At 42.7% G+C, this 143,761-nt stretch overlaps 3 protein-coding genes and 7 non-coding genes across 11 annotated transcripts; 5 read left to right on the top strand and 5 right to left on the bottom strand.

Moving 5' to 3' along the window:
- The first annotated feature begins 41,230 nt into the window (after positions 1-41,230).
- SNX6 (sorting nexin 6) lies at positions 41,231-104,712 on the top strand. Of its 2 annotated transcripts, XM_030318923.1 has the most exons (14): positions 41,231-41,386; positions 41,543-41,590; positions 57,645-57,749; positions 58,619-58,729; positions 61,308-61,429; positions 63,419-63,542; positions 72,566-72,661; positions 74,364-74,469; positions 83,801-83,876; positions 87,073-87,112; positions 92,082-92,168; positions 94,794-94,953; positions 95,041-95,126; positions 102,883-104,712. In XM_030318923.1, the coding sequence occupies exons 1-14, from the start codon at positions 41,381-41,383 to the stop codon at positions 102,934-102,936; spliced, it is 1,221 nt and encodes a 406-aa protein (XP_030174783.1). In that variant the 5' UTR covers positions 41,231-41,380; the 3' UTR covers positions 102,937-104,712. The 2 variants fall into 2 exon arrangements, with proteins under 2 accessions (XP_030174783.1, XP_030174782.1); XM_030318922.1 differs by lacking the exons at positions 41,231-41,386; positions 41,543-41,590 and adding an exon at positions 57,137-57,310.
- A 1,550-nt stretch (positions 104,713-106,262) lies between these two features.
- LOC115517436 lies at positions 106,263-106,426 on the bottom strand. Its single transcript, XR_003969886.1, has one exon. It is a non-coding gene; the product is annotated as a U1 spliceosomal RNA (small nuclear RNA).
- Positions 106,427-112,847: 6,421 nt separating this feature from the next.
- LOC115517424 lies at positions 112,848-113,011 on the top strand. The gene has a single exon (XR_003969874.1). It is a non-coding gene; the product is annotated as a U1 spliceosomal RNA (small nuclear RNA).
- A 4,317-nt stretch (positions 113,012-117,328) lies between these two features.
- TRNAY-GUA lies at positions 117,329-117,418 on the bottom strand. The gene is given in 2 exon segments: positions 117,329-117,364; positions 117,382-117,418. It is a non-coding gene; the product is annotated as a tRNA-Tyr (tRNA).
- Positions 117,419-118,450: 1,032 nt separating this feature from the next.
- Positions 118,451-118,979, top strand: LOC115517216 (SNRPN upstream reading frame protein-like). Its single transcript, XM_032593491.1, is given in 3 exon segments — positions 118,451-118,581; positions 118,584-118,610; positions 118,613-118,979. Coding segments are annotated over 3 exon segments (186 nt in total). The 5' UTR covers positions 118,451-118,529; the 3' UTR covers positions 118,720-118,979.
- A 1,811-nt stretch (positions 118,980-120,790) lies between these two features.
- Positions 120,791-120,954, top strand: LOC115517413. Its single transcript, XR_003969863.1, has one exon. It is a non-coding gene; the product is annotated as a U1 spliceosomal RNA (small nuclear RNA).
- An 8,493-nt stretch (positions 120,955-129,447) lies between these two features.
- LOC115517402 lies at positions 129,448-129,611 on the bottom strand. The gene has a single exon (XR_003969852.1). It is a non-coding gene; the product is annotated as a U1 spliceosomal RNA (small nuclear RNA).
- A 1,810-nt stretch (positions 129,612-131,421) lies between these two features.
- LOC115517215 (SNRPN upstream reading frame protein-like) lies at positions 131,422-131,950 on the bottom strand. The gene is given in 3 exon segments (XM_032593490.1): positions 131,422-131,788; positions 131,791-131,817; positions 131,820-131,950. Coding segments are annotated over 3 exon segments (186 nt in total). The 5' UTR covers positions 131,872-131,950; the 3' UTR covers positions 131,422-131,681.
- Positions 131,951-132,984: 1,034 nt separating this feature from the next.
- On the top strand, positions 132,985-133,074 carry TRNAY-GUA. Its single transcript is given in 2 exon segments — positions 132,985-133,021; positions 133,039-133,074. It is a non-coding gene; the product is annotated as a tRNA-Tyr (tRNA).
- A 4,310-nt stretch (positions 133,075-137,384) lies between these two features.
- Positions 137,385-137,548, bottom strand: LOC115517390. Its single transcript, XR_003969841.1, has one exon. It is a non-coding gene; the product is annotated as a U1 spliceosomal RNA (small nuclear RNA).
- Positions 137,549-143,761: the final 6,213 nt, after the last annotated feature.

Below are 143,761 nucleotides of genomic sequence, written 5' to 3'. Positions count from 1 at the left end.
CAATAATCTGTGTGAATGTAACATGAGAAGAGAAATAGGCCAAGGAGTAGGCAAAAGAGAAGCCTGGAAAGACAGAAGGTGTTGTCAGCGAGGTGAGATAACACAACTTTGTAATGTTACAGAAGCAAAGGGTGGAAAGTGCTGGAGATGTCATTTATCATATCATGAAGACAAAAAAGAATCCACCACACTTGGCCATAAGGTCAGTGACATTTCCTGTGGCATTTTTAGCAGCATGGGGAAGGCTGATGGCAGTTTGAAATGGCTTGAAGACCGAATGAAGTGATGAAGTGGAAACAGTGTGATATAGACCAGTGCTTTTCAAATGTCTCTGGTGAAGCACAGTATCTGTAATTTCCACTCTATGGACTGACTGCAGTCTTGCTATGTGTGACTATGTCACTTGCACCAGGTACAAGGTACCCTGAGAGTTGGATGACACAAACTGATTTATACTCTTCAACAAGACAAGTTTACTGATGACAGGCTTGGATGTCATGGCCATGTCAAATTGCCACAAAAGTTCTAGAAGTTTGTTCTTAATTCTGTACATTAACAGAGGAGTAGATTTTTTTTTTCAAGAAACTTATCTGTCAAGGAAGAGAGAGACTAGTTAGTATTCTGTGTACAGGGTTGGTAGAAGGTTTCTGCCAATATTATTTCTTCCAACTTTCTCCTCTGAATATTTCCTGATATTCTCCTTGCTTCACATTCTTTTCAAGCCCTAATTTGGATCTCCAATACCTAAAATAGTTCCTGGTATATAGAAGCATTTAAATTAAAGGGTTGTTGGGCACCTCAGTGGCTCAGTAGGTTAAGAATCTGACTTCGGCTCAGGTCATGATCTCACAGTTTGTGAGTTTGAGACCCGCGTCGGGCTCTGTGCTGACAGCTCAGAGCCTGGAGCCTGCTTCGGATTCTGTGTGTCTCTCTCTCTCTGCCCCTCCCCTGCTTGCACTCTGTCTCTCTGTCTCTGTCTCTCTCATCTCTCAAAAATAAACATTTAATAAAAGTTTTTTAATAAATAAAAGGTTGTTGAACAAATGAATGATCTTTCATTTGAACTGTGGAGGATCTAAGCTGTCCTAGGCTTCCACATTTTATAGCAGTATATCCTGCCTCATTTAATCTCTGAATATTTATTTTGCCTGTAGTCAGGGAATTATCAGGGAGGCTCAGAATCTTCACAGTCTTTGCATTAAAGCCTTACCTTATTATGAAAAATGACATCACTGACGTTTACTTAGTAGGACCCATGTTTTGAGAGATTTTTTTTCCCCTTCAAAATTGGTTTTGGATTTCCTTTTTGCTTTGCCTTCCCTTCCCTCTTTAAGGGCATACATTAATAGAAGATGACAGGTTTGGGACCATACCATGGCCACAGAATAAAGAGAATTAAATTGACCTGCACAGAGGTCAAAACTTAAGATAATATTTTATGTAAAAGAACTGTAATCTTTTATGAATCTCTTCACTTTCCTCTTTCTCTAACTGGACTGATTTTCAAATATTCCTCCTATTTTTTCATCTAAAGTGTCACCTCTAGTCTCCACAGTGGAACTCAAATCTGTGCCTGGAAAAACGAGATCTCTAATACAAAACGTGGGCAATATGAATGGGAGCCAAAGAAAAGCAGACAATTTCAGTCACTCATGCAGCAGACATTTACTAAATGCTTAGTATGTGCTAAACACAGCACTGAGTGCCAGGTATGAAATTGCCATCCAGAAAGGTGTAAACTCAGGTCCAGTTAGGTGTAGCAGGCTAGTCTTCTTTTATTTATTTACTTATTTAGGTATTTATTTATTTATTTTGACTTCTTTTAAATATTCAGCCAGACTGGTTACCTACAGTAGCTGGAAGGCTTTTCACACTTGTATTGTACCACTTAAATGCAGCTCTGGTACATTCTACACTAGATTGTTAACCTTCATCGGGCATTGTTTTACAAATTTAAGGAAGAAGCAGGACAGTCCCAGCTGGGTACATGTGTATGGTTTGGAGAATGGGGTAAAGAGGGAAGTGATTAAATGGGAACTTTCAGTATTTTTTGGAAATACATGGTACCTGAATTTATAGCTTAATCAATAAGGGTTATTAGGACTTTTTGCCCAATTCCGGGATGAGGAGTACCTTAACTCTTTAGTTGTAAATCTTATTCTCCCCATCTGGACCTTAGCATGAAGTACACAATCTATAAGATAATATATTGCCAGTATTAGAGCCAGTGACTGTTGAAGTGTGTGGCTTACATGTATTTGTTCATCCTTCCCTTCATTTGCTCACTCATTCAAAAACAATTTAGCAAATCCATTCTATGTTTAGCATCCTTAAATGCCCTAAAGGAGCTGGGCTGACAAGAGAAGAAAAATACCCCTAACACAAGGTGGGAAGTGTTCAGTGCTGGACTTAGATAATACATGCTTAATTCCATTAACCTGGCTGTGAAAATAGCCTAGGGCCATTCAGATATACCACATGAATAGATGGAAAGTCAGTTTGTTTTGCTAACGGTGACAAATTGTCATCTTATTGATCCACTTCATGTCAGATGATTAAGCTAGAGCAGTTTGGGGAACATTAAATAAATAATATCATTTTGGCATAAAAGGCTGTGTCAAAATTAGACGTGGTTTTATTTAGCACATTAATTTCTCACATGCAGATACATAATTCTTTTTTTACATGATTGATTGATTGATTTAGAGAGAGTGTGAGCAGGGTGTGGGCAGAGAAAGGGAGAGAGAGAATCCCAAGCAGGCTCCATGCTCAGCTCAGAGCCCAACGCAGGTTTGATCTCAAGACTGTGAAATCAACCTGAGTCAAAATCGAGTCAGACGCATAGCCCACTGAGCCACCCAGGCACCCCTGCAATTACATAATTCTTAAAGCACCTTCTATAAATGCATATTGTACCACAAAAAATACATCTACTCTGGCAAGCAAAATGACATGGTGGAAGAGCCTGGCTTTTACAGTCATATATTATCAAAATGCCTTCTCCTATTTTCTGTTAGGTGCATGACCTTGGGCAAAGTATTAACTTTTATGGGCCTCAGAGTCCTCATCTGAAAAATGGGAATAATACCAAACTCTAGAGTTATTGGATAATCCATCATCATCATAATAGCTAACATTTATTGAGAATTTACTAGGGGCACTTCACATAGATTATCTCATAGATTATTCCTCCAAACAAAGCTAGTAGTGGTGTTATTACTCCTCTATTTGCAGCTTAGAAGTGGTAGCCTAGGGGCGCCTGGGTGGCTCAGTTTGTTAAGCATCTGACTTTGGCTCAGGTCATGATCTCACAGTCCGTGAGTTCGAGCCCCACATCAGGCTCTGTGCTGACAGCTCAGAACCTGGAGCCTGCTTCAGATTCTGTGTCTCCCTCTCCCTGACCTTCGCCTGTTCATGCTCTGTCTCTGTCTCAAAAATAAATAAACATTAAAAAAAAAAATTAAAAAAAAAAAAAAGAAGTGGTAGCCTAGAGGTTAAATAACTTGCCCAAATTTACATGACAAAGAAGGTGGTAAAGAAAGTGGTAGAGACAGGATCCAAACCCAGGTAGTCTGGATTTGTCATTCTTGTTTTTAAACAGCTTTAATTGAGATATAATCCATATGCTATACATTAAAGTGTACAGTTCAGTGGGTTTTTAAATTTTTTTTTAATGTTTATTTATCTTCGAGAGATAGAGTACAAGTGGGAGAGAGGTAGAGAGAGAGGGGGACACAGAATACGAAGCAGGCTCCAGGCTCTGAGCTGTCAGCACAGAGCCCGATGCAGGGTTCGAACTCACGAACCGTGAGATCATGACCTGAGCTGAATTCTACACTTAATGGACTGAGCCACCCAGGTGTCAGTGGTTTTTAGTATATTCACAGTTATGTAACTATCACCACAATCTAATTTTAGAACATTCTTATCCCCCAGCCCCTACCAAAGAAACCCCATACCCATTAATAATCACTTCACCTCAACTTCCTATTCACAGCCCTAGGCAGCCACTAATCTACTCTCTGTTTCTACTGATTTGCCTATTCTGACATTTGATATAAATAGAATCATAAAATATGTGTTTTTTCTGTGATTGGTTTCTTTTACTTAGCATGGTTCTTTCAAAGTTTATCTGTGTCATTGCATATATCAGAACTCCATTCCTTTTTACTGCCAAATAAAATAATACATTGTATGGATAGATGACTTTTGTTTATCTCTCCATCAGTTGATGGGCTTTGGGGTTTCCACTTTTTGGCTATCATGAATAATGAATAGGGCTATGAACATTTGTCTACAAGTTTTCTTGTGTACAGATGTAAATTTTCACTTTTTCTTGATTATATATCTAGTAGTTATATGCTAGGTCATATGATAACTACATTAACTATTTGAGGAATTTTTCTTTAATTGCAAAAAAATTACAAAGTTGATATTCATACAGACTACCTGTATACCCTCCATTTGGATTCCGTAATTGTTAACATTTTGCCAGTTTTATATCCCCGCTTCCCCCCCCACACACACATACATCTATCTCTCTCTTTCTCTCCCTCTCTCTCTCTCTCTCTCTCTCTCTCTTTCTGATTTCAGTTTTTAGAGCCAGACCTCTTAACTACTACTTTATATTATCCCCAATTAAATGATTGAACATAGGTGAAATAGTTTAATGCCTGGCCAATAATAGCTACTCAGTAAGTATAAATTCCCTCCTTTCCTCTTTTCCCCAATACTTAGAAATGTTATGTAGGATCTGGGCTGAAAGCTCTACATTGAGATAAGAGAAGTGAGATCTAGGGGCACCTGGGTGGCTCAGTCAATTAAGCCTTGGACTTCGGCTCAGGTCATGATCTCACAGCTCATGAGTTCAAGCCCCGCATAGGGCTCTGTGCTGACAGCTCAGAGCCTGGAGTCTGCTTTAGATTCTGTGTCTCCCTCTCTCTCTGACCCTCCCCCACTTGTGCTCTGTCTCTGTCTCTATGTCTGTCTCTCTCAAAAATAAATATTAAAAAATTTTTTTAAAGAAAAGATATTCTCTCTCTCTCCCTCTGCCCTTCTCCCCCACTCATGCTCTCTTGTTCTCTAAAAATAATAAATCTTTCAAAAAAAGAGAGAGAAGTGAGATCTAAAAGACTCATGGACCTTACTTTCTACAGTATTCCTGGACCAAGGTCAGTGGAAATAGGTAGGTAGTCACCCAAACTGTGGCGATCTAGCTGTCCAATTTCTGGTTGATTTTATTAGGATGATAATTAGAAAGAGCAAGATAATTCTACAAATAGTTACATTAATTTTCATATCTCCACATTTCTTGTGTGGACATGAGGAAGGAGCTGTGAAAGAAAGCTGACTGAAGCTGAAGTTTTACCAAGAATGCTAACAGGAAGGGTCTGTTTCTTCCTGGACATTGACATAGAACAGGTGAAAAGTAGGGCAGCACATGACCTATTTATTATTGATTTGTTTAGAAGAATCAATCATAACATTGGATCCTTGGGGGTTCCAGAACAATCCTCACTCCAGTGATATCCACCAGCTTTCTAAGAAATTATTGGGCTTACCGGAATTTTTATGAAGTCCAGGCCTGCCATTTATAACTTTTAGACATCAGACCCTTAGCAGCCACTTCTTATCCAGCTATATTCTTGGAGCAGAGGTTTTCTCCTCACTACTGAGATAAATCCAGAGATATTATGACTACTCTTGGTCTTACAGGCACCTAAGTCTGCTTCTTGAGTCCTACTGGGCCTGGACCTGACTATGTATCAAAAAGAGACCAATATTGGGGCACCTGGGAGGCTCAGTGAGTTAAGCATCTGACTTTGGCTTAGGTCATGATCTTGCAGTTCATGGGTTTGAACCCCACATCGGGCTCTTTCCTGACAGCTCAGAGCTTCAGATTCTGTGTCTCCCTCTCTCTCTGTCCCTCGCCTGCTCATGTTCTCTCTCTTTCTCTCTTAAATAAACATTTTAAAAAATGAAAAAAAGAGAGACTATTATCACACCTAACAAATTAATTGTTTAATATAATCTAATACCTGATATATCGTTGAATTTTCCCAACTATCACCAAAATGTCTTTTTATTTTATTTTTTTTACATTTTATTTATTTTTGAGAGAGAAGACAGAGCACAAGTGGGGGAGGGGCAGAGAGAGGGAGACACAGAATCCAAAGCAGGCTCCAGGCTCCGAGCTGTCAGTACAGAGACCAACGTGGGACTTGAACCCACAAACCGTGAGATCATGACCTGAGCTGAAGTCAGTTGCTTTACCAACTGAGCCACCCAGGCGCCCCTCCAAAATGTCTTTTTTTTTTTTATGTCTTTTTTTTTTTTTTTTAAGTTTTTTAATTTATTGTGTGAGAGAGAGAGAGAGTATGAGCAGGGGAGGGGCAGAGAGAGAAACAGTCCCAAACAGGTTCCAAGTTCATCACAGAGGCTGACATGGAGCTCGATCTCACAAACCATGGGATCATGACTTGAGCTGAAATAGTTGGGTGCTTAACTGACTAAGCCACCCAGGAGCCCCCAAAATGTCTTTTTATAGCTTATGTATTTGAACCACTATCCAACAAAGTCCATGTTACATTTGGCTTTTATTCTTCTTAAGCTTCTTATAATCGAGAACAGTCTCCAAGAAACCTTTTTTTTTTTTAATGCCACTGACTTCTTTTTTTTTTCCTTTGTCAGAGAGTTTATTTATTTATTTATTTTTCAATATATGAAGTTTATTGTCAAATTGGTTTCCATACAACACCCAGTGCTCATCCCAAAAGGTGCCCTCCTCAATACCCATCACCCACCCTCTCCTCCCTCCCACCCCCCATCAACCCTCAGTTTGTTCTCAGTTTTTAAGAGTCTCTTATGCTTTGGCTGTCTCCCACTCTAACCTCTTTTTTTTTTTCCTTCCCCTCCCCCATGGGTTTCTGTTAAGTTTCTCAGTATCCACATAAGAGTGAAAACATATGGTATCTGTCTTTCTCTGTATGGCTTATTTCACTTAGCATCACACTCTCCAGTTCCATCCACGTTGCTACAAAGGGCCATATTTCATTCTTTCTCATTGCCACGTAGTACTCCATTGTGTATATAAACCACAATTTCTTTATCCATTCATCAGTTGATGGACATTTTGGCTCTTGCCATAATTTGGCTATTGTTGAGAGTGCTGCTATGAACATTGGGGTACAAGTGCCCCTATGCATCAGTACTCCTGTATCCCTTGGGTAAATTCCTAGCAGTGCTATTGCTGGGTCATAGGGTAGGTCTATTTTTAATCTTTTGAGGAACCTCCACACTGTTTTCCAGATGCCACTGACTTCTTGATGAAACTCAGTATGTCCTGTAGAACGTCCCACCTTCTGGATTAGTCTGATGGTTTCCTTGTAATGTCATTTCCTTTGTTCCTCTATTCCATGCATTTCCTGTAAGCTGACAGATCTAAAAGGTGGTTAGGGACACCTGGGTGGCTCAGTTGGTTAAGCATCTGACTTTTAATTTTGGGTCACATCATGATCTCATGGTTTGTGGGTACCAGCCCCGTGTCTGGCTCTGCACTGACAGTATGGGGCCTGCTTGAGATTCTCTCTCTCTCTCTCTCTCTCTCTCTCTCTGCACCTCCCCCAATTGTGCATGTACAAATGTTCTGTCTCTCTCTCTCTCTTTCTCTCTCTCAAAATAAATAAATAAACTTAAACCAAAAGTTGGTTAGGTTCAGACTAAACATTTTTGGTAGGATACTTCCTAGGTGATTCTGTGTCCTTCATACTGTATCACATCAGGTGCACACAATATCTGGTTTTCCCACTGATAGCGAAGCCATGATTGATCAGTCTGATCCTTTACAAAGTTGTGTTTTCCCCTATGATCAGTAAACTAATCTGTAGGATGATACTTTGGTTCTTCTATTAACTGCCACCATGTGACATGCTGAGTCCTGGAAGATTAAAGGGTAAACAAAATAAAAATTGTCTTTGCCTTTCCGGTTTGAATCAGTGGGTTGAAACAGAATATGTTCCCTGATCACAATGGAGTGAAATTAGAAATTAATAATGGCAAGTAATTTAGGAAATGCCTAAATATATGGAAATTAAACTCCTAAATTTAAAATTTTCCATTAAACCAGGATTATAAAAATTATTTCTCTTAATGTTTATTTATTTTAGATACAGAGAGACAGAGCATAAGCTGGGGAGAGGCAAAGAGGGAGGGAGACACAGAATCTGAAGCAGTCTCCAGGCTCTGAGCTGCCAGCACAGAGCCTGATGTGGGACTTGAACTCATGAGCTATGAGATCATGACCTGAGCCGAGGTCAGGCATTTAACTGACTGAGCCACCCAGGCGCCCCAAAATTGGTTCTTTACAAAAGAAGAAAAAGATTTCCTAACCCAGCTTCATGATTGTATGACCTCCCACAAACTTGCTTTTTTGCCAGTATTCCTGATTGAGGGAGTGTGCCTCTGGTTCTGCAAGTCAGAAACCAGGGAGCAGTCCTACACCTCCTTCTCCCTCACACTTCCTTAACCAGTCCATCACCAGTTCTCTAAATCTTATCTTCTAAAAGATCTGGAGGATTTGTTTACCTCTTCCTGTGTCCCTGGCCGAGGCTGCTATCATTTCTCAGCAAGATGACAGTTAAGATTCCTCACGATCTTGCCCCATCTCCTGCATGTCCTCCATGCAAGCAGAGGGACCTTTCTCAACTCAGAGTTCATCCTGTTGACAACCCTTCATTCTCTTCACATTTTAGGATAAAGCTCAAGATCTTCAATGAGGCCTGCAGGGTCCAACCCTCACCCTTTTGCTATCTTCCCCACCTCTCTAACTCCTATACCCTCTTGCTTTCCGGGCTACATCTACTCCAACTATGCTGACTGTTCCTCAAGTGCCCTGTGCTGCTTCCTGTTACAGGACCTTTGCATTTACTGTTCCACTGCCTAGAATGCTATTGTCCAGCATCCTTGCTCAGCTAACTCCTACTTTTCATTCAGATCTCAAGCCCATTATTACTTCATTGGACAGATTTTCTGTAATCCCCTAGACTAGGGCAGATCTCTCTTTTGGTACATTCTCTCAGCAACATGTGCCTTTCCTTTTTATCACAGTATGTATTTATAATTTTTTGTGTGTTTGGTGGATTAATGTGGATAAGACTCTTTCACTAGATTGCTAACTCCCTGAAGGATGAGATCATGGCTCTTTTCCTCACCATTGTCTCTCTTATACCTAGCATGGTAGGTAGCACATACTAGGAGTTCAATACATATTTGATCATTCATAAGAATAGAACAAAAATGTGGGGCACCTGGGTGGCTCAGTCGGTTGAGCGTCTGACTTCAGATCAGGTCATGATCTCGCGGTTTGTGAGTTCGAGCCCTGTGTCGGGCTCTGTGCTGACACGTCAGATCCTGGAGCCTTCTTCGGATTCTGTGTCTCCTCCTCTCTTCTGTCTCTCCCTCCCATGTTCATGCACTCTCTCTGTCTCTCAATAATAAATAAACGTTAAAAAAAATAAAAAAAGAATAAAGAAAAGAATAGAACAAAAATATATGTAGATGTTCACCACACTTTTATTTATGATAGAAGGAAAGGTATCAACATAAAGACTAAATGATAGGAAATTTACATAATGAAATATGGCCATTAAAAATTGTTTCTGAGTAATATTTAATGATATTAGAAAATACTCATTACATCATGTTAGATTAAAAAACATGATGAATGTGGAGTAAGAGTCCTATATATTGATTTTTTTTAGAAGGAATTATTCAGCGTAGTTTTGTTTCCTGCTTTTTTTTTTTTTTTTACTGTTTATTTCTTTTTGATAGAGTGAGCGGGGGGGAGGGGTGCAGACAGAGGGGGAGAGAGAGTATCTCAAGCAGACTCTGAGCTGTCAGAACAGAGCTTGATAAGGAGCTGGAACCCACAAACCACAAAATCATGACTTGAGCTGAAATCAAGAGTCAGATGCTGAACCAACTGAGCCACCCAGGCGCCCCTTCCTGCTTTGCTTTGGTTTTTTGTTTTTTTTGTTTTTTTTCATTTTTTTCCTGCTTTTCATTTAGCATTGTATGAAAATATATACATTGTGTGTATGCTAAAGATATATATGCAGAGAGAAAGGTTGAAGACAATGTTACTGGTGATTTGTTTCGGTAGATGGGATCTCAAAGGAATTTATTTCTTCTTCAGACTTTCTGTATTATCCAAATAGTTTTACAATAAACACATATGTTTTTATAGTTTAGAGGCAGCTGTAATTAGGAATGTGGACTCTGGGACACCTGGGTGGCTCAGTGGGTTGAGCATCCAACTCTTGATTTCAGCTCAGATCATGATCTCAGGGTGATGGGATCAAGCCCCATGTCGGGATCTGCACTGAGTGTGGAGCCTGATTAAGATTCTCTCTCTCTCTCTCTCTCTCTCTCTCTCTCTCTCTCTCTCTCCCTCTCTCCCTCTCCCCCTCTCTCCCTCTCTCCCTCTCTCCCTCCAATCCCCTCCCTCTCCCTCTTTCTCTCTCTCTCTCTCTCTCTTTCTTTCTTTCTTTCTTTCTTTCTTTCTTTCTTTCTTTCTCTCTCCCCTCTGCTCATCTCCCCTGCTTGCGCTCTCTCTCATAAAAAAGAGAAGAAGAAGAAGAAGAAGAAGAAAGAAGAAGAAGAAGAAGAAGAATATGGACTCTGCTGTTAGCTAGATCTGAATTCCAGCGCCAGCCCCACCTTTGCCACCTAGTAGTTGAGAGGCCTGGGCAAGTTACTTCGTTTACCCTCAGAAGAATACCTACCCATGAGGTTGTTGCAGGAAGCAAATGGTATAATACTTATAAATCACTTAGTACAATTTCTGCCATATCAATAAATAGCAGCTCTTGTTATAAATTTTGATCTGATAAAAATGTTACTTAAAAAAATAAAACCTTCCATTGGGAAAGAAAAAATGATAACAAAACCCACATCTAGTTTCAAATAGTTAAAAAAAAATTTTTTTTAATGTTTATTTCTTTTTGAGACAGAGAAAGACAGAGCATGAACAGGGGAGGGTCAGAGAGAGGGAGACACAGAATCTGAAACAGGCTCCAGGCTCTGAGCTGTCAGCACAGAGCCCGACGCAGGGCTCGAACTCACGTGAGATCATGACCTGAGCCGAAGTCCGCCGCTTAACCGACTGAGCCACCCAGGCACCCCTAGTTTCAAATAGTTTTAAAAAGAAAGGAATGAACATTGCAAAAGTGAAAGTCTACTGGACCTGGAGGAACAGCAGTAGGAAGCAAGATCATTGAAATTCAGGAAATTATTTCCTGAGTCACTTTCTGAAAAGCAAAACCAAAAACCCTGATGTTGCCAGCTTAAAGAGAGGTGAGACAGCAATCTTGGAATGGATTCCTCTACTGAACTGCGGCTGCTACAGCCGAGCCCCTCAGAGCTGTTAATACTGTGCTCTCAAGCCGGAAAGAATTTAGCCAAACTGTTTGACTTCACTTGTGTCAACAACATCGTGGCCAGCTCTGGAAGCTGGATAACCCTCTACTCAATGGGTACAGAATTACACAACCTCCAGCTTCTCTGTAGCAAATGACAATTTGGCTCTACAACCAGGTTGATAATATGTAAACTATCCAGGATTGTGCATCCTGCTCCAGTCAGGGCAGCGTGGAGTCAGGGAAACAAGTTTTGTAACAATTCTTAGGTTTCCTGTGTGGAAAGACCTGCTTTGAATCTCAGCTGCCACACTTAACCCAGTTTTATGACTTGGGGCTAAAACTTAGTCACTCATGAGCTTTGTTTTCTCATTTGTGGCTGGGAATGATCATTCCTACCTCCCAGGAGGCTGAGCAGAGGAAGGGAGGTGATGTATGTGAAAGCTTAGAACAGAGTTTGACAACTGGCAGGAGCAATGTGTTACTTCCCACCTCTGGTGGAGACCCAGTCTCTCGGAGAACCCAGTGCGCCATGCCTATATCTGAACATAGCTACTGGCAGTAATACCAGTAATACGTGCAGCCCAATTTCTTCACGGAGCATGTGTCCAGCCCACAGGGTTTTCTGCCAAGTGGTGGAGGCCTTTGGAGAGAAGATTAACGCAACCCCTGCCTTCAGGAAGCAACATTCCTGAACGGCCTTCCACCCATTAGAACAGTTCAAACTGTTATTAGTTTTAAATAGACAGTGATCACATCTGCTTTCTTGAATGATCATACCTTCCAAATTTCTAAATATAAATTTAAACCATGATCACGCTACACACATACACAGAGTCCTTGAATCAGAAGAGTGATTTTCTCTACCAGTCACAGCTTTTCCCCAATTTTTTATTTTGAAAATTTTCAAACATAGAGAAGAGTTAGAAGTAGTGCCACGAACACCATATGCTGTTTACTTAGATTTATGAGTAGAATTTCACTGCGTTTGTTATCTTTCGTTCTGCTTTTTAATTCTTAACTTTTTGCTGAACCATTTAAGAGTTAATTATAGACACTGTGACACTTCATCCCCAAATACTCCCGTGTGTATTTATTTCCTAAGAAGAAGGACATGCCTCCCACATAACCATAGAATTAAGTATCTCACTCAGGAAATTTAACATAAATGCACTAGTATTATCTGATATACAGTCCATATTCAAATTATCCCAATAGTATCCTCCTTAGGGTTAAAAATCTAGACTTCAAAAAGGAAAAAAAATCATACGTTGCATTTAATTGTCATGTCTCATCCAGTCATTCTGAAATTTAGCCCTTCCCCCTTTGGGGCTAAAGCTGTTGTTTTCCTCTTAATTTTTATTTCCATAATGAGCCTCAAAAGTAAATGCAAGCCCCAGTAATTTTTCATCTTCATTTTTGGTCCCTGTACTTTTTTGAAAAGATGGCCTGAGGGCATCTCATTGGCTCAGTCGGTTAAGCATCTGATTCAGGTCATGATCTCACAGTTCATGAGTTTGGGTTTGAGCCCCACATGGGGCTCTGCACTCATAGCACAGGGCCTGCTTGGGATTTTCTCTCCATCTCTCTCTGCCCCTCCCCTGCTCACTCTCTCTCTCTCAAAATAAATAAATAAACATTTAAAAAATGCATAAATAAATAAAAGGTGGCTTGTACTGAAAATAATCCCACTATTTTTCAGTTCTTAGCTTTTTCAGTTCTTAGCATATTTAAACAGAATAATAAATGTTAGCATCTACAGAATGACAGGTGTGAAGAGGGAAGGGATGGGGCATTCAGGTTGGGGCATGTTCAAGTTAAAGTAATGACAGAACATTCAGGTGACAAGCCCAATAGGTTATGATTGGAGATGGGAACCTGATTCTCTTCCCTTTTTTTTTTTTTTATGTTTGTTTATTTTTGAGAGAGAAAGAGAGAGAGAGACAGAACACAAGTTGGGGAGGGGCAGAGAGAGGGGGAGACCCAGAATCTGAAGCAGGCTTCAGGTTCTGAGCTGTCAGCACAGAGCCTGACACAGGGCTCGAGCTCACGAACCATGAGATCATGACCTGAGCTGAAGTTGGATGCTTAACCCACTGAGCCACCCAGGCACCCCTGATTCTCTTCTTACATAAGGTAAAGAAAGTCACTTGCAGAGAAGTGAAGGGGAAGCCACAGAATGGGTGACTTTCACAGGTGGGGGGGGGACTATTCTGGGGGAGGCTGCTCTGAAACTTGGGGAGATTTCTAGGCCAGAGGAGAAGGAGCAGGGTCTGCTGGACACCAGAGAACCAGGGGAATGGTGTGCAGAGGGAATGAGGAAGAAGCAATGAATCCCACCCCTGAGCTGCTTATGGTTTTTATTTTATTTTATTTTATTTTTTATTTATTTAGTTTATTTTTTTTAGGGAGAGAGGGAAAGCACAAGAGGGGGAGAGGGCAGAGGAAGAGTGAGAAAGAGAGAGAGAGAGAATCCCAGGCAGGATCCACACTCAGTGCAGAGCCTGATTTGGGGCTTGATTCCACAAACCGTGAGATCATGACCTAAGGCAAAGTCAATTCTTTCCATTTCCTCAACAGACTTTCCATTTCCTCAGGCGCCCCTACTTATGGTTTTTAATTCAAGGTGCAAATTAATTCTCAACACTAGGCTAGGAGAGGGGCCCTGGGACACAGAGCCATGCCAGCTGGAGTCAGATCAGGTACCCTTCTGGAGAAATGGGAGAGGTTAGCCTAGACCTGCAAAGCCTCAGATCTCCTGAGGCAAAACTCCTGTAGGTAAGGAAACCAGAAAAAGAAACAAGAATAATCAGGAAGAGAAGTTAAAGAGGAGACTGGGAAGGGACAGGCTGGGGGACAAAAGCCAATTCAGTTGGGATGGCCAGAGAACAAATGGAAAGAATCTGTGTCCTTGACAACATTGAGCCACCAAATTAACCAACTCCAGAACTGCCCCACCTCTGGACTTCTCGTTATGTAAAATAATACATTTCTGTACTGTTAAAAAACAAGAGGTAACCAAAATTGATGGATTAAGAAACTCCGCAAAGAGCATTTTTACCGTGAAGTCTTAAGAACCAGGAGAATGAAGTAAAAATATCAAATAGGGGAACATAAAATGGTCACAACGACTGCAGCAAATCCACTCAGCTTATGAACCAGATCTTATACATATGATTACATTTAAAAGTTTATGAAGAACAAGCCTACGAGGCAGTAATTCAGTGATTTTTATTTTTTATTTCTTATTTTTTAAAGATTTTTATTTTTAAATAATGTTTACACCCAACATGGGGCTCAAACACACAACCCCAAGGTCAAGAGTCACATGCCCCAGCAACTGAGCCAGCCAGGTGCCCCTCAGTGATTTTTAAAGGATCACGAGGGGCGCCTGGGCTGGCCCAGTCGGTTAAACATCTGACTCTTGGTTTTGGCTCAGGTCATGATCTCGTGGTTCATGGGTTCGAACCCTTCATCGGGCTCTTTGCTGACAGTGCAGAGCCTGCTGGGGATTCTCTCTCTCTCTCCCTCTCTCTGCCCTTCCCCCTCTTGCTCGGGTGCGCATGCACTCGTGCTCTCTCTCTCTCAAAGTAAATAAACTTTAAAAAATAAAATATCAGAAAAGGCAGGTAAAAGGAAAATCTGCTGTATAGGCCCTCAGTTTCTTAAGACAAAATACATGAATATATGTATACACATATGTATATGTACATATACATGTGTGTATTGTATATAAACCTACATATGTGTGTGCACACATACACGTGTGTGTAATATAATATATATGTATGTATGCACAAAATTTGCCCTGCACAGGAGGCACTGAAGAAAACATAAGCAGTTCTGATTTTTGAGGTGAAAGCGAAATCAGGGTACTGATTGCTGAAGGTTGAAAAAAAGCTGAAGGTGCCCTTGCCACCTACCAAGGGGATTTTTGCCAGAATAACTGGAATAAATAGAGCTTTCACAATGCACCAATTTTAATAAGGTTTCAAAGCAGTGTGAGTAATGGAGGGGGAAGTGTCATGACACTGTTCCCATTGTCGTGCTTCTCTGCGGTAAACTCTTCTCAGCTGATACTGAATCATCAGGGGAGGTTATTAAACCCTTTTCATGTCTAACAGTTAACCCCAGAGTACTTCAATTTACTGGTACAAGTTTGACTTTAGAGTTGTTTACAGGACCGCGAATGAATTTAACAGGCTCTAGTTTACACATGTAACCCTAAAATTTTTAAACTTATTTCCTTCAACTTATGAAGATAGTCTGTGCTGGAGTTATGGAGAAGAAAGGGGGAGGCATATTTTCACCCCTTTCACCCTCAAATTAGTGGTACAGCTGTTTAAATGAAGCATCCACAGTTCCTTTAGAGACTAGTAGCAGTGACTAGTTCTTTCTTGTCCCTCAGACCCTCTAACCTCCAGGCGTGGTGCTCCTCGGGATTCGAACAGCTGCACATTTCCAACATAGTATTCCCTACATGGTGTCAAATGACTGGGAATGAAGTTTTGGTGACTGGATGATTTATTCACTTAGTCATCGTTGTTCCATCAGGGGAAACAATAAGAGGCTTTTGTTTGTGTTTCTGTGTGTAGGGTGTGAGGGATGAAGAGAAGAAAATAGCCATATAATGAAATCTTGGTCCTCTTTTTTCCTCTCTCAAAAGAGGTCTTTATCTTCAAATTACTATAAATGTATCATAAATATATCATAAAAAAGTACTGCACTGTGTCTCTTCCTATAGTATGTTTTCATATTTTCCTGGAAAGATTCTTTTTTCCTTTTCTGTTAAAAAAGTAATGCATGAAGATGTTCTAATCATAAAACATTCAAACATAACAAAAGTATACAGAATGAAAAACAAAGGTCTCCCTTCATTGCCTCTGCCCAACCCCCCTCTCCTACCATTCTGCCCCTACAAAAAAGTTCTTTTTTTTTTTTTTAATTCTATTACCCCAGTTTGGGGCACTTTCAGAACAAATGACATATTGCAAGCAACAGGCAAATTCCAAAATACAAGCAATCAGAAATCACTGAAAATGAACCTCACTGTGGAACACATTCCCAAAAAGTGCCAGGAAAAGTCATGGCAGAGTGACGGAGTACAGATCAGGGAGCTCTCCGGAAAAACAGGCACACAGAGCCAGAAACATCTGGGTTTGCTTCTATCCTGCCACTAGTTAGCTGGATGTCCTTGAGCAACTTCTGTTTCCCCAGGTAGGCATGTCAGCAGGAGCGTGAAATGAGATTGCGTATAAAACACCTAGCCAGTGCCTGACGAGTGCTAAGTCTTTGGCAAATATTAGTTTTCCTCCCACTTCCGGAGGATCTTTGCTGTATCTAAAACGCACATTGGTTTATTTCTGCTGAGGTTGTAGTTATGTCTGCACGTTTACAGGGAAAGTTATAATCCTATTTTGTATGCTGCTTATAAAAAGATGAAAAAGAGCACGCTTTGCTCTCCTGCCAAGTTGCTCAAAGCACATTACAAGTTCTTTAAAGGCTGATGTAGAAATAGATCTGCATTGCATTTGGGTTCAGGCAATGTATGTGGATTCAGGCAAGAGCATTCAGGATTAAGAAATCCTGACAATCATGCGTGTGTTATTTCCTGAAATCCTGTATCATTAAGTGACTGATTCAAAGAAGTTGACTAGTGGGGCAACACTGATACAAGAACTTTGGGTTATTTTTTAATTATTCATGTAATATTAACATGACTGTTTGGGAGTTCAGAAGTTTTGGGTTTGTCACCAAGAAAACTACTCTGCAATCATCCAAGAGGCAAGCTCATAATAAGGTGAAAATATCTTTCAGGAAGAAAAAGATTAAGGCTTCTGGATTGATCCACAAGCATTTTTTGCAGTCTATGAAGCCTGGAGTGCCCTCTACTGGTTACCTTCCAGAGAGCCAGGCAGCTAATGGTTCATGAGAGGACTCAAATTTTTGAAACACTTTAAATATAACCCTTTCTCTCTGTAAATTTTCTAGTGAGTGACATTTTTCTGAAGGCTTATCCTCTGAAAGAGAGAGCAATAACTTTTTTTTTTTTTGGAACCAACTTGATTCCTTAATCAGAAGTGTGTCTGAGATATCATTTACATGTGATCAATTGTCTGTTAACATCCTAATTTCTAAAGTAATCAACATGTCAGAAGAATAACTAAATGGAATAAAGTGACCCCAAAATATTTAACTGGATTTTATATTTTAAAAAAATATATTTTTGTAAGGTACACAGTTTCTTTCTTTTTTTTTTTTTTTTTAAATTTTTTTTTCAACGTTTATTTATTTTTGGGACAGAGAGAGACAGAGCATGAACGGGGGAGGGGCAGAGAGAGAGGGAGACACAGAATCTGAAACAGGCTCCAGGCTCCGAGCCATCAGCCCAGAGCCTGACGCGGGGCTCGAACTCACGGACCGCGAGATCGTGACCTGGCTGAAGTCGGACGCTTAACCGACTGCGCCACCCAGGCGCCCCTAAGGTACACAGTTTCTAATGTACACTAGTCTCTCCATACTGGTTTTTCAACTTCTTGCAAGTCTATAATTATTTCAAGATAAGAAGTTGAAAAAAATCTAGTGACTACTTTGCAGCTTTAAATCATTTAAAATTTTTTCTGAACTTATTGAACCATAAAAGAAAGAAAATGTCAATGACAGAGATAGAAAAATATGCATCATTTGAAATTTGTATTCTCTACTATTTTTCTTTCCCTGCTTCACTCCCTTTGCCAGTAGCCAATAACCCTTCCTGATGTCTTGAAGGGCTTGCAAGGGTCCAGTAAGAACAGGTATGCCCACACTCACTGGCCATCAGAGCTAACTGGACTTCTAATGTGAACTGGCTCACTGCTTTCCATTCATGTGTTGAAAAGCAGAATCTTTGGAGTGCCTGGGTGGCTCAGTCGGTTAAGCGTCTGACTTCAGCTCAGGTCATGATCTCACACTCTGAGTTCGAGCCCCGTGTCGGGCCCTTGCTGACAGCTCAGAGCCTGGAGCCTGCTTTCAGATTCTGTGTCTCCGTCTCTTTCTGCCCCTTCCCTGCTCATGCTCTGTCTTTCTCTGTCTCAAAAAAACCCCAAAAAACAAAAAACAAAAAACACACACATTAGAAAAGCAGAATCCTTATCTTCTGGTGCAGTGTAACCTAGAATTCATCTACTTTTCATTTATCCATGCATTCATTTATTCCCCAGTTATTAAGCACCTATTCTGTGCCATACACTGTCTATATGTCATGAGTATATGTCACTTCTACAAGATGAGGGTCCCAAATGTAATCACATTCCTTTTAATGTTAAAACTAAATAAGTCGGGGCGCCTGGGTGGCGCAGTCGGTTAAGCGTCCGACTTCAGCCAGGTCACGATCTCGCGGTCCGTGAGTTCGAGCCCCGCGTCGGGCTCTGTGCTGACGGCTCAGAGCCTGGAGCCTGTTTCCGATTCTGTGTCTCCCTCTCTCTCTGCCCCTCCCCCGTTCATGCTCTGTCTCTCTCTGTCCCAAAAATAAATAAACGTTGGAAAAAAAAAAAAAAAAAAAAAAAAACTAAATAAGTCTACTGCATGCACACACATATGCATACCAATCCCAGGAATGTGTCTTTTTTTTTTTCCTTCGCCAGAATTCCTCTCTGTAATAAATCCACGAACTCCAGAAGGCAGACTCAGCCCTGGGACCCAGTCCTTCTCTTACTTGGCTACTGCTCTCTGTTGGGAGTGTGGGGACTCAGATTTGGACTAGTTTATATTGCCCCCCAGCATTGCCCTGGATTGTTCCCCACTCCAGATATTTTCAATGAGTCCTAGAAGAGGGAAGGACAATGTCCCTCCCACCCAGTTTAATGCACACAAAGGGCAGATATTCCAAACTGCTCTTTACACACACACACACACACACACACACACACATGCGCGCGCGCGCACACACACACACACACACACCGCAAAGCCACCTTTCCTTAGAGAACTGTCAGCTGGAACACCCCATCTTGCATCCATGACTTCAGAAGTCTCTAAAACAAAGTAGCCTATCTTTGAGTCCTTGATCTGGAATCCTCAGTCACATTCTTGGTTATTTTGTTCAATATAAAGCAGACAACAGAGCTGTCCCGGTTGAAGTAGGGATGGGGCTCTGTCTCTTTCCTTCTGTCCTTTCTCTGTATCTTTCCCCTCCCAGGTCGGTGGACATTGAGGTGCCGCTGTGGAACTGTGGCATTTTGTGAAATACAGATTGAAAGCCACTCATCTATTTTAAAATTCTTATTTTACAGATGAAAAAAATGAGGCCCAAAGTGCAGTAAACTGCTGGTCTGGAATTCAAGCTGAGATCTCCTGGTTTCACACCCTTTGCTTTTTTGGTGGTGTTATGTTGTTTCTCTTTTATCTATGTGAAGATTTATTTGTTTTGTGTCTCATTCCCTCCAAGCCCAAACTTAGGTAATTATACCTTGAAAAGCAATCTCATAAGCTAATTTATAATTGGATGTTTATGGCCAATAATAGCTTGGCAAATTGCTTCTCTCAAGTGTATCTGTCTAAGTCCCAGGAGGAAACAGATGGCACACTCAAATTAAGATAATCAAATGGGTTTAATAAAGGTCCCATTTACACAAGTGTGTGCAGTGTGTAGGGAGACCACCAAGGATAACAGTATCAGAGCTAATCCTGTCCGTTGGCCTGGAAGGACGAAGGGAGGGAGCACACTCTTCAGAGAGACGTGGAGCCTGCCAGAGAGAGGAATGTGACGTTTGGTCAAGGGACTAGGGAGCCCAAGGTGACCTTTCGGGGATGAGGTTGGGCAATTATAACATCACCTTCTCTGTCTTCTCTTTCTCTAATCTCTGCTAGAGATCTTCTTGGTTGAACCCAACTGGAAGTCAAAAACATTGAACATATGGGTTAGTCACTCTAACAGCAGGGTGAAGAAGAGTGAAGAGTAGATCTGGAGGCCAAATGGAAAATATCCTTTTTACAAAGGTATACAATTTCACAAGTTATCAGAGCTGGGGACCAAGATTCTAGAAGGAAAAAACAAACAAACAAAAACACAGAAATCATTTTAGTCTCTACCTTTCCGGCCACAGCCAATCAGTCACTTAATGGAGGCAGTCCTGGGGCACCTGGCTGGCTCAGTCAGTAGAACATGTTACTCTAGATCTCAGGCCTATGAGTTAGAGCCCCATGTTGGGCTTGGAGTCTACTTAAATTAAAAAAAAAAATTTTTAATGAAAATATAATGGAGGAAGTTCTCTCTTTTTTTTTATTTTTATTAAAAAAATTTTTTTAACATTTATTTACTTTTGAGACAGAGAGAGACAGAGCATGAACAGGGGAGGGGCAGAGAGAGAGAGGGAGACACAGAATCTGAAACAGGCTCCAGGCTCTGAGCTGTCAGCACAGAGCCTGATGCGGGGCTCGAACCCACAGACTGAGATCATGACCTGAGCCGAAGTCAGACGCTTAACCAACCAAGCCACCCAGGCGCCCCTGAAGTTCTCTCTTTTATAAACACTTCGTGATCCATTTCTCTAACATCCAGCTTGATTACTACTCATTTAGTTTTGGTCCCTACCACATCATAGCTGGATAGGGCGATAGCTTCCTAACTAGTATCCTGCCTTTAATTCCCCAACTTCCACACCACAGGTGGGATTATTATTATTTTCTAATGTTTATTTGTTTTTGAGAGAGAGAGAGAGAGAGGGACAGAGAGACAGAGTGCAAGCAGGGGAGGACAGAGAGAGAGAGAGGGAGACAGAATCCGAAGCAGGCTCCAGGTTCTGAGCTACCTGTACAGAGCCCGACATGGGGCTCAAACTCACTAATGGTGAAGTCATGACCTGAGTTGAAGTCAGACGCTTAACCGACAGAGCCACCCAGGTGCCACAGGTTTTTTAAATATTTTTAAGATGCAAGTCTGACCATGTAGTTTTCTGCTTAATACCCTTCAATGACTTAACATCACCTCAGTACATTTGATATCAGTAATAATTTATCCTAAAATGTAGGGGCTTAAAACAACAATAATCATGTATTCTCTCTCATTGTTTGTATGCGTCAGGAATTTGGAAAGGGCTTGGCCAGGAAGTTCTTTCTTGGAGCCTTTCATGAGGACACAATCAGATTTTGTCTGGGGCTGTGGTTATCAGAGGCAAGGATCCCTGGGGGCCATCTTGGAGACTGGCTATTTACACATACCTAGGATAATGTCTAATTCTAAAGTGTCCTATAGGGCCATTTTACCCTTGTCATCAGGAATAAGGACCTGCTGTGGACATGTTCTACTACGTCTCAAGTTTGCTATTTTAGAAGTAAGAGGTATTTCTTTTATTTTTTTTATTTTTATTTTTTGAAGTTTATTCATTTTTGAGAGAGAGAGAGAGACAGACTCCGAAACCAGCTCCAGGTACTGAGCTATCAGCACAGAGCCTGACTCAGGGCTGGTACCTACTTACTGCGAGATCATGACTTGAGCCCGAGTCAGATGCTTAACTGACTGAGCCACCTAGGGGCCCTGGAAGTATGAGGTATTTCTTAACTGATTCACCTACTTCTAAGGCCCAGGATTAGAGGTAAGGGCTCTGTTTAACTCATTTATTTTAATTTTCTTGGGGAAACTGGGTTAGTGCTGCTTAAAAATAAAGCATTCTCGGAGTACCTGGCTGGCTCTGTCAATGGAGCATGCGACTCTTGATCTCAGGGCTGTGAGTTCAAGCCTCACACTGGGAGTGGCAATTACTTTACAAAAATTAAATTAATTTTAAAAATAAAGCATTCTTTGGTAAGCATTATTGACAAATACAAAATTATCTCTAAGTCATGTATATAAAACAGAATACATTAAACTAAACAGGTATATTCAGAGCGACATAATATACTTAACATATTTAATTAGTTTAATTTATTTAATATATTGGATAATTTAAATATACTCAATACTTAAACCCAAAATTCTGTTAATAAAATTAAACTTACCAAATATTTCTCATCTGCTGTCTTTTCCTAAGACAAGAAAATCATAACACTTTTCTTTATCTCCTTCTATAGCAGTTCCCAGCCCAATTCTTGGTATAAAGTAGATGGTCATTAAATATTTGTTGAATTAAATTGAGTAATACCAAGAATAAATAATGATAATCCCCAGCCTTTTCTTTAAAGTTCCTTCTGAATTTCTGCAGAGTAGTAGACAGTACTGTGTTCTAGGCACTCTGCTAAGCACTTTATATGCATTATCTCATTAATCTTCACACCAATCTTATGAGGGTGGTACTTTATTTTACCCATTTTACAGAGGAGAAAACTGAGGTTTAAAAAAGTTGGCCTCGGGGAGCCTGGGTGGCTCAGTCGGTTGAGCTTCCGACTTCAGCTCAGGGCATGGTCTCACAGTTCGTGAGTTCGAGCCCTGCGTCAGGCTCTGTGCTGACAGCTCAGAGCCTGGAGCCTGCTTCAGATTCTGTATCTCTCTCTTTCTCCCCCTCCCCTGCTCATGCTCTGCCTCTCTCTGTCTCTCAAAAATAAATAAATATTTAAAAATATTTTTTAAAAAAACTTGGCCTCTACTGTTCATATACTCTCTAATTCTTCATATTCCATAGTTTGAGTCCAGAAAAAGATATTCAGTTAACTTTGTGCCCTGTTATGAATATACTGATTTTATGGTTTCTATTTGAAAGACTACTGGGCATGTATTTAGCAACAATATTATTGAAATAGCTTTCTCTTCTGGATGTAGAGTATGCTGTATAAGACCAAAACAGAAAGTACAATATTCCTTGCTTCTAATATACAGTTTTATTTTTCTATTTAAAGTTTTGAAATCAATTAATGTAATCCCTATCAAAATACCAACAGCATTTTTCACAGAACTAGGACAAATAATTTTAAAATTTGTATGGAACCACAAAAGATCCCAAATAGCCAAAGCAATCTTGAGAAAGAACAAAACTAGAAGTATCACAATCCCAGATATCAAGATATACTTACAAAGCTATAATAATCAAAACAGTATGGTAATGGCATAAAAATAGACACAGAGGGGTGCCTAGGTGGCTCAGTCTGTTGAGCGTCCAACTTTTGATTTCACCTCAGGTCATGATCTCAGAGTTAGTGAGTTCAAGCCCCATTCTCTCTCTCTCCCTCTCTCTCTGCCCCTCCCCTGCTCACTTTCTCTCTCTCTCTCTCAAAATCAATAAATAAACTTAAAAAAATAGACACATAAATCAATGGAACAGAACAGAGAGCCTAGAAATAAAGCCACATTTACATGGCCAATTAATCTTCCACAAAGGAGGAAAGAATATTCAATGGGAAAAAGATGCTGTCTTCAACAAATGATGCTGGAAAAACTGGACAGCTACATGCAAAACAATGAAGCTGGACCACTTTCTTACACCATACACAGAAATAAACTCAAAATAAATTAAAGACCTAAATGTGAGACCTGAAACCTGAGACATAAAAATCCTGAAAGAGAAGACAGGCAGTAACTTCTCTTACATAGGCCATAGAACATTTTTCTAGATATATATCCTGAGGCAAGGGAAATAAGAGCAAAAATAAGCTGTTGGGATCACATCAAAATAAAAAGCTTCTGCACTGTGCAGGAAACAATCAACAAAACTAGAAGACATCTTACTGAAAGGGGGAAGATATTTGCAAAGACATATCCAGTAGAGGGTTATTGTCCAAAATATATAAAGAACTTACAAGGGCCACCTGGGTGGCTCAGTTGGTTAAGCATCCAACTCTTGGTTTGGCTCAGGTCATGATCTCGAGGTTGTGAGATCAAGCCCCATATCATGCTCTGTGCTGAGCGAGGAGCCTTCTTTGGATTCTCTCTCCCCCCCCACTCTCTGCACCCTACTCAATAAATAAAAATAAACTTCAAGTAAAAAAGAACTTACACAGCTCAACACCAGAAAACCAAATAATCTAATTAAGAAAGACATGAACAGACATTTTTCCAAAGAGGACATCCAGATGGCCAATAGACATATGCAAAAATACTCAACAACACTCATCATTAGGGAAATACAAATCAAAATTAAACATCACCTCACACCTGCCAGAATGGCCAAAATCAAAAACACAAGAAACAACAAATGGTGGTGAGGATGTGGAGAAAAAGGAACCCTTGTGCACTATTGGAGGGAATGCAAACTGGGATGGCCACTGTGGAAAACAGTATGGAGTTTCCTCAAAAAACTGAAAATAGAACTACCATATGATCCAGTAATCCCACTACTAGTTATTTACCCAAAGAATAAGAAAACACTAATTTGAAAAGATATATGCACACCTAATGTTTATTGCAGCATTATTTACAATAGCCAAACCACAGAAGCAACCCAAGTGCCCATTAATAGATGAATGGATAAAAAGGAATGAAATCTTGTCATTTGCAACAACACGGATAGAGCCAGAATGTGTTATACTAAGTGAAATAAGTCAGTCAGAGAAAGGCAAATACTGTATGATTTCACTCACATGTAGATTTAAGAAACAAAAGAAAAGAACAAAGAAAAAAAGAGACAGACCAAAAAGCAAACTTTTTTAAAAAAAGTTTATTTTTCAGAGAGAGAGAGAGAGAGAGAGAGAGAGAGAGAGAGAATGCCCAGGGGAGGGGCAAAGAGAGCACGCAAGCAGGGGAGAGGCAGAGAGAGAATCCCAAGCAAGCTCCATGATGTCAGTGCAGAGCCCCACATGGGGCTCAATCCCACAGAATTGTGAGATCGTGACCTGAGCCCAAACCAAGACTTGGACACTTAACTGACTCAGCCACCCAGGCACCCCCAAAAAACAAACTCTTAACTATAGAGAACAAACTGATGGTTGCCAGAAGGGAGGTCAGTGGGGAGATGGGTGGAATAGGTGAAGGAGATTAAGAGTACACTTCTTATAATGAGCATTGAGTAATGTATAGAATTGTTGAATCACTATATTGTACACTTGAACCTAAGATAACATGGTGTGTTAACTATACTGGAATTGAAAAAATTTTTAAACAAGTTTATTTATTTATTTTGAGAGATAGAGCAAGCAGGAGAGGGGCAGAGAGAGAGGGAAAGAGAATCTCAAACAGGCTCCACGCTGTCAGCACAAAGCCCAATGTGGGGCTCTAACTCACGAACCATGAGATCATGACCTGAGTCAAAACCAAGAGTGAGACATAACCAACTGAGCCACCCAGGTACCCCTAAAAAAAAATTTTTTTAAATTAAAACCAAGCCATCAAAGCGGTGTAGTATGTGAAAATAAATAAATAAACTTTTTTAAAAAATAAAGTTTTTAGCGGTGTCTGGGTGGTTCAGTAAGTTAAGCATCTGACTCTTAATTTTGGCTCAGGTCATGATTTCACGATTTGTGGGATCAAGCCCTGCTCTGGACTCTGCACTGACAGCATGGAGCCTGCTTGAGATTCTCCCTTTCCCTCTCCTTCTGCCTCTCTCTCTCTCTCTCTTTCTCTCTCTCTGAAAACAATAAATAAACTTAAAAAAAAGAATATAAAAAATAAAGTTTTGAGATCAGGATATAGTTTATTGTTGGTGTCAAAATTTAATACACTGCCTTGTCTCCCCAAAATGCTATCGGTATATCTTGGAATTGCAGAAATACATTATGTCAAAGATGTCTCTTGCTTCTGTGTGGTCTGTTAAAGAATGTGATGACTGTGACAATACATACGTTTCATAAACAGGCTGACATCCTGTTGTCTTCCAGGAACTTCCTGGCTTTCTGCCATGCATATACATTTGCAAAATGCATCTGCAGAGTTAAGCATTTTTCAAGTTGAAAGCTTAAAGCACTTTAGAGACTCTGGTTTCTATTCTGTGGTAAACAGGGGTATAATATGCGATCTCTTACATGTTAAAGAAAGGACCATTGATTTCCCTGGAAAAGCATTTTTTCACTTCATATAATGATTTAAGTATATTCACTTCAGGGTTATTGTCATTATGCTCATCATCATCATCACCAACACCATCGTTACCACATACGTATAGTGAGGGGAAAAAATTTCAATACACAAATGTTCTTTCTAGAGTTAAAACAGCTATAGTTTAGGAGCACATTTTTGCTTTTTTTCTTCTTTTTTCTCCCCCCAAGTTTTTACTTCAATTCCAGTTAGTTAACATACAGTGCAGTATTAGTTTTAGGTTTAGAAATTAGTGATTCGTCACTTACATACAACACCCAATGCTCATCACAAGTGCCCTCCTTACTATCCATCACTCATTTAGTCCATCCCCTGCCCACCTCCCCTCTAGCAACCCTCAGTTTGTTCTCTATAGTTAAGGGCGTGTTGTATGGTTCTTCCCTCTTTCTTTTCCCCATATATTCATCTGTTTTGTTTCTTAAATTCCACTTTTGAGTGAAATCATATGGTATTTGTTTTTCTCTGACTGACTTATTTTGCTTGGCATAATACTCTCTAACTCCACCCACATCATTGCAAATGGAAAGATTACATTCTTTTTGATCTCTGAGTAATATTCCATTGTGTATATGTACTACATCTTCTTTATCCATTCATCACTCAAGGGACATTTGGGCTCTTTCCATAATTTCGCTATTGTTGATAATGTGGCTATAAACATCAGGGGGCATGTATCCCTTCAAATCAGTATTTTTGTATCCTAGGTAAACACCTAGTAGTGCAGTTGCTAGATGGTAGGGTAGTTCTGTTTGCAACTTTTTGAGGAACCTAGGAACACATTTTTAAATTAATTATGAAGATAAGACTGGGGAATAACTTGGATGGCCTAGAGTTAGTAAGAGAAAGAGAGCTAAACTGCTCTATAAGAAATGAACAAGGATTTGGGGGATTAAGGACAAATAAGTTAGGGAAGAATGAAGGCTAAAAGCAAGATGAGGGGGCATTGGCATTGAAATCTGGCCCTCTTTCTGTGTCAAGCTGTGAATTGCTAGGCCTGCTGCAGAAAGGCTGCTTTTTTTCTCAATGTGCATATAGATGCCATATGGGCCAGCAGTGACCCCAAGAGGGACCCAGCGTAATGCCAAGAGACTACAACCTGTAAGGAAGAGATACAGAGTGATTTCTCCATAAGAAAGAATGGAACAGGGATTTTTAAGTTCAGAAAGGTTAAAATCCGATTTAGGTCATTCTGCCCTAGAATATCATCTCCTCCATGACTCTCTTCCTTTGATAATATCTGTTCACGTACATTGTAGATGAGTGGTGCTTCAGAGAGAAGAGATTGGGGCAGTTTCTAGTGAGGGGGCAAGGTGAGGAAAAGACAGAAGAAACACTGAGGGGCTATAGTGTTGCTGGAAGCAAGACTTCAACCAGAGGACACCAAGGGGAGACTAGGCTCCAGAGAATCTTCAGAGACATTGGGGATGAGTATTTGAACTAAATGCAATTTGAATTTCAAAGAGCTTCAGGACATCCATGCAGCTGGCACTTATATATACATAAATATCACTTAAGATCATTTGAGTTTTCAACAAACGGTGCTGGAACAACTAGACATCTTCATGCAAAAAGATTAATCTTTACACACTTCACAAAAATAACTCAAAATGGATCATAGACCTACATGTAATATATAAAACTATAACATAGGAGAAAACCCAAATGACCTTGAATCTGCTAATGACTTTTTAGATACAACACCAACGGCACGATCCGTGAAAGAAAAAATTGGTAAGTTGGACTTCATTGAAGTTAAATTTTTCTGCTCTATGAAAGGTACTGTCAAGACAGTGAAAAGACAAGCCCCAGACTAAGGGAAACTATTTGTAGAAGACATATCTCTAAAAAAAGCCCGTTATCCAAAATATGCAAAGAACACTTAAAACTCAACAATAAGGGGCGCCTGGGTGGCGCAGTCGGTTAAGCGTCCGACTTCAGCCAGGTCACGATCTCGCGGTCCGGGAGTTCGAGCCCCGCGTCAGGCTCTGGGCTGATGGCTCGGAGCCTGGAGCCTGTTTCCGATTCTGTGTCTCCCTCTCTCTCTGCCCCTCCCCCGTTCATGCTCTGTCTCTCTCTGTCCCAAAAATAAATAAACATTGAAAAAAAAAAAAATTAAAAAAAAAAAAAAAAAAAAAAAAACAACTCAACAATAAGAGAACAAACAACCTGATCAAAACTGAGCCAAAGACCCTAACAGATACCTCACTGAAGAAGATCTATAGATGGCACATGATCTGCATGCTCCACATCATATGTCATCGGGGGAATGCAAAATTAAAAACAACAATGAGGGGCACCTGGGTGGCTCAGTCGGCTAAGTGTCCAACTCTTGATCTCAGCTTACGTACTGATCTAAGGGTCATGAGTTGAAGCCCTGTGTTGGGCTCCAGGCTGGGCATGAAGACTACTTAAAAAACAGAAACAGGGGCGCCTGGGTGGCACAGTCGGTTAAGCGTCCGACTTCAGCCAGGTCACGATCTCGCGGTCCGTGAGTTCGAGCCCCGCGTCAGGCTCTGGGCTGACGGCTCGGAGCCTGGAGCCTGTTTCCGATTCTGTGTCTCCCTCTCTCTCTGCCCCTCCCCCGTTCATGCTCTGTCTCTCTCTGTCCCAAAAATAAATAAACGTTAAAAAAAAATTTTTTAAAAATTAAAAAAAAAAAAACAGAAACAAAAACAACAATGAGATATCATTACAGATCTATTAGAATGGCCCAAATCCAGAACATTTACAACACCAAACAGTGGCAAGGATATGGAGCAAAAGGAACTCCCATTCATTGCTGGTTGGAATGCCACTTTAGAAGACAGTCTGGCAGTTTCTCACAACACTAAACATACTCTTGCCATACGATTCAGCAACCGTGCTCCTTGGTATTTAGCCAAAGGAATTGAAAACTATGCACACACAAAAAACCTACACACAGATATTTATAGTAGCTTGTTCATAATTGCCAAAACCTGGAAGTGACCAAGACACCCTGCAGTGGGTAAATGGATAAACCGTGAAACATCTAGGCACTGGAGTAGCAAGCTGTGAAAAGACATGGAGGAACTCTTAAGTGTGTATTACTAGATGAAAGGAGCCAATCTGAAATGGCACATACTGTATGATTCCATCTACATGACATTCTTGGAAAGGCAATACTATAGAGACAGGAAAAAGATCAGTGGTTGCCAGGGGTTGGGGGCAGTGAGGAGGTAGATAGGTGGAGCACAGACAAAGGGCAGTGAAACTACTCTGTATGATACCATAATGGGGATACTTGTCATTATATATTTGTTCAAACCCATAGCATGTACAACACAAAAAATGAACCCTACCGTACACTACGGACCCTGTGTGGCAATAATGTGGCAATGCAGGTTCATCAGCTGTACCAAATGTACCACTCTGGTTTGGGATGTTGCTAATGTGGGAGACTATGTGGGGGCAGGGAGTATATGGAGAATCTCTGTACCTTCACTCAACTTTGTTATAAACCTAAGACTGCTCTAAAAAGTAGTCTCTTTAAAAAAAAAAAAATCACTTGAGGAAGTGAGGTCTGAGAGGTTAATGAATTTGTTCAGGGAAAAATAGCCCATCTGTGACTGAAATATGGTTGCTAGGACTTCTGCTTTCTGCCATGATGAAGTAAGAGGAACCAAATTTGCTGACTGCCTTAAACATTTTTTAAACTGGGCAAAATATTTGAAACAACAGTTTCAGACATTCGACAATAGGCAGCAGAGAAAAGCCATCTCTGAAGGGAAACGAAAAAGATGAGGTCTATGGTCATCCTAGCTCACTGCCTGGAAACTTTCCAGGCAGTGGCACAGAAAGGGGGAAACTAGGTGGAGTCCTGCAGTCTTCCTGAGTTAGGGAGACAGAGTTGAGAATTTGAGAACACTGGGGTGGCTAGAATTTTCAAGGCAGAGGCCCCAGAGAGATTGGCTGCAGAGAAAGAGAAAGAGAGCTCCAAAGATCTGAAGATAGTTACCATCAAATCTTCAGCTGAGTACTGATAAGTGCATGTGAGGAAATTATTATTATCTTACAATTTGGGAGGTCAGAGGTGAAAAGAATTCTCATGGCACTAAAATCAAGGTGTCAGCAGGGCGGTAGTCCTTCTGGAGGCTCTAGGGAAGAATCTGTTTCCTTGCCTTTTCCAGCTGCTAAAGGCTGGCTACATTCCTTGGCTCATGGCCCACTTATATCTTCAGAGCCAGCAATATTGGGCCGAGTCTTTCTCACACTGCCACCTCTCTGGTTCTCCTCTTCTGCTTCTTTCACCTACAAGAACTCTTGTGATTATCCTGGGCCCACCTAATATAATTCAGGGTAATCTCCAGCGTCTCGAGGCCAACTGATTAACAAACTTAATTCCATCTGCAAATGAAATTCCCCTTTGCCTTGTAAGGTGATGCATTCGCAAGTTCTAGGGATTAGGACACAGATCTCTTTGGAGGCTGTCACTCCGCCTATGACACCATGTAGACTACTTGGAATTGTGCCACTGCAGTGCCATCTGTAAGGAGGACAGGAAGTTGTAGTCTGTTGTAGAGGGCAGCTTTTGTAACTTTGCTGGAAAACGAACTTAATATCCTCAGGATGTCTTTAGAGCTGCAGGAAGAAGTAAGTTATGAACACTTCCAGATCCTCTTTCTTAAACGTTTTTAAAAGTTTTTTTCTTTAATGCTTATTTATTTTGAGAGAGAGAGAGACACACACGATGTGAGTGGGGGAGGGGCAGAGAGAGAGAGAGGGAGAGAGAGAGAGAATCCCAAGCAGGCTCCACGCTATCAGCACAAAGCCTGACTCGGGGCTTGATCTCACAAGCCATGAGATCATGGCCTGAGCGGAAATCAAGAGTCAGACACTTAACCAACTGAGGCACCCAGGCACCCCACTTCCCGATCCTTTTTAGGAGCACTCAAACATCAAGCCTGTTACTGTATTGTTAGCAAACTTAATTTCTACAAAGGACATGTAAAACACTCTCGTGCTATTTCTTGCCCTTTTATTTGTTAATATTTGTTTTTGAATTATAGTTGACATACATTATGTCTTGTCCTAAAATCTATGAAAAAATGAACCAATTGATAAAAAAGCAGTTATCAAATAAATGTGCCAGTGGGAGATACTTCTGCATTTGCCCTTAATTCAGGCCTTGTGGACGTACCCAGCCAGTGCCATAGTTCTTTGGTTCACTCAGCAGAAGCTTCAGTATAATCTCACAACATTTGTGTTTAATGAAGCCTTCCCATCCCCACTGCCATTCTTCTTCTGGGGAGACTAAGTCAGACAACTGAGATCAAACACAGCTTATCTTTCCAAGCAAAGATCTCACCTCTCAACTACTCCATCCTTCCGTTGTTTCCATATAACGGGAGTTTGGAGGAGGTCTCCCACTCCTAGTACAATTCATAGGGTCCTTCTAGAATTTCTGAATTTTCTTCTTGCCAAAGTTACCTGATTTTAGCTTTCCAGTCTCAAGACCAGCCCCCCTTATTCAGTGATGGCTCGGGCACTTGGCTTGTAGTCAGTCTTCCATTCCAACTCAAGTTCTGTCATTATCTTTGATCTGCTCATCTCCAGTGACAACGCCTCCATTTAGTTTTAGCCATTCCCTGCCATGGTTATACCCTGATCTTGCTGTCACTGGGAACTGCTACTTCACTGGAATAATAAACTCCACCCCCCCCCCCAACTCTCTGGCCACAGCATTCTATTCTTCCATCTCGGTCTTCCCCTGCTCAGTCTTCCCCTGCTTTAGTCTAACTGCCTGTAATAAGCAAATTAAAAGCTCAGTAGTTATATTTGTTAACCTTTGCTATCTAGTAGGCCATCCTAAAATTTATTGGTATAAAACAACAACCATTCCATTAGGAAGCACTAGACTGGGCTCATGGCAATGGCAGAGACGAATGTAAGTGGACATACAAGTGACCTTTAAAACCTGGGCACACTGTCAGTCACATGCCATTGGCCAAAGTAAGTCATATTGTCAAGCCTAGAGTCAAAGGGCTAGGGAGTACACTCCGCCCATAATGAGGCCATTGCAAAGGTGTGGGCACAAGGAGGGTTAAAGCGTTGCGGCCAATAATTCAATCAATCACAATGGCTCACCACAATAAAAGATTTTTCTCTCTCATTTCACAGTCCAGTGTGGTCAGCACAGGAACTGTGTTCTACCCAGTCATTCAGCAACCTGGCCTTCTACTGTAGGACTTTCCCACCTCTTTCAGCTTTATCGTTGTCCACAGGGCTGGAAAGAAAGAGTGTTCAGGATCACTGCAGTAGACTAAATAAGGATCCCCAAAGATGTTCACAACCCAATCTCCAGAACCTGTGAAAGTTTTCTTATATTGTAGATATGGTTAAATTAAAGATCTTGAGATGAGGAAATTATCCTGGTTTATCTGGGTGGGCCCTACATGTAATCACTAGAGTCTTCATAAGAGCGAGGCAAGAAGGTCAAAGGAGGAAGGGAGAGATGTGAGGATCAAAGACGTTGCAAAGGGGCTGTGAACCAGGGCATGCAGGCAGCCTCTAGAAGCTAAAAAGAAAAAAGAAAAAAAAAAAAAAAGGCAAGGAAATGGACTCCCCACTAGATCCTCTAGGAGGAACCAGCTCAGCTAACATATAGTCATAACACCCTGACTTTAGCCCAGGGAAATTGATTTCAGACTAATGGCCACTAGCAGTAAGAGAATAAAACTGTTGTTTTAAGTAACTAAGTTTGTGGTAACTTGTTAGAGAAGCAGTAGGAAAACTAATAGGTTCATATAAGAGAGTTTTCACAGGCAGCCGTGTGCACGTCTTTTTCACTCACATCCCATTTAACTTAGTCACACAGGTACTCCTATCTCTGTGGGGGTCTGACTAATGTAGTCTCTTTGAGGGGCCGGGGTGGGGGGGAGAAAAGAGGGTTTGGTGAATATCTCCTCCACATGGAAGCTGCTAGATCATAAAGCCACCAGCCAGACTGAACATCTTTCACCTCCTCGAGAGCACCACACTCTTGCCCCAGACCAGACCTTTACAATTACTTCAGTCTCTGTCTTTTGGTGAACCCTGTAGCAGGTGAATTTCTGAGACCCTTCCATAGCGAGTTTATACAAGATACGAGTTTAATTAAATACAAGAGGGGAGAGAATTACTTCTAATAAGTTAGAATTTAATGTATTCTGCCAATATGCCTTTAAAATGAGGATATACATGTTCTGACTTCCCTTTTTAGAAACTGCAAGGCAAAGGAAATTGTTTAAATAGCAAGGTCAGAGAAGTGACTAAAAAAATGTGGTTGTAGACTATAAAAGAGTGAATAATTCAGTACATTTGCTGAGTCGAAAAGCAGAGAGAAACCTCAAGAGGTCGTTGGCCCAACTTTCTGCTTCTGGGAAGGCTGAGACCAAAATCATCCCAGTTGGGGCAAGTGTGGGATTTGGGGCAGGGAGGGATGGAGACAGGAAGGAGGCCGGGGGTAGGATCTCTTCCGTTCTAAGATCTCTAGGCATGGAGAAGGCATTGTATAGACATTTCAAAGTTTTGTCTGAGTCCTCAGAACATCTTTACAGTCGCTAACATACTCGGTATCTGCTAGGTGCCTTACACATGAAGACTGCGGGCACCTGACTTAGCTGTATTCTGACTTTGAGGAAGGGCTGAGCATTGGGGAAACTTGTGGGTCTCAACCATAGCCCAGGGAAAACTAAACCTCAAGACTTCTTTCTGCTTGATAGGGCTGAACTGCCAGGTTAGCATCGGGGCAGCCGTCCAGACAATTCATCTCAAGAGGGTCTTAAAGTGATCAAGAACAAGAGTAGCTCCCTATTATCAGCATGTGCCTCAGTGTGTCTGATGTCCCCATTCCCTCCAGACCTAAAGTCTGAAGAGAGGAAATCAAGACCTGTGCATCTGCCCATGCCCATGTTTTCTTGTCCCCCCATCAGGGCTAAAAAGTGCTAGAGCTACCATGTCCCTCTCCACTCCAGCCTCCTGCCAAGGTCTCAGGAGCAGGCAGAAATCTCTTGTTTACACGGTCAGGGGAGCTCTATGTCCTAACTACACCACCAGCCAAGTGTCCTGCAATAAAGGACAAGTGACTGCTCTCTCTTCCTCTTGGGCAATAAGCCTCAAGGCTCAGGCCAGACATGGACAGGTAGGGAATAAGATTTAGGGATGTATTTATATTCAATATTTTAATATTTCACAGGAGCAGGTCCTCTTTTATTAAGAAGTGGCAAAGCTAGGGTGGCTCAGTTGGTTGCGCATCCAACTCTTGATTTCGGCTCAGGTGATAATCTTATGCTTTGTGGGATTGAGCCCCACATAGGGTTCTGTGCTGAGCCTGCCTGCGATACTCTCTCTCTCCCTCTCTCTCTTTCTCTCTCTCTCTCTCTCTGCCCCTCCCCTGCTCACATGCACTCTCTCTCTCTTTCTCAAAATAAATTTTAAAAAACATTCAAAAAATTTAAAAAATTAAAAAGAGAAGTGGCAAAGCTAGAACTCTAAGGCAGGTCTGTCTGATCCAAATCTTTGTACTTAAAGTTATTCTTTAACTTTTCTGCTCAAGGTCAGCCTTGCTTTATAATATATTTCCCAGATTTTTCATACCATTTGATTGCAATTTAATTTAAACTATTTGTTGAGGATCCATTAAGGACTCCTTACTATGTTACTGCAATGGTGGACTTCTTCCTGCCCTCAAGATTTCAATCCTTTGGGGCTTCTACTAGCCTGGGTTTTGCTGGCCCTGGTCCTGTGTAATTGCCACCCTCAAGTTTGAACTTTTTCCCTCTGTAAGTGAACCTTTCTCGAATCTCTTAATTTGAGTGTGACATCTGTTTCCTATTAGAATCCTGACTGATGGACAGAAGTACATAACTCCACTGCCAGAACTCACGTGGTGGGTAGATGGCTAGCTGAGTTGTGTGCCCTTTGCATAGTGCAGAGTTGCTGACCAGTTCAGGAGTGACTGTCATTTCCCAGACCTTCTTGTATCAGGACAGACCATGTGACTGCAGGCAGGCAGAAGAGATGGTCCTACCGGCAGGCCTGGCTCACAAAAGCTTCCCACTTGATCCTGCTGCTCTCTCTTCCCTTGTTCAATAGCATCTGAGGCTCTAGGGCAGGCATGAGTCATTTTGTGCCATGGATGCCTGATTCCCTTCTCAGAATCATGCTTCTTTTTAAAGAAACTTTTTTATTTTGGAATAATTTTAGATTTACAGAGAAGTTGCAAAGATAACGTCTCAGTCCATTTGGGCCACTATAACAAAATATCATAAACTGAATGGCTTATAAACAAACAGAACTTTATTTTGCACTATTCTGGAGGCTGAGAAGTCCAAGACGAAGGCACTGGCAGATTCGGTGACTAATAGGGACTTGCTTCCTCATAGATAGCTGTCTTCTGTCTTCTTACTGTATCTTCACTTGGCAGAAGGGATGAGGGGTCTCCCTGGGACCTCTTCTATAACGGCACTAATCCCATTCATGGGAGGCAGTAATCACCTTTCAAAGGACCCACCTCCTAATACCATCACATCAAACATTAAGATCTCAACATATGGATTGGGTAGTGGGGGCAAGAGGACATAAATACATAAACTTCCAGTCCATTGCAATAGATAGTAGAGAGAATTTTCTTGTACTTCTCATTCAGTTTCAATTTCCTCTAATGTTATCTTCTTACATTACTGAGGTACATTTGCCAAAACTAAGAAACCAATATTAGCATATTATCATTAACTAAACTCCAGACTTTATTCAGATTGACCTCATTTTCCCATTAATGTCCTTTTTCTGTTCCAGGATTTAATCCAAGATACCATGTTGTACTTAGTCGTTAAGTTTTCTCAGTGCTGTTGGTCTGTGACAGTGTCTGTATTTCCTTTGTTTAGTTTTTTTTTTTTTTCCTCAGTAATCTCTACACCCAACCTGGGGATCGAACCCACAACACTGAGATCAAGAGTTGCACACTCTTCTGAGCCAGGCAGGAGCCTCTGTCTTTCCTTTTTTTCATGACCTTTAACAGGTACTTTCAGGGAGTATCAGTCAAGTATTTTCTAGAATTCCAGAATAATGTTTTAAATACAGCAGCTAGATGTATCAGTGCACTTAACCAAACCCCATTGCTATTTACTTTCAGAGATATATGTGTGCAAAGGGACAATTTCAATTTATTCTAACATTTCTCCTTAAAAAACACATCAGTTAAGATCTGGCAGAGCACTGGGGGAGCCTAGGTGGCGCAGTCAGTTCAGCTCTGGTCATCATCTCCCAGTTCATGAGTTCAAGCCCCACATCAGGCTCACTGCTGTCAGTGCAGAGCCGGCTTCTGATCATCTGCCCCCTCTCTCTGTCCCTGCCCCACTTGCTCTCTATCAATAATAAGTAAACATCTAAATGATAATAACAATCATCAGAGGTATTTCCAAAGATTTAACTACTAGGATATGTTTTATACTTTTTTTCCTTTTTTAAGTTTACTTATTTACTTTTGAGAGAGAGACAGACAGACAGACAGACAGAATCCGAAGCAGGCTCCAGGATCCAAATTGTCAGTACAGAGCCCTATGCGGGGCTGGAACTCACCAACTGTGAACTCATGACCTCAGCCGAAGTCAGATGCTTAACCGACAGAGCCATCCAGGCGGCCTATATTTTGTTTTCAAGTAACAAACCAAAATATAAACAATATAAATTTCAAACAATGGGGATTAGTTAAGTACACTGATACATCTAGCTGATAGAATGTGTTTCTTAAATTTTTTAAAATGTCTTTTTACCTATTTTTGAGAGAGGGAGAAAGAGACAGAGTGTGAGCGGAGAGGGGCAGAGAGAGACAGAGATACAGAATCTGAAGCAGGCTCCAGGCTCTGAGCTGTCAGCACAAAGCCCGACGGGGGTGGGGGGTGTAGGGGGGTGACTAGAACCCTCCAATGGTAAGATCATGACCGGAGCCAAAGTTGGCCACTTAACCGACTGAGCCACCTAGGCATCCCTAACTGATAAAATATCATATAGTTATTAAAATTCATGTCAAAGAATAGAAATTTACCTAATAATAATATGACATATTATGAAACATGATATTGATTATGTCAATAAAAATACTGGATGAGGCATATGCATGGGGAAAACATTTAAAAGTATATTTACTAAAATATGGAGAGTGATTATCTCCAAGTACTGGATTACAAGTGATTCATTTTGTCAGAGCTACCATTGCTGGACATAGCTCACAGTCTGCCATCCAATCACAAGGGTAAACAACTGATACACTTATAACCATTCTGTACCCATGCAACCATTCTGTTCTTCATTTTTAGTACAGAATTCAATGAATTACATGAGATATTCAACATTTATTGTACAATAGGCTTTGTGTTAGATGATTTTGCCCAACTGTAGGCTAATGTAAGTGTTCTGAGCATGTTTAAGGTGGGCTAGGCTAAGCTATGATGTTCAGTAGATTAGGTGTATTAAATGCATTTTCAACTTAAATGATATGTTCAACTTACAATGGGTTTATCAGGATGTAACCCCATTGTAAATTGAAGAAGATTTATACTATGCCCAGAAGCTCCTTATTTCTTGATTTTTTTGTTTGGAGATAATAAATTTCTATTCTGCTCAGTTTATTTGAATTAGTATTTTCTGCTACTTCCAAGTAAATGCGTCCTAATTGGTGTAATTGGAAAAGACAGAGTTCAGCAAACTTCCTGTAGATAATTTTGTTGTAGCACAACTACCAGGGAGGAGGGAAGAATCAGGACCTAAAGGCTACCCAAAACAAAAAATCTAAAAGTTGAGGAAGTGAGGAGTTGGCAAAAATACATTTTGGTGAAACCTTCTTTGATCAGAACGTGATAAAAGGAATTAAGCAGTTTTCTTTTACATCTAATTAAATAATCGCCATTTCATATTTTTCAAGTTTTTCTTCTAGAAAAAAACTTGAGTTTTTGCTTGACAAAAATGTTCAAAACAATACAATTTTTGGTTTTCAAAATTTTAAAGTGACTCATGTATTAGTCTCTAAATTTTACTCTTCTCTAAAGTCTTCCAGTACATTTGTTTTTTTTGTTTTTTTTTATATTTTTATTTATTTTTGAGACAGAGCATGAGCGGGGAAGGGGCAGAGAGAGGGAGACACAGAATCTGAAGCAGGCTCCAGGCCCCGAGCTGTCAGCACATAGCCCAACACAGGGCTCGAACTCATAGACTGTGAGATCGTGACCTGAGCTGAAGTCGGACGCTTAACCAACTGAGCCACCCAGGTGCCCCTGTTTTTGAAGCACACTATTGGGAAACTACTCCCGATTGTAAGATTTTATTTTCATGTACCTAAATCTATGAAAGGATCAGATTGTGGTTCAACATAATTTGCTCATGGAACTTATATAAAAGTAGGCAATGTCATAAAAACCTATTAAAACAAGATGAAAAATTGATTATTTGGTTAAGAGTACTAGAAAAGTAATTCAGCTTTAATATCTTCTTGATTTATCTTATAAGGAGCAGAAAAATCTATTGTATGAGCTTCTCTTAATTTCTTTTCCTTTGATGTTTCTTAAGTTCTGTAACTGCCTTTTTGATAGTTGTTAGCGTCCGTTACTAATAATTCCTTCTTATCATTTATAAAATATAGTTTGCGACCTTTACCCAGAAAGGTCGGCTCAGGTATTAATAAATAACTTTATTATTTCAAGGTTGGGTTCTCTATTCATGTGAGTTTTCAGTTATTGATTTTGACTCTAGTAATTACTATATTTTTTTTGTTGATGATTTTATTTGGTTACTCATATTTTTTTTAAATGTTTATTTCGAGAGAGAGAGTGAGAGAGAGTGTGTGTGCATGCACACACACACGAGTTGGGGAGGGGCAGAGAGAGAGAGGGAGAGAGAGAGAATTCCAAGTAGGCTCCACACTCAGCATAGAGCCCGATCGAGTGGGGCTCAATCCCATGACCCTGGGATCATGACCTGAGCTGAAATCAAGAGTTGGACACTCAACTGAGCCACCCAGTCACCCCTATTTGGCTATTCATATTTTAAATCTTGTTTTTAACTAGTGATTTCTAAGTTTTGACACTTGATAATCTGAGTGTTTCTGTACAATGTGTCTGGACTTGGCTTAAGTACTGAAACCTTTGGTTAATGATCAGAGACATTTAGGTGGTCCTAGGTGGTACTTCTCAACCTTTGTCCACAGGACACACTTGACCCTCCTATCAGTTGTATGCAAATACCATTCATTAATTGTAGCTCCATTCGTCTTTTCATCTGGGAAGCAGAGCTTTACAGGCATTACCTTCAAACCAAAACAAATCATTAGAAAATATTGGCACTTTCCATCAGCAACAAATTACCAGAACATCCCTCCTGACACTTCATCACACTACACTGATGCCGCATGATGCCTCATGACTCCCAGTGAAAAACACTACTCCAGTAGTTATTACAATACACTGGGAAACAAGAAACAAAAGACAAAAAATAAAGCCCCCCCCTGCCCCCCACATTGGAGAATAACCCTTGTTCAGGCAGTAACTTACTTCTCTGTGCCTCAGTTCTCCTTGCATACAAAATGAAAGCTACAAGAAATTCTCATGAAAATATTAATTAACATTATTGTTTTGTTTTGTTTTTTAATTTTTTTTTTCAACGTTTATTTATTTTTGGGACAGAGAGAGACAGAGCATGAACGGGGGAGGGGCAGAGAGAGAGGGAGACACAGAATCGGAAACAGGCTCCAGGCTCTGAGCCATCAGCCCAGAGCCTGACGCGGGGCTCCAACTCACGGACCGCGAGATCATGACCTGGCTGAAGTCGGACGCTTAACCGACTGCGCCACCCAGGCGCCCCTAACATTATTGTTTTGAGAGTTTCAATTCAACAAAATAGGGAGGGAATCGAGTGTAGAAGGCCTTAAATGCTTGGCTGAGGAGTTGGACTTTAATGTAACAAAGATGTGTAAAGATTATTAAACAGGGTAGCAGCATTATCATCAATGTCTGTGTGTTAGGAGGAAAACTAGCAGCAGTATGTACAATGGAGGAAAGAGATGGAAATAAGAAAAGTTAGGAGAGTATTGAAAAGGTCAAACAGATACTGAGCGTAATTGCTGTGGAAGGGAGGAGAGGGGCGAGTGGGAGATTTAAGAGATAACACAGAAAATCAATTATAAATGTAACAATTTGTTACTAAATGGTGTGATGAGTGAGGGAGAAGAAGGAAGGATTTGTATAGGACTTTGAGGCTTCCGGTCTGAAAATTTAAAAATGCTGATGCCGTTAAGTGGCTGGAAGCACAAGGATAGCTTGGGTGTTTGAGTGTGTGCTTGTGTGTAAAGGTGACATGACGCAAAGGTTTAGGAATAATTTGTCTCATCTTTTGGATTGGACACCCACGTGGTGCCATCCGGCTGGACAGTTAGAGTGGATTTGGAGGCACTTGTTCATACAAATGAAAGGAATACTCTTGTAACGCTAACAACTCATTTTTATAGTGCTCAACCATTAGTGCCCCAAACCCTGAGGTTATTACCTCATCAACAGTAAAAGCTTGATTACAGCTGACTGTGTGAAGGCCCTTAGTTCTCACAGTTTCTATGGGCAAAATATTAATTGCGATTAATTATCGTGTGGCATAATACAAAGACAAGATGACTTATTGTGGCTTCTGGAGAGCGCTTGCTCGGTTTTTTCACTGCAGCCCTCGGGGAAAGGGAACTGGACAGCTCCCCGGGTGGCATTGGGCTCCTTCCGGGTCAGAGCCGGCCAGCTGAGACCTGCCAGCAGCCATGTGGGTCTGGGCCTTTGGGGCCTTTCCGACTAGGGTGCCTCGACCTTGGGCGGAGGGCCCTGCCTTCCTTTTTCCTACCGCTCATGGCCCCCGGCCCTCGGCTCCAGGGCGGGGCGGAGCGGGCTGCTCCGAGGCCCCGCCCCCGCCTGCCGCCACCAGCCCCGCCCCTCCCGCTGCTGCCGGCTCTCTCCGGCCCCGCGGTGCGTTGCGCGCCTGCGCTGGCCCTCGACTCGGAGCAGCCATGATGGTGGGTGTTCTCAGCGGCGCCGAGCCCCGGGCGCGCGGTGGGGGCGGCGGGCGCGGGGCGGGCGCGGGGGCCGCGCCGGCCTGGCACTAATGTCTCCCTTTGTGTCTCCCCAACTCCATCTTCTCCCCCGGTGCGCCGGGCCCGGCAACCCCGCAGGAAGGCCTGGACGACGGCCCCGACTTCCTCTCGGAGGAGGACCGCGGAGTAAGTTCTGCCTCCTTCTCGCTGACGGGACCCTCCCGCCCCCGCCTTGGCCCCCGGGTGTGGTACCCGGAAGGGTCCCGGGTCCCACGGCCCCTTTCCCCCGCCGTCCTCCTTTCGGTTTCCTCGCTGCACCGCGCCCCGCCCTCCTGCAGCCCTTCCTCCCTCGGGGCCGCTCCGTTCTGATTTCCCGAGGACCCAGGACCGCTTGCTTGCCCCTGACTCAGACCCTCCGTTGGACCTCCTCCACCGCTTGGGTCGGGGCAGGTGGGGAAGTGGAGGTGGAGGCCGGAGCTGGATCCCTCCGTCCCCTCACCCTCGACACTTTCGGGGCTGTGAAAACCCATTCTCAGATCTTCTGGCGGCACCTTCTTGTGGACCTCCAACCCGCTGCCGCCCACCCTTCTCTCCTAAAACAGACATAGTACAAGCTTTTTCTAAATTACCCATTTGCAAGGAATTTCACTGTCGCGGAACCTTAACTCTTCTCCAGTATCCTGCCAGATTTTGCAAAGTGCTGGAAGCTCACGGTATCTTTGCGTTTCTTACTGTCCAAAAAATACATCTTTTGCAGAGTTCCCTTGGTGGTAGTTTTGAGGCCAATTGCATGCCACTTAAGAAAGGGCCTCCAGGCCTCCGATTCCTCCCTCCCACTCTCTCCACCCCCCCCCCCACCATTTGCCTTGGCTCAAGGGTGTAATCTGTATAGTGCCTTGTACAAGTGAGCACTTGAAAAATATTGATGTATGATGATTGCAGCTCAGCAAGGTTCCTTGGTTCCATTACATTTAACAGACTGCACTTCAGTTTTCCATTTGCCTTTACTTATTCATGTTAGATGATGTGGGGGACCCATCAGTTAGTTGATTTTTGGCAGGTGATAAAATATTCTTGAAGGATATTATTATTGTTTTTTAAATACAAGCTGAGGTAGTATTAACTGATGAGCTTTATAAAGCTTTCAAGTGATAAAAAGGATGCAGAGGGGGCTGCATACTTTTATAATTGATGTTTTAATAAATTTCTCAGTTTACACAAAAGCATCATTTAGAATTTCTAGTTAGTGTGAAAGCATCATACGTATGGATTTCTGGTTGTTTTAAATGTTTATTTATTGATTGATTTTGAGAGTGAGGGGCAGAGAGAGAGAGAGAGAGAGAGAGAGAATTGTAAGCAGGCTTCACACTCAGCATGGAGCCCAAAGCCTGGCTTGATCCCACCACCCTGGGATTATGACCTAAGCCAAAATCAAGAGTCGGATGCCCACCCAACTGAGCCACCCAGGCACCTGTAGATTTCTGGTTATTTCTTAAAAAAAAAAAATTAGTTTCTAATGAATTTTTAAACTGTGTGTGTATATGCATCTTCTGGGATAAGACAGTGGAGTTAGATAGATGGTCACTTATAGATTACATTTAGGATTTTAAAATAGGGGAAACCACTAGAGTTGTGTAATGAAAGGAGATGAATTGATTATAGTCCAATTAAACTGATTTTTCTAAATATAAAGCAGTTGGCCTTCTTTATTTAGATAACTTTGTGTCTAATTTTTGTGGTCTACCAGAAAAAGCAAACAGGATTTGCTTTCCTATAAAATCTGACTAATGTTGAGTAAAAATACTAATTTTTTTGAGTACTTATGTTGATATGAAAAGTATTTTCTGGTTAATATTCATGTTCACTGCCTTATGCCTTTGGTACGATTTGTTTATGAAATTGGAAGCACTTACGTAATGTGGCCAAAAACTTTTTTCATGTATTCCAAAATTAAAGGAAAAGGGAGACAAAGAGCATGCCGGACCAGGAGATTTTTGTAGAATTTTAGAGATGAAAATTTTAATATGAAAATGGAAAAAACATTACCATGAATTACAAAGCATTTAGAACGTCATGGTGAATATGTATATATGTCTGGTTCTTCCTAATTTTTGTCCTGTGGAACTGGATAAATCATAGTAATAATTATAGGTGTGCACCGTGTTAAGTACTGTATAAGCATTGTTTCATTATATCCTCTCATCATCTTTGTGAAACTTAGTATTCGCCTTTTACACATGAAAAATCTGAACCTTGGAGAAACTAAGTGGTCTGAGGTCACACAACCAATGAGTGGGAGAGGTGGACTTTAAACCATGTTTCTGATGCCAGAACCAGTACAAGTATTTCTCAGAGTGGCCTTGAAACACTTGCTTCAGAATCACCTGAGGTGTTTGGAAAACAAAACAAAAGTTTCTGGGTTCTGCCCTCCTGAAGCAGGGAGAAGGACAGATAACTACTTTTTTTTATATCTCGTTTCTTTTTCTTCTTTTTTTAATCCGAGTGTAATTGACATACACTACTTTTTCTTTCTTTTTTTTTTTTTTTTTAATTTAAATCCAAGTTAGTTAACATATGGTGTAATAATGATTTCAGGAATAGAATTTAGTGATTCATCACTTACATATAACACCCCGTGCTCATCCCACCAAGTGCCCTCCTTAATACCCCTCGCCCATTTAGCCCATCCCCCCACCCACAACCCCTCCAGCAACCCTCAGTTTGTTCTCTGTATTTGAGTCTCTTGTGGTTTGTCTCCCTTTCTTTTTATATTATTCTTGCTTCCCTTCCCTTATGTTCATCTGTTTTGTATTTTAAATTTCACATGAGTGAAATCATATGATATTTGTCTTTCTCTGACTGACTCATTTCACTTAGCATAATACCCTCCACTTCCATCCACGTTGTTGCAAATGGCAAGATTTCATTCTTTTTGATCGCTGAGTAATATTCCATTGCGTGTGTATGTGTGTGTGTGTATATATACACACACCACATCTTTATCCATTTAACTGTCAGTGGACATTTGGGCTCTTTCCATACTTTGGCTGTTGTCGATAGTGCTGCTATAAACATTGGATGCATGTGCCCTTTTGAATCAACATTTTTGTATCCATTGGATAAGTACCTAGTAGTGCAATTGCTGGGTTGTAGGGTAGTTCTCTATTTTTAATTTTTTGAGGAACCTTCCTACTGTTTTCCAGAGTGGCTGCACCAGTTTGTATTCCTGCCAGCAGTGCAAAAGGTTCCTCTTTCTCTGCATCCTCACCAACATCTGCTGTTGCCTGAGTTGTTAATCTTAGCCATTCTTACAGGTGTGAGATGGTTTCTCATTATGGTTTTGATTTGTAGTTCCTTGCTGATTGAGGTTGAGTATTTTTTTCACATGTCTGTTGGCCATCTGGGTGTCTTCTTTGGAGAAGTGTCTATTCATGTCATTTGCCCATTTCTTCACTGGATTATTTGTTTTTTGGGGTGTTGATTTTGATAAGTTTGTTACAGATTTTGGGTACTAACCCTTTATTTGATATGTCATTTGCAAATATCATCTTCCATTCGTCGGTTGCCTTTTAGTTTTGTTGATTGTTTCCTTTACTGTGCAGAGGCTTTTTATCTTGATAAGGTCCCAATAGTTCATTTTTGCTTTTGTTTCCCTTGCATCTGGAAACCTGTCTAGTAAGAAGTTGCTGTGGGTGAGGTCAAAGAAGTTGTTGGCTGTTTTCTCCTCTAGGATTCTGATGGCTTCCTGTCTTACGTTTAGGTCTTTCATCCATTTTGAGTTTATTTTTGTGTATGGTGTAAGAAAGTGGTCTAGGTTCATTCTTCTGCATGTCCCTGTCCAGTTTTCCCAATGCTGCTTGCTGAAGACTGTCTTTTCCATTGGGTATTCTTTCCCACTTTGTCAAAGATTAGTTGGCCATATGTTTGTGGGTCCATTTCTGGGTTTTCTGCTCTGTTCCATTGATCTGTGTGTGTGTGTTTGTGCCAGTACCGTGCTGTCTTGATGATTACAGCTTTGTAATAGAGCTTGAAGTCCAGAATTGTGACGCCTAAGCAGCTTTGGTTTTCTTTTTCAGGATTGCTTTGGCTATTCAGGGTCTTTGCTGGTTCCATACAGATTTTAGGATTGTTTGTTCTAGCTCTGGACATATACTACTTTTTCAGCAAGCATCCAAGAAGTTTCTGTTGGGCACTGAACTTTGATTATAGCTTCAGTTATCCTGCTATTTCCTCATTTCAAGAACAGAAATATCTGGCCTGTTTAAATTTCCTTATATTGTGTTTGTCCTGATAGAAATAGGTTGTCATTAGAATTTTAAGCATTGTAATTTTAGTTTAGGTTATCTTGTTCAGCCTTTTAAGAATGAGAGTCTTGGGGCGCCTGGGTGGCTCAGTTGGTTGAGTGTCCGACTTCGGCTCAGGTCATGATCTCACGATCTGTGAGTTCGAGCCCCGCGTCGGGCTCTGTGCTGACAGCTCAGAGCCTGGAGCCCGTTTCAGATTCTGTGTCTCCCTCTCTCTCTGCCCTTCCCCTGTTCATGCTCTGTCTCTCTCTGTCTCAAAAATAAATAAACGTTAAAAAAAAAGAATGAGAGTCTTGATAGAGAAAAAGCATGAAGTGCATATATTGATAGGAATTTTGATATGAATCACAGATTCAAAAATAATGCAAGCATTTCATACAGAGCAGCAAGTAAGCAAAGTTAAAGTCAGTATTTTAAAATACATTTTTAGGGGTGCATAGGTTGCTCAGTCAGTTAAGTGTCCAACTCTTGATTTCAGCTTGGGTCATGATCTCACGGTTCGTGGGTTCAAGCCCTGCTATTGGGTTCTGTGCAGAAAATGCAGAGGCTGCTTGGGATTCTTTCTCCCACTCTCTCTTCCCCTTCCCCACTCATGTGCTCACTCTCTCTCTCTTTCAAAATAAGTAAACTTAAGAAAAATAAGTAATAAAACACATTTTTAAGCAGCCTTAAATTTTCATGATGATATTTGGAACAGAAGAGAATCTTACAGCCTTAAGAAAATACTGTTTTATGAGTAACTTAAAAAGCAGGCTTTAAAAAATACACAGTATTGAAAAATACTGGCCATCCTGTAGCCATACCTCTACATAATAGGCTATTTTTTCCCCAAAATGAAAGACAGTAACATATTATTTAGTAAACAAATGAGCCCTTTGAACTGGACACATTTTGCTCTGATGTGCTTGTGCTTGTTAAATAAGAGCAGTGGGTGCCAGTGTGATGGCGTAATTCTTAGCATTTGATTTTAGTTCTAAATAAAATGTTTATTGTTTTCAGCATTACTCCAGGTGGAGTAACTACAGCTCTCCTAGACTCCTAGTCTTACTCCTCCCCCTCTATTCCTTATCTTCGTTAATGTTATCATTTTCCATCGTGCAGGCAAGGAACCTGAGTCATCCTTCATTTCCATATTAGTATAATCACTGAGGCCAGTTAATTTCATCTCAAAAATATTGTTTATCCCATCTTTCATTTGTATGGCCCCTCTTAATGTCCTTGCTGTTTCTTGCCTGGATTGTAGCAATTCCTGTCATTGGTCTGTGTCTCTTGTCTGTCTGCCTTCCAATCCAGCCTTGTTAGGTATTTAAAGTTACCTAACTAAAATGACTAAATCATATAATGCCACTAGTTAAAAGTACTTACTTGGACCCAGTTCTTTTGCAGTAAGGTTCAAACTCCTTACACAAGCATTAAACACCATTCATGACACTTTTAGTCTGGCTTATTTCTCAGTATGTCCTTCCCACACATACACACTCTAGACATACTCTAGTCCATTTGTCATTGCCCAGGCACCTCTGCACTTTAATGTCTGCTTTACGCATGCTTTTTAATGTTGTAGAGTGGCTTTTTTTTTCTTCACATTTTTTTTTTCCACTTGAAATTTGACTTGTTTTTGAAGACTTGGCCAGATGTTTGCATTTTCTTTTGTACCTACATAACAGTTTGAATACATTCCACATTTATTGATAGTTGTTTTAGATAAAAATGTGACATCGATTTTTTGGGCAGAGGATAAGAAGATGAATGTTGGCAGAAGAAAAAGAAAGTTCCCGCCCTAAGACCATCACACTGTAGTGACAGACTTATGATAAAGTGCCATGGGAGTACAAAGGAGAGAGTGTTTACTTTTGAGAGAAGGGGAAGTAGTGAGGACATAATGATAGCTGCATGCCAATGTAGCATTTACTCTGTGCCGGCTACTTTCCATATATTAACTCAATTCTCAAACCCCTGTTAAGTAGTTGCTACTATTCTTTGGAAAGGAGAACTGAAGTTCAGAGACATTAAATAGCTTGTCCAAGGTTTTAACAGAGCTGGATTCAGACTCAGCCAGTCAAGCTGCAGGTCTGGCACTCTTAGCCACTATGCTAAGTGGCTTACCTAAATGAACTAAGCCTTAAATGTTGAGCAGGAATTTTGTAGGCTCTCAGGAAGAGGAATGCTTGCCAGCAGACTGAATAGCATGAGTAAATAATTTGGTTCTACCTGGAGTACTTGTTCTTACAGGAAGCAGGGGCAGATATGGGACAAGGGCAGATATGTACAGATTAAGTGTAAGGTGCATAATAATTAAAATTCCAGTCAGTGTGAAGTCCTGAGGGATTTTAAGCTAGGAAAGGCCTATGCCTAGATGAAAATAGCATTGTAGATAACTGATCCTTCCTTTCATAAAGCAGAGAAATCAGTTAACAGGCCGTTGCAACAGTCCAGATGAAAAATGATGAAGGTGTAACTAAGGCAGTGAAATAGGGGATGAAGGAAGGGACATAGCAAAGAGATGTTTAGGAGATAGATTTAACAGGGCATAGTGACTGAATAAGTACATGGGCTGGGCAAAGGAAAAAGAGAAAATGAGGAATGCAGGAGAGAGAAACAGAAGGTTAGATAATATGTTTGGTTTCGTATATGTTGGATTTGAAGTGCCTATAAGGCATTTAATCCCTTTCCTGCCAAACTAGAATGTAAGATCTGTAAGGATGAGGATTGTGTCTTCACTGCTCTATCCCTAGCACCTAGGACAGTGGTTTGTACATTGAAGTCATTTATTTGTTAATAAGTGAATACATCCAGGTGGGTATGTCTAGTTGGTAGGGTGAAAGTATAATTGGGAACTTAGAGGTCTGAGTTGATGATACAAATTTAGGAGTTATAGTCAAGGACGACTGAGATTGCCCAGCTAGATAGCACTGTAGAAACCAACATTTAAGGGTTATAGAGAAGAAATGGATCAATTGACAGGGCTGAGAGAGGTAGGAAGAGTATGAGAGAAGTCCCCAGAAGGTGAGAGAGTTTAAAGGAAGTGGACAGAATGATCACCAAGGCAAAATACTCCAGAGAAGTCAAGAACACTAAAAAGTATTGGATTTGGAAATTAGGTGCTCAGTGTGTGAAGGGTTTGTGGGACCGAGGCTAACTTGACTAGAAGAGCAGTATATGAACAGGTTGTGGAGCAGACAGGATGATTAAATGCTCAGGTGGGCAGACAATTCTGCCCTCCACAGGATACCACTTATGAGAAAGTGGAGAAGATGATGAGGCTAGAAGAGTTTATTGATGGGTCTAAGGAAAAAACAGCTGCTAGTGTTTATTTCTTTGGGATGTGGGAAACAAAGTCACTTGTTGAGAGTGGGCGTGGAAATATAGATGGTTGAGGTAGTAAAAGTTTGGTGTAGTTGCTGAAAGGAATCAGAAGGGGAGCTGAACAGATCTTTCCAGGAGTGTTGAGTGGTTTTAAGAGCCTAATGCAATTTGAAGACCATTAATTTGTATTAGACCAGTTGTGACTTCTCTAGCCACACTCAGCAGCTCAGAAAGCAAAGATGATTGTTGAATTGATCCTGAGTGTGGGAATTTGCAAGCCAAGTATGGCAGAAAGAGCAATGAGAATTGTTAGGACCAATAAGAAAAGTATTGGAGTGATACACCATGCAGTGGGGTGGAAGAGGAGGGAAGCAGAGAGAGGGGTAACAGGCTGGAGATACATGGAAAGGTCACGGGACAGGAGGTATTGATAAGGTTAAATTGTACACATAGTAAAAACTGGTAAGGAAAAGAGAATAGGAAACACTTAATTTTTGTGTTTTATTACATAAAGTTGATTTGTGTTCCTCACTACAGATTTCTTTAAGGCAAGGCTTTTTGTTCACCTTATATATTCCATAATACCTAGGACTGTTGTTTGAATATACTTTTAAGTTCGTTAAAAAGTTTATTAAATAAATGTGTATTAGTATATTGTGTAAAGAGTAAAGTGTTGTATTTGTACACTTGTACATTTGTATTAACTTTGACTTAGAGGGAATGCAGAGGTGAACACCAGTAGTACTTCCCTCCCTAGTAATACCCTAGTTATATTTTATTGTGTCTGATATGGTATGTGAGAGGAAGTCTGCTTGCAAATGCCAGCTGTAACTTTATCTAGCCACATACAGCAAGCAGTTCAAAGTGTAAACGCAGAGAGTTGATGGTTGAATTGATACTAATTATGGGAATTTGCAAACCAGGTATAGTATATGACAGAAAATCTGGCTGCAAATGCCAGTTTCCAGAAAATGTATATATAATCAAGCATTGATTTGACTGCTCAGTATAAGATGTACAGTAATAATAAAAATTATGTATTAACAGGACTTCCAAAATCATATTTGTGCTAGGAGTTAAATAAATTTAAAATTTGGCCTGAATTCGTGAGCCTAATGAAATTTACTTCTGTCTGTCTCAGGGGTTTTCTGTTGATTATACTCTTAATTACAGTTTCTTAGCCCAGTTATGGTTACCACCTTTCTTTCTACTCTTCTCTACATTCAATAAATATTTATTGAGGTCCACCACTGGGCATATAGCAATGAACAAAATAAAAATCTGTGTCCTTACAGAGCTGACATTATAGTTATGGAGGACTGTTAAAAAAATAGGGGCGCCTGGGTGGCGCAGTCGGTTAAGCGTCCGACTTCAGCCAGGTCACGATCTCGCGGTCCGTGAGTTCGAGCCCCGCGTCGGGCTCTGGGCTGACGGCTCGGAGCCTGGAGCCTGTTTCCGATTCTGTGTCTCCCTCTCTCTCTGCCCCTCCCCCGTTCATGCTCTGTCTCTCTCTGTCCCAAAAATAAAATAAATGTTGAAAAAAAAAAAAATAAAATAAAATAAAATATAGTAGATGGTAAACAAGTACTAGGAAAAAAATGAGGTGTGGGGTGCATTAGTAGCTCAGTCAGGTAAGCATCAAACTCTGGATTTTGGCTCAGGTCATGATCTTAAGGTGTTGTGGGATTGAGCCCTGAGTCGGGCTCTGCACTGACAGCACCTAGCCTGCTTGGGATTCTCTCTCTCCCTCTTCTCCTTTCCCCTGCTTGTGCACATGCTCGCTCTCTCTCTCTCTCAAAATAAATAAATATTGGGGTGCCTGGGTGGCTCATTCGATTAAGTATCTGACTTCAGCTCAGGCCATGATCTTGAGGTTTGTGAGTTCGAGCCTCATGTCGTGCTCTCTGCTGGCTTTCTGCTGGCTCTCCACTGTCAGTACAGAGCCTACTTCAGATCCTCTGTCTCCCTCTCTCTCTCTGTCCCTCCCCTGCTCTCTCTCAAATAAATAAACAATAAGTTAAATAAACAAATATTTTTAAAGGGGGGATAGGGATTTGTTTGGGGGTGGAGGGGAGTTGAGTTGTAGTCTTAGGGTTGCCAGGAAAGGCTTTCTTGAAAAGGTGACATTTTGGTAAATAACTTGAAGGAAATGAAGGAGTGAGTCATGCAGATAGATATCTGGGGGCAGAATGTTCCAGGTAGAGGGATCAGTGAATGCAATGACTCCTGAGGTGGCAGCATGCTTCTGTATTTAAGGGGCAACAAAGAGGCCATATGGCAGGGCTGCAGTCAGCCAGAGGAATAATAGATTAGCCTGAGAGATGATGTCCGATGCAGACTTTGTAGGGCCTGGTGGACTTTGGCTTTTCTTCAAGTAGGGACCCCTAGGTTTTGAGCTGAGGAATGATTTTTAGTTTAATAGGATTATAAGGGATAGATTAAAGATGGAAAAGGACAGAAGCAAGACACCATTTGGGAGGCTATACAGTAGTCAGTTATTTTCCTTTTCTTCCTTCCTCCATCCATCCATCTCTATACATTTGCTTTTCTGGCAAAAGATGAACAACTAATTTTTTAGAAATGTTCTAAAGTAGATACTTTATAGTAAATGAGTCAGTATAGTAAACTAGTAGTGAATGTTTTCTTTACTAAAAATTACATGTGGAAAATTAATCAGCAATAGGACAGTGTCTTCCAAATTATCTTTTTAATGGTACTGTATTTATGTTGCTTAATCCATTTGCTCTGTCTTGTCTTTTTCTTGACCATGACACTAATGTTTAACCTAGCCAGTCTTTGACAAAAGACTGCAACGTTTGTCAGCCCAGATGAGGATGAAACTGGTGAATGTAGTCTAATGAGAATTTCTTCACTTACCTGACTAATTTCAAAAAGTTAATTAAATGTTGATGAATCATAAGTTGTTTGCTTTCACTCTTTCCCTTAATAAAAACTAACATTAACTTTTCTCTAAAAAAAAGAATACATGCCTGAAAAATCTTGTGTATATTTTATGAAATTAATATTAAATTTACAATAAAAATATATCAAATCTAAGGCACAATTGACTGGAAGGTATACTTTATATGCTACTAAGAAAGAAAAAAGATTGCCAATTAAACTGGAATTTGTCATCAGGTATAAGGCATTCCTATTTCAGATGTTAAAATGTGCAAAGTATGCATCTAGAATTGATGAAATAATAGCAGATTAGCTTTCATTGGAAATTTTGTATTTGTGTAGGGGATGATTTCATTTATTGGCTGGCTTTTCCATTACACATCTTAGTTATTAGAAACAGGGCTTAAAACAAAACAAAACAAAACACCCTGATGTGTGTGAAGCAAATCTATTGTCAAACAAAATATTCCTTTTTGTTTCCTTTTCTCTGTAAGCTCGGAAATGGAAAAAAAAATTGAGATGTGAAACTGATATTTTGAACCTATTATGAAATATAAATTAAAGGAGTCACAATCTCAGCATCAGCAGTTTGCTGTAACCCTATTTATGTGTGATTCATGCGCTTTTCCTGAGATCAGTTCTAGAACATACTTGCTAAAAGAATGAAAAAGACAAATGATAGATTGGATTAATAGCTGTAAGACCATATGTGAAGGGCTACAAGCTTTCATAAGGCATACAAAAGAATTTATAGAAGAGTTAGAAAAAAAAGTAGAAACGTGAAAGTAATGGGAATTTCTGGGGATGATTGTGGTCATGATTACAGGCGTGTAACCTGTGTGTTTGTCAAGACTCTTCAAATTACATACTTAAAACCTGTGTTTCGTTGTATGTAAGGTATACCTGAAAAGAGAGAATCCAAGAACAAAAACAGTAAATACATAACATAAGAATATTTGTTATCAAAAAAAGTTACAATTTAAAAAAGCCAAGCATTGTGCTATCAGAAAAAAGGAGGCAAGTATATTTGATATACAGAGATAAGGAAATGGAAGAAAGAAATAATTGGGAATAACTTTGAATTGGAAGAATAAATAACAGCTATTCAGATGTAGAAATCCTGAAAATTGATAATACAACAGTTAAAATCTGAAAATTAAAATGTACATACAGATATAACACCTGGGAACAATGTTTTATATAATCATTAAAAACAAAATATTAGCAGTTGAGTTGAAGTTTTCAAAGATTGTAAAGGCAAAGACAACCCTGTAAGTCTAGGCTAGGGTTTCCAAACACAGTTTTTAAGGCTTTTCCTTGATGATTGTTTTGATAAACCTGTGATCAGGCCTGGGGTTCTGTATTTTTAACAAGTACCCAGGTTGATGCCTATCAGTTGTATTTGGGAAATGCTTGACAAGGCAGAGAAAACATAAGAAAAGCCAAGATTATTATTCCAAAAATCGTAATGATAAATTTATTAATTTCCTGTGGCTGCTCTAACAAATTACTACAAATCTGATCACTGAATACAGCAGAAATGTATTCTCTTCACAGTTCTGTAGGCCGGAAGTCCGAAAACAGGATCACTGAACTGAAATCAAGGTGTCAGCAGGGCCATGCTCCCTGGGATTCTAGGGAAGAATTTGTTGCTTGTCCCTTCTGGTTTCTGGTGGCTGCCAGCAAACCTTAGCTTGTGGCTGGATCACTCTAATCTCTGCATCCATAGTCCTGTTGCCCTCCCCTTTGTCTGTGTCTAATCTCTTTGCACCTCTTATAAGGATATCTGTAACTGCATTTAAGGCCCATTTGGGAAATCCAGGATAATCTCCCCATCTCAAGATCCTTAATTTAATCACACCTGCAGAGCCTTTTTTTTTTTTTTTTTTGACCATATAAGGTAATGTCCACAGGTTCCAGATATTTGGATGTGCATGTTTTGGGGGGAGCCATTATTCACTCTACCACAATAAGCATCTTAAAAGTATCCTGATTGTGAGTAAAGAGAAAAAAGGAAACACTTTTTTTTTTCCTTTTAATGTTTGTTTATTTATTTGTTTGTTTATTTGAGAGAGAAACCCCAAGCAGGCTCCACACTGTCAGCCCAGAGCCAAATGTGGGGCTCAATACCACTCAATAAACCATGAAATCATGACTTGAGCTGAAATCAAGAGTCAGATGCTTAACTGACTAAGCCACCCAGGTGCCCCTCAAGGCAACTCTTAATTTCATTTCTTTTATCAGACAATGGGTTACATATAGCATTGAGTACAATAACAAATTTTTAAATAATTTATGTAAGTTTATAGTATAAACTTTAAAAAAGATGATTACTGATGAAATTTAACTTAATATAAACTTAAGTTACCTATAAAGTTTTTACTAAAGGCCATCAGAGATAGTACTACATAATTTAAGTGGTTTTTTTTTTAAGTTTATTTATTTATTTTGAGAGAGAGAGGATCTCAAGCAGGTTCTGAGCTTTCAGCACAATCTCCCAAACCATGAGATCATGACCTGAGCTGAAATCAAGAGTAGGGCACTTAACCAACAGAGCCATTCAGGCACCCCAGTACCATGTAATTTATTTTTTTCTTAAAAATGTTTTTGATGTTTATTTTTGAAAGAGCACGAGCAGGGGAGGGGCAGAGTGAGAGAGAGACAGAGAGAGAGAGAATCCAAAGCAGGTTCAACATGGGGTTTGAACTCATGAACCACGAGATCATGACCTAAACTAAAGTTGGACGCTCAACCGACTGAGTCACCAAGGCACCCCTGTAATGGTCTTTATCTTTTAAAAACAGGTCTACTCAATCTAGAACCAATAGTACAGAAGTGAAATGTTACTTTTGTTCATTACTAATGGAAGTTAAACAACTATTTAATGAAAAAATTCCTAAAATTAATATTTTTTTTTATTTTTTATTTTTTTAAATTTTTTTTCAACGTTTTTTATTTATTTTGGGGACAGAGAGAGACAGAGCATGAACGGGGGAGAGGCAGAGAGAGAGGGAGACACAGAATCGGAAACAGGCTCCAGGCTCCGAGCCATCAGCCCAGAGCCTGACGCGGGGCTCGAACTCACGGACCGCAAGATCGTGACCTGGCTGATGTCGGACGCTTAACCGACTGCGCCACCCAGGCGCCCCCTTAAAATTAATATTTTAATAGATCATGGGATTTCCATTTTAAGGGGGCTCCCCACCATTTGTAAAAGTAATGTATGCATATTGTGGACAATTGGGACAATGAAGGAATACATAAAGAAAATCCACTGATGGTCACATTTTGTTATATTTCCTATAAGCCTTTTATGTATGCATTTTTTTTAAGTTTATTTATTTTGAGAGAGAAAGAGAAAAATGCGAGCGAGGGAGGGGCAGAGAGAGAGGGACAGAAAGAATCCCAAGCAGGCTCCATGCTGTCAGCATAGAGCCCGATGCAGGGCTCGATCTCACAAACCGTGAAACCATGACCTGAGCTGAAATCAAGAGACGGACACCGACTGAGCTACCTAGGTGCCCCTGCACTTTTAAATATATGACTGAGGTCATAAACAATTCTGTTTCCAGCATTTTTTTCCTTTTACATTGTAATTAAAATTTGAAATGCTGATGATTAGGTGCGATTCCCAAAGTAAGACCTGGGTTTTACAATTGGAGTATTTGAAGTAGGCTGTTAATTAGACTTTAAATATTTCATATCTTTGCAGCTGGCTAAGACTTTATTTTCATCTTTTAGTGTGTTTGATTTTTTTTTATAGGTTTCCAAATTAGTCAAACATTTTAGAATGCATATTTGTTTAAAGGGGAAGTATATAGATGAAATTTAAGAATTATAAATATGGTAAGAATTAGAGGGGTGCCTGGCTGGCTCAGTCAGAGCATGTGACTCTTGATCTTGGGATTGTGAGTTGGAGCCCCACGTTGGTGATAGAGTTTACTTTATTTTTTTTTAAATTTTTTTTTTCAACGTTTATTTATTTTTGGGACAGAGAGAGACAGAGCATGAACGGGGGAGGGGCAGAGAGAGAGGGAGACACAGAATCGGAAACAGGCTCCAGGCTCTGAGCCATCAGCCCAGAGCCCGACGCGGGGCTCGAACTCACGGACCGCGAGATCGTGACCTGGCTGAAGTCGGACGCTCAACCGACTGCGCCACCCAGGCGCCCCAATAGATAGAGTTTACTTTAAAGAAAAAAGGTGGGGGGTGGTGCCTGGATGGCTCAGTTGGTTAAGATTTTAGTTCAGGTCATGATCTCACAGTTCATGAGTTTGAGCCACGTGTCAGGCTCCTCCCCCGCTCAAGTGTACACGAGGTCTCTCTCTCAAAATAAATAAACTTAAAAAAAAGAATTATAGAGAAGTCTTCTCATAGACAAGTAAATGGAAGCACTACATAGAGAACGTATTCAATCATTTAAATATATTAAAGCTTGTAGAGTAAAATGTGAGCTTTAATTCCTACACAGGAGGTAGTTATTGAGTATTATGTTGCCATTTTTAGCACTATAAATATGTTATATGTAGTATATATAATAGTTTCATTGTAAATTACTGAACTAAAATAAGCAGTAGAGTTAAAATTATTAGCCTTTTCATTATTTTTCTTGTTCTAAAAGGTAGATACTTTCCTTAATTTTAGGATACTTGAATGTTAATGAACCATCTTCTTGGAAAATAGTTTATTTTATGTATTTATTTCTTTCAAACAAAAGGTCCTGCATATTTATTACTGAATCACCTTACTGGTGCAGAAGCATAGTAACAGAGAAGAATCATTTTTCTAGTAAAACATGTTTATTGTTGAGGTGGTAGTGATGTTTACAGAGTGATAGAATACAAGTATGTAACCTTCATGCAGCATAAATATATATGCCATCTCATGTGCTATCCATTCTAGACCAGCTTGGTTCTTCTCCAGTGCCTCCTCTTGGAGTTGTACCTGATTTTATTACCAGTTTTCATCCGAATTCACTGGGGAATGGGATGATTCTGCTTTTGTTTCTTGGCCACGTTTTTTTTGTTTGTTTGTTTGTTTTAATCTTTATTTATTTTTGAGAGAAAGAGAGACAGAATGTGAATGGGGGAGGGGCAGAGAGAGAGGGAGACAACAGAATCCGAAGCAGGCTCCAGGCTCCAAGCTGTCAGCACAGAGCCCGACGTGGGGCTCGAACTCACGAAACGTGAGATCATGACCTGAGACGAAGTCAGACACTTAACCGACTGAGCCACCCAGGCGCCCCTGTTTCTTGGCCACATTTTAAGTGTGATTCTGCAAGTCTTGTGAGAAGACCCAAATCAGAGTATATTAATGTGCAGAGATGGGATTCAAACCCAGGTCATCCAAGCTCCTAGGCTAGGGTACCTTCCAGACTTCCCTGCTGCTACCCATGGTAAGAAGCAGTTAACTTCACACACCACAATGGCAGAGAAGAGGAGAGAGAAAAAATAGTTTACTTTTTGAGTGAAATTATAATGAATAATGGTTATCCCATTGACTCATACAAAGCGTAGTTGAATACTATAGAATGAAAAATTAAGATAATAACATACCCAAATAAACTGCCCTTCAAAATATGTATGTAGTTCTAATGAACTTGAGTACTTTTTTAGATTTAAGATTATTTTGTTTTGTTTTGTTTTGTTTTTGCATTGTGTTAATGTCTGAGAAAAGAATGAGATTATAAATGCCCATAGGATTTTTATTAAGGTGTTATCTTTTTCTAGCTTAAAGCAATAAATGTAGATCTTCAAAGTGATGCTGCTCTGCAAGTGGACATTTCTGATGCTCTGAGTGAGAGAGATAAAGTAAAATTCACTGTTCACACAAAGGTAAATGTGATTTTGTACTTGTACTATTTTAGCTATTTATTGTGCAGATGTTATATATGTGATAATATATTGACTGGAACTTTGGTTTTGAACATAATTAGAAGTAAACTATATTTTAGTTTATAAGCTACTGCTTTTATTGTAACAGTTTTAAGGAAATGTACTTGTTAAATTTTTTTTAAATTTTTTAAGTTTATTTATTCATTTAGAGAGTATCCTTGAGGGAGGGAGGGAGGGGCAGAGAAAGAGGGAGAGAGAGAGAATCCCAAGCAGGCTTCCGGCACGCAGGGCTCCATCTCACAAATTGTGAGATCATGACCTGAGCCAAAGTCAGGAGTTAGACCCTTAACCAACTGAGCCATCCAGGTGCCCCAGGGAAATGTACTTTTTTAAAAAAATGCACTTTTTAAAGACTAACATTTACGAGTTACTCACAAAACCTAGGTGTAATGCAGATTTAATTTTCTCTAGACTTCTATTAATATCTTTCATCATTCTTGTTTTCAATTTTGTTTTGTTCTTTCAGTTAATTAAATTACTGTCTTACAAATTATTTTCTTTTTGGATTTCAGTTTTTAGGCATATTTTCAGACTGTAGATCTATTTTTCTTTGAATAGTTGAGTTTGATATATATTAGTAAGACAACTTTTAAATGGTGGTAGCAGTATAGTATAATAAGTCTGTCAAATTATTTTCTTAAACATCTCAGGATAATTTTGTCTGATGTCTCCAAGTTTTCATAATAGAGTTTAAAAGTGCTGATAATCTTTCGCATGAGACTAATTTACAAAAATAAGATAAAAAATATTTACTAAAAGCCTTTTAGTGCAATTTTGATTTTTATTCAAGAGAATCTCTGTCTTTGCAGAGTTCGTTGCCAAATTTTAAACAAAATGAGTTTTCTGTTGTTCGACAACATGAGGAATTTATCTGGCTTCATGATTCCTTTGTTGAAAATGAAGACTATGCAGGTTATATTGTGAGTATTGGGGTTCCATTTTAATCCCATTTTCTAGGAGCTTTTTAGGTACTTTATTATGTGTTAAATTTTTAGTGAACTGGTGTAATTTTTTTTAAATTGCCAATTAGAAAACACAATGTACGATCACCTTTTATCCTAAATTGCCTAGTTTGAAAGTGTGGAGATATGGCTATGTTATGCTCCTTCATTTAAATTTAAATTCTTATTGTTTACTGGAAGTGAAATGGGTTTTTCCTAGGGATTAATTAAGGGGATGTTACAAACCATACTGGTTTTGAACACTTAGGTAGACAAATACTTAGAGTTGGAGGTACCTTAAGAAGTCATCTAATCTAAGTATGTACCAGATGTTGTGCCTTAGCCATTGTCCACACTCAGATTCCTGAAATTTAGTTTCATTTGATATCCTTGAAATTATCCTGACTTGATTCTTTCTACATCCTTGTGGCTACTCCTTCTCAGTCATTTGCTTTTTCTTTGTGTAACTCAAAATTTGGTTGACCACTGGCCGTACATTTTTTTCTTTTTTTCTTTAAAAAAAATTACCAGTTTATATAAAGGATACAACCAGACAGCCCAAAGGAAGAGATGCATAGGACAAGGTACAGGGATCGGGGTTGGGGCATAACTTTCATGCCCTCTCCAGGTATACCACCTTCCACCTCCATAACATGTCAGTGTATTCACCAAACTGGAACCTCCTTCTTCTCTTCCCATCTTATTTCCACCTTTTCTTCCTCATCTTGTCTAATGGCATTTTCTTACTACAATTTCCTTCTATAGACTAAACACTCCTCAAAGATCAAGACCATCTTTGCTTGTTTTTTTTAAGATTTTTTTTATTATTACACTATATGTTAACTAACTTGGATGTAAATCTTAAAAAATAATAAAGATAAGTAAAAAAATACTTAATCACATATAAAAAAAGTTTTGTTGTTTTTTTTTTTTTTTTTTTCAAATTATTTTAGCTAGCAGGAACAGGGAAGAGGGGCAGAGAGAGAGAGAGAATCTTAAGCAGAGTCTGTGCTCAGCACAGAGCCTGACACAGCGCTTGACCCCATCACACTGAGATCATGACCTGAGCCAAAATCAAGAGCCAGATGCTCAACCAATTCAGCCACCCAGGACCCAGGCACCCTAAGGTAGATAGATAGATAGATAGATAGATAGATAGATAGATAGATAGATAATTAATTACTTATTTTGGAGAGAATGCAGGTGGGGGAGGAGCAGGGAGAAGGGGACAGAGGATCTGAAGGGAGCTCTGTGCTGACAGGCTGACAGCAGCAAGTCCGACGTGGGGCTCAAACTCACGAACCTTGAGATCATGACCTGAGCCAAAGTCGGATGCTCAACCGACTGAGCCACCCAGGTGCCCCTATTTATTTATTTTTAGTGTTTATTTATTTTGAGAGAGAGAACATACATATGAGAAAGGGAGGGGCAGAGAGAGAGGTAGAGAGAATCTTAAGCTGGCTCCATGCTCAGGAGCCCAGCGAGGGGCTCAGTCTCACAGCTGCAAGATCACAATCTGAGCCAATATCAAGAGTCAGACGTTTGACTGAGCCACCCAGGCCCCTGCTCCAAGATTTTATTTTTAAGTGATCTCTACACCCAGCATGGGGCTTGAACTCACAACCTTAAGATTAGGAGTCACATACTCTACCAACTGTGTCAGCCAGGCACCCAAGACCATGTCTTGTTTATCTTTATATGCACATTGTTCAGTATCATGCCTGGTGCATAGTAGATGTGAATATGTGCTTAGCTGTACTTGATGCTTCCTTCCCTATTGCTTTCCTCAAGCATAACTCTTTTCTTGTATTCATTCTTTAACTTTTCCTCTACTTATCTTTTCTTCTTGCTTTCTTTGCTTCCCATCATTTTCCCTTAACAATTCTTATTTGTAAGCCCTTCCTTTTAAGGTAAACTTTTTTCTTCTATCCTTCCCTTGAAAGATATGTCTCTTCTAGATACTATATTTTTACTTAAGATAAGTATTTACTCACCCCCTTACTGTGAGTGAGTGGAATGAGGTTAGTCATTAATCTCTGTTTTGTTGTCTTGGTTTTAAGTCCATGCTCTATGCTTCTGGTGCACTCCTCCAGTTAAGGAACCCTTTTTAACATCCCTTGCTGGATTGTACTGTTGGCATCCATGAATTTAAGAAACATAGAATAGCATAAAGCTACTATGAATTCATTAATTTAAAAATATATGTTTGTATTTGATCAAACTATTTACATACTTCTGAAAATTGGTATGCATATTAATTTAGTGTATAGTCAGAGCTTAATGTGTTTATACATTTGAAGACTCTAGGTTGCCACATAAGAATCTGCAGATTAAAGTTTGGGAACTACTGTTCTAATACGAGAAAATAGTGCTCTGCCATATTTCTTCCTTGTGCAAAGGACCTAATCAAATTTTCTAACCTGAATTGAGATATTCCTGGTGCCATGTTCATTCAAGATGTCTTTAGCTCTCCCAGACACAGTCTTTTATGGTAGCAGTAGTACAGTTGCTGTGAAAACTAAAAGTCTTTAAAATTAGTGATTTGGTTTTCTTACAGATCCCACCAGCACCACCAAGACCTGACTTCGATGCTTCAAGGGAAAAACTACAGAAGCTTGGAGAAGGAGAAGGTTCCATGACAAAGGAAGAATTCACAAAGATGAAACAGGAACTGGAAGCGTATGTGATTTTTGTTGTTGGTTTTGTTAATTGTGCTTATTTTAATGCCTTTTTTCTGTGCTCTCTGATATCCCATCCTTTTAATCATTTCACCACAGTGACCCTTTCTGAAAGATGCAGGTTTAAGCCAAACAACCAGTTTTAATGATCATGATCAGAGCCTACAGGAAAATTATAGAATAATTGCCTACATTGTAAAATTCTTTAAATTAATGTTTTAAATAGACTCTGAAAATTGAAAATGGGGGGTCCAAAACTTTATTTAAAAATAGTAGAAAGGGAAATAGGACTTTTTGAAGCAGAATATAAGTTGTTTTGGTTTTTATCTACAAGGCCTTAGTCATTGCCAACCTGGTTTTCTTTTTTCGATGTGTGCATACTACCCAAACTTCTGTTTTCTGTTTCTCATAGAAATATGCACCGAGCAACTCTGCACATACTCTGTTTTCTTTTTTAAAAAGTGTGTGTGTGTGTGTGTGTGTGTGTGTGTGTGTACGCATGTGTGTGCACGAGTGCACCTGTCTAAATGGCTGTGTCTGTGTTTAATTTTTGCCCTCTTTCTTTCTGCCTATGGCTTCTGGCTAAGGGGAAAAGAGGAGCAAAGTAAAAGGAGAATAGTTTTAAAATGTTTTTCATTAAATGATTATTAGTTTCACATATACTAGAAATGCATTAAATCTTTGAAAAAACTGGAGATAACTTCTGTTTTGCGTTTAGCATATTTGCTGAAAATGCAGAATCTTTCCCTTCTTATTAGACATTTGAAGTAATTTTAGATTTACAGGATATTGTTTTCTGTATTTTGAGAGCAGTACAAGTAAACACTTTCCCTTGTATCATCATCACCTCCATCACTCTTTTTCTGATCATTTCTCCTCTTCATTCATTTCCTTTTCTCCTCTTCCACTTAGTTTCAGTTTTTAAGCATATATGCACCTGGCTACTAGACTCCTCTTCAGAATGCTAAACTCGTTTGACAAGATAAATTAGCAAAGTAGATCTTTTTTGTCAAAGTGTAAGGTGACATATTTTAAGATTTTTGTCCATGCTGGGTGCAAGCAATAGTCTGAGAGACAGAGATACATACTTTTATAGTTATAAGACTGAAAACTGGAAATTAGCAGAGCACATTAATATTAAAGAATCTGTGGTTTTCCAGTGGCCCTGATCATGATTCTTTTGTGGTCTGGTTAGGGGTTGGATAACAGAGAACCTTGGGTTTATTCTACTGCTACCTCCATCCTCTGCATCCTTCTTTTTTGTCTTCACTGAATGACTACCCTCACAGAGATCAAACTTCTCCCAACATTGGTCCTGCTGGTTTGCTGGTATGTAAAATTTATCCTCCTTGCACGTAGTTGAAGCAAGAATATTGGGCCTTTTCCTTGAGTGTTTCTTTTTTCAAACTGACATATATTACTATATGATCACTGTGATTCACTGATGAAATTAAAATATTTTAAACATAATTTTCCAATGTAATGACAAAAATTAGTCTCTCTGTGGTGTGCTTTTTTTCTTGTGTGTTTGGGTCATTAGATGAAAATAATTATTAATGTTGAAAATATGCTTACTGAGGTTTGAGTTTAGATTTTTTTTTTTTGTACACAGGTATTTAAAAGCAGTAATTATCGAGAAATTGATCCATAAAGATTGTATCAAATAATTTGTAGTGTACTTTCTCGGGAGCTGAAAACAAACACCCCTATAGTTATCTTTAACATCAACTTGCATAGGAAGAAAAGTTCATAAAACTTAAAAATATTAACATTTAAATATAATAAATACTATTAACTAGCATGAAGTCTTTTCAGAGCTGGATTTTATACATTTTATTAACAGTTCAACTAAAACCTTTGTTTACATGGATTATATATTTGTATCTTTAATTTTGCATTTAGAATAATTTGGAGTATTTGTTGAAAACTGTTACGGACTATTTTCTAGTTGATGCAGTGTTTTACCTTTAATTATGTGTATTGTTTCTAGTGAATATTTGGCAATATTCAAGAAGACTGTTGCAATGCATGAAGTGTTCCTATGTCGTGTGGCAGCACATCCTATTTTGAGAAAAGACTTAAATTTCCATGTCTTCTTGGAATATAATCAAGATGTGAGTATTTATTAAAGCAGTAATCAAGGTTTATTTTTAGAGTCACTGTAAAAGGCAGGGAGTAGTTAGAAAAAAACCCTTTTTTTGTAGTGTTCTTATTTTTCAAGGTAGTGTAAAATGACATTTTTTTTAGTGGTAATAGAGTATTTCAATACAACTAGAGAAGAAATGAAGAAATTGAAGAAATGAGGCTAAATCATGTTACTGCATGGGACATTGATTTTCATCCTGAATTGTGAACCTCTTAAGAAATAGGATTATCAACTTGATTGTTTCCTAAATTTGAGTTTGAAGTTTTCTGAAATTCCAGGGAGGTGCTTGAGCTAAAGAATTCTAGATTACTTTAGGGTTAATCATTGCCTTTTGATCTGTTTAACTGACCTTTTTCAGTGCCAATTGCTCCTAATCTTCCTCCTTCCCTGCCTGAAAACTCTGTTACAGTGCAAATAGAAAAATTGATGTGGTTGAGCTTTAAAGATTTCTTCATTCATAGTACTGGCAAAAATTTTTATTAATGGATAGGTGATACAGATCTTGGGATTTATATTTGAATGACAAGATTAACTCATAATTTTAGCAGAAAACAAATGTAGCATAGTGCTTATTTGCTTATAAGTTGACATCAAGATCAAAGAATTTTATGTATATAAATTTGCCCTTCTGGTTTGGTTTTAGTAGACATGACAATAAAATATCCTAAGTCTAGCAATAGGGAGAACACATTTTTTTGAAAGGGTATGCAGTAACTCAGGATCACAGAAACAGCATTTTAAGCCTGGATACTTTCACAAGTGTAAATATGGTATGTGATACTGGCATGTGGTCATTTACAACTAGGAACTGTAAAAAATTCTGGCTATGTCATGAATTATAAGAAGCTGAAAATAACTTGTGACTGGGTTGCCAAAGAACACATGATAGAATGCTGTCATCACTTTTTTTACTTTTATGTGTTTGTTTTTGCTTAACCTTATTCATGGCCTTGGCCAAAACCTTAATAATAATTGGTAGAGCAGCTTAGGCATACAGTGAGTATTATCAGTGCAAGGCCACTTGAGCTAGAGGAGCCTCATGCTCTGTGTACTCTGTCCCATTGCCAAATCCCTTAGTACTATCTGAAATTATATGTCTGTATTTTAAATTTTTTTTTTTAATTTTTTTTTTTCAACGTTTATTTATTTTTGGGACAGAGAGAGACAGAGCATGAACGGGGGAGGGGCAGAGAGAGAGGGAGACACAGAATCGGAAACAGGCTCCAGGCTCCGAGCCATCAGCCCAGAGCCCGACGCGGGGCTCGAACTCACGGACCGCGAGATCATGACCTGGCTGAAGTCGGACGCTTAACCGACTGCGCCACCCAGGCGCCCCTATATGTCTGTATTTTAAATTTTTATGTATTTATTATCTGTCCTCTCTACTAAAATGTAAGCTCTCTGAAAGCAAGGCTTGAATTTTACACCATTGTATCCTCACTGCTTTAGAATAATGGCTGACAATTAAGATGTAAAATAAGTATTTGTTAAAATAAGTGAAAGATTATTGATTATTTTCCAGTTGTGGTGGTGGTTTTTTAACTTTTTTTTTTTAATTTAAATTTTATAGTTAACATACAGTGCAATATTGGTTTCAGGAGTAGAATTCAGTGATTTATCACTTACGTACAACACCCAGTGCTCATCCCAACAAGTGCCCTCCTTAGTACCTATCACTCATCTAGCCCATCTCCCACCCACCTCCCTCTGTCAACCCAGTTTGTTCTCTGTCATTAAGAGTCTCTTGTGGTTTGTTTCCCTCACTTTTCTTTCCCCCCCCTTCCCATATGTTCATCTGTTTTGTTTCTTATATTTCACATAGAAGCGAAATCATATGGGATTTGTCATTCTCTGGTTGACTTATTTCACTTAACATAATATATGCTAGCTCCGTCCACATCATTGCAAATGGCCAGATTTCATTCTTTTTGATGGCCGAGTAATATTCCATTGTATATATGTACCACATCTTCTTTATCCATTCATAAATTGATGGACATTTGGGCTCTCTCCATAGTTTGGCTATTGTTGATAATGCTATAAACATTGGGGTGCATGTACCCCTTCAAATCTGTATTTTTGTATCCTTTGGGTAAATACCTAATAGTGCAATTGCTGGATCATAGGGTAGTTCTATTTTTAGTTTCTTGAGGGACCTCCATACTATTCTCCAGAGTGACTGCACCAGTTTGCATTCCCACCAACAGTGCAAGAGAGTTTCCCCCTTTCTCTGCATGCTTGCCAACACTTGCTGTTTCTTATGTTGTTAATTTTAGCCATTCTGACAGGTGTAAAGTGGTATTTCATCATGGTTTTGATTTGTATTTCCCTGATGATAAGTGATGGTGATCATCTTTTATATGTCTGTTAGCCATCTGGATGTCTTCTTTGGAAAAGTGTCTGTTCATGTCTTCTGCCCATTTCCTCACTAGATTATTTGTTTTTGGGTGTTGAATTTGATAAGTTCTTTATGGATTTTGGATACTAAGCCTTTATCTGATAATGTCATTTGCAGATATCGTCTCCCATTCTGTATGCTATCTTTTAGTTTTGTTGGTTGTTTCCTTTGCTGTGCAGGAGCCTTTTAAGTTTATTTTTGAAAGAGAGAGAAAACATCAGCAGGGGAGGGGCAGAAAGAGAAGGGGAGATTGAATCCCAAGCAGGCTCCACACTCAGCATAGAGCCCCATGCAGGGCTCGATCCAACCATCAGATCAGGACCTGAGCTGAAATCAAGGGTCTGACACTTAACCGACTGAGCCACCTAGGTGCCCCAGAAGCTTTTTATTTAAGGAAGTCCCAATAATTCATGTTTGCTTTTGTTTTCCTTAACTTTGGCAATGTGTCTAGTAAGAAGTTGCTCTGGCCAAGGTCAGAGAAGTTGCTGCCTGTGTTTTATTCTAGGAATTTGATGGTTTCCTATCGCACATTTAGGTCTTTCATCCATTTTGAATTTATTTTTGTGTATGGTGTAATAAAGTGGTCCAGGTTCATTCTTCTGCATGTTGCTGTCCACTTTTCCCAACACCATTTGTTGAAGAAACTGTCTTTTTTTCATTGGATTTCTTTCCTGCTTTGTCGAAGATTAGTTGACCATATAGTTGTGAGTCCGTTTCTGGGTTTTCTATTCTGTTCCACTGATCTATGTATCTGTTTCTGTGCCAGTACCATACTGTCTCGATGACTACAGTTTTGTAATATAGTTTGAAATCTGGAATCGTGATGCCTCCAGTTTTGTTTTTCTTTTTTGGATTGCTTTGGCTATTCAGGGTCTTTTGTGGTCCCATACAGATTTTAGGATTGTTTATTCTAGCTCTGAGAAAAATGCTGGTGGTATTTTGATAGGGATTGCATTAAATGTGTGGATTGCTTTGGGTAGTATTGACATTTTAACGTTTGTTCTTCCAATCCATGAGCATGGAATGCTCTTCCATTTGTTAGTGTCCTCTTCAATTTCTGTCATAAGTGTTTTATAGTTTTCAGAGTACAGATCTTTTACCTCTTTAGTTAGGTTTATTTTCCTAGGTATGTTTTGGTGCAGTTCCAAATGGAATCAATTCCTTGATTTCTTTTTCTGCTGCTTCGTTATCAATGTATAAAAATGCAACAGATTTCTGCATGTTGATTTTATGTCTTGTGACTTTGCTGAATTCATGTATTAGTTCTAGCAATTTTTTGGTGGAGTCTTTCGGATTTTCTACATAGAGTATCATGTGAAAGTTTGACTTCCTCCTTGCTGATTTGGGTGCCTTTTCTTTTTGTTGTCTGACTGCGGAGATTAAGACTTCCAATAATGTGTTAAATAGTAATGATGAGAATGGGTATCCTTGTCTTGTTCCTGACTATAAAGGAAAGGCTTTCAGCTTTTCCCCATTGAGGAGGATATTAACTATGGGTCTTTCATATATGGTTATGATGTTGAGATATATTCCATCTATCCCTACATTGTTGAGGGTTTTTATTAAGAATGGATGCTGGGGGCGCCTGGGTGGCGCAATCGGTTAAGCATCCGACTTCAGCCAGGTCACGATCTCGCGGTCCGTGAGTTCGAGCCCCGCGTCGGGCTCTGGGCTGATGGCTCAGAGCCTGGAGCCTGTTTCCGATTCTGTGTCTCCCTCTCTCTCTGCCCCTCCCCCGTTCATGCTCTGTCTCTCTCTGTCCCAAAAATAAATAAACGTTGAAAAAAAAAAAAATAAAGAATGGATGCTGTATTTTGTCAAATGGATTATTGATTGTTTAGATCAGATTTATAAATAGCTTTGGAAAAAAATTAAGGTTTCATAAATTTTCTCCCTTCAATATAGATTTCTTTTTCTTCCTCCCACTAATATATGCTTAATAGAGATAATGATCTCATGCATTATAATAACCCTTTTTTTTTTTTTTAATTTTTTTTTTCAACGTTTTTATTTATTTTTGGGACAGAGAGAGACAGAGCATGAACAGGGGAGGGGCAGAGAGAGAGGGAGACACAGAATCAGAAACAGGCTCCAGGCTCTGAGCCATCAGCCCAGAGCCCGACGCGGGGCTCGAACTCACGGACCGCGAGATCGTGACCTGGCTGAAGTCGGACGCTTAACCGACTGCGCCACCCAGGCACCCCTATAATAACCCTTTTAATACCAGCACATGGTATTTTGGAGAAACTCTAAAAAGACAGGAAAGTGGTTTGCAAATATTTTTTAATCATTAATTAATAGCAAGTATATTAACAGGTTATAGAAGATTATAGGCCCCAGGGCACCTGGGTGGCTCAGTCAGTTAAGTAAGATCAGGTCATGATCTCACAGTTTATGAGTTTGAGCCCAGGATTGGGTTCTCTGTCAGTGCAGAGCCTGCTTCAGATCCTCTGTCCCCATCTCTGCCCCTCCTCCGCTTGTGCTCCCTCCCTCTCTCAAAAATAAACAAACATTAAAAAAAAAGAAGGGACACCTGAGTGACTCAGTCGGTTGGGTGTGTGACTTCAGCTCAGGTCATGATCTCACGGTCCGTGAGTTTGAGCCCCGTGTCGGGCTCTGTGCTGACAGCTCAGAGCCTGAAGCCTGCTTCAGATTCTGTGTCTCCTTCTCTCTCTGCTCCTTCCCCACTCACACACTATCTTTCTCTGTCTCTTAAAAATAAATAAATGTTAAAAATTAAAAAAAAGAAGAAGAAGAAGAAAAAGTATGCCTGGGTGGCTCAGTTGGTTAAGCATTTGACTCAGTTTCAGCTCAGGTCATGATCTCATGGTTGGTGGGTTCTAGCCACGCATGAGGCTCTGTGCTGACAGCGTGGAGCCTGTTTGTGATTCTCTCTCCCTCTCTCTGTGCCCCTCCCTGCTCTCTCATTCCGTCTCTCTCGAAATAAACTAATACAAAAAAAGTTTTTTAAAAAGAAGGAGATTATAGGCCCAAAACTAAGAGGTTTTTCTCAATGTTGTTCTAATGCTGTTTCATGGATCTTTACATACTTCAGTGGGGCAGGAAAAGCAATCTGCATGTGCTGTTTTGTTTTCTAAGTTTCAGAGAGCCATGGGACTGATAAGTTGCTGAAGTAGAGCTAGGGTGTCTTAAAGTCTAAAGAGGCCATCAGGCAGCTGAGAGGCCTAGAAAAGCTTATTCTAGCATTGAGTTGTTTGAGAAATAGTTGCTGTTGTAAGCAATGATTGCCTTTAATGTTCAGTGCCTTACTTAAGTAGTTGTATACCTTCTCTGTTTCTACTAGGTATAGTCTGAGTCTACTTAAGAGTAGAGTAAATATATAACCTCTTCAACACCCTAATGTCCATTCAGTTCTTGCTGCCTTATCAGTGGACATAACCCAGGACCCTGCCTCATATCTGAGTTCTTAAGCCCTAGTATTAATAGACTCCAAACATAGACAGCTCTGTTTTTCCCTATTCATATTTTGATTATTCTTTGATTCTGGCACATCTAGACACTTGATCTCTTCTGCATTTTGACCCTGTTAGCAGCCCTTTTGTCTTTACTTTGTTCTCATGTAGCCTAGATTGCCTGCTCCATCATTTATAACAAGGTTATATATGACTTCAAATAGCTCTCTCCTATTTTCCATAAAAGCTAATTTCAACTTGCAGCAGTTCCTCCTTGATGTAAAATGACCTTGTTCACTAGGAAATACAAGCCAATCAGAGATCAAATCCCACAACTCCACGTGTCTCCCACAACCCTCATCTGCCTTGGCAGCCACATGCATATATTAGCTTTTTTTTTTTTTCTTTTTTTTCTTCCTTTCCAATCTGGACAACTTTTAATTTCTTTTGCTTGCCTAACTTCCCTGGCTAGAATCTCCAGTACAATGTAAAATAGAAATGACAAGAGCAGACATCCTTGTTTTGTCTATGATCTTGGGAGGAAAGCATTCACTATTTCACTATTAAGTATGATGTTAACTGTGGGGTTTTCATTGATGCTCTTGATCAAGTTGAAGAAGTTCCCTTCTATTCCTAGTTTGTTGAGTGTTTTTATTATGAAAAAGTATAGCTATTGAGATGATAATGTGGTTTTGTCCTTTATTCTACTACTATAGTATATTACATTGTGCCTTTCCACTTTGACAAAGGTATCTTTCTAGCTATTCTGGATCCCATGTACTTCTGGATCTTTGGGATCTGTTCTGAGTTTCCTTCTTAACTCTGTGGCTCCTTCTTAGTGTCCTTTGTGAGCTTTTTCCTCCATATATCCATTCATTTAAATAGGATCCTTCCAAGGTTCCTCACTGATTTCTCCAGAAATTTAGAAGTTCCTTTAGACTTCTAACTCTAAATTCTCCTGAAGTGATCTCATTGACTCCTATGGCTGCAGGTACTTTTATATCTATTAACTTATAAATCTGTATCACTTGTTTGAGCTCTTCTTTAAATGCAGGTCTTCTTTTATGTTCTCTGTCTCAAAGAAGATACCAGCACCTTCCAATTTCTTACGACCTAAAAATTACTCATGACTTTACTCCCTATTCCTTTTTTTTTTTTTTAAGTAGGCTCCATGCTGAGGCCTGAACTCAGACCCCGAGATCAAGACCTGAGCTGAGATCAAGAGTTGGAGGGGCGCCTGGGTGGCGTAGTCGCTTAAGCGTCCGACTTCAGCCAGGTCACGATCTCGCGGTCCGTGAGTTCGAGCCCCGCGTCGGGCTCTGGGCTGATGGCTCAGAGCCTGGAGGCTGTTTCCGATTCTGTGTCTCCCTCTCTCTCTGCCCCTCCCCCGTTCATGCTCTGTCTCTCGCTGTCCCAAAAATAAATAAACGTTGAAAAAAAAAAATTAAAAAAGAAAAAAAAAAATTAAAAAAAAAAAAAAAAAAAAAGAGTTGGACAGTTAACTCACTGAGCCACTCAGGCATCCCCCTGCTCCCTATTCCTATTAGGAAACACCAAATCCTGTCTGTTCTACTCTCTTACTATATTAGGAATGTGTCTACTTCCTTCTATCACCAGACCTAAAGATTAGTTCTGACCTTTATAACCCTTGATTGGGTTATTGGAACAGCCTCTGACTGGTCTTTCAACCTCCAGTCTTACCTTTCTCATTTTCTAAGTCTGTATTAAGTTCCCTTGGTGTTCTCGAAGTGCCGTATGGATTCCTCTAACATTGTACTGCTCACCCTATGTTTAATCATATGTTTCTCTGGATTCTCCTCTGCACCATAAATTACTCTTATAGAGTATGGACCACCTCTTAATCATCCTTATTTTCTGAACACCTAGCACAGTGCGTGATTGTTTTTTTTTTTTAAATTTTTTTTTTCAACGTTTATTTATTTTTGGGACAGAGAGAGACAGAGCATGAACGGGGGAGGGGCAGAGAGAGAGAGGGAGACACAGAATCGGAAACAGGCTCCAGGCTCTGAGCCATCAGCCCAGAGCCTGACGCGGGGCTCGAACTCCCGGACCGCGAGATCGTGACCTGGCTGAAGTCGGACGCTTAACCGACTGCGCCACCCAGGCGCCCCGCACAGTGCGTGATTGTAATATACATTTGTCAATAGTTTTTTAAATAAGTGAATTAGTTAATATAAGAACACGGTTTTGAAAAACACCCAGAGTGCATTCAGAAGCCTAAAGATACAGCAGTTTAGAAAGGTTTCATGAAGAGAATGTGTTTTAATTTCGATGTTTAATGAAGTCTGAATAGAATTTTTGGTGGGAAGAGAGATACTATTTCAGATACAGGGGAACCTAAGCATTTAGAGCTTCTTTTGAGAACTATTTGGAACATAAGGTTCTGTGGGGGTTTGGTGGTGAGTACAAAGGTAAATTGAACCAGATTGTTGGAAGTCTTGAATACCATGCCTAGGGGATTGACTTTTATTCTCTGAACATTGTGAAACTCTATAAAGTTATTGAGTAGAGAGGAGATGCTCAAAATTTAATTTTGGAAGTCCTCATCAGAATGGATTGGATTGAAGAAATGAGAGATGTTAACTAGTAATCCAATGTGGTAGTTAAGCAAGAAATAATGAGGATTTTTACTAGGACAGTGAGAAAGGAAAGGGACAAATTTCAGACATTTGATGGTAGAATTTGAGCTTTGAGAGACAAAAAGAAGTTGTAGATTATTTCAAGATTTTTAATGAGTGGTATGGGGTTTTAGGGAACATGTGGGAATCTGAGAGATTGGTTGGATGGAGGGACCATGAAGGAGGGACCATGAATAGGGAGAACCAAGAAAAGGAAAGTTTTGGAGATTAGATTATAATGAATACTGCTTTAGTCTAATGTGAGGTTAGCAGAATTTCCATTTATAAGGATATGATCTAGGCAAATGGAAATAGAATCTAAGATTCAGGAAAGAGCTTAGTGGTAGTGATCATGATTTGTGAATCATTTATATAATGGTGAGCATTGAAACCATGGTAGTAGATAAGGAAATTAGATGGGCTATTCCTTTATGAGACACCCTGGTGCACCAAGTGGTAAATAATAATGAAAGAGGCATTACTTTCCATATGTAATCTAAAAAAGAAAAAAATTGCCAACTTAAGTTTACCTTTCTTTCAGCTGAGTGTGAGAGGAAAAAATAAAAAAGAGAAACTTGAAGATTTCTTTAAAAACATGGTTAAATCAGCAGATGGAGTAATTGTTTCGGGAGTAAAGGTAAGATTTTATTTGATTAACAGAGGTATTGGTTTAAGAATCCACTTATTTTAAGAAGATAGAGATTTCAGATGTGCAGGTGACCATTGGAGTAAAAGAGAAGTTTGAATAGTAGAATGCTTAGGCCTGGGCCCCCTGCCCTGGAATCCACTCTTTAGAGCCCTTCCTTCTCCCAACGGGCGAGAGTTCTGCAGTCCAAGGGGATTTGCCCACCTGGAGCACATACCCCTTCCTTCCAAACTAGACCATGCTTGAAGTATCTGGAACCCGGTATTTCTTTGCCCAAATCTAATGCCAAGTCTTCCTCTTCTGTGGGTAATCAAGGGTGACCATGGGTCAGCTGGGGAAAGGGAAGGCACAGGGGAGGTCAGTGTGCAGAATGGAGTGTCCTGTTACATACATCTGAGGTTTCTTTAGGTGCCTTACAGAGCTGCAGGGTGGGGCACGAAGCGGGGCTCCATTTGTACATTTGCCCTTGGTCTTACAAATGTTAGGGGCAGACTTGGGTTCAGATCTGGAGTTAGAAGAGCTTCTTTGAGGTTTTAGTCTTGTCTTGGGGTGCCTGGCTCAGGTAGAGCATGAGGCTCTTGATCTCGGGGTCATGAATTCAAGCTCCACATTGGGCATAGAGCTTACTTAAATAAATAAATAAAAATAAAATTTAGGGGCACCTGGGTGGCTCAGTTGATTAAACATCCGATTTCGGCTCAGGTCACGATCTCACGGTTTGTGAGTTCAAGCCTGACATCGGGCTCTGTGCTGACAGCTTGGAGCCTGGAGCCTGCTTCAGATTCTGTATCTCCCTCTGTCTCTGCCCTTTCCCCGTTAGTGCTCTCTTTCTCTCAAAAATAAAATAAAATACATTTAAAAAAATAAATAAAGATTAAAAAAATTTTTAATATATAAATAAATAACACCTAAGTATTACATTATGAAACAAACACTAAGAAAGAGATAAATGATGCAGCTTTGTCATCATTACCTGTTTTTATAGATACATCTACAGTAAAACTTAGGTGGAAAGTACTATTCATTTGATTTATACTTTGGTTTTCAGAGATGGGTCACTTGGTATGTTGACATTGCATATGCCGTGGCTACTTTCTAATAAGAACCCTGCTTCCTTCCATTTAATGCTGTGTATTGAGTATGATTAGTAGTAACTAATATTTTTTGAACATTTACAGTGTGGTATTTGGTAGCACATACTTTATTTAATCTTCAGTCCTACAAGTTGGATGGTTTATCCCATTTTAACAGTCAAGGAAAGTGGTACATATGTATTACAAATTTTAAAGGACATTTTGTCAGCACTGATTCTTCCTTGTGTTCTGTTGATGTGGGTCTTATATCATTTCAACTGCTGCGTTTTCAAAAACTGATTGCTATTTTAGAAAGGAGGAAAGTATTTTTATTTTTTATTTTTTAATTTTTTTAAGTTTATTTATTTATTTTGAGAGAGAGAGAATGAGCAAAGGAGGGACAGAGGGAGGCGGGGACCGAGGATCCAAAGCAGGCTCTGAGCTGACAGAAGAGAGCCTGATGTGGGGCTCTGAAGTTACTGATGAAATCAGTAGAACATCTGATTATTAGAGGGTAGCTGTGCTGTTTTACTGGTTTTTTGTATTATAATGGTGAAGTGATTTATGTATTACACTAAAGCAAATAAGTGAAAAAATTACATTTTCTTTTGATCCCATAGGACGTAGATGATTTCTTTGAGCATGAACGAACATTTCTTTTAGAATATCATAACCGAGTTAAGGATGCATCTGCTAAATCTGATAGGATGACAAGATCCCACAAAAGTAAGGTTTTTTTCTCTGTGGCTAAAGCTTACCTTTTTTTAATGGAATAATTATAAAGTTGTTATTTTATTTACAGTTTGTAAAAGTCTTGATATAGAACAGTGGTTCTCAAACTTTGGTCTGTGAAGCCTTGACCCTAGGGCTCTTTTTATTTTTAGCAAGTCTGTGAGGTAAAAACTATTTTCATAATAATCCATGATGCTTTTTGTATTTTTCACCATGTTGATATTTACACTGATAATGCAAAAGCCATGGTGGATAAAATTACTGATGCCTTAGCACAGACCAGGGCAGTAGCACCAAATTATGCTAATAGTCACTGTATTCTTTCTACAGTGCATTTGCAGTTAGAACAGATTTTTCAATTAAGGATGTCCTTGATGAAGCAGTAAAAATTATTAATTAATAAATCGCTTCCCTTGGGTTCACATTTTTTAATATCTGAATGATGGGAGGTATGTGTAAAGCACTTTGATTACATATGGTGGTTCTCTCTAGAAAAGCATTTTAGTGATTGAGTTGCAACTAAACTAGTTGCTTTTTTCATAAAACCCCATTTTTACTTGAGAGAACAGTGGACAAATGATGATTATTCATAGTTGAGTATTTGGTAGACATTTTCTTAAAAATAAGTGACCCTGTCACTTTAAGGAAAACAACTGACAGTATTTGTTGACAATGATAAAAGTCAAGCTTTCCAGCAATAAGTAGAATTTTGGAAAACTTGTATCCATCCCCATGAGCTTGGTTCCCAATAATTAAAGACTGGTCTGAGGGAGGAGATTGATGGGAATATGTGAATTTTTGATACTGTTTATGTATACTGAAGTGCATCAACATTTGGAAGGTCTGCATCATTCATTGAACCGATATTTTCTAAATGATCAAATACATGATGTTACAAAATCACATATGTAAAAGATTCATTCAAAGTTCAAGATAGGCTAATGGGGTTTTTTAACATCTTTATTGAGGTAAAAATTGATATCAGTAAGCTGTAGTATTCAGAGTATACAATTTGATAAGTTTTGACATATGTGTAAAATCATCACTACAGCCAAGATAATTAATATATCTATCACCTCCACAAGTTTCCTTATAGCCCTCTGTAATCCCTCCTTCTCACCCTGTCCCCAGGAAACCACCGATCTGCTTTTTGTCTCTGTAGATTAGTTTGCATTTTCTAGAATTTTATATAAATGGAATCATACTATATGTACTCTTTATTATTTGGCTTTGAAATTCAACAAAATTATTTTGAGATTCATTCATGTTGTGTGTATCGAGAGGTTATTCCTTTTTATTGCTGAGTATTATTCTATTGTATGGATATATCACAGTTGTTCATCCATTCAGCTATTGGTGGACATTTGGGTTGTTGTTAGCTTTTGGCTGTTATAAATAAAGCTGATGTGAACCATCTATATGTAAGTCTTTGTATGGACATGTGCTTCCGTTGCTCTTGGGTAATACCTGAAAGAGTGACCAGGTCATGCGGTAAGTGTATAATTAACTTTTTAAAAACTTTGGAAAAAACTGCCACTTTTTTCCCAAAATGATTGTACCATTTTATATTCCTACCAGCTGTACATGAGCATTCCAGTTGCTCCACATCTTTTCCAACAAGGATACTCATTCTTTTTCATTTCGGGCATTCTCATAAGTCAGTAATGTCTCTGTGTAGTTTTAATTTTTAATTTGCATTTCCCTAATGACTAATGATGTTGAACATCCCTTCTTACATAAATCTTCTAGCTTTTTTCTTCTTTACCAAAGTTGTTTTTGGCCCCTCTAGGTTCTTTACATTTTCATATGGATTTTATTTTTTTATTTAAATTTTACTTAGTTAATATACAGTGCAACATTGGTTTCAGGAGTAGAATTTAGTGATTCATTACTTACAATACTCCGTGTTTGTCACAAGTGCCCTCCTTAATTTCCATCACCCATCTAGCCCATGTCTTACCCACCTCCCTCTGTCTACTCTCTATCGTTTGTTCTCTATTGTTAAAAGTCTCTTGTGGTTTGTTTCCCTCTCTTTTCTTCCCCTTCCTTTCCCATATGTTCATCTGTTTTGTTTCTTAAATTCCACATATGAGTGAAATCGTGTGGGATTTGTCTTCTTCTGATTGACTTATTTCAATTCATATCGATTTTAGAATTAGCTTGTCACTTTCTACACAAATGCTGTCTGGGATTTTGGGGTTGTGTAGAATCTGTAGGTCAGTTTGGGGAAGATTGACATCTTAACCATATTGACTCTTCTGATACGTAAATATAGTATATCTCTCCATTTAGTTTGGTCTTCCTTATAATTCTCTCAGCAATGTTTTTTAACTTATATTGTACAGGTCTTATACACCGTTTTTTTTTTTAATTTAATTTTTTATTTTTTTAAATTTACATCCTAGTTAGTTAGCATATAGTGCAACAACAATTTCAGGAGTAGATTCCTTAATGCCCCTTACGCATTTAGCCCATCCCCCCTCCCTTCAGTTACCTTCTATTTGTTCTCCATATTTAAGAGTCTCTCATGTTTTGTCCCCCTCCCTGTTTTTATTTTATTTTTGCTTCCCTTCCCTTGTGTTCATCGGTTCTGTCTTAAAGTCCTCATATGAGTAAAGTCATATGATATTTGTCTTTCTCTGACTAATTTCGCTTTAATACCATCTAGTTCCATCCACATAGTTGCAAATGGCAAGATTTCATTCTTTTTGATTGCCAAGTAATACTCCATTGTGTATATATACCACATCTTCTTCATTCATCCATTGATGGACATTTGGGCTCTTTCCATACTTTGGCTATTGTTGATAGTGCTGCTATAAACATTGGGGTGCATGTGCCTCTCTGAAGCAGCATACCTGTATCCCTTGGATAAATACTTAGTAGTGCAATTGCTGGGTCATAGGATAGTTCTATTTTTAATTTTTTGAGGAACCTCCATGCTGTTTTCCAGAGTGGCTGCACCAGTTTGCATTCCCACCAGCAGTGCAAAAGAGATCCTCTTTCTCCGCGTCCTGGCCAACATCTGTTGTTGCCTGAGTTGTTCATCTTAGCCATTCTTGACTGGTGTGAGGTGGTATCTCATTGTGGTTTTAATTTGTATCTCCCTGATGATGAGTGATGTTGAACATTTTTTCATGTGTCGGTTGGCTATCTGGATGTCTTCTTTGGAGAAGTGTCTATTCATGTCTTTTACCCATTTCTTCACTGGATTATTTGTTTTCTGGGTGTTGAGTTTGATAAGTTCTTTGTAGATTTTGGATACTAACCCTTTATCTGATATGTCGTTTACAAATATCTTCTCCCATTCTGTCGGTTGCCTTTTAGTTTTGCTGATTGTTTCCTTTGCTGTGCAGAAGCTTTTTATTTTGTTGAGGTCCCAATAGTTCATTTTTGCTTTTGTTTCCCTTGCCCCTGGAGATGCGTTGAGTAAGAGGTTGCTGCAGCCAAGATCAAAGAGGTTATTGCCTGCTTTCTCCTCGAGGATGTTGATGGCTTGTCTTACATTTAGGTCTTTCATCCATTTTGAGTTTATTTTTGTGTATGGTATAAGAAAGTGGTCCAGGTTCATTTTTCTGCATGTTACTGTCCAGTTTTCCCAGCATCACTTGCTGAAGAGACTGTCTTTATTCCATCAGATATACTTTCCTGCTTTGTCAAAGATTAGTTGGCCATATGTTTGTGGGTCCATTCTGGGTTCTCTGTTCTGTTCCATTGATCTGAGTGTCTGTTTTTGTGCCAATACCATACTATCTTGATGATTACAGCTTTGTAATACAGCTTGAAGTCCGAGGATCTTATACACCTTTAGTTGAATTGATCCCTAATTATTTTTTGATGCTATCATAAATGATGTGTTTTTTACATTTCAGTTTCTAGTTCTTTGCTAATATATAGAAATACAGTGTTTTCTGTATTGATCTTGTATCTTGCAATATTACTAAATAAACTCACTTATTAGTTCCAGTAACTATTTTGTAGATTCCTTATGATTTTCTACATAGATGATCATCTGCCAATAAAAACAATTACACTTGTTTCCAATTTAGATTCCATTTATTTCTTGTCTTGGCCCCGTTGTACTGAAGCTATACCTATAGCTCCAGTGCAGTGTGGATGGAAGTGGTGAGAATAGGCATCTTTGCCTTGTTCCTTAGCTTATGGGGAAGGCATTCATTCTTAAACCATTAATTATGGTGTTTGGTGTAGGTTTTTCCTAGATGCTTTTTATCAGGGTGAAAAAATTGTCTTATAAATTTATCTGAGAGGTTGTGTTTTTTTAAATCAGGAATGAGCGTTGGATTCTTTTCATATGCTCTTTTTGCAGCTGCAGTGTTCAGATAATCCCATTTTTTCCTTTTAGTCTATTATGTATTGATTGATTTTCAAATGTTAAACCAACTTTATGATCTTGGGATTAATATCACTTATTTATACCAATGGAGTTTAATGTAATAGAGCTTAGAAAGTTTATTGATATGATTTTAGATTCCCCACTGCAACTATTTTTTTTAATATGAAATTTATTGTCAAATTGGTTTCCATACAACACCCCGTGCTCATCCCAACAGGTGCCCTCCTCAATGCCCATCACCCTCTTTCCCCTCCCTCCCACCCCCCCATCAACCCTCAGTTTATTCTCAGTTTTTAAGAGTCTCTCATGGTTTGCCTCCTTCCCTCTCTGTAACTTTTTTTTTCCTCTTCCCCTCCCCCATGGTCTTCTGTTAGGTTTCTCAGGATCCACATAAGAGTGAAAATGTATGGTATCGTCTTTCTCTGTATGACTTATTTCACTTAGCATATCACTCTCCAGTTCCATCCATGTCATTACAACTAACTCTTAAAGAAACTACTACTTGTTGAGTTTTGGGGTGGTATCAAAGAAGAATATCCACGGGGCGCCTGGATGGCTCAGTCGGTTGAGTGTCCGACTTCGGCTCAGGTCATGATCTCGCAGTTGACGAGTTCGAGCCCCGCGTCGGGCTCTGTGCTGACAGCTCAGAGCCTGGAGCCTGCTTTGGATTCTGTGTCTCCCTCTCTCTCTGTACCTCCGCTGCTATACTCTGTCTGTCTGTCTCTCTCTCAAAAATAAATATAACCATTAAAAAATATTTTTTTTAAAAAGAATATCCACAATTATCTGAAAATAAAGCTACATATCTGTTTGAGACTGCATTTTCTCCACATATTTGAACAAAAGCAGTGTATTATAATACTACGATTGAATGCAGAAGCAGGTAAGAGAATGCAGCTGTCTTCTATTAAGATAAAGACACAAAAAATTTGCAAAAATGTAATAGTGTCACTCTGCTCACTAATTTAAAAATACATATATTTATTTTTCATTTGAAATATTACTTAACTATGATTTTAATACTTTTAATCATTTTGCTTTACTTAAAAAACATACAGTACATATTGATAGACATAACCCCCATAAACATAATTATTTAGGATCCTCAATAATTTCTAAGAATGTAAAGGAGTCCTTAGACCAAAAAGTTTGAGAACCTCTGTTATAGAGACAGTTCAGCTGGTACCTAGAAATAAGAACCTCTGTTTTGGAGTACTGTTACATGCTGTAACAGAAAGGAAATAAAGTCTCTGGCTTGATACCTTCTATTCTTGTGTCATTCTTTGGAGAAGGCTAAGAGTTATTTTTATATTTTATTCTATTTTTGTAACTTATAGATTTCTTCTAAGGAAGTAGTTATTTATATTTGCTTGTTCAGTACTTAAGAACTATAAAGTGTGGGAAGCTTGAATTCCTTCCTAGATTTATTACCAATTTGCTCTAGAGCATTGGGCAAGTCACATAATTGATTGGTATTATACTGGTTCCCTTGTTTATAAAATGACATTAAGATGAGTTATCTCACACGTTTTACTCCTCTGTTAAGAGAAACTTTGTCCTAGTCTGTCCTCTCCCTGTCCCTCCATCAAGACCTGCACTTACTGCCTCTACACACCCAGAGTCACATAGTGCACCCTGTGGGGCTCCAGCAGTACCCTATTTGCTTTCCTGGGGACCCCCATACTCCACCAACTGGACCAGGCTGGAGCCCACAGGCCTCGCCTGTACCCCCTCAAGAAAGAAAAACTTTGTAAATATGAAATGGTATATATACTAGTGTTAGTTGTAATAATTAGGAGTATCCTTAAGTTTATTTTTGATTATTTAAAATGGAATCCTATTAGGGGTGCCTGGCTGGCTCAGTCAGTAGAATATGCGACTCTTGATCTCAGGGTTGTAGGTTTGAGCCCCACATTGAATGAAGAGATTACTTAAAAATAAAATCCTTTAAAAAATTAAAATAAAATAGAATCCTACTATACTTTAAAAATTGTTGGGGCGCCTGGGTGGCGCAGTCGGTTGGGCGTCCGACTTCAGCCAGGTCACGATCTCGCGGTCCGTGAGTTCGAGCCCCGCGTCGGGCTCTGGGCTGATGGCTCAGAGCCTGGAGCCTGTTTCCGATTCTGTGTCTCCCTCTCTCTCTGCCCCTCCCTCGTTCATGCTCTGTCTCTCTCTGTCCCAAAAATAAATAAACGTTGAAAAAAAAAATTTTAAAAATTGTTTTAAAGTTATTTAGCTCAGGGGCACCTTGCTGGCTGTCAGTAGAGCATACGACTCTTTTTTTGTTGTTTTTTTAAGAGAGAGAGAGAACACCAGAGGGGGAGAGTGGCAGAGAGAGAGAGAGAGAGAGAGAGAGAATGAATATGAATGAATTCTAAGCAGACTTCATGCTTGACCTGAGAGAGAGAGAGAGAGAGAGAGAGAGAGAGAGAATATGAATGAATTCTAAGCAGACTTCATGCTTGACCTGAGCCGAAATCAAGAGTGTAATACTCAGTTGACTGAGCCACCCAGGCACCCCTGAGTCTATGACTCTTAATCTCAGGGTAATGAGTTCAAGCCCCATGTTGGGCGTGGATCTGCATAGGATAGGATAGGATAGGATAGGATAGGATAGGTTAGGATAGGGTAAATAAAATTAAGTAAAAAATAAAATAGTTTATAAACATTGGCCTGTTTGCCAACCATAATGTTAGGCATTGGTAATTTCAAGATGAAGAAAATATAGTCTTTGCCCTTCAGGAATTAATAATTTTGCAGAAATTTTGCAGAAATCTGAAAAGCAGAAAATTACAGTGTATTGTAGTCAGTCCTTTAATAGAGGTATATATTTGTGCTATGGAAACATAAAGAACTATAAAGGTAGAGAGTCATCTGTTAAGATAACATAATTCTTATTTATTCTATTTGGCCAAATGAAACAGTATTTGTAGAAGAGATGATGTCGAATCTATTTTACAAAATTATAATTATTACATAATTATAAAATTATAAAGTAAAAACTTTTTTCACAACGCATGAACTTAACTAGCCTGGACTATGAAAAACTAAGCTTTTCAGCCTCACTGTGATGTATATACAATCAAGGCAGTTTGCTTATTTTCTGTGATCGTATAATGATGTAATAGCCGAAAAGGGTAGTGTTCTCAGAGCCAGATACTAGGAGACAGGAATTTCTTGCTCTAAAAAATAATCTCAGGGGGCGCCTGGGTGGCTCAGTTGGTTAAGTGTCCGACTTAGGCTCAGGACAAGATCTCATGGTTTGTGAGTTCGAGCCCCGCGTGTGGGCTCTGTGCTGTCAGTTCAGAGCCTGGAGCCTGCTTTGGATTCTGTGTCTCCCTCTCACTCTCTGCCCCTCCCCTGCTCGTTCTCTCTCTCTCAAAATTAAATATTAAAAATAATAATAAATAATTTCAGGGTCATTTTAAGTATAAAATATTACTGTATGTGATATTGGACACAAATCATTTTTGATACCTGCCTTGATAAACCAACCTTTATGTGATTTTTTAACTTAAAATTTTAGGTTAATAGTGAAAAGTCTCACATATAGAAGTTCCTATTCAGAGTCCAAAATTTGTATTCTAAGTATCTTTATGAAAGATACCAGAATAGATCTGTTTCTGAATAACAGTAAGTAAATAGTCACCAAATTTCAGCCTTATCTGTTGAATATAACTTTGTACAACATATAAAGTATAATGTAAGGATTACTGTTTTGTTAAAGAATAAACACACTAAAACCTTATAAACATACTACTGAGGATAAGTGGAAATTTCCATACAAAGTACACATCTTGGATTTCATTAATAATAGCAAACATTTATATAGTACTATATTCACTGTGTGCCAGATATATAGTAACATTGATTAACTCACTTAATCCAAGTAATTTTATAAGACTGGTACCATTATTATCCCCATTTCCAGATGAAGAAAGCAAGGCATTCACAAGTTAAGTGATAAACTCAAGGTCATATAGCTGGTAAATTGGGTCCCAGGACCATGAGCTCAACCATTGCACTGTACTATCCTTTTTCTGAAACAAGTAATGTTTTTTCAACAAGTTGTCCTGGGGGTGAGTGCTAGGAATAGGAAGAGTATTGTGCTAAAGTTGAATACTTTGCTCCCTAGCACCTAAGGGTAATGGTGCTACCACCATTCATGTAGCTTCCCAAGCTCCATAATTTTTCTTCCTACCTCAGGTCTCCTGTTTGTAATCCTACCTATTAGGATTTCCTAATTGTAAATCCTACCTATTAGGTTTCCTAAATATCTTCCAGCCTTGTTGTTCCTCTCTGCTGTCAGTATTTTCGCTACTTTGATCCTAACAATCAGTATTGGACCCAAAAATTTCCTAGTTGGTTGCTCTGCCTTCTGTGTCTCTCCACTTCTAGTCTTTATTCCAGGCAGTGGTTGATTTTACCACTACTGTTATTTTTAAATGTTTAATAACACCCATTCTTATAAGATCAAATCCAAACTTTATCATGGCATCCAAAAACCCATTTTCCCTCCAAGATACCTCTAATTTATTTTTCCATCTTCAACTCCTTCCACTCCCCTCTGTATCCTTGTAGTGCCTTCTTTCTAGAAGGCTGTCTGAATATACTGTGTTCTTTTATGTCTTACTAGCCTATATCCATGCTCTGCCCTTCATTCAGAATGCTCTCCCCTCTTTTGTCTGGTAAAGATTTTTCTTATCCTGCAAGTTCTGACTCACTCGGTAGTGTCTATAAATCCTTCCCTAACTTACTCAGGTTTCCCCTGCTCCCAAAGTAGTTTTTACCTACTTCTGATAGAATATTCTGATATAATATTCCATCAAATTATATTATAGTTATTGTCATTTCCTTCACCAGACTTGGAATATCTCATACTGTATACACATTTGTTTAGCAGGTGAATGCTCAATAAGTATTTTTGAATCAATGAACAAATATATGAAATTCTAACAATCTTTTCCATAGGTGCTGCAGATGATTACAATAGGATTGGTTCTTCGCTATATGCTTTAGGAACTCAGGATTCTACAGATATATGCAAGTAAGGATTCTGATTTAAAACATTAAATAAAACACAGGGCGCCTGGGTGGCTCAGTTGGTTAGGCGTCTGACTTTGGCTCAGGTCATGATCTCATGGTTTGTGAGTTCGAGCCCTGCATTGGGCTCTGTGCTGACAGCTCAGAGTCTGGAGCCTGCTTTGGATTCTATGTCTCCCTCTCTCTCTGCTCCTCCCCTGCTCACACTCTGTCTCTCTCTCAAAAATAAACATTAAAAAGGGGCGCCTGGGTGGCGCAGTCGGTTAAGCGTCCGACTTCAGCCAGGTCACGCTCTCGCGGTCCGTGAGTTCGAGCCCCGCGTCGGGCTCTGGGCTGATGGCTCAGAGCCTGGAGCCTGCTTCCGATTCTGTGTCTCCCTCTCTCTCTGCCCCTCCCCCGTTCATGCTCTGTCTCTCTCTGTCCCAAAAATAAATAAACGTTGAAAAAAAAATTTAAAAAAAAAAAAATAAAAAAAATAAACATTAAAAAGGGGGCGCCTGGGTGGCGCAGTCGGTTAAGCGTCCGACTTCAGCCAGGTCACGATCTCGCGGTCCGGGAGTTCGAGCCCCGCGTCAGGCTCTGGGCTGATGGCTCAGAGCCTGGAGCCTGTTTCCGATTCTGTGTCTCCCTCTCTCTCTGCCCCTCCCCCGTTCATGCTCTGTCTCTCTCTGTCCCAAAAATAAATAAACGTTGAAAAAAAAAAATTAAAAAAAAAATAAACATTAAAAAAAAAAGTTTTAAAACATTAAATAAAACAGAAAAATTTTGGGGCGCCTGGGTGGCGCAGTCGGTTAAGCGTCCGACTTCAGCCAGGTCACGATCTCGCGGTCTGTGAGTTCGAGCCCCGCGTCAGGCTCTGGGCTGATGGCTCAGAGCCTGGAGCCTGTTTCCGATTCTGTGTCTCCTTCTCTCTCTGCCCCTCCCCCGTTCATGCTCTGTCTCTCTCTGACCCAAAAATAAATAAACGTTGAAAAAAAAATTTAAAAAAAAAAAAAAAAAAAAAGAAAAATTTTGCTAGCAGCCTGGGCATGTAGAATGCCTGACCCAGCAGGCATTTAGAATATCTTCATCAAAACACATCAGTAATAAGGAACTTTTTTATAAACTTGGATCAATGTTATTTTTTCCTCTACTCTTTTTCTCTTATTTCTTAAATCTGAAAAATAGAGGCGCCTAGGGAACTCAGTTTAAATGTCCGACTTCTGCTCAGGTCATGATCTCACGGTTCGTGGGTTCAAGCTCCACATCGGACTCTCTACTATCAGCACATAGCCTGCTTCGGATTTTCTGTCTCCCTCTCTCGCTGTCCCTCCCCAGTTCACATGCTCTCTCTCTCTCAAAAATAAACATTTAAAAAGAAAATCTGAAAAATAAAAATTGACTTAATGTATATTTTAACATTTACAAAGTGTTATTTGATGAAAATTGGCTGATGTGTGTATGTGTAAGGAAGAGACACAGAACTTATGTCAAAATGTTCTTAGGTTTTGATGAAGTTTATTATAAATAAACGTTCTGAAATTAGAATATACAGTATATATGTATGTATGTATTTCTTTGGAGGCCAAATTGACTTTTAAAGTAAAATATGATGGTATTAGTTTATACTTTTTAGAGAGGCTAGTTTTTGTTTTTAAGTTTAGTGAATCTCAGGGTAGTCCTAGGGTGACCAGAGGGTAGCTGTTGTATGTGTTAGTATGGAAGTACTCTCTGAATGTTTGCTTACACAGCTGTCCCTTACTTAATTTATGTTAGCTTTCCACATTAATGTAATCATGGTTAATTTTAGTTTTTCCTATAATATTGTTTAAACACAACTGTTTATTGAAAAATAATCCAAACTTTTTTTTTCAAACTTAAGTGGCAAAACTATTTTCCTAGTTTATGCCTTTTTCTAAACCACATCCTTGAATCATTTTTCTAGTGTATCTTGTCTTAGTAGACCTGTAAGATCCAAAGATCCAAGTTTTTCAGCAAAGCAAGGTACTATACATATATATATATATGGCTTACATTAATTAACATGCTACCTTTCCTAAGAATTCATAAGTCTTGGAGTGCCTGGGTGGCTCAGTCGGTTAAGCATCTGACTTCAGTTCATGATCTCATAATTCGTGGGTTCTAGCCCCACATCAGGCTCTGTGCTGACAGCCCAGAGCCTGGAGCCTGCTTTGGATTCTGTGTCTCCCTCTCTGTCTGCCCCTCCCCTGCTCACACTCTGTCTGCCCCTCCCCTGCTCACACCCTGTCTCTCTCTGTCTCTCAAAAATGAATAAACATAATTTTTAAAAAAAGGATTTGTAAGTCTTTGATAAGAAGAAAAAGTCAACCTTGCCATGTGTAACTGGGCATAAACCTGTCAAGCAAGTTCTTTTTAGTAAAACAAAGTTCATAAAATAGTGTTTTAGCTTTCAATAGCACTTGCCTTCATCCAGTTATAACGTCACCAGTAATTACATATTTCACAGAGTACTCTTTTAAAAAGCTGTGCGTTGGGATATTTTTTAGTTGGTATCACCATTGAGAGATAGGCAATTTAGTTAAAAGTGAACATGAATTTTGAGATACAAATTGCTTACTCATTTCTGTTATTTTCTAAAACAAAGCAGCTCTATTTGAAGGTGTTTAAAACATAACTATCAAATAACTTCAAGAGCTGTTCCAGCCTTAGTGTTTTCCTTTTAAATCAGCCTTTTGTCTCTTTGGATCTGATTGTTCTGTACTTCTATAAGAATTTTGAAATCATGGGCTTTATTTAGTATTATGTGGCATATTAATGAATGTAAGGAAAAATTTTTTTTTGTTTAAATGTATGTATGGCTTAGGGGTGCCTGCTGGCTCAGTTGGTGGAGCATGTGCCTTTTGATCCAGGGGTTGTGAGTTCAAGCCCCACATTGGGTATAGAGATTAGGGAAAAAAAATTGAATTTTAAAAAGTTAGAAATTAATAAATATATGGCTTAGATTGTTACTTTGAAAGGGTAAGATTTTCTGTAACAACAGTTTCCAAGTTATCTGTTATATGGGTGGAAGTACAGAGATGTTGAACTAAATGAAGTCTGCATTGAACGAGACCATCAAATATTACTGTAGTGAGATAACAGTGTTCATTATTAATACAGTTTGGGGGCGTATTCTCTCAACATTTGACTTGGAAAATCATTTCAGAGCTGGCTTCTGATGAAATATTTTTCCCTTCCAGGTTTTTTCTCAAAGTTTCAGAACTATTTGATAAAACCAGAGTAAGTACTATCAGTTAACCTTTGGGAGTCTAAATCATTGCATACAGTACTGTTTAACCTGTTATGATTGTGTTTAACTTTGTTGAGAAAGATGAGTTCTACTTCAGAAGGATGAAGAAACAGACTTAGATTTGAAAATTGTAAGTTGTTTTTCAGGAAACTCATTTTTTTTGTTGCTGTTGTTATGGCCTTTTGGTATTTGTAAAAGTTCATATTCTTGATCAGAGAACATGTTCATTATAGAGACTAGGTTTACTTTTATGAAGAATGGTCTTTTTCTGGGGCTTTGTATGCTAGAAGAAAGTTTTAGATTTATTACGGTTTTACCAAGATTACATTGCTTTTGATCCCCCTTGACACACTGGTTTAAAAGCGAGTTATATCTGTGTCCTTGGGTGACTCAACTGAGTGTCCAACTTCAGCTTAGGTCATGATCTTAGGGTTCATGAGTTTGAGCCCCACAATGCGCTGGCTTCTTTCAGCACAGAGCCCGCTTAGGATCCTCTGTCCCCATCTCCCTCTGCCCCTCCCCTGCTCACGCTCTCTCTCTCTTAAAAATAAACATTTAAAAAAAAAAAGTGAGTTTAACAATATGAGGCAAATACACAACTGCAAAAAAGGTTAAATAGCAATAATGCTTTAATATTGATGTAGTCTTGATTTTCAGGGATTAGTCTTAGATACAATAATATTAAAACACTTTGATGAAGTTCAGAGAAGAGTGAAATGTTTATTATGTGTTTAATGGCACTTACCTGAGATTGGAAGTGGCTAGTCCATTGTAGAAATCTGATTTCAACGTGACTTTGTCAATAGAGTAATAGATAGTGAAGCTAAGTAAAAGAAAAGGAGTTATTTTCTTACAAAGGAAACCGTCATTAAATACATAAATGTTGTTGTAGTGAAGGGTCCCGAAAGCCCATTATTTCACTTTTGGTATTTGTACAAATGAGCATTTTCCAGGAAGATACAGTTGTTTCCTGTGTGTCTACATCAAAAGAATAGGGAACTATCACAGAATAGCTTTATGAGTTAGTATTTTTGCAGAAGTAAATGTCAAGATGAGATTAGACATGCAAGAGATTCATTGGGAAGAACAAAGAGGGAGGAGCAGGATAGACATGAAGAGACTTCAGACCATAGTGCAGGTCTACACCTGGGAAAGGAGAGGGACTTGGTAGGAGGAGTTTCAGACTATAGCGCAGTCTTAAGAAAGTTTTGTCCAGATCAAAAGGGAGTCCTCAGCCAAAGTTGCTCATTAGAGGCAGTACGGCATCAGCAAGACTGGGCTAGTGCTACGGCCCCTGTGCTCTGTCATTGGGTGCAGCTGAGGCAAGGAGGGAAGGATGTATCATAACCTTGGGATGAATATTGTTCTGATCTAGAGAGATTGCAGCTGGGACTCTGAACAAACTATGCTCCTTGCAGCAAGCAATTTCTCATGAAGGAGATCTAGATGGCACGTTGCCATAGGCACCACAGTCTTCATTTCTTTTGGCGTCTTGGTGTTGTTCTGGTTATTATTGCTGTGGCACAAACCATCCTAAAATCAATAGCTTAAAACGACAGCCATTTTATTATGCTAATGAATTCTTTGGGTCAAGAATTCACAAAAGGCAGAACAGAGGTGGCTTGCCTTTACTCCATGATGTCTGGGGCCTCAACAGGGAACATATGAAGGCTGTGGGCTAGAATCCCCTGAAGGCTCTTTCACTCAGGTGTCTGGGGGTGATACTGGCTACCAACTGAGACTTTAGCCGGGGCTATTGGCTGTAACATTTGCGTGTTGCTTTTCCATGGAGCTGCTTAGGCTTCCTCACAGTATGGTGGCTTGAAAGCAAGCATCCTGAAAAATGGGAAGTGAAAATTGCTAGTTTCATTAAGGCCTTGAAACTGGCACAGCATCACTTTTGTATTGATCAAGCAATGTTAGGGCCCAGAATCAAGGGAAGGGAATACATACATACATACCCCTACTCCTTCTTAATGGAAGGAGAGAGGAGCCATATTTAAAAGCACCCAACTTCCATCTAACATGTTAGATTTATCTAAATCAGTTTATCTAAATTTATCTAAATCAATTTTGAATATATTTTATGTCTGTGCATTTATTGTTAGGTTCATAAGTTTATTTCTCTGTAAGGGAATGTGTCTTAAGCTTCAAGGTTTTTGCTAACTTTTTACTGAAATATATTTTACATATAGGAAAGAGCATATATGAGAAGTATACAGCTCAGTGAAATTTAACAAATTTAACACACCCATATAATGAACACCCACATCAAGAAATAGAACATTTAGGGGCACCTAGGTGGCTCAGTCGGTTAAGCATCCAACTCTTGATTTTGGTTCAGGTCATGATCTCACGGTTCATGAGTTTGAGCCCCACATCGGGCTCCATGATGACATTGCTAAGCCTGCTTGGGATTCTCTCTACCCCCTCTATTTTGCCCCTCCCCCCTTCTGTACATGGCGCACTCGCTCACTCTCTCTCAAAATAAGTAAACTTAAAAAACAAAAAAAGCATGCCCTGCCCCCCTTCAGCTGCTTTCTGAGTCACCACCTCCTGCAAGGAAAACCACTATCTTAGCTTCTAACAGCAGAGATTAATCTTATTTTCATATTTTATGTAAATGCTTCATGCAGTATGTATTCTTTTATGTCTGGTTCCATTTACTCAGCATTACATACATAAGATTCATCTGTGTTGGTTTTGGGTTTTTTTTCCTTTTTCAGAAGAGAGAGAAGTACTTTTCCTTTTTTTTCTTTTCTTTTCAGTTTATTTACTTTGAAAGAGAGAGAGAGAGCTAGGGAGGAACAGAGAGAGGGAGAGAGAGAATCCCAAGTAGGCTCCACACTACAGCTTGGAGCCCCATGCAGAGCTCAAACTCATGAACCATGAGAAACCTGAGCCAAAATCCAGAGTCGGATGCTTAACTGACTGAGCCACGAAGGCGCCCCTGCGTTTTTTGTTTTTGTTTTTGTTTTTTGGTTTGGTTTTAAGTTTATTTACTGAGAGAGAGAGAGACAGAGTACGTGCGAACGAGTGCACAAGTGGGGGGAGGGGCAGAGAGCGAGGAAGAGAGAAAGGATCCCAAGCAGGCTCCATGCTACCAGCACAGTGCCCGGCTGGGGGCTCAGTCTCACAAACCATGAGATCATGATCTGAGCCAAAATGAAGAATCAAACACTTAGCCGACTGAACCACCCAGGAGCCCCGATTCATCCATGTTGTTGCATGTAGGTATAGTTCCTTCATTCCTTCATTCATTCCTATATACCTTTCCTTGGCAAGAATATACCTAAATTTATTCATTTGTCCTACTGTTGGTAGGCTTTGGATCGTTTCTAGTTTGTGGCTCTTTACAAATAGTACTTCTAAGACCATTCTTAGATAGTTTCAGCTGAAAACAAGTAGATACTTGTTCAGTATATATAACCAGGAGGGGAATTAGGGGTCTTACGGTATCCATGTGAAAAGCTTTCATAGATCGTGCCAAACCGTTTCCCAAAGTGATTGTACCAATTTACATTCCCATCAGAATAAATGTGAGCATTGGGGTTGCTACACAGCTTGCAGTACTTGCTGTTGTCTTTTTTTAGTTATTCTGTTGGATGTGTAGGGTTTTTATTTTTAATTTTTTTAATGTTTTTATTTATTTTTGAAGGAGAGAGAGAGACAGAGGATGAGCGGGGGAGGAGCAGAGAGAGAGGGAGACACAGAATTCAAAGTAGGCTCCATACTGAGCTGTCAGCACAGAGCCGGACGTGGGGCTTGAACTCACAAACTGAGATCATGACCTGAGCCAAAGTTGGATGCTTAACTGACTGAGCACCCAGGTGCCCTGGATGTGTAGGGTTTTTAAATTTTAACTTTATTTCAACAGGAATTTCAGACCCACAGAAACATTGTGAGAATAGTACAAGGAATTCCTATACATGGGTCACCCAGATTTCCTAAATGTTAACATTTTCTACATTGCTTAAAGTGCTTTTTCCCCAAAATGTCCATTTCATTCTGTTTCTGCCCTTTGTGCACATCTGTCTTTTTTTAAAAGATAAGAATTAGGGGCACCTGGGTGGCTCAGTCAGTAAAACCTCCAACTCCTGATTTCAGCACAGGTCATGATCTCATGGTTCGTGGGATCGAGTCCTTTGTTGGGCTCTGCGCTGAGTGCAGAGTCTGCTTGAGGTTCCCTCCCTCTCTCTCATTCTCAAAATAAATAAATAAACATTTTTTTAAAAAGATAAGAATTTTAATATAGTCAATACAGTTATCAATGATTTCCCTTGATGTCACCAAATTCTTGCTATATGCATGTTCCCAGTTGCCTCAAATGGCTTTTTACAGTGGAGTTCATCTGACTTAGATTCCAACAAGGTCCCTATATTATATTTGGTTGACATAATACATCTTTATCCTCCGTCTCTCCAGACTGAAGAGTTGCATCTTTTTAGTCTGACATGGCTGTTTCCCGTTTTATCCCAACTCAAACTAACCACATCTGTTTATTACTCTGTGGTGTCTTCAGGCACATTTTGGTAATGTTTTGACTGTATTTTCTGGTTGTTCTCAGTAGGAAGATTGGTTTGTTACCTAGTCTACCATCGTCAGCCTTTAACACTTTAAAATCATGTGTACATATCATTGAAAGGAAGTAACAAGAGAAAATGTAAGTGCTGAAAGATGGTACTGAAACACAGTCTAGCTGGGAACTTGAGTCAGATATCGAGTCCTTCCAAAAACTCACTAATTTCATTTGATCTCCTTCTTTTTTCTGTTTATTTCTTGTCATAATCATGAAGAAAAGTAATAGGCTAGTAGAAAGGAGAGGGTGGGAAACTTAGGTTAAATAGGAGTGGATACTATAGATATTTATAACTTTAATTTTTTTACAGTAATTGAGAAAGAAAATGTGGGGTGTAGACTATGTGCTAATTAAATGCCTGTTTTTTTCCCCTTTTTCAGAAAATAGAAGCACGAGTGTCTGCTGATGAGGACCTCAAACTTTCTGACCTTTTAAAGTATTACTTAAGGGAATCTCAAGCTGCTAAGGTAACTTACTGTTCACTGTTTTTTAAAAAGGACTGTTTTATTAAAAGCCATCTCTTTAGAAGTTAGATTTAAGGTTATTAAAAATTATTAATCTGTTGATTTTAAATTATATTCTCAAGTGTGAATTTTTTTCTCCTTTTATAAATTGTAGGTCAGGGAACCCCACATAAATGTTTCCTCTATTGGGGTGCCTGACTGGCTCAGTTGGTAGAGCATGCAACTCTAAATGTTGGGGTCATGACTTCATGCCCCGTGTTGGGCCTAGTGCTTATTTAAAAGAATAAAAACTTGGGGCACTTGGGTGGCTCAGTCAGTTATGCATCCGGCTTTGGCTCAGGTCATGATCTTGTGGTTCATGAGTTCGAGCCCCACATTAGGCTCTGCGCTGACAGCTTGGAGCCTGGAACCTGCCTCGGATTCTGTGTCTCCCTTTCTCTCTGTCCTTCCCCAGCTTGTGCACGCATGTGCTCTCTCACTCTGTCTCTCAAAAAGTAAACATTTTTTTAAAAATTACTAAAAATAATAATAAAATTAAAAAATAACTAAAAATAATGTTTCCTCTGTAAGCTTCTGATACAGTATAGATTAGAATTTTTTTTTTTTTAATGAATTTGGTATAGTCATTCAGGTAAAATGCCTACAAAACAAAAAGTAAACCCCGTAGCTAAAGGAGTCCTAATTTGGTCTATATATATCTTTTGGGGGTAAATGAGCTCTAAAATCAGAATGTGTTTTATTTTAAGGCGACTCAAATTTCCTTTTTTTTTGAGAGTGAAGAGGGGGAGTAGGGGCAGAGAGAGAGGAAGACTGAGAATCCCAGCAGGCTCTGCACTGTCAGTGCAGAGACCGGCCTGGGGCTCAAACCCACCAACCGCAAGATCATGACCTCAGCCAAAATCAAGAGTCGATCACTCAACCAACTGAGCCACCCAGGGAACCCAAATTTCCTTTGGAAGTCTATGTATGTGCAAGACTAAAACTCTTACTATCCAAAAAATGTTTAACAGAAACAACTGAAAAAAGCACTGAAAACTTAGTGGCTCAGATATTCCAAATTTTGTGTTAATTTATGAATCGGTATGTATTGTACAGAAAATTCCCATGTGGTCAGTGGTGATTTGAACACCACATTTTCATTCCTTATCAAATTATAAATAGGCCTTGGGGCACCTGGCTGGCTTAGTTTATAGCACATGTGACTCTTGATCTCAGGGTCTCGAGTTCAAGCTCCACATTGGGTGTAGAGATTACTTAAAACATAAAATCATTAGTGGTGCCTGGGTGGCTCAGTTGAATAAGTGTCTGACTCTTGTATTTGGCTCAAGTCATGAACCCACGGTTCATGAGCTCAAGCCCCACATCAGTCTCCACGATGATAGTGTGGAGCCTACTTGGGATTTTCTCTCTCCTTCTCTGTATCTGCCCCACCCACTCTTGTTCTCTCTCCCAAAACAAATAAACTTAAAAAAAAAAAATTAATAAATAAGTAAGGGGCACCTGGGTGGCTTATTCGGTTAGGTGTCCAACTTTGGCTCAGGTTATGGTCTCATGGTTTGTGGATTCGAGCCCCGCATCGGGCTCTGAGCTGACGGCTCAGAGCATGGAGCCTACTTCAGATTCTGTCTCCCTTTCTCTCTGCCCTCCCCCGCTTCTGCTCTGTCTCTGTCTCTCTCAAAAGTGAATAAACCTTCTTTAAAAATTGTTTTCAATAATTAATTAATTAAATCTTTGTAAAATAAAACCACAGCGTGATACCACTTCACACCACCAGGTGGCTTTAATCAAAAAGATAAGCGTTGCCAAGGATGTGGAGAAATTGGGACACTCATACAGCGCCTGCAGAAATGTAAAATGGCGCAGCCACTTTGGAAAACAGTCTGGCAGTTTCTCAAAAGGTTGAACATAGAATTACCGAGTGACCCAGCAATTCCACCCCTAAGTAATGAGATAGAAAGAGAAAGGAAGACATGTTCACACACAGACTTATACACAAATGTTCATAACAGCATTATTCATAATAGGCAGAGTGTGGAAACAAACAAATGTCTCTCCACTGGTGAACGGACACATCCATGTGGTGTGTCTGTCCTTACGGCGAAACATTATTTAGCAGTCAAGAGGAATGAAGTACTGATTCAGTTATAACATGAATGAACTCGAAACTTTATGCTGTGTGAAGAAAGCCAGACAGAAAAGGCCACACATTACGTGATTCCATTTTTTTTTTTCATGGCACGCCCAGAATAGGCAAATCTACGGAGACAGAAAGCAGATCAGCGGTTGTCTAGGGTTGGGGGGTGGCAAGGAGGAAATGAAGAATGACTGCTGATGGATGTGGGGTTTCTTTTTGATCGACAAAAATGCTCCAAAATTGATGGTGGCGATGTTTATACAACTCTGCCAGCACACTAAAAACCCGTGAATTGTGCACTTGGAACGAGGTGTCTGTGTGTGAATTACATCTCCATAAAGCTGTTATAAAGACCATTTGGAGGGTGACTGGCATGTGATCTTCATGGCGTAAGCGTTAGCTCTGATGATGATGGGGGCAGTGGGGTGGTGGTGGTTGCCCGTGACTGTTCGAAACACGCAGCGTGCCTTACTGCGAAGCATTCTGTTGTATAGGATCTCCTCTATCGAAGATCTAGGTCACTAGTGGATTATGAAAATGCTAACAAAGCACTGGACAAAGCAAGAGCGAAAAATAAAGATGTTCTTCAGGCTGAGACATCCCAACAATTATGTTGTCAGAAATTTGAAAAAATATCTGAATCTGCAAAACAAGGTACTGTTATATTAACCTTTAATTATACGGTATACCTTCAACTATTATGTGAATTAAATAGTTAATCCTAATTTCTTTCGTCCACAGAACTTATAGATTTTAAGACGAGAAGAGTTGCCGCATTCAGAAAAAATTTAGTGGAACTGGCAGAGTTAGAACTGAAGCATGCAAAGGTTAGTGTCATAGTCAAGGTTTAATATTTTACGTGACTTATAATTTAGAAATGAGTAGTCTTGGGGCACCTGGGTCCTCACGATTGGTGAGTTTCAAGTCCCACGTTAGGCTGTGCGGCCCCCCTTCAGATCCTCTGTCCCCGGTCTGTGCCCTTCCCCCCCCCCAAAAGTAAAAAATAAACATTAAAAAGAAAAGGGAGGGAAGGAGGGAGGGAGAGAGAGAGAGAGAGAGAGAGAGAAAGATAGAAAGAAAGAGAGAGAGAAAGGAAGAAAAGAAAGAAACAAATGAATGAATGAATGAATGAATGAATTACGGGGTGCCTGGCCGGCTCATTCGGTGGAGCATGTGACCCTTGATCGCCTGGATGTGAGTTTGAGCCCCACGTTGGGTGTTGGGTGTAGAGATTACTTAAAAAAAAAAGAAAGAGAGGAAGGCAGGGAGGAAGGAAGGAGTCAGTTATGGAATTGATAATAATCCTTTAATGACAGTTTCTTTCTGGAGGGATATTGGAAGAACCATTCCTGGATTAGAATGAATTGTAATTGGAATGCTAATTTTTGAAGATCATTTTAGTACTTCAAAATAATTTAATGTTAGTAAATAAATATCCTTCGCCCAGCGTTTTTTATAGTGTTTGTTTCCTCCAGATTCAGCCCTTTCTCGTAGTTAAGATAAAGCTTGGCCCAAGCCTTCTAATAAGGTGAGAACTAGAGAATCTTAGAATTGCGAGCGAACTTAAAAAGATCATCTAATTCAAGCAAGAATAATACGTACAATTTCTCTAAGCGGTCAGCTCTGCAAGACCCTAGTACCTAATATGGAAACCAGTATCATTTGTGACTGCTTAAAAAAGATAAATCTATCTTTAATAAAAACTTCTTTAAAAATTTAATATTTGCTGGCTTCAATCAGAAGGACTGAAAGTAAAAATATATTCAAAATTCCCCAAATTAGAAGTATTAAAGAAATTTGAATAAACTTGTTAGTGTTTTTGTGTTTTTTTTTTTTAAATATATTTATAGTATTTACGCTTTGAAAGTCATTAAAAAGCTTGAAACTCTACTAAGACGTTCGGGACACTCCATAACGCACAGAAATCTGCTTCTGTGTCACTTTGACAAATTGGTCAGAGTTTTGTCACGTGAAATAAGAAAGATAAATTTGACGGATGCCTGGGTGGCTCTGTCGTTTGAGGGTCCGACTCTTGGTTTCGGTCAGGTCATGGTCTCACAGTTTGTCAGCTGGAGGAGCCCTGCGTCCAACTCTGCGTGGAGTCTGCTTGGGGTTCTCTCTCTCCCTGCCCCTCCCCGCTCGTGCGCTCGCTCGCTCGCGCGCTCTCTCTCTCTCTCAAACTCTCAAAATAAACGGGTTGGCTTTAAAAAAAGAAAGAAAAATGAATTTAATTTCTCCCACAGAAACATTTGGATATATTACCTCAAATATTTGAATATATTCTCTCCTACAAGCTAGACATCTTTGAGCTAAATATATTTTATCCCATACATTTCAATAAGCTTTTTATATTATTACACTAGGTCATTGCTGTTTTCAAATATTGCGTGCAGGGGCCCCTTGGTGGCTCAGTTGGGTAGGCCTCTGTCTTTGGCTCAGGTCACGATCTCACGATCTCACGATCTCACAGTTGGTGAGTTCGAGTCCGACGTCGGGCTCTGTGCTGACAGCTCAGAGCCTGGAATTGCTTCGGATTCTGTGTCTCCCTCTTTTCTCTCTCTGCCCCTCCCCTGCTCATGCTCTGTCTCTCTCCGTCTCTATGTCTGTCTCTCTCTTTCTCAAAAAAAATAAATAAGTAAATAAACATTAAAATTTTTTTTTCAATATTGCACCCAGAAATGGAAACACCTTTCCACACGTGGACTTTTTATTGTACACGTTTCTCCTTACGGCAGTTTTAGAGGCATAAGGGTTTTTTGTGTTTTTTCTTTTTTTTTTTCTTTTTCTTTTTGCTTTTCGTATAAGGGTTTGTTTTTTTTTGTTTTTTGGTTCTTTTGTGTTTTGTTTTGTTTTGTTTTGTTTAGCGCCATCTTACACCAGCTTGATTTGGCTTATAATCACACATCTTCTCCTCATTCTCCTCCTCCTTGGTCTGTTTTCGAGCCTCCAACCTATAGTTGTGTGTTTAATTCTTTGTAGGAATAGTTTTCATTTTTGTGGTAAAAAACACATAAATGTACCATCTTACCCACTTTTAAAGTGTACGGTTCAGCCTTGTTAAGTATATTCACATTGTCGTGCAACAGGTCTCTAGAACTTTTTCATGTACTGAGCATTTAATTTTTAAAATGAAGTTGCAGGCCACAGTTATGTCTGTCAAATTGTAGCTTGCTAGTTGTAGCCCAGCGTGGGATCTTTTGGAAACTTCGATTTGATCATATAGTAGTTGACTAGGAGAGTGGTGATTACTCCCAAGTGATGGACATTTGTAGTTTGTATGAACTTCCCTTTTATGTCGTCATCTAAGTTTTACTTTAAAAGATTGATCGAGGGGCGCCTGGGTGGCGCAGTCGGTTAAGCGTCCGACTTCAGCCAGGTCACGATCTCGCGGTCTGGGAGTTCGAGCCCCACGTCAGGCTCTGGGCTGATGGCTCGGAGCCTGGAGCCTGTTTCCAATTCTGTGTCTCCCTCTCTCTCTGCCCCTCTCCCGTTCATGCTCTGTCTCTCTCTGTCCCAAAAATAAATAAACGTTGAAAAAATTAAAAAAAAAAATAAAATAAAATAAAAAAATAAATAAAAGATTGATCGGGACCAAAGGAGTCAACATTGGTTCATCTAACCGGATAAGTGCACGGTACCCAAAAAGGCTGAATTTGTAGTTCCCTTCCTTTCTTTCTATACTAATTGATATTAAGTTATTAATGAGTATTCTTTGGTGATGGCTATTTGGGTAGCTAGGAATTCACCTATTTATACTATCATCAACCGTTTCCATTTTATCTGTGATGGATACAAGATGTATCCAATTCGTCATTACAATGAAGCTATATGTTACAGATTTCCTGGTCCAATCACCCTCTCAAAAGAAAATATTTCGATAAGGTTGGCACGATTTATTGTTACTGCACCCGTGTTGGTTTCTAACGTTCACTATGTTTGTTCTTTGTAAGGAGGTTATAAAATCTCTTCAGGATTTTGTTAATAGGTTTAAGGAAGGATTAGCAGATTACAGCCTGTCTGTTTTTGTGTAGCCTGTGGGCCAAGAATGGCGTTGGTTTTTTGAGAGGGAGAGAGAGATAGAGCACCAGCAGGGAAGGGGCAGAGAGAGAGAGGGAGAAAGAGAGGGAGAGAGAGAGACAGAGAGAGAGGGAGAGAGAGAGAGAGAGAGAGAGAGAGAGAGAGAGAGAGAGAGAGAGACACACCAAGCAGGCTCCTCACTGTCAGCGTGAAGCCCGATGCAGGGCTTGAACTCCCTAACCGCCAGACCATGACCTGAGCCGAAACCCAAGAGTCAGACACCTACCCGAAAGAGCCACCCAGGTGTCCCGGAGAGAGAGTATGTTAAGCAGGCTCCACGCCCAGTGCAGAATCCCAGGCGGGGCTGATCTCACGACCAACCGTGAGATCATGACCTGAGCCGAAATCGAGAGTCGGACGACGCTTGACCGACTGAGCCACCCAGGTGCCCCTCAGTGGTTCTTTAAAAAAAGGCGAAAGAATAGTATTTCATGACACGTGATAATTACGTGAAATTTAGATTTCATCTGTAAGTGAAGTTTTCCTGGAATACAGCCAAGCTCGTTCCTTTGTGCTCCGTCTGTGGTTGCTTTCATACTACTACAGCAAAACAGAGACCACGTGTCTCTCAAAGTCTAAAACGTTTACTACGTGTTTAAGCCCCTTACAGAAAGTTTGCTGACCCTTACTATATAGATGGTTGTCAGCCTCTGGTTTCCAGATTTCTGTGCTTTTCAGGTCCTTTCTGAAATGTGTTCTCTGATGGGTCTTCTACTCCAGTGGCTCTCTCAACTAGAGGCAGTTTTGCCTCCCGGGAGACATTTAGCAATTTCTGGAGACATGTCTGGTAGTCACAACAGAGGATGGGTGGGTTTACGACCGGTATGTAGGGCGCAGAGGGCAGGAATGCTGCTAAACTTTTGACAGGGCACAGGAGAGCCCCCATTAGAAAGGATTCGACAGCCCCAAATACCTCAAGTCTGCCGAGACTGAGGGACACTGAGACTGGATGGCTCAGTCGGTGGAGCGTGCAACTCGTGTTCTCAGGGTTGTAGGTCCGAGCCCCACGTCGGGTGTAGAGATGACTTTAAAAATAAAATCGTTCAGGGGCGCCTGGGTGGCTCAGTCAGTCAAGCATCCGCCTCTTGACCTACGTAAGAAAATGATAATAAATTTTAAAAATAATGATAAAATAAAATCTTTTTTTAAATGGGGGGTAGGGTGGGTGGTGCCTGGCTGGCTCGGTCGGAAGAGCGTGTGACTCTCGATCTCGGAGTCGCCAGTTCAAGCCCCACGTTGGGTGTAGAGAGATTACTTTAATAAAACTTGGGGCGCCTGGGTGGCTCAGTCAGTGAAGCGTCTGACTCTTGGTTTCCGCTCATGTCATGATCTCACGGATTTGTGAGTTCGAGCCCCGTGTCCAGCTCTGCACTGATAACCGTGGAGCGTGCTTGGGATTCTCTCCTCTCTCTCTCTCTCTCTCTCTCTCTCTCTCTCTGTCTCTCTCTCAAAAACAAAATAAAATAAACATTTTTTTTTAATTTTTTTTCAACGTTTATTTATTTTTGGGACAGAGAGAGACAGAGCATGAACGGGGGAGGGGCAGAGAGAGAGGGAGACACAGAATCGGAAACAGGCTCCAGGCTCTGGGCCATCAGCCCAGAGCCTGACGCGGGGCTCGAACTCACGGACCGCGAGATCGTGACCTGGCTGAAGTCGGACGCTTAACCGACTGCGCCACCCAGGCGCCCCAATAAACATTTAAAAAAATAATAAATAAAGCTTAAAAAAAAAAAAAAAAACCCGCCGAGGTTGAGAAACCCTGCCCTCTCGTCTGAGGTTTCTTGATGATTTTGCAAATCTGAACAAAGTCCCATTTTGGTCCCAGAATCCATATAAGTTATTCCAAAGAGATTAGACATTGGTTAAATTTACATCCAGATGGTTTAAAACTACTTTGGATTTCACTCATTATAACCGGGATATGTCTTGCCATGTATTGGAACCTGGTTATAACAGAAAATTAGGTCATTTGGTCACTTTTGTGTCCTTGAAGATAGTCTCAGATATTTTATTAATGAAGCATAGAATGTATGATAAAGGCAGTGAAAAAAAAAAAAAGGTGATGCTACTGCTGCCTATGAGGGCGTGGAGTCCTCGTGCCTGGTGGGTAAGTGTGGACCAGGGCACACCCTTCTGGAGGGCGTTGGCAGTGTGTCAAGTGCAGGATGTGTATCCTTGGACTTCGTCCCACTGGAGGGATATACCTTTAAGAAGATCATGTCAGAAATACAGACAGGCTCAGAATCCATCGTTCTACTGGCACAACATGGACAGTTAACTGGGGCACTTGAAATTCTTAAATGTTTATGTTCACCCAATTTCAGGCGCTCGGTAAAGTTGCAAGAAAAGTACAAAGAATCCCTGGATAGTTGTCACTAGAGTCCTCAAATGTGCATATTGTCATGTTCGCTCTGTCCTCCCCTCCCCCTCTTCCTCCCTCCCTCTTTACTTTTCCTCTTTACACAGTACACACACACCCCACACCCCTACCCTTATACATACCTGTTTTTGTCTTAAACCGTTTAGGTTGCAGCTAGGTAGTCTCTTGGCTCTTAAACACTTCAGTGTCGATTTCCTAACACCAAATAATTCTCTTGAATACTTGGAGCAATTACAAAGATCAGGAAATTACTATGGATACAGTACTATTATCTAATCCACAGACTTTTATGCCACCAGTTGTCTAACAATGAATAATGTCTTTAGTGACAAAAGGATACTCAAGATAATACATGACATTCGGCGCACAGGTCTTTTTATTTATTTTTTAAGTTTATGTATTTATTTTGAGAGAGCGAGCGAGAGAGAGCGCGAGCGCACACGTGGGAGAAGGGGAGAGGCAGAGCGAGCAAGCGAGAGAGAGAGAGAGAGAGAGAGAGAGAGAGAGAGAGAGAGAATCCCAAGGCAGGCTCTGGCGCTGTCAGTGCAGAGCCCGCCCGGGGCGCAGGGTGGGGTGGGGGAGGGCTCCAACTCACGAAACCGAGACCGTGAGATTGTGACCTGAGCAGAAACCGAGAGTCGGACACTTAACCGAGAGAGCCACCCAGGCGTGACTTTTCGTTTTTCTTGGGATGAGCTCTACACCCGCTGTAGGGCTTGAATTCACGACCCCCAGGATCGAGAGAGTCGAGAGTCGCGCGCTCTACCAACTGGGCCAGCCAGGTGCCCTCCCCGCCCCGCACCCCCCGCACGTGTCGTTTTAGACTTCCTGAACCCGGAAAGTTCCTGAGTCTTTGTATTTCATAACATTGGACACTGAAACGCACGGGTCTATAAAATGTCCCTCGCTTTGGGTTCGTCTAGTTATTGAGTTTAGATTCCCCACCTGTGGCGGGAATCGCCCAGAAGTGGTGCTCGGACCTTCTCGTTGTTGCATCCTTTCAGGAGGTACATGCTGTTGATGAGTTGCCTCGCTGGCAATGTCTGACTTTGATCATTTGGTTCAAGTGATGATGTCTGCAGGTTCCTCAGTGGCCAAGTTACTATTTTACACTTTGAAATGAAGAAGTATTCTGCGGGGAGATACTTGGGACTGTGTAAATACCCCATCGCTTACCCAGCACTGTCCCACGGAATTTTGTGTGATGATGGAAGTATCCTGTCATCAGCACTGTCTGGCACGGTAGCCACTAAGTAGCCACACGTGGCCGTCAAACGCCTACACTTGAAATGTGGCTGGTGCAACTGAGAAACTGAGTTTTTATTTCACTTTAATTAACAGAAATTTAAATTTTCCATCGCCGCACGTAGCTAATGGCTACGGTATTGGCATTTCAGCCTTATGCTCAAAGCCACCGTTCATGACTTTTGCCTCCGTCGATTATCGTGGTGGCTGCCAGACGGTCACTTTTCTAATCCCATCGTTTTAGTTGGCTTTCTACTTACTGGAAGGAAGAGGTTTTCCTTTACCCCACGTATTTATCGGCGTAATGCATATATGCTTACATTTGTCCGGACACGTGTCTAAATTTGGATGCCAGCGCCCATGTTTTACAAATGGGTACGTAGGCCTGTCTGAATGTTACAGAATGCCGTTGTACGGGAACTTACGGCTATGTGTATAAAAACTGGTATCACTCACTACTTTAGTCCTGAAAGTGTACGTTATAATTTAATATGCCTCTACCCTAATACACAGATTTTAACGGCTAGAGGAAAGGGATAAGAACCGGTCTTGCAAAACGTCCGGTAGTTTGACTTGGACTCACAGGGCATGTTTCATCCCTCATTAGAACCATGCCGAGTGATTCAACACCATAATACTGATCTAGACGGAAATGCCCTGAAGAAATCTGGTGTGTGGAAAACCTTGTGCGTGAAACAAAGGATACGGTTTTATGTCTTTAAACCCGTGTACGTGTGTGGATAGTGAGTAGCTGTTTCCGGAGTTCTGTTGTCTTAATAAAGGTGGCGTTAGTTACGGGATTCCCAGCGCTGTTATATTTTCACTGCAACTCTTCCAGGCTGTCTGCACTTCATGATTTATTTTCCCTTCCTTTTTAGGGTAACCTACAGTTGCTGCAGAACTGCTTGGCAGTGTTAAATGGAGACACATAAGCCACACTCCGCCTTTGGTTAAAAAGGGCTGCCTTCCTTCAGATTTTATTTTTGTTTTCTTAATGAGATTAGGCATTTACTGCTCACTGGAAACAAAAGAAACAGCTGACCAAGCGCATCTACTCTCCTTTTTTTCTGAGAAGCGATGGAGCGGTGCCGTCCACGGGTTTTGCGGGTCCGTCCGTCTGTGTGGTGGAACGCTGCCCTCCTGCAGCTCCCCGTGTGCTCCCTGGGACGGTTGTCCATCACCGTGCGCTCCTCCTCTTCCGAAGCCCAGCGTTCAGTCCTTTTTTAAGTAGCCTCTGTAACTGTCTTTATTTTCTGAATAGCGTTCCTTATGGCTGCCAATCTTATTTCCCTTTAAGTAATCTCTGATGTTTAACCCTTTCAAAGATGCATTGTTCAGACAAGATAAAGGTTGCCATTACCTTTTGTTTTCTTTTGGTGTTTTTGTTATGTTTTGTTTTGTTTTGTTTTGTTTTGTTTAAAAACATTGTATGCCACCTTAGTTCATCCATGTATCCTGGTAAAAGCATCTTAATCAGACTTATTTTTAATTAATGAACATTTCTTAGAAGTTTTGGGACAGACTTTATGTAATCTTTATAAGTATGATTTCTGATGAAAAGCGACTGCATTAGTATGTTTGCCTTAAACTTGTAGACTAAACCGACTATTGTCAAATAAACCGTGGTAACAGTGATAGTTTTTAACTCTGTGGTCATTGTATCACTCTAAAATTTGGAGTAGCTATAATCAATCTACTCCTTCGTTATGCTTTACAGTGCAGGTCTTCTCTCTTTTTTCTCTGAAAATGGCATGTTGAACCAGGTTCACCAGTCCCCTTACGAAAGAATGAACTGCTTCTCTGTGTGCTCTCAGCCTTTCCTAGAAGATGGAATTGGGCAGAGGCAGGTTCGAAACAGCTGTTTCTAAAATACAGGAGGCAGACAGAATGGTCCGTCTGTGATGGTTTCCTGAATTCCATCCCTAGCCGGGCCAGTTAACCCTGCGACACGCCATCGAGCCACTTGATAGTTCTACTAGTGTACGGATTGGTATGGAGAGAGAAAGAGTGCTGTAAGGAACAGCCCTCGTGGGGGGGTGGGGGGGTGGGGGGGGGGATTGGAATATTTGGAATGGAAGGCTCCAAAAAGGATACTAGTTACAGTTACAATACAAATATGATTGGCCTTTTTAATGTGAATTATCGCCACGTCATTTCTAATTTAAAATTCGATTGTGTGGTTTGGTTTTTTTCACTGTCTAACTTTTCTTCCAGTTGGAAACCACAGGTATTTGGGTTGGTCACCTTGTAGGTGGGTTCCTCGTTTACATTTTCCCCACCCCTGGTCTAGGTCTTCTGAGTAGTCACCATGATCCCAGCCTTGCTCTCCAGCATGTTCTCTTGCCTTACTGGTGTGCTGGTTCACGTCTCTCTCTTTCACTGGCGTGGTTCCCTGGTTATTCCCTGATGTCGTTTGTACTACCCCCCCCCCCGGTTGCCTGAGAAATCTGTGTGTTTGGTCCTCCTGTCTGTCCCCTTCACTGGTGAGAAGACGCCCACTCGATGCTCACCAGTGGATGAACGGGACAGAGAGCCCTGGCTTCGGGACTCGGGTGCAGTCCCTTCGCCGGCTGCCCTTGTGGCCTAGGCAGGTTTGGTTCGCTTGACCTCTGTCTGCCTCAGTTTCTCTACTACAAAGGACATACTGACCTACCTACCTCACAGGGGTGTTGTGAGGATTAATAAACATTGGTACAGTGCTTTGAAAACGTGAAGGTGCTGTGTAAATGCTAAGAAACAGCAAGTACGGGGCAAAAGGCAGTAATACAGTGTCGCACCTATCCATCCGCTAATCTGCTTGTTTGTACCAAGGGGGCCTTATTCCGGGCAAGGGTAGGAGAGTGGTAGGTACATCCCTTGGTCCCTGGTTTACATGTTTACGGTGTCTGTTGGGGTGGGGGTAGAGTGGAAGCAAGTTACATATTAGTGTGGGGCAGGGTGCTTAACAAAAACACACATAAATGAGTTGACCGCACTATCCAAGGAAGGACCTTGTCACAAAACACACAAAGAAGGTAGGTTACTCCCTCTTTTCTTTTTTCTAACGTTTTTTTTTTTTTTTTTTTTTTTTTTAGACAGAGCATGAACGGGGGAGGGGCAGAGAGAGAGGGAGACACAGAATCGGAAACAGGCTCCAGGCTCCGAGCCATCAGCCCAGAGCCTGACGCGGGGCTCGAACTCACGGACCGCGAGATCGTGACCTGGCTGAAGTCGGACGCTTAACCGACTGCGCCACCCAGGCGCCCCTGTAGGTTACTCCCTCAAGGGCATACTTTAGGAAAGATGCTACTTTGTACCTCCAGAACAATGGAAGTATTCCGCAGCTCAGCTGCTGGTTCCCCGTAAAACCAAACCAAACCAAAAACTGGTTTCAATACTCTCGTGGTGTGGCATTTACGAAACATTTAGGGACCATCTTGTGCCTGGGGGACACAAAGGAGAAAGAGGAAGACGCCCAGTAACAGAGACAAAGCCCTGCACTGGGTAGTAGTACAGGGTTTCTCCCACAGAGTGTCTTTACTGCACGCTCTGAGAGGAAGAGAGCGACGCGAGCAGTAGGAATGAACGACCCAGGAGGAATGAAGGTGGCGGGGTTGGTGGCAGTGAAGGTGGAGGATGGTAAAGAAAGGAAATTGCAAAAGAAAGTGGGGGTCCCCGGGCCGCTAAGGCCCGTGAGGCTTAAAGACTGGGCGAGTTTCTCCTCTGCCCCTAGTTTGGGAAAGCCTACAACACAGATTCCGTGGTGAACTGCTACAGAAGTTGAGCTCAAACAGACCTTTTTGAAGTGAAGCACTACGCACAAGTTAGCAGAGCAGGGTGGTGGATTTCAAGGAGACACTGCTGTGGCGGGGGACGGGGGGGGGGGGGAGGACGAGGCGTCGCAGAACTTACAAAGAAAAGAAAACGACCACGAAGTGAAGGTGTACTTCTGCGCTGTCTCCTGGCTCCCCCGCAAACCCTCACGTGCCCGCCTATCACCACGTCTTCAGGCAACCGGAAAAATCTTCTCCGTGCTGCCGCAGTACGCGGGCTATAGTTGGCGAAAAACGAGGTAAAGATAAACCAAACAAAACCAAGCCAAGCAAAAGCCGAGAAGCGGGGTTCTACTTTCTTTCAGCCTTGTTTAGGCGGCCCCGGGACGCGTTAGTACGGAGAATAATGCAACAGCCCAGCGTGTCCGTACCAGGGGTGCGAGGCTGAAACACACGACGCCGCCGTGTGGCTAAGCTCAGCTTCTTCCATTCAGACCAGGAAAAGTCAGGGGAAAGCGCGAACGCAGTCCCCCACTACCACAAATTATGCAGTCGAGTTTCCCACATTTGGGGAAATCGCAGGGGTCAGCACATCCGGAGTGCAATGGATAAGCCTCGCCCTGGGAAAACCACCTTCGTGATCATGGTATCTCCCCTGCCAGGTAAGTATGAGTTGCACGCCCCGCCTCGACCCACACCCTGGCCCTCGCCACGCTTCTTACACACGGTCACTTGCCTCACGCGGCCTCCGCGCCCCGGCTGCCCGCAGCCCCCCCGCAGCTCCAACCTCTCCCGTCCGCAAAACAACCTCGGGCGCCTTTGCCTAGCCCCCACGCGGGACGTGCGCGCCCAGGCGGTCCGGGACCGGCAGCCTCTTCGCGCTTGTTCATCTACATACGCCACGCCCTGTCGCGCGCTTCCCCGCGTCGCGGCTCCAGCTCTGGGACAACGGATGTGCTAGTGTCCCGGCAGACCGCCGGTGCCCGGAGCGAAGGACGGGGGGAGGGCGGCGAGGAGTCGGGACCCGGAAGGGAGACCCGAGAAGACGGGGTCCCGCGGCGTCCAGAAGTTGCAGGCCCCTCCGAGGCGGTGGGTTAAGTCTCCCCTTCCTTGCAACGAAAATTACATGCAATACGCAACAGAGAATCAACTCAACCTTAAATACTAAGAGTTTTGTCACCAATTTAACATGAAATTGTCTTAATCCTCAGTATGACCTTTCGGATTACGTAGTAACCTAATCCTGCGACAACCAAAGGAAAATTTGAACAGAGGGCGTCAGTCAGGACAAGGCGTCCATTCTCAAGAGTAGATGTGTGGGCTGGGGAGGGGCGTCGAATGGTCTCCGAAAATCAAATGAACGGAAATATCACGTTTTCATCCTGTGGGCTTCGGCTGCCTCTTTCAGCCTGCCCGGATTTGTCTTTTCCTCTTCTGTACAAGAAGATTCTTTCCGGAGATCGAGTGGAGGTAAAGGTAAATATCCTCTTCAGATAGGAGCAAAATGATCGAAGTGTTGTGTGTTCCTGGGTGATCGGGTCCCTTGCAAAGCAAGGCAAGAGACAGGACTAGAGATTATTGGGTCAGCAAAGACTTCTCTGAGGTTCTAGCAGCGTCAAGATCCGAGTTAACGTGTTGTACATCCTTTTTACTTTACTTTTCTTTTCTTTTCTTTTGTTTTTTAATTTATTTTGAGAGAGAGCGGGAGGACGGGCGAGAGCAGGGGAGAGGGAGAATCCCAAGCAGGCTTCGTGCGTGCTGTCAGCGGGGAGCCCCACGCGCACCGAACCCCCTCTCCGCCCCCTCCCCGCCCCCAACCGTGAGATCATGACCAAGGCTCGTTCCCTTAAGGGACTGAGCACCCAGGTGGCCCACGTTTTGGATTGTTAGTTGTTTCAGGAAGTTTCCTTTCTTAGGGTGTACTACTCCTCAAAACAAACAAATGGTTCTCTTCCCTAACCCCAGGAAAATTATCAAAACCAAGAAATGAACATTGATACAATCTTACTACTCTACAGACGTTATTCCCTTTTCCACCAATTGTCCCAATAATGTCCTTTAGAGCAAAGGAAAATTCAAAATCATGTGTTGCATTCAGTTGTCATGTCTCTTTATCTGAAATAGTTCCCAGGTAGTTCTTTGCATTTCATTATGCAGGCCTTTTTGAAGACTACGGGCCAGTCATTTTGGAGACCGTCCTTCAGTTTTTGAGTTGTCCTGGCTTCCCTCGCAAGTACATTCAGGAATGCATTTTTGACACGAAGGCTACGTAAATGATACCGTGTCTGTTATGGGTTGGTTTGTGTCCCTCCAAAACAATATGTTGAAGAGTCCTAAGTCCTGGTACCTGGGACTGTGACCTTCTTTGGAAATCTGATCTTTGCAGATACAGTCGGGTGAAGGTGAGGTCACTCGAGCGGGCCCTGATCCAATGTGACTGTTTTCCTTACGCGAGGAAGACGGCAACGTGAAGAGACTCGCTGACAGAACACCATGCGATGGCAGAAGCAGAGAGTGTAGTGATGTAGCCGCAAGCGAGCCAAGGATTGGCTTGTCACCACCGGAAGCTGGGGAGTAACGAGGGACGATTCCACTCAGAGCCTCAGAGAGAGTATGGCCCTGCTGGCACCTTGCTTTTGGACCTCTAGCTTCCAGAACTGTGAGAGAAGACACTTCTGTTTTTTTAAGCCACCCAGTTGGTGGTATTTTATTATGACAGACCTAGCAGAGGTATACAGGCCTCCTCTGGGCACCACGTGTGGAGGCACGTGAAGGCAGTTTGTTCTGTTACTGGTGGGGTTAACATCGACTACTTACTGAAGGAGGCGTATCGGTTACCCGTCTCTGTGTAACAGATGGCCGTAAAACTTAGCGATTGGAAATAATGACCGTTTCACTTGCTCACAATTCTGTGGATCAGCGATTCTGGCTGGGTTCCACCGGGCAGTTCTGCCGGTCTCAAGTGGGATCGCTGGAGCCGCGGCGGCCAGCCTGCAGGTCACCTGGGGCCTAGTCGGTCTAGGGGACTTCGGCAGACACGGTTCACGTTCACTCGGGCGATGTCATCCTCCAACGGGCTAACCCAGGCTTCTTCTCATGGTGGCCTCAGGACAGGCAAGTGAGAGCCAGTCTTAATGAGCAAGTGATTTTCAACCTTCTGCTTGCATCCCATATACTAATGTCCCATTAGCCAAAGCAAGTCACATAGCGAAGGCCAAAGTCAGTAGGCTGGGGTGTTGCAGAAGCACCTGGGTACTGGGGCCAGCACTGCAACTGTCGGCCACTGGAGGTGTTCATCGAGTTTTCCCTTTGTAATTATTAAGTGATTTGTATGGAGATAATGTGAGGATATGTGAACATCCTGTTTAACACAACAGTTTTTAGCATCCACTGAGGGCTCTTGCGTTATGATTGCCAAATGTCCATTTTCTAATGCCATCATTCATTCTTCAGTTATCAGCTGGCATCGTAAGGTAGGACTTTCCCTCCTTCCCTATGTGCTAACGATACGAACTCATGGTTGTTATTTTGTTCAGTTGTTTGTAACCCAAAACTGTTTTGAAATTTATTTTGACGTTCTGATGTTCTCAGATCGGGCCTATAAAAACCCCTTCAGGGTGCCTACGGTGTCCTTCGGACATGTCCATAACATTTTTGGAGCATTTCCGTGTCTTCTGGCACAAGATGTTCCAGGGCCATTATGTATCTGTCTTGGCTCGTGAAAATTACCTATTTCTCCAAAGAGGCCTGGTTCTTTTTAGTGGGGAGTGGTTTTAGAAAACAAGATCAAGGGGCGCCTGCGTGGCGCAGTCGGTTGGGCGGCCGACTTTGGCTCAGGTCGTGATCTCACGGGTTCGGTTGGTGAGTTCGGCCCGCTTTGGATCCTCAGCCCCCCTCTCTCTGCCCCTCCCCCGCTCACACATTGTCTCAAAAACAAATAAACGTTAAACAAATAAGCGTTAAGAGAAGGAGGAGGAGGAGGAGGAGACAGAAAGAAAAGAAAAAAAGAAAAAAGAAAAGAAAGGAAGCAAGATCAAGGCGGTAGGTATGTCTAATGCTACTGTCTTTGCCTCTAGGCCCCTTCAGTGGATAGAGGTAGAGAATACGTGTATTTCCTAACACCTATCTACAGAGGTAGATTAAAAGCAATGAGCCCAGGGACAGCTACGTGGGTGGTTCAGTTGGTTAAGCATCCGTCTCTTGATTTTGGCTCAGGTCATAACCTTGGGGTCATGATATTGAGCCCTGCCTCCGGCTCCCTGCTAGGTGTGGAACCTGCTTAAGATTCTCTCTACCTCTGTCTCTGCCCCTCTCCCCCCTCTCAAAATAAATTAATAAACGTAAAGAAAATTCTCTCTCCCTCTCTCTATGCCCTCTCCCTCACTCGCTCCTTCTCTCTCTTTAAAAAAAAAAAATTAAAAAAATAAATAATGAGCCCACACCAGTACCTTAAATTCCAACTCTCAATTTTATGCAAGTGGGTCCTCCTTGCCCTCCACCATTCCATATTTGTTTGTTTGCTTGCTTTAATTTTTTTAACGTTTATTTATTTTTGAGAGAGAGAGAGAGAGACCGATCACAAGCAGGGGAGGGACAGAGAGAGAGAGGGAGACACAGAATAAACAGGCTCCAGGCTCCGAGCTGTCAGCACAGAGCCTGATGAGGGGCTCGAACTCACAAACCGTGAGATCATGACCTGAGCTGAAGTTGAACGCTTAACCAACTAACCGACTAAGCCACCCAGGCACCCCGTGTTTTTGTTTTTGTTTTTAATGTTTATTTATTTATTTTTTAAATGTTTATTTTTGTGAGCGAGAGAGAGAGAGAGAGAGAGAGAGAGAGAGAGAGCGCATGAGCAGGGGAGGGGCAGAGAGAAAGGGAGACACAGAATCAATTCAAAGCAGGCTCCAGGCTCCGAGCTGTCAGCACAGAGCCCGATGTGGGGCTTGAACCCATGAACCGCGAGATCGTGACCTGAGCGAAAGTCAGGCGCTTAACCGACTGAGCCACCCAGGCGCCCCAAATGTTTATTTATTTTTGAGAGCAAGAGAGACAGAGCATGAGCAGGGGCACAGAGAGAGAGAGAGAGAGAGAGAGACAGACAGACAGACAGACAGAATCTGAAGCAGACTCCAGGCTCTGAGCCATCAGCACAGAGCCCGACGGAGGGCCCAAACTCATGAACCGTGAGATCATGACCTGAGCTGAAATCAAGAGTCGGATGCTCAACAGACTGAGCCACCCAGGCAGACCATCATTCCATATTTGTTTGTATCTCCTTTCTCCAACAGTAAGAACCTTGACTCCCAACATCCATTTAGTCATTAGCTCAATCCTACAGTATACACAACGTTGTTACAGAACTGTTACGACCATACAGCTATGAAATACAAACCTACTGTGGGATAGCTCAGTATGTGTTTGCAGTTCTTGTCTTTGGACTTGAAGATGTTTATAGTCGATGTACTGCGCCCAAAAGTCATTTCAGTTGGTTATTTTTTTTTCTTCCAGTGTGGCTACACTATTCATCTCAGATCGCTAGGTTCAGTTATGCTTATGTTCAACGTTAGGGATGTTCCCCCTGTGATTAAAAAATATATGTAAAATATTAATAGAATTCCAGAAGTCAAAATTACAGAGAAAGGTGTACTCAGAAAAGCATCACTCTCTCCTTCCACTCCCCCCCCCTCCCCAGGCAATTTCATCATTTATCTATTTAGAGAGTGCTAGTCGGGGACAAGGGGAGAGGGGCAGAGGGGGAGAGAGAGAGAATCTTAAGCAAGCTCCACACTCAGTGCCCAGCCCACGACCCTGGGATCCTGACCTGACCTGACCTGACCTGAAGTCAAGAGTCAGACACCCAGGTGTCCCTAGTCTTCTGTTTCTTTTGGCAAGACTGTATAATTTTCTTGTTTTCACACTTTTCCTACACAAACGGTAGCATACTACATATATTTGGGGGCCTTCCCCCCCCCCCCCCCACTTAACACAGTCGATGTGTCATACCTAAAGCGAACCCACAAGTCAAGCAACCCTGTCCTAACCTCCTGGAGGCCACAAGGTCAGCCAAAGAAAAAAGTAAACAAACTAGAAAACCCAAACGAGGGCTCACCAGCCTTTGCAAAGACTGTGATTTCTCAGTGGGGAAAATGTTAGAAAAAAACGGTGACAAAAATCAAACCCCTCAATCCAACTGCAAACTGCAAACTGCTGTGCAGTGCCTGGCTGGCTCAGTTGGTAGACCATGGGGCTGTGAGTGAAGAGTTCTAGCCCTACATGGGTGTACAGATTGATGAGGGAAACGAAGGCAAGAGAAACGTAGCTTAAACTAGATCTCCTTACAGCTTGCAGCCCACTGATAGAGAGCTGAAACATGCAGAGCGTGACCTTCCTCAAGGAGCTCACGGCTGCCGTAGTGCCTTAATGTTTATATTTCGTTAAAAACTAAAAGCAACCTTACCATGACAGCAGCTAGCCCCTCAGGGTCCTGAAAGCCTTGCTTCAAAATTCCTTGGAAACTTACTTTATCTCTATCCCCCCTCCCTCCACAAATTTAAAAATATATCATCAAGTCACTCCTCACAAGCCCAGTGCAGCTCTTTCTGCCTGCCCACCGGGTGCTGTGCTTGGTGCTACGTATAATAACAACACCTTTTTGCACTGAAACGTCTGGAGAAACCTTTCTTAGCCATCTGCTCATGAATCCACGTCATAATTAAAAAACAAATAAATAAAATAAATAAGAGAACTACAAACTAATGTTCATTTTAACTGGAAGAATCACAGCCAGGCTCCCCCGGTTCTTCTACTTTCGTCCCCCAAGGGTGGGAAGTTCCTCCGCCCACTCGGGCGACGGGGCGTGGCGTATGTAGATGAAATGCGCGCATTGGCTGCCGGTCCCGGACAGCCTGGGCGCGCACGTCCCGCGTGGGGGCTAGGCAAAGGCGCCCGAGGTTGTTTTGCGGACGGGAGAGGTTGGAGCTGAGGGGGGGCTGCGGGCAGCCGGGGCGCGGAGGCCGCGTGAGGCAAGTGACCGTGTGTAAGAAGCGTGGCGAGCGCGAGGGTGTGGGTCGAGGCGGGGCGTGCAGCTCATACTTACCTGGCAGGGGAGATACCATGATCACGAAGGTGGTTTTCCCAGGGCGAGGCTTATCCATTGCACTCCGGATGTGCTGACCCCTGCGATTTCCCCAAATGTGGGAAACTCGACTGCATAATTTGTGGTAGTGGGGGACTGCGTTCGCGCTTTCCCCTGGTTATTTGGGTTTGCAAAGAACAGGCGCAGCTCTTTGTCCCCCGTGTCGGCGCAGTGAACGCATTTCTGGGCGTTTGGCTCCCCACAGTTGACGTCCATGGCGTCGGGACAGCAGTCCCGGCAGTGTTTTCGGGTTTGTTGTTTTTCTTTTTCTTCTCGCGTTGTTTTGTTTTGTTTTAATTTTTTCTTTCAACGTTTATTTATTTTTGGGACAGAGAGAGACAGAGCATGAACGGGGGAGGGGCAGAGAGAGAGGGAGATACAGAATCCGAAGCAGGCTCCAGGCTCCAGGCTCTGGGCCATCATCAGCCCAGAGCCCGACGCGAGGCTCGAACCCACGGACCGTCTCGCGTTGTTTTCTTAAAGCGCTTTTGCTTTGGAGGCTAGCAGCCGCTTTCAACGCGTGTTCCTGGGCCCGTAGTTTCAGCATCGCCTGGTCTCGTGGGGGCTGGCTGGTTACGAGCGCGGGACGCAGCAACGTTTTGTAGACCCCTTACTTTCACAGAATCCGCCAAACTAGATAGCAGCCACTTATATACTACAGGATTCCCAGTTGGTTCCAGAGACGCTTGGAGAACCGATCTAACATCTTATTAGCTTTGTCTTTTTCCCGAAAAATTTTTAGTGTTTGGTTTTCGAGACAGCCAGCGAGCGTGGGCGGGGAAGGAGCAGAGAAAGAGGGAGCCCCAGAATCTGAAGCAGGCTCCAGGCTCTGAACTGTCAGCACAGAGCCAGATCCGTGGCTCGAACTCACCAACCGTGAGTTCAGGACCTGAGCCCAAACCCCACGCTTAGCGGACTGAGCCACCCAGGACCCCTGCATTTTAGTTTTCTAACTATACCCCCTGAGAGGGAAGTTCCACGAGGCCAGAGATTCTTGTCTATTTTGTTGATTGCTCCATTCATACTTGGCTACAACAGTGCATGGCGGCATAATAGGCTTTTAGTATATGCTTCATTAATTAACTTATAGATCGCGGGGTTAAAAAAAAAAAAAAAGTTTCTGGGGCGCCTGGGTGGCTCAGTCCAGTCAAGCATCCTGACTCTTGATTTCGGCTCAGGTCACGATCTCACAGTTTGTGAGGATCCACCCACCAGTCTACCCCATCGGCCTCCAACCTAGCCTGGTTCAGCCCCTTCTCACTTTAGAAGAATGGGATCATTTTACAAACCATCAGAAAAAGGTAAGTCAGGGGTATGCACCTTAGTTAGTTTTCTCCCATGCCTTCCTCTTCTGTTCTTCCATCATGCTTCACTCTGGTTCAAGGTGTAGGGGAGACAGAACTTTACTTTTACCCTGTTAGGGTCTCCAGCAGGGCCTGAGAATTAAATTGGACGTAAAACAGAATATCAGAAGGAAAGCATACAGATTTTTTCCATGTACGTGGGAGACCCCATAGTAACATGAAAACCCAAAGAAGTGGCTAGGTGGGTCTCCAAGGAGCCCTGGTTCCTTTTTTTTTTTTTTTTTTTCCATTTTGTGTTGCTGGAGGCCAAGATCCGGTGGTGCTTAGCGTTCACGGATACTGATGTGTGATTGCATTTAGGCCCTGCACCTGTTTTACTCCACGGATTATGATCCATTATTTTTTATTTTATTTAAAAAAAATTTTTTTTTAACGTTTATTTATTTTTGAGACTGAGAGAGACAGAGCATGAACAGGGGAGGGACAGAGAGAGAGAGGGAGACACAGAATCTGAAACAGGCTCCAGGCTCTGAGCTGTCAGCACAGAGCCTGACATGGGGCTTGAACTCGCGGACCGTGAGATCATAACCTGAGCCGAAGTCAGACACTTAACCAACTGAGCCACCCAGGCGCCCCTATGATCGATTATTATCATGATCTCGATTTGGCCAGTGGGAACCCTTTCAAAATGGCTCTTGTGTGCTTGACATGTCCACATCAGTGGCACATTGCTTTACTTTTTGGCACAGCTCCATGTTTCAGGGCATGATGAGGCCGACTGATACCCAGCCGTGTCCGCCAGTCTGGTGGCCTGGCTCCTTTGACCCTCCTGTGCGCACCGACCTGGATTCCTTTGAGGGAGGTGGTTACTTCCTGAAATAGGTCAAGGTGCTTTGGACTTCCTGGAGAGGCACTGGAGTCAAAGGCGGGGGAGAAGAGAACACCAGTGCCGGGGTTGGACTCCTTGCCCTGGCTCCATGTATTTTAACATCCCCTCGGGTGTGTGCCCACCCACCCACCCAGTGAAAGTCCCACAGAGGCGCAACAGGTCACATCTACGTGGCCTTCCCTTGACTGTGTCGCCACTGCCTGACTGGGTGGCAGGCACTGCTGTGCCTGCAAGGATGTGGGGCGGTACCTTGGAAGCACCGGCTACTCCCCATGACACCCCGGACAGGAAGCGTCGGCCATGCTAGGGCCCACTCTTGCATTTGCTGGATGCCAAAACCCACCTCCCCCCTCCACCCCTCACCCTGCTATTCCCCCAAAGCGCCAAAGCTAGGTCCCCAGGGATTCCACACCTCCACATCTCATGGGGGGGGGGGGGCAGGCACATCCAGTGAAGGTGGTTGAGGTTTTATCTTTGGTGCCTGTCTGCTGGTCTCTGCCTGTAGATGGTGACATTAGAGGCTGGGGTCTCTCTGTGGCTTCCCGAAGGTCAACTGTTGGACTTCAAAGGCAGGGCCTCCTGAACCCGTGGAGGCAGTGGGACAGTAGCACTGAGACTGGGCTGGGGAGCGAACCAAGAGGAAGGGCGGGGGGCCGGGGGAAACGCAGTCTCCAGTTTGGGAGGCAGAACTAAAACCGAAAAGGCGCTTGTGGTCTCAGAGGTCAGGGATGGCAGTAGCCGGGTCCCTGAGGCCTCAGAGAGCCACACTCCCGGTGCGGTTCCGCCGCCAGCCCCCTCTGTGATGCGCTCCAACTGTACTTTGAGTCTCTGGAGTTTCCTTCCCACAGGAGGAAAGAGAACAAGGACCTTTCCCTGGCGTTCTTCTCTGCACCCACCCGCAGCCCCAACAACCTGGCTCTGTCCCCAGGATGAAGCCCGTTTTCTCCTGGATGGGTGCTCTCTGACAGGCCCTCAGTGTCTCCCTCTTCAGGCCCTGCCAATTTAGCCTTAAGGGCCCAGCGCTAAGTCAGCCAGCTGGTCAGAACCCACAGGCCAGCTGCCTGTGTAAGTACGGACGTGAATTTGTGCGCCCGACCGACTGTGACGACAGCTGCCCCCGTCTCACTCCACCCCTACTCCCACTCTTCTGCGCCCCGACTCTGACTCTTAAGTCTGCGTTTTGCCGCCACACTCCACCCCACCCCCCCCACCCCCGCTCGCCCCCGCCCCTTTCTGCATACAGGTGGAGACCCCAGCGGTCCGGTCGGTCCGTGGCCAGAAAGCGGGTAAGATAGAAATATTTCATCCATCTCCCTCTCCCTCCGTCCGATGTAGCGGGAGAATCGGTACGGGTGGATTTACCACCCGTGCACAGAGTGTGAGTAATCACTGCTCTCTCAGCGGGAGCGCCCCCAGCCCCGCCATCCGTGGCTACAAGAACAGGTGCGAAGGCACGGGAAAACGGAAGTGTACCCGGACCACCGCCCTGTCCTCAGACTGACAAGAAACCTGAAGGGGCCGCTGAAGTTCTCGTCACGACTGGCAAGGCCCATGAGGGGGGCCCTGCTGCATTTCGTTTCGGCCAGTGTCAGCTTCGATGCAAGCGCACAATTGGCGATGGCTTGGAAAACCTCAGAGTGACAGTTCTGTCCCACAAGTAGATTAAGCTGGTCGGGGAAGAGGGTTTTCTGTCTCCGTAGAGCTGTATATTTATAGACCCTATGAGAAACAGGGAAGGAGGAGACAGAGAGACTGCAACTGGGAGCGACCGACGCAGCGACCGTCCTCGGAGGCAAGGCAGGAGATCGAGGAGGGGGAGTTTTCATGAAGGACGCCATGGTTGTTCCCGACCCGTGTGACGACCTGTACGCTTGTCAGCCTCGAGGGCTTGCCGAGGGCAGAACCTCTTTGCCCACGCGTTTGTCTGGAGCGGGAGCAGTGGGCGAATAAAAGTGGGGAAGGGCGCGGGACGGCGTGGGGCTGAGACAAGGCAGGAGCGGCGGGGACGTGGAGCGTCCACGGGCACGTGCAGGTAAACTGCGGGAAGAAGGCGCAGGTGTGTTCCCTGGCGGCAGCACAGGAGCAGACGTAGGCAGGTGTTCCGTAAAGGTTTTACTTACTGACTTTGGCCTGTGGGAGAGGGGCTGCCGCGAGGCTGCAGGTGCCCGGGCGGGGCAGAGTTGGGGCGGGGCGCTGGGGGGGCGGTGCCCCCCGCCCCGTGGCGCAAAAGCGTCAGGCACTTCCTTCGAGCCGGAATCGAACCAGCGACCTAAGGATGCCCACACGTATCCAGCCTACAGTCCTCCGCTCTACCAGCTGAGCTATCGAAGGGTGCACGCTGACAGGCCCGGGTCATTGCTTCTTCTTGAAATGACGGAGGCCACCACACTGGCAAGCCGGAGGTCCGGCATGCCTTGGCGTGGTTGGAAGGCCCTTTAGAAAAAAGAGCAGGGCCGACGCCGCCCCAGCGCCCCTTTCCGGGCAGAGGGAGCATATCCGCTGCGTTTGGCGGCTGCCCGGCCGGTGGCCCCAGCCTCCCGGGTCGCGATTGTCAAGATGCCTGGGCCGGGGCTCTCGCCTGTTGCATTTCCCCTCCCGGCGCTCCTTTCTACAGGTGGGGACTACAGCGGTCCGTGGCGGCAGTGGCGAGGAGGGGCGTCGGTGAAGCTCGCGTGTTGGTTGTGCGGGGGTGGCCTCGCGGAGGAGCGGAGGAGAACCCATTGGGATGGGCACTAGGTAGGCGGCTGCGAACCGCCTAACCACCTGCTCGTTTTTAAATGCCTTTAGTTCAAAATAATCCTTAGGGCAAAATGACATTTTTTTGGTGTGGCAGATTATGCCACCATACGAAGGCAATATATCGTCTTGCCTGGATTATGCAAGCCTCCTGAACTAACTGACTGATTTCCCTGCTTTTGTCTTTAACAGCCTGATTTCTTATTTTTTATTAACAACGATAATAATAATTATAATGGTAATTATTATTTTGGATGCCAAGCGGAGTGGGAGGCGGAGGACTCAGATCAAGGCACTCCTCTGCTCAAAACCTCCCAGCTCGGGGTTGCCTGGCTGGCTCAGTCAGTAGAGCATTTGACTCTTGATCTTGAGGTTGTGAGTTCGGGCCCCCGAATTGGATGCTGTGTGTATGTGGTGTGTGTGTGTGTGTGTGTGTGTGTGTGTGTGTTCCTTCTTCTTAAGATTTTATTTTTAAGTAACCTCCACACCCATCTTGGGTCTCCAACTCACGACCCCAAGATCAAGAGTCGCATGCCGCACCCACTGAACCAGCCGGGACCCCGATGTAGACCTTACTTCAAACACTAAACAAAACAAAAACTTTTGGTTCATTCACATTTAGAGTGTTACAATGATCTGCGCAGAGCGGAGTGGTCTGTGGAGATGCCTGATGGTCTGTTCTGAGGAGCGAACATGAGCCAGCAGCATGATGGACCCGGCCAGGGACCACTTACACCTGAGATGGACTACAGAAAAACACTCCCAGAGATGGAAGTCCAAGTCAAGAGCGTCACCTGTACCCAAGGAGATGGCGGCAGCAGCAGCAAGTACCTGTGGTCGATTTCCAGGCGGACCTGAGACAGGTATTCTCAGCCGAGATGCCAAGAGGCGGTTAAAGTGGTACTGGAACATCTAGGTAGCTGATTTCCAAGTGAAGTAAAAATATTATCCATGGGGGGCGGGGGTGGTGATGGTGTGGGACCTCTTACAATGATCTACAAGACCCTCGTGATCTTATCTCCAACCTAGTCACCTCTCTGACCTAATTTTGTACAACTCTTCAGTTTTGCGCTGGACGCAGGGCCTCCTTGCTATTCTCCACACACAGTCCTACCTGGGCCTTTGCGCTAGCCGACCTTTGTGCCGGGGATGCTTCCTCCCCCTCCCCCTCCCCCTCCCCCTCCGTGATTGACTCCCTCACCTCCTTCAAGTCTTTGCTTGAAGCATAGCACCTTCTCGTGTAACCTCTTCTGAGCACCCACTAACAGCTAACACACTAATTAATTTACCTATTGTGTCCATTGTTGATTTTCTCCCACTCCCTCTGCCCCTTCTACAAAACATGAACGCCAAGAGGCCTTTTTGTTACCAGTTCCTCAAAGTGTCTGGCACAACAACAAACAGTTGTTGAATGGGCAAACAATGTCATCAAAGAGAACAGAATATAAAAGGAGGGTCCAGGAGCCAGGGTTCAGCCAGGGGGAAGTGCCGGGTTATCTTGTTTCATCACCAGAGACTTTCTTAGGCTGAGAGCTGCAGAACTCTGAACACATAAGGACTGTTCCTGCACTGAGACTGTTTCCTGCACTGAGACTTGACCAGACTCTAGCATAGCTTCTAGCAGCACAAGGTTCTGTCCCTAAGTTTGACTTCCAGCCTGGGGAAGTTAAACACCTGACACAGGCCCCCAACCTGTGTTGTAAATAGGGCATTTATTAAAAAGGGCTTGCGATTGTGAATGTGGATCTCTTACAACTCTGAAGGGTCCCTCCCATCTCAAGGACTTTGAAATGTGATGGGGAAGGAAGTAGGGCCTATCTCCCAGTCTGTGGGAGGAGAGCATCCTCAGTTCAGTAACTGCCAGCTAACAAACACAACCGCCTAACAGCAGTTACACCGAACTACCCTTTGTAACCTTTCACTTCTCTGACTGGACTGAGCCCGCTTCCTCTCATTCTTCCGGGAAAATGCCCAAATCACCTCCGCACAAATCGGATTGGAGCTCAGCTCTTTCCCCTACAGTCAGTAGTCACTGAATGACATCTTTTTTCACCACTTTACTTACTGTCTGCTGCGTTTACCTTTGACGGAGTCCAAGTCAGAAAGGACCAGAGGGCACTTGGTGGGGCCACCCTGTGTGCGTGGTGGGGTGGTACGAGGGGGAAAGGGCTGAAGGGCACCTGACCCTGGCCGCCCGGGGTCTCGGGCGACACGACTGGCTGCGGTTGAAGGGCACTGTTTAGCGTTTTATTTAGTTTCTCGTTCTTCAACACTTAGAATCCTGGTTTTTCTTCTAGCGTTACTAGGTCAGGCTACTGCAGGTTACTGAAGCCCTTTTATTCAGAAATTTGCCATGGCTAAACATTGCCACGACTTCTTACTAGGGCAGCTGAGCACTTAACGTCAAGCGGCAGAAAGACCTTTCCTGAGTTTTCGATTATATTTGAAAATGAGTTTCGAACAAGCGAGGACAAAAATGGGCCGAAAGTTTCTTTTTGTTGAAAGGCAGGTTGACACCACATCCGAGCCCTGACCCGCCACCACTCCCGCTGGGCGCCGGGCGACCCCCGCCTTCTCGGGTCTCGCTGCTAGGTCCCGGACCCCTCGCCTCCTGCCCACCTGCGCCCCCCCCCCCCCCCCCCCCCCCCCCCCGGCATCGGCGGGTCTGCGCGGCCACTAGCACATCCGTTGTCCCAGAGCGGGAGACCGGATGCGGGGGACGTCATGGCAAGGCGTGGCGTATGTAGATGAGCATGCGCGCATTGGCTGCCGGTCCCGGACAGCCTGGGCGCGCACGTCCCGCGTGGGGGCTAGGCAAAGGCGCCCGAGGTTGTTTTGCCGTCGAACGAGGTTGAGGCGGGGGGCGTGCAGGGAGCGCGGGGTGCGGAGGCGGCGTGGGGGAAGTGACCGTGTGTGTGAAGCGCGGCGAGCGCGAGGGTGTGGGTCGAGGGGGGGGGCGAGCAACTCATACTTACCTGGCAGGGGAGATACCATGATCACGAAGGTGGTTTTCCCAGGGCGAGGCTTATCCATTGCACTCCGGATGTGCTGACCCCTGCGATTTCCCCAAATGTGGGAAACTCGACTGCATAATTTGTGGTAGTGGGGGACTGCGTTCGCGCTTTCCCCTGGCTTAGTGCGTTTCGAAGAACAGACCGCCCGTATGCTCGCTGTTTTGCGAGCTCTTGTCTTTCTCGGGGGGTGGGCGCCTGAGATGCCAGCGCTTACGGCGTTGGTAGCCTGGCTGGATCAAGTGCGTATGCTTTGGTGCGGTGGGGCTTTTGGCCTGAACTGCATTGGGGGGTCATGAGGATTTTAGCGCTGGCCGGTGCGGTGCCTAGGATCGCTTCGGTGCTTGCTCTAGTTCTTGAAGCAGGGTTTAGTTTCTCGTTACGTTGCGGGCGTCACGCGCCAGAAGCTTGGCCTTCTTTTGAAGGGTTAATGCCCACCATTAACAGGGCCAAGCCTTGGCAGGAGTAAGTAACTATGCTAGAAAGCTCCAGCTGGCCCGGTCACGAACTCTCAACTGCCTTCTTTGCACCTGCTGGGGGTGTGATTTTACCATGACTATTTCTGGAGCTGGAAGTAGTTGCATTGGCTGGTGGAGGTGAAAGAAACACTCACCAGTGGGGTTTACTTAACTTCTACGGTTTTGTATAGTTTTAAGAAAGATTCCTTCCGGTCCCCATCAGTCAATTCGGTTAAAACATTTTTGTGTCAAATTTAGGGCTGGGGTAGCTCTCTGGATACATACTGTATTAGTTTTACTTTGCTATTACTAGCCAAAGAAAGATTACTAACGGAGATGACCCGGCCTTAGCTCTGCCAATAATCACCAATAATTGAATTGTTGTTGGACCTCTGGTAACTGTACGAATCATTTATACCTTGTCAGTTGCGTTCAGTACCAAAGTCAGTTATTCTAGAAAGCTTCAGTGTCAAGTCCTTGTGAAAACCATAGTCCAGTTCTGAACCTGAAGTGCTACTGGCTTCACTTGGAAAGCGTGAATCCAACTGGTTTTTTCTTTCACTTTTCTTTTCTTTCACTTTGATAGCTACATAAGTGACCCCAGTGAGCCTTTTCAGAAAGGGTAGCAGCTGCTTGCCACAGCGTAGAGGCACACCGGGGCAGGCACCCCCCCCCCCAGGGCACTGGCATCCGGAACTGAGAAATATGCTATTGGTTTAGAGTCTAATCCCCAAATTGGAGTTAAGCCTCCACTAGGACCAACCTTTAGTTTCATGACAAAATAAGTGGAAAAGGTTTTCAAAATTTGGGAAAAGTTGAGGGGATGACTCTTTAATAGCTGGTTTCATTTCTTCACAATACTTTTTCTAGGAACCAAACCATCCACAGGATCTCGGGAATTACCGTGCAATGTTTTGTCACTGGTTTCGCCTGTTCTGTAAAAGCTGAAACCTACTACTGTCTACGATACCCTACCTAGTCCACCAAATTTAAATTTTCTTTTTTTGGTAGCAGACTGGTTTACTGCAAAATTTTGAGACTTTGAGATTGTAACACGTTGCAGCCCTCTCCAGCTGATAACACGTCCTAAATATTTTACTTCAGTTTCACAATATTGCAACGTGTCTAGTGAGGAGGCCTTATGTCCCTTTGAGGGAAGGGATTGTAACAAAGCCAAAGTGTCCATTCCAAGAACGTTATTGACCTTTAATTTGGGAGGCTACCAGCAAATCATCTACATATTGAATAATTAATTGTAGATCCCGCTAGTGGGACTGTAAATGTCCTGATTTCCTTCAGAAAATCTTTTCCATAAATATGGGATCCCCTAAATAAAAGCAAAAAGAATTTAGACTTGTCCACTAGAGGGACAGAAAAACAAGCAGAACATAGATCAGCTACAGAAATAAGCTTTGCAGATGACAGTGCTTAACGTCAAGATCATTGCAGAGTTAGAAACTATAGGAGTTAATGGTAATGGAGTAACAAATTTATTTTTCTAAGATCTTATACAAATCTATATACTGGTCAACCATTTCATCTCATAGATAAATGTCTCCTAGACTCTTTATAGACAGTGCTCTTTTAAAATGATTAAAATATCTCGTTTTTCTAATTCTTTTATCACTGGTTTTATTCCTTCTAATTGAGTTCTTAACAAAGGGTATTGTTTTACACCTGAGTATGGCTTATCTTTTTGTTAAGTTATTTTTATTGGTTCTATGTCTCTAAATGAGTACCATTATTCCCTAAGGCCCAACTCCATACATCTGTTTCTTTTCGGCTCTGTCTTCTCCAAGTGCAGTGAGAGACTGTCACTCTCCGCCACACACCCCTTTTCTTTCAGAAGGCACATACTTAGCAAATAACTGGGGACCTTTTCCTCCAGGGAGCTTCACCAGTATTCCATCTATAATACAGAGTATGCTAGCCTTTACTTTGCACAGCAAGTCTTCCCCAACATGCTAACAGGAGAATCAGGACAAAGTGAAAACATTATGTTCCTCAGTCAGAGGACCTAGCTGTATAGGAACTGCAGAGGAAAAGGAACAAGTAGAAAGGTGACCTGAAAAACCAACAACCTATATTGTTCTCTCACCAGCTGGAACAGAAGACATTTCCAGGAAATCGCAGAATAAGCAGCAACAGTATCTAGCAGGAAAAGTAAGGCTATATTAGGCCAAGGAAAGTCTTTGACACACAAAGTTGGTTCACCAGTTCCCACCTCTGAGATTCTCTTAATCACCCAAATTTGAACCATTTACTGGTCCTTGCTTCCTTCCTTCCTTCCTTCCTTCCTTCCTTCCTTCCTCCCTTCCTCCCTCCCTCCCTCCCTCCTTCCCTCTTTTCTTCCTCCCTCCCTCCCTCCCTCCCTTTCTCCCTCCCTCCCTCCCTCCCCTTCTCCCTTCCTTCCTCCCTCCCTCCCTTCCTTCCTTCTCAAAGTTAGCTAACATATCGTGCAATAATGGCTTGAGGATTAGAATTTAGTGATTCATCACTTACATATAACACCCAGTGCACATCCCAACAAGTGCCCTCCTTAATGCCCATCACCCATTTAGCCCACCAACACCCCCAACACCCTCCAGCAACCTTCAGTTTGTTCTCTGTACTTAAGAGTGTCTCCTGGTTTGCCTCTCTGTTTTTATCTTATTTTTCCTTCCCTTCCCCTATGTTCATCTGTTTTGTGTCTTAACATTCCACATGAGTGAAATCATATGATGTTTATCTTCCTCTGACTTATTCTGCTTAGCATAATACAGTCTAGTTCCATCCACGTTGTTGCAAATGGCAAGAGTTCATTCTCTTTGACCGCCAAGTAATATTCCACTCTGTGTGTGTGTGTGTGGGGGGGGGTGGTGTGTGTGTGGTGTGTGGTGTGTGTGCGCGCGCATGCGCACGCCACATTTATTAAAATTTTTATTTATTTTTAAATTTACATCCAAATTAGCATATAGTGCAACAATGATTTCAGGAGTAGATTCCTTAGTGCCCCTTACCCATTTAGCCCATCCCCCCTCCCACACCCCCTGTAACCCTCTGTTTGTTCTCCATATTTGAGTCTCTTATGTTTTGTCCCCCTCCCTGTTTTTATATTATTTTTGTGTCCCTTCCCTTATGTTCATCTGTCTTGTCTCTTAAAGTCCTCATATGAGTGAAGTCATATGGTTTTGGCTTTCTCTAATTTCACTTAGCATAAATACCCTCCAGTTCCATCCACGTAGTTGCAAATGGCAAGATTTCATTCTTTTTGATTGCTGAGTAACACTCCATTGTGTGTGTGTGTGTGTGTGTGTGTGTGTGTGTGTGTGTGTGTGTATACCACATCTTCTCCATCCATTCATCCATCGATGGACATTTTGGCTCTTTCCATACTTTGGCTATTGTTGATAGTGCTGCTGTCAACATTGGGGTGCTTGTGTCCCTTCAAAACGGCACACCTGTATCCCTTGGATAAATACCTAGTAGTGCAATTGCTGGGTCGTAGGGTAGTTCTATTTTTAGCTTTTTGAGGAACCTCCATACTGTTTTCCACAGTGGCTGCACCAGCTTGCATTCCCACCAACAGTGCAAAAGGGTTCCCCTTGCTGACATCTTCCTGAGTTAAAGAACCATCCAGAGGCATGTTGATGCCTGTCCTGCTGTAGGTAAGCCAGGAGCAATTACAGTGGTGTTCCCAGCAAACCTTAGTTTCCCTACTGATTTCCATCAGGAGTTTGCTGCTCGAAATTTCTCACAATGTACCAGCATGGATCCAGGTGCAAATCATAATTGCTCTCAGTCTAACCACCTTTCTCCTAGCTCTCTTACTATCCAAACTCAAGGGAATGGTAGGAGGATTGGCAAGGTCACACAATTGTCCACATCTCCTCAGCAGTGTTGTTTGGGACAAGTTAAAGGAGGAGAAAGATGAAGGAATTTAAAACTGCTGTTGTTAGCTGCTCAGAACTATTCACTAAAGGGTATAGTCCCTACTGTGGAAAACCTATGAAGGGAGCAAAAGAAGAAGGGAAAGCTATATGTATGTCATTAGTGGAACAAGCCAAGACATAGGAAGAGGGATTGTAGAAAGAGACCACAGAGAACGAAGAGGTTTCAGGAACAAAGGAATCAGGACAGAACCCTCCACTAAGAAATAATTAGTATGGACTCCTGGCTTACCTACAGCAGGACAGGCATCAACATGCCTCTGGATGGTTCTTTAACTCAGGAAGATGTCAGCAAGGGGAACCCTTTTGCACTGTTGGTGGGAATGCAAGCTGGTGCAGCCACTGTGGAAAACAGTATGGAGGTTCCTCAAAAAGCTAAAAATAGAACTACCCTACGACCCAGCAATTGCACTACTAGGTATTTATCCAAGGGATACAGGTGTGCCGTTTTGAAGGGACACAAGCACCCCAATGTTGACAGCAGCACTATCAACAATAGCCAAAGTATGGAAAGAGCCAAAATGTCCATCGATGGATGAATGGATGGAGAAGATGTGGTATACACACACACACACACACACACACACACACACACACACACACACACAATGGAGTGTTACTCAGCAATCAAAAAGAATGAAATCTTGCCATTTGCAACTACGTGGATGGAACTGGAGGGTATTTATGCTAAGTGAAATTAGAGAAAGCCAAAACCATATGACTTCACTCATATGAGGACTTTAAGAGACAAGACAGATGAACATAAGGGAAGGGACACAAAAATAATATAAAAACAGGGAGGGGGACAAAACATAAGAGACTCAAATATGGAGAACAAACAGAGGGTTACAGGGGGTGTGGGAGGGGGGATGGGCTAAATGGGTAAGGGGCACTAAGGAATCTACTCCTGAAATCATTGTTGCACTATATGCTAATTTGGATGTAAATTTAAAAATAAATAAAAATTTTAATAAATGTGGCGTGCGCATGCGCGCGCACACACACCACACACCACACACACACCACCCCCCCCCACACACACACACACAGAGTGGAATATTACTTGGCGGTCAAAGAGAATGAACTCTTGCCATTTGCAACAACGTGGATGGAACTAGACTGTATTATGCTAAGCAGAATAAGTCAGAGGAAGATAAACATCATATGATTTCACTCATGTGGAATGTTAAGACACAAAACAGATGAACATAGGGGAAGGGAAGGAAAAATAAGATAAAAACAGAGAGGCAAACCAGGAGACACTCTTAAGTACAGAGAACAAACTGAAGGTTGCTGGAGGGTGTTGGGGGTGTTGGTGGGCTAAATGGGTGATGGGCATTAAGGAGGGCACTTGTTGGGATGTGCACTGGGTGTTATATGTAAGTGATGAATCACTAAATTCTAATCCTCAAGCCATTATTGCACGATATGTTAGCTAACTTTGAGAAGGAAGGAAGGGAGGGAGGGAGGAAGGAAGGGAGAAGGGGAGGGAGGGAGGGAGGGAGAAAGGGAGGGAGGGAGGGAGGGAGGAAGAAAAGAGGGAAGGAGGGAGGGAGGGAGGGAGGAAGGGAGGAAGGAAGGAAGGAAGGAAGGAAGGAAGGAAGGAAGGAAGCAAGGACCAGTAAATGGTTCAAATTTGGGTGATTAAGAGAATCTCAGAGGTGGGAACTGGTGAACCAACTTTGTGTGTCAAAGACTTTCCTTGGCCTAATATAGCCTTACTTTTCCTGCTAGATACTGTTGCTGCTTATTCTGCGATTTCCTGGAAATGTCTTCTGTTCCAGCTGGTGAGAGAACAATATAGGTTGTTGGTTTTTCAGGTCACCTTTCTACTTGTTCCTTTTCCTCTGCAGTTCCTATACAGCTAGGTCCTCTGACTGAGGAACATAATGTTTTCACTTTGTCCTGATTCTCCTGTTAGCATGTTGGGGAAGACTTGCTGTGCAAAGTAAAGGCTAGCATACTCTGTATTATAGATGGAATACTGGTGAAGCTCCCTGGAGGAAAAGGTCCCCAGTTATTTGCTAAGTATGTGCCTTCTGAAAGAAAAGGGGTGTGTGGCGGAGAGTGACAGTCTCTCACTGCACTTGGAGAAGACAGAGCCGAAAAGAAACAGATGTATGGAGTTGGGCCTTAGGGAATAATGGTACTCATTTAGAGACATAGAACCAATAAAAATAACTTAACAAAAAGATAAGCCATACTCAGGTGTAAAACAATACCCTTTGTTAAGAACTCAATTAGAAGGAATAAAACCAGTGATAAAAGAATTAGAAAAACGAGATATTTTAATCATTTTAAAAGAGCACTGTCTATAAAGAGTCTAGGAGACATTTATCTATGAGATGAAATGGTTGACCAGTATATAGATTTGTATAAGATCTTAGAAAAATAAATTTGTTACTCCATTACCATTAACTCCTATAGTTTCTAACTCTGCAATGATCTTGACGTTAAGCACTGTCATCTGCAAAGCTTATTTCTGTAGCTGATCTATGTTCTGCTTGTTTTTCTGTCCCTCTAGTGGACAAGTCTAAATTCTTTTTGCTTTTATTTAGGGGATCCCATATTTATGGAAAAGATTTTCTGAAGGAAATCAGGACATTTACAGTCCCACTAGCGGGATCTACAATTAATTATTCAATATGTAGATGATTTGCTGGTAGCCTCCCAAATTAAAGGTCAATAACGTTCTTGGAATGGACACTTTGGCTTTGTTACAATCCCTTCCCTCAAAGGGACATAAGGCCTCCTCACTAGACACGTTGCAATATTGTGAAACTGAAGTAAAATATTTAGGACGTGTTATCAGCTGGAGAGGGCTGCAACGTGTTACAATCTCAAAGTCTCAAAATTTTGCAGTAAACCAGTCTGCTACCAAAAAAAGAAAATTTAAATTTGGTGGACTAGGTAGGGTATCGTAGACAGTAGTAGGTTTCAGCTTTTACAGAACAGGCGAAACCAGTGACAAAACATTGCACGGTAATTCCCGAGATCCTGTGGATGGTTTGGTTCCTAGAAAAAGTATTGTGAAGAAATGAAACCAGCTATTAAAGAGTCATCCCCTCAACTTTTCCCAAATTTTGAAAACCTTTTCCACTTATTTTGTCATGAAACTAAAGGTTGGTCCTAGTGGAGGCTTAACTCCAATTTGGGGATTAGACTCTAAACCAATAGCATATTTCTCAGTTCCGGATGCCAGTGCCCTGGGGGGGGGGGGGGGGCCTGCCCCGGTGTGCCTCTACGCTGTGGCAAGCAGCTGCTACCCTTTCTGAAAAGGCTCACTGGGGTCACTTATGTAGCTATCAAAGTGAAAGAAAAGAAAAGTGAAAGAAAAAACCAGTTGGATTCACGCTTTCCAAGTGAAGCCAGTAGCACTTCAGGTTCAGAACTGGACTATGGTTTTCACAAGGACTTGACACTGAAGCTTTCTAGAATAACTGACTTTGGTACTGAACGCAACTGACAAGGTATAAATGATTCGTACAGTTACCAGAGGTCCAACAACAATTCAATTATTGGTGATTATTGGCAGAGCTAAGGCCGGGTCATCTCCGTTAGTAATCTTTCTTTGGCTAGTAATAGCAAAGTAAAACTAATACAGTATGTATCCAGAGAGCTACCCCAGCCCTAAATTTGACACAAAAATGTTTTAACCGAATTGACTGATGGGGACCGGAAGGAATCTTTCTTAAAACTATACAAAACCGTAGAAGTTAAGTAAACCCCACTGGTGAGTGTTTCTTTCACCTCCACCAGCCAATGCAACTACTTCCAGCTCCAGAAATAGTCATGGTAAAATCACACCCCCAGCAGGTGCAAAGAAGGCAGTTGAGAGTTCGTGACCGGGCCAGCTGGAGCTTTCTAGCATAGTTACTTACTCCTGCCAAGGCTTGGCCCTGTTAATGGTGGGCATTAACCCTTCAAAAGAAGGCCAAGCTTCTGGCGCGTGACGCCCGCAACGTAACGAGAAACTAAACCCTGCTTCAAGAACTAGAGCAAGCACCGAAGCGATCCTAGGCACCGCACCGGCCAGCGCTAAAATCCTCATGACCCCCCAATGCAGTTCAGGCCAAAAGCCCCACCGCACCAAAGCATACGCACTTGATCCAGCCAGGCTACCAACGCCGTAAGCGCTGGCATCTCAGGCGCCCACCCCCCGAGAAAGACAAGAGCTCGCAAAACAGCGAGCATACGGGCGGTCTGTTCTTCGAAACGCACTAAGCCAGGGGAAAGCGCGAACGCAGTCCCCCACTACCACAAATTATGCAGTCGAGTTTCCCACATTTGGGGAAATCGCAGGGGTCAGCACATCCGGAGTGCAATGGATAAGCCTCGCCCTGGGAAAACCACCTTCGTGATCATGGTATCTCCCCTGCCAGGTAAGTATGAGTTGCTCGCCCCCCCCTCGACCCACACCCTCGCGCTCGCCGCGCTTCACACACACGGTCACTTCCCCCACGCCGCCTCCGCACCCCGCGCTCCCTGCACGCCCCCCGCCTCAACCTCGTTCGACGGCAAAACAACCTCGGGCGCCTTTGCCTAGCCCCCACGCGGGACGTGCGCGCCCAGGCTGTCCGGGACCGGCAGCCAATGCGCGCATGCTCATCTACATACGCCACGCCTTGCCATGACGTCCCCCGCATCCGGTCTCCCGCTCTGGGACAACGGATGTGCTAGTGGCCGCGCAGACCCGCCGATGCCGGGGGGGGGGGGGGGGGGGGGGGGGGGGCGCAGGTGGGCAGGAGGCGAGGGGTCCGGGACCTAGCAGCGAGACCCGAGAAGGCGGGGGTCGCCCGGCGCCCAGCGGGAGTGGTGGCGGGTCAGGGCTCGGATGTGGTGTCAACCTGCCTTTCAACAAAAAGAAACTTTCGGCCCATTTTTGTCCTCGCTTGTTCGAAACTCATTTTCAAATATAATCGAAAACTCAGGAAAGGTCTTTCTGCCGCTTGACGTTAAGTGCTCAGCTGCCCTAGTAAGAAGTCGTGGCAATGTTTAGCCATGGCAAATTTCTGAATAAAAGGGCTTCAGTAACCTGCAGTAGCCTGACCTAGTAACGCTAGAAGAAAAACCAGGATTCTAAGTGTTGAAGAACGAGAAACTAAATAAAACGCTAAACAGTGCCCTTCAACCGCAGCCAGTCGTGTCGCCCGAGACCCCGGGCGGCCAGGGTCAGGTGCCCTTCAGCCCTTTCCCCCTCGTACCACCCCACCACGCACACAGGGTGGCCCCACCAAGTGCCCTCTGGTCCTTTCTGACTTGGACTCCGTCAAAGGTAAACGCAGCAGACAGTAAGTAAAGTGGTGAAAAAAGATGTCATTCAGTGACTACTGACTGTAGGGGAAAGAGCTGAGCTCCAATCCGATTTGTGCGGAGGTGATTTGGGCATTTTCCCGGAAGAATGAGAGGAAGCGGGCTCAGTCCAGTCAGAGAAGTGAAAGGTTACAAAGGGTAGTTCGGTGTAACTGCTGTTAGGCGGTTGTGTTTGTTAGCTGGCAGTTACTGAACTGAGGATGCTCTCCTCCCACAGACTGGGAGATAGGCCCTACTTCCTTCCCCATCACATTTCAAAGTCCTTGAGATGGGAGGGACCCTTCAGAGTTGTAAGAGATCCACATTCACAATCGCAAGCCCTTTTTAATAAATGCCCTATTTACAACACAGGTTGGGGGCCTGTGTCAGGTGTTTAACTTCCCCAGGCTGGAAGTCAAACTTAGGGACAGAACCTTGTGCTGCTAGAAGCTATGCTAGAGTCTGGTCAAGTCTCAGTGCAGGAAACAGTCTCAGTGCAGGAACAGTCCTTATGTGTTCAGAGTTCTGCAGCTCTCAGCCTAAGAAAGTCTCTGGTGATGAAACAAGATAACCCGGCACTTCCCCCTGGCTGAACCCTGGCTCCTGGACCCTCCTTTTATATTCTGTTCTCTTTGATGACATTGTTTGCCCATTCAACAACTGTTTGTTGTTGTGCCAGACACTTTGAGGAACTGGTAACAAAAAGGCCTCTTGGCGTTCATGTTTTGTAGAAGGGGCAGAGGGAGTGGGAGAAAATCAACAATGGACACAATAGGTAAATTAATTAGTGTGTTAGCTGTTAGTGGGTGCTCAGAAGAGGTTACACGAGAAGGTGCTATGCTTCAAGCAAAGACTTGAAGGAGGTGAGGGAGTCAATCACGGAGGGGGAGGGGGAGGGGGAGGGGGAGGAAGCATCCCCGGCACAAAGGTCGGCTAGCGCAAAGGCCCAGGTAGGACTGTGTGTGGAGAATAGCAAGGAGGCCCTGCGTCCAGCGCAAAACTGAAGAGTTGTACAAAATTAGGTCAGAGAGGTGACTAGGTTGGAGATAAGATCACGAGGGTCTTGTAGATCATTGTAAGAGGTCCCACACCATCACCACCCCCGCCCCCCATGGATAATATTTTTACTTCACTTGGAAATCAGCTACCTAGATGTTCCAGTACCACTTTAACCGCCTCTTGGCATCTCGGCTGAGAATACCTGTCTCAGGTCCGCCTGGAAATCGACCACAGGTACTTGCTGCTGCTGCCGCCATCTCCTTGGGTACAGGTGACGCTCTTGACTTGGACTTCCATCTCTGGGAGTGTTTTTCTGTAGTCCATCTCAGGTGTAAGTGGTCCCTGGCCGGGTCCATCATGCTGCTGGCTCATGTTCGCTCCTCAGAACAGACCATCAGGCATCTCCACAGACCACTCCGCTCTGCGCAGATCATTGTAACACTCTAAATGTGAATGAACCAAAAGTTTTTGTTTTGTTTAGTGTTTGAAGTAAGGTCTACATCGGGGTCCCGGCTGGTTCAGTGGGTGCGGCATGCGACTCTTGATCTTGGGGTCGTGAGTTGGAGACCCAAGATGGGTGTGGAGGTTACTTAAAAATAAAATCTTAAGAAGAAGGAACACACACACACACACACACACACACACACACACACCACATACACACAGCATCCAATTCGGGGGCCCGAACTCACAACCTCAAGATCAAGAGTCAAATGCTCTACTGACTGAGCCAGCCAGGCAACCCCGAGCTGGGAGGTTTTGAGCAGAGGAGTGCCTTGATCTGAGTCCTCCGCCTCCCACTCCGCTTGGCATCCAAAATAATAATTACCATTATAATTATTATTATCGTTGTTAATAAAAAATAAGAAATCAGGCTGTTAAAGACAAAAGCAGGGAAATCAGTCAGTTAGTTCAGGAGGCTTGCATAATCCAGGCAAGACGATATATTGCCTTCGTATGGTGGCATAATCTGCCACACCAAAAAAATGTCATTTTGCCCTAAGGATTATTTTGAACTAAAGGCATTTAAAAACGAGCAGGTGGTTAGGCGGTTCGCAGCCGCCTACCTAGTGCCCATCCCAATGGGTTCTCCTCCGCTCCTCCGCGAGGCCACCCCCGCACAACCAACACGCGAGCTTCACCGACGCCCCTCCTCGCCACTGCCGCCACGGACCGCTGTAGTCCCCACCTGTAGAAAGGAGCGCCGGGAGGGGAAATGCAACAGGCGAGAGCCCCGGCCCAGGCATCTTGACAATCGCGACCCGGGAGGCTGGGGCCACCGGCCGGGCAGCCGCCAAACGCAGCGGATATGCTCCCTCTGCCCGGAAAGGGGCGCTGGGGCGGCGTCGGCCCTGCTCTTTTTTCTAAAGGGCCTTCCAACCACGCCAAGGCATGCCGGACCTCCGGCTTGCCAGTGTGGTGGCCTCCGTCATTTCAAGAAGAAGCAATGACCCGGGCCTGTCAGCGTGCACCCTTCGATAGCTCAGCTGGTAGAGCGGAGGACTGTAGGCTGGATACGTGTGGGCATCCTTAGGTCGCTGGTTCGATTCCGGCTCGAAGGAAGTGCCTGACGCTTTTGCGCCACGGGGCGGGGGGCACCGCCCCCCCAGCGCCCCGCCCCAACTCTGCCCCGCCCGGGCACCTGCAGCCTCGCGGCAGCCCCTCTCCCACAGGCCAAAGTCAGTAAGTAAAACCTTTACGGAACACCTGCCTACGTCTGCTCCTGTGCTGCCGCCAGGGAACACACCTGCGCCTTCTTCCCGCAGTTTACCTGCACGTGCCCGTGGACGCTCCACGTCCCCGCCGCTCCTGCCTTGTCTCAGCCCCACGCCGTCCCGCGCCCTTCCCCACTTTTATTCGCCCACTGCTCCCGCTCCAGACAAACGCGTGGGCAAAGAGGTTCTGCCCTCGGCAAGCCCTCGAGGCTGACAAGCGTACAGGTCGTCACACGGGTCGGGAACAACCATGGCGTCCTTCATGAAAACTCCCCCTCCTCGATCTCCTGCCTTGCCTCCGAGGACGGTCGCTGCGTCGGTCGCTCCCAGTTGCAGTCTCTCTGTCTCCTCCTTCCCTGTTTCTCATAGGGTCTATAAATATACAGCTCTACGGAGACAGAAAACCCTCTTCCCCGACCAGCTTAATCTACTTGTGGGACAGAACTGTCACTCTGAGGTTTTCCAAGCCATCGCCAATTGTGCGCTTGCATCGAAGCTGACACTGGCCGAAACGAAATGCAGCAGGGCCCCCCTCATGGGCCTTGCCAGTCGTGACGAGAACTTCAGCGGCCCCTTCAGGTTTCTTGTCAGTCTGAGGACAGGGCGGTGGTCCGGGTACACTTCCGTTTTCCCGTGCCTTCGCACCTGTTCTTGTAGCCACGGATGGCGGGGCTGGGGGCGCTCCCGCTGAGAGAGCAGTGATTACTCACACTCTGTGCACGGGTGGTAAATCCACCCGTACCGATTCTCCCGCTACATCGGACGGAGGGAGAGGGAGATGGATGAAATATTTCTATCTTACCCGCTTTCTGGCCACGGACCGACCGGACCGCTGGGGTCTCCACCTGTATGCAGAAAGGGGCGGGGGCGAGCGGGGGTGGGGGGGGTGGGGTGGAGTGTGGCGGCAAAACGCAGACTTAAGAGTCAGAGTCGGGGCGCAGAAGAGTGGGAGTAGGGGTGGAGTGAGACGGGGGCAGCTGTCGTCACAGTCGGTCGGGCGCACAAATTCACGTCCGTACTTACACAGGCAGCTGGCCTGTGGGTTCTGACCAGCTGGCTGACTTAGCGCTGGGCCCTTAAGGCTAAATTGGCAGGGCCTGAAGAGGGAGACACTGAGGGCCTGTCAGAGAGCACCCATCCAGGAGAAAACGGGCTTCATCCTGGGGACAGAGCCAGGTTGTTGGGGCTGCGGGTGGGTGCAGAGAAGAACGCCAGGGAAAGGTCCTTGTTCTCTTTCCTCCTGTGGGAAGGAAACTCCAGAGACTCAAAGTACAGTTGGAGCGCATCACAGAGGGGGCTGGCGGCGGAACCGCACCGGGAGTGTGGCTCTCTGAGGCCTCAGGGACCCGGCTACTGCCATCCCTGACCTCTGAGACCACAAGCGCCTTTTCGGTTTTAGTTCTGCCTCCCAAACTGGAGACTGCGTTTCCCCCGGCCCCCCGCCCTTCCTCTTGGTTCGCTCCCCAGCCCAGTCTCAGTGCTACTGTCCCACTGCCTCCACGGGTTCAGGAGGCCCTGCCTTTGAAGTCCAACAGTTGACCTTCGGGAAGCCACAGAGAGACCCCAGCCTCTAATGTCACCATCTACAGGCAGAGACCAGCAGACAGGCACCAAAGATAAAACCTCAACCACCTTCACTGGATGTGCCTGCCCCCCCCCCCCCCATGAGATGTGGAGGTGTGGAATCCCTGGGGACCTAGCTTTGGCGCTTTGGGGGAATAGCAGGGTGAGGGGTGGAGGGGGGAGGTGGGTTTTGGCATCCAGCAAATGCAAGAGTGGGCCCTAGCATGGCCGACGCTTCCTGTCCGGGGTGTCATGGGGAGTAGCCGGTGCTTCCAAGGTACCGCCCCACATCCTTGCAGGCACAGCAGTGCCTGCCACCCAGTCAGGCAGTGGCGACACAGTCAAGGGAAGGCCACGTAGATGTGACCTGTTGCGCCTCTGTGGGACTTTCACTGGGTGGGTGGGTGGGCACACACCCGAGGGGATGTTAAAATACATGGAGCCAGGGCAAGGAGTCCAACCCCGGCACTGGTGTTCTCTTCTCCCCCGCCTTTGACTCCAGTGCCTCTCCAGGAAGTCCAAAGCACCTTGACCTATTTCAGGAAGTAACCACCTCCCTCAAAGGAATCCAGGTCGGTGCGCACAGGAGGGTCAAAGGAGCCAGGCCACCAGACTGGCGGACACGGCTGGGTATCAGTCGGCCTCATCATGCCCTGAAACATGGAGCTGTGCCAAAAAGTAAAGCAATGTGCCACTGATGTGGACATGTCAAGCACACAAGAGCCATTTTGAAAGGGTTCCCACTGGCCAAATCGAGATCATGATAATAATCGATCATAGGGGCGCCTGGGTGGCTCAGTTGGTTAAGTGTCTGACTTCGGCTCAGGTTATGATCTCACGGTCCGCGAGTTCAAGCCCCATGTCAGGCTCTGTGCTGACAGCTCAGAGCCTGGAGCCTGTTTCAGATTCTGTGTCTCCCTCTCTCTCTCTGTCCCTCCCCTGTTCATGCTCTGTCTCTCTCAGTCTCAAAAATAAATAAACGTTAAAAAAAAATTTTTTTTAAATAAAATAAAAAATAATGGATCATAATCCGTGGAGTAAAACAGGTGCAGGGCCTAAATGCAATCACACATCAGTATCCGTGAACGCTAAGCACCACCGGATCTTGGCCTCCAGCAACACAAAATGGAAAAAAAAAAAAAAAAAAAAGGAACCAGGGCTCCTTGGAGACCCACCTAGCCACTTCTTTGGGTTTTCATGTTACTATGGGGTCTCCCACGTACATGGAAAAAATCTGTATGCTTTCCTTCTGATATTCTGTTTTACGTCCAATTTAATTCTCAGGCCCTGCTGGAGACCCTAACAGGGTAAAAGTAAAGTTCTGTCTCCCCTACACCTTGAACCAGAGTGAAGCATGATGGAAGAACAGAAGAGGAAGGCATGGGAGAAAACTAACTAAGGTGCATACCCCTGACTTACCTTTTTCTGATGGTTTGTAAAATGATCCCATTCTTCTAAAGTGAGAAGGGGCTGAACCAGGCTAGGTTGGAGGCCGATGGGGTAGACTGGTGGGTGGATCCTCACAAACTGTGAGATCGTGACCTGAGCCGAAATCAAGAGTCAGGATGCTTGACTGGACTGAGCCACCCAGGCGCCCCAGAAACTTTTTTTTTTTTTTTAACCCCGCGATCTATAAGTTAATTAATGAAGCATATACTAAAAGCCTATTATGCCGCCATGCACTGTTGTAGCCAAGTATGAATGGAGCAATCAACAAAATAGACAAGAATCTCTGGCCTCGTGGAACTTCCCTCTCAGGGGGTATAGTTAGAAAACTAAAATGCAGGGGTCCTGGGTGGCTCAGTCCGCTAAGCGTGGGGTTTGGGCTCAGGTCCTGAACTCACGGTTGGTGAGTTCGAGCCACGGATCTGGCTCTGTGCTGACAGTTCAGAGCCTGGAGCCTGCTTCAGATTCTGGGGCTCCCTCTTTCTCTGCTCCTTCCCCGCCCACGCTCGCTGGCTGTCTCGAAAACCAAACACTAAAAATTTTTCGGGAAAAAGACAAAGCTAATAAGATGTTAGATCGGTTCTCCAAGCGTCTCTGGAACCAACTGGGAATCCTGTAGTATATAAGTGGCTGCTATCTAGTTTGGCGGATTCTGTGAAAGTAAGGGGTCTACAAAACGTTGCTGCGTCCCGCGCTCGTAACCAGCCAGCCCCCACGAGACCAGGCGATGCTGAAACTACGGGCCCAGGAACACGCGTTGAAAGCGGCTGCTAGCCTCCAAAGCAAAAGCGCTTTAAGAAAACAACGCGAGACGGTCCGTGGGTTCGAGCCTCGCGTCGGGCTCTGGGCTGATGATGGCCCAGAGCCTGGAGCCTGCTTCGGATTCTGTATCTCCCTCTCTCTCTGCCCCTCCCCCGTTCATGCTCTGTCTCTCTGTCCCAAAAATAAATAAACGTTGAAAGAAAAAATTAAAACAAAACAAAACAACGCGAGAAGAAAAAGAAAAACAACAAACCCGAAAACACTGCCGGGACTGCTGTCCCGACGCCATGGACGTCAACTGTGGGGAGCCAAACGCCCAGAAATGCGTTCACTGCGCCGACACGGGGGACAAAGAGCTGCGCCTGTTCTTTGCAAACCCAAATAACCAGGGGAAAGCGCGAACGCAGTCCCCCACTACCACAAATTATGCAGTCGAGTTTCCCACATTTGGGGAAATCGCAGGGGTCAGCACATCCGGAGTGCAATGGATAAGCCTCGCCCTGGGAAAACCACCTTCGTGATCATGGTATCTCCCCTGCCAGGTAAGTATGAGCTGCGCGCCCCGCCTCGACCCACACCCTCGCGCTCGCCACGCTTCTTACACACGGTCACTTGCCTCACGCGGCCTCCGCGCCCCGGCTGCCCGCAGCCCCCCCTCAGCTCCAACCTCTCCCGTCCGCAAAACAACCTCGGGCGCCTTTGCCTAGCCCCCACGCGGGACGTGCGCGCCCAGGCTGTCCGGGACCGGCAGCCAATGCGCGCATTTCATCTACATACGCCACGCCCCGTCGCCCGAGTGGGCGGAGGAACTTCCCACCCTTGGGGGACGAAAGTAGAAGAACCGGGGGAGCCTGGCTGTGATTCTTCCAGTTAAAATGAACATTAGTTTGTAGTTCTCTTATTTATTTTATTTATTTGTTTTTTAATTATGACGTGGATTCATGAGCAGATGGCTAAGAAAGGTTTCTCCAGACGTTTCAGTGCAAAAAGGTGTTGTTATTATACGTAGCACCAAGCACAGCACCCGGTGGGCAGGCAGAAAGAGCTGCACTGGGCTTGTGAGGAGTGACTTGATGATATATTTTTAAATTTGTGGAGGGAGGGGGGATAGAGATAAAGTAAGTTTCCAAGGAATTTTGAAGCAAGGCTTTCAGGACCCTGAGGGGCTAGCTGCTGTCATGGTAAGGTTGCTTTTAGTTTTTAACGAAATATAAACATTAAGGCACTACGGCAGCCGTGAGCTCCTTGAGGAAGGTCACGCTCTGCATGTTTCAGCTCTCTATCAGTGGGCTGCAAGCTGTAAGGAGATCTAGTTTAAGCTACGTTTCTCTTGCCTTCGTTTCCCTCATCAATCTGTACACCCATGTAGGGCTAGAACTCTTCACTCACAGCCCCATGGTCTACCAACTGAGCCAGCCAGGCACTGCACAGCAGTTTGCAGTTTGCAGTTGGATTGAGGGGTTTGATTTTTGTCACCGTTTTTTTCTAACATTTTCCCCACTGAGAAATCACAGTCTTTGCAAAGGCTGGTGAGCCCTCGTTTGGGTTTTCTAGTTTGTTTACTTTTTTCTTTGGCTGACCTTGTGGCCTCCAGGAGGTTAGGACAGGGTTGCTTGACTTGTGGGTTCGCTTTAGGTATGACACATCGACTGTGTTAAGTGGGGGGGGGGGGGGAAGGCCCCCAAATATATGTAGTATGCTACCGTTTGTGTAGGAAAAGTGTGAAAACAAGAAAATTATACAGTCTTGCCAAAAGAAACAGAAGACTAGGGACACCTGGGTGTCTGACTCTTGACTTCAGGTCAGGTCAGGTCAGGTCAGGATCCCAGGGTCGTGGGCTGGGCACTGAGTGTGGAGCTTGCTTAAGATTCTCTCTCTCTCCCCCTCTGCCCCTCTCCCCTTGTCCCCGACTAGCACTCTCTAAATAGATAAATGATGAAATTGCCTGGGGAGGGGGGGGGAGTGGAAGGAGAGAGTGATGCTTTTCTGAGTACACCTTTCTCTGTAATTTTGACTTCTGGAATTCTATTAATATTTTACATATATTTTTTAATCACAGGGGGAACATCCCTAACGTTGAACATAAGCATAACTGAACCTAGCGATCTGAGATGAATAGTGTAGCCACACTGGAAGAAAAAAAAATAACCAACTGAAATGACTTTTGGGCGCAGTACATCGACTATAAACATCTTCAAGTCCAAAGACAAGAACTGCAAACACATACTGAGCTATCCCACAGTAGGTTTGTATTTCATAGCTGTATGGTCGTAACAGTTCTGTAACAACGTTGTGTATACTGTAGGATTGAGCTAATGACTAAATGGATGTTGGGAGTCAAGGTTCTTACTGTTGGAGAAAGGAGATACAAACAAATATGGAATGATGGTCTGCCTGGGTGGCTCAGTCTGTTGAGCATCCGACTCTTGATTTCAGCTCAGGTCATGATCTCACGGTTCATGAGTTTGGGCCCTCCGTCGGGCTCTGTGCTGATGGCTCAGAGCCTGGAGTCTGCTTCAGATTCTGTCTGTCTGTCTGTCTGTCTCTCTCTCTCTCTCTCTCTCTCTGTGCCCCTGCTCATGCTCTGTCTCTCTTGCTCTCAAAAATAAATAAACATTTGGGGCGCCTGGGTGGCTCAGTCGGTTAAGCGCCTGACTTTCGCTCAGGTCACGATCTCGCGGTTCATGGGTTCAAGCCCCACATCGGGCTCTGTGCTGACAGCTCGGAGCCTGGAGCCTGCTTTGAATTGATTCTGTGTCTCCCTTTCTCTCTGCCCCTCCCCTGCTCATGCGCTCTCTCTCTCTCTCTCTCTCTCTCTCTCTCTCTCGCTCACAAAAATAAACATTTAAAAAATAAATAAATAAACATTAAAACAAAAACAAAAACACGGGGTGCCTGGGTGGCTTAGTCGGTTAGTTGGTTAAGCGTTCAACTTCAGCTCAGGTCATGATCTCACGGTTTGTGAGTTCGAGCCCCTCATCAGGCTCTGTGCTGACAGCTCGGAGCCTGGAGCCTGTTTATTCTGTGTCTCCCTCTCTCTCTCTGTCCCTCCCCTGCTTGTGATCGGTCTCTCTCTCTCTCTCTCAAAAATAAATAAACGTTAAAAAAATTAAAGCAAGCAAACAAACAAATATGGAATGGTGGAGGGCAAGGAGGACCCACTTGCATAAAATTGAGAGTTGGAATTTAAGGTACTGGTGTGGGCTCATTATTTATTTTTTTAATTTTTTTTTTTAAAGAGAGAGAAGGAGCGAGTGAGGGAGAGGGCATAGAGAGAGGGAGAGAGAATTTTCTTTACGTTTATTAATTTATTTTGAGAGGGGGGAGAGGGGCAGAGACAGAGGTAGAGAGAATCTTAAGCAGGTTCCACACCTAGCAGGGAGCCGGAGGCAGGGCTCAATATCATGACCCCAAGGTTATGACCTGAGCCAAAATCAAGAGACGGATGCTTAACCAACTGAACCACCCACGTAGCTGTCCCTGGGCTCATTGCTTTTAATCTACCTCTGTAGATAGGTGTTAGGAAATACACGTATTCTCTACCTCTATCCACTGAAGGGGCCTAGAGGCAAAGACAGTAGCATTAGACATACCTACCGCCTTGATCTTGCTTCCTTTCTTTTTCTTTTTTCTTTTTTTCTTTTCTTTCTGTCTCCTCCTCCTCCTCCTCCTTCTCTTAACGCTTATTTGTTTAACGTTTATTTGTTTTTGAGACAATGTGTGAGCGGGGGAGGGGCAGAGAGAGGGGGGCTGAGGATCCAAAGCGGGCCGAACTCACCAACCGAACCCGTGAGATCACGACCTGAGCCAAAGTCGGCCGCCCAACCGACTGCGCCACGCAGGCGCCCCTTGATCTTGTTTTCTAAAACCACTCCCCACTAAAAAGAACCAGGCCTCTTTGGAGAAATAGGTAATTTTCACGAGCCAAGACAGATACATAATGGCCCTGGAACATCTTGTGCCAGAAGACACGGAAATGCTCCAAAAATGTTATGGACATGTCCGAAGGACACCGTAGGCACCCTGAAGGGGTTTTTATAGGCCCGATCTGAGAACATCAGAACGTCAAAATAAATTTCAAAACAGTTTTGGGTTACAAACAACTGAACAAAATAACAACCATGAGTTCGTATCGTTAGCACATAGGGAAGGAGGGAAAGTCCTACCTTACGATGCCAGCTGATAACTGAAGAATGAATGATGGCATTAGAAAATGGACATTTGGCAATCATAACGCAAGAGCCCTCAGTGGATGCTAAAAACTGTTGTGTTAAACAGGATGTTCACATATCCTCACATTATCTCCATACAAATCACTTAATAATTACAAAGGGAAAACTCGATGAACACCTCCAGTGGCCGACAGTTGCAGTGCTGGCCCCAGTACCCAGGTGCTTCTGCAACACCCCAGCCTACTGACTTTGGCCTTCGCTATGTGACTTGCTTTGGCTAATGGGACATTAGTATATGGGATGCAAGCAGAAGGTTGAAAATCACTTGCTCATTAAGACTGGCTCTCACTTGCCTGTCCTGAGGCCACCATGAGAAGAAGCCTGGGTTAGCCCGTTGGAGGATGACATCGCCCGAGTGAACGTGAACCGTGTCTGCCGAAGTCCCCTAGACCGACTAGGCCCCAGGTGACCTGCAGGCTGGCCGCCGCGGCTCCAGCGATCCCACTTGAGACCGGCAGAACTGCCCGGTGGAACCCAGCCAGAATCGCTGATCCACAGAATTGTGAGCAAGTGAAACGGTCATTATTTCCAATCGCTAAGTTTTACGGCCATCTGTTACACAGAGACGGGTAACCGATACGCCTCCTTCAGTAAGTAGTCGATGTTAACCCCACCAGTAACAGAACAAACTGCCTTCACGTGCCTCCACACGTGGTGCCCAGAGGAGGCCTGTATACCTCTGCTAGGTCTGTCATAATAAAATACCACCAACTGGGTGGCTTAAAAAAACAGAAGTGTCTTCTCTCACAGTTCTGGAAGCTAGAGGTCCAAAAGCAAGGTGCCAGCAGGGCCATACTCTCTCTGAGGCTCTGAGTGGAATCGTCCCTCGTTACTCCCCAGCTTCCGGTGGTGACAAGCCAATCCTTGGCTCGCTTGCGGCTACATCACTACACTCTCTGCTTCTGCCATCGCATGGTGTTCTGTCAGCGAGTCTCTTCACGTTGCCGTCTTCCTCGCGTAAGGAAAACAGTCACATTGGATCAGGGCCCGCTCGAGTGACCTCACCTTCACCCGACTGTATCTGCAAAGATCAGATTTCCAAAGAAGGTCACAGTCCCAGGTACCAGGACTTAGGACTCTTCAACATATTGTTTTGGAGGGACACAAACCAACCCATAACAGACACGGTATCATTTACGTAGCCTTCGTGTCAAAAATGCATTCCTGAATGTACTTGCGAGGGAAGCCAGGACAACTCAAAAACTGAAGGACGGTCTCCAAAATGACTGGCCCGTAGTCTTCAAAAAGGCCTGCATAATGAAATGCAAAGAACTACCTGGGAACTATTTCAGATAAAGAGACATGACAACTGAATGCAACACATGATTTTGAATTTTCCTTTGCTCTAAAGGACATTATTGGGACAATTGGTGGAAAAGGGAATAACGTCTGTAGAGTAGTAAGATTGTATCAATGTTCATTTCTTGGTTTTGATAATTTTCCTGGGGTTAGGGAAGAGAACCATTTGTTTGTTTTGAGGAGTAGTACACCCTAAGAAAGGAAACTTCCTGAAACAACTAACAATCCAAAACGTGGGCCACCTGGGTGCTCAGTCCCTTAAGGGAACGAGCCTTGGTCATGATCTCACGGTTGGGGGCGGGGAGGGGGCGGAGAGGGGGTTCGGTGCGCGTGGGGCTCCCCGCTGACAGCACGCACGAAGCCTGCTTGGGATTCTCCCTCTCCCCTGCTCTCGCCCGTCCTCCCGCTCTCTCTCAAAATAAATTAAAAAACAAAAGAAAAGAAAAGAAAAGTAAAGTAAAAAGGATGTACAACACGTTAACTCGGATCTTGACGCTGCTAGAACCTCAGAGAAGTCTTTGCTGACCCAATAATCTCTAGTCCTGTCTCTTGCCTTGCTTTGCAAGGGACCCGATCACCCAGGAACACACAACACTTCGATCATTTTGCTCCTATCTGAAGAGGATATTTACCTTTACCTCCACTCGATCTCCGGAAAGAATCTTCTTGTACAGAAGAGGAAAAGACAAATCCGGGCAGGCTGAAAGAGGCAGCCGAAGCCCACAGGATGAAAACGTGATATTTCCGTTCATTTGATTTTCGGAGACCATTCGACGCCCCTCCCCAGCCCACACATCTACTCTTGAGAATGGACGCCTTGTCCTGACTGACGCCCTCTGTTCAAATTTTCCTTTGGTTGTCGCAGGATTAGGTTACTACGTAATCCGAAAGGTCATACTGAGGATTAAGACAATTTCATGTTAAATTGGTGACAAAACTCTTAGTATTTAAGGTTGAGTTGATTCTCTGTTGCGTATTGCATGTAATTTTCGTTGCAAGGAAGGGGAGACTTAACCCACCGCCTCGGAGGGGCCTGCAACTTCTGGACGCCGCGGGACCCCGTCTTCTCGGGTCTCCCTTCCGGGTCCCGACTCCTCGCCGCCCTCCCCCCGTCCTTCGCTCCGGGCACCGGCGGTCTGCCGGGACACTAGCACATCCGTTGTCCCAGAGCTGGAGCCGCGACGCGGGGAAGCGCGCGACAGGGCGTGGCGTATGTAGATGAACAAGCGCGA

This window comes from Lynx canadensis, chromosome B3, assembly GCF_007474595.2.
Source record: "Lynx canadensis isolate LIC74 chromosome B3, mLynCan4.pri.v2, whole genome shotgun sequence".
NCBI lineage: Eukaryota > Metazoa > Chordata > Mammalia > Carnivora > Felidae > Lynx > Lynx canadensis.
Note: the sequence above shows the minus strand (reverse complement) of the source record. Positions and strands in the feature narration are given on the sequence as shown.

Bases quoted from the DNA above. Each gene is read 5' to 3' on its own strand.
- SNX6 (XM_030318923.1), top strand. The intron at 87,113-92,081 runs GTAAGTACTATC...CCCCTTTTTCAG, and splicing joins AACTATTTGATAAAACCAGA to AAAATAGAAGCACGAGTGTC. The intron at 94,954-95,040 runs GTACTGTTATAT...TTTCGTCCACAG, and splicing joins ATCTGAATCTGCAAAACAAG to AACTTATAGATTTTAAGACG.